The 133,170-nt window shown below is 44.1% G+C and overlaps 5 protein-coding genes, 1 non-coding gene and 1 pseudogene across 7 annotated transcripts in view; 4 read left to right on the plus strand and 3 right to left on the minus strand.

The window, feature by feature from the left end:
• Positions 1-10,125, minus strand: part of si:dkey-29p10.4 (tripartite motif-containing protein 16) — a 12,957-nt gene extending 2,832 nt beyond the window's left edge. The window contains exons 1-8 of the mRNA XM_029759479.1: positions 9,775-10,125; positions 7,872-8,850; positions 7,281-7,416; positions 6,820-6,915; positions 5,374-5,475; positions 3,264-3,410; positions 3,100-3,122; positions 357-502 (exon numbers count right to left, since the gene is read on the minus strand). Of these exons, the coding sequence (XP_029615339.1) occupies positions 357-502; positions 3,100-3,122; positions 3,264-3,410; positions 5,374-5,475; positions 6,820-6,915; positions 7,281-7,416; positions 7,872-8,850; positions 9,775-10,039 (1,894 nt within the window). The 5' untranslated portion in view covers positions 10,040-10,125. The remainder of the gene's footprint in view (positions 1-356; positions 503-3,099; positions 3,123-3,263; positions 3,411-5,373; positions 5,476-6,819; positions 6,916-7,280; positions 7,417-7,871; positions 8,851-9,774) is intronic.
• A 6,386-nt stretch (positions 10,126-16,511) lies between these two features.
• On the plus strand, positions 16,512-16,702 carry LOC115197803 (U2 spliceosomal RNA). The gene has a single exon (XR_003879061.1). It is a non-coding gene; the product is annotated as a U2 spliceosomal RNA (small nuclear RNA).
• A 497-nt stretch (positions 16,703-17,199) lies between these two features.
• Positions 17,200-17,372, minus strand: LOC115197815 (uncharacterized; annotated as a pseudogene).
• Positions 17,373-35,780: 18,408 nt separating this feature from the next.
• LOC115197707 (aquaporin-9-like) lies at positions 35,781-49,222 on the plus strand. Its single transcript, XM_029759480.1, has 6 exons — positions 35,781-35,944; positions 36,559-36,685; positions 40,661-40,798; positions 45,418-45,536; positions 47,923-48,140; positions 48,956-49,222. The coding sequence occupies exons 1-6, from the start codon at positions 35,843-35,845 to the stop codon at positions 49,170-49,172; spliced, it is 921 nt and encodes a 306-aa protein (XP_029615340.1). The 5' UTR covers positions 35,781-35,842; the 3' UTR covers positions 49,173-49,222.
• A 17,153-nt stretch (positions 49,223-66,375) lies between these two features.
• Positions 66,376-114,217, minus strand: LOC115197708 (disintegrin and metalloproteinase domain-containing protein 10-like). Of its 2 annotated transcripts, none has more exons than XM_029759483.1 (16): positions 114,131-114,217; positions 109,892-110,045; positions 103,562-103,680; positions 96,507-96,665; positions 85,834-85,934; positions 85,133-85,282; positions 84,827-84,919; positions 84,372-84,555; positions 83,891-84,054; positions 78,135-78,318; positions 77,587-77,737; positions 77,146-77,329; positions 75,687-75,798; positions 74,585-74,805; positions 72,431-72,557; positions 66,376-68,405 (listed from the first exon to the last, which is right to left on the minus strand). In XM_029759483.1, exons 3-16 carry the CDS (start codon positions 103,662-103,664, stop codon positions 68,185-68,187), a joined length of 2,154 nt encoding a protein of 717 aa, XP_029615343.1. In that variant the 5' UTR covers positions 103,665-103,680; positions 109,892-110,045; positions 114,131-114,217; the 3' UTR covers positions 66,376-68,184. The 2 variants fall into 2 exon arrangements, with proteins under 2 accessions (XP_029615343.1, XP_029615342.1); XM_029759482.1 differs by having other exon boundaries at positions 114,013-114,200.
• Positions 114,218-126,594: 12,377 nt separating this feature from the next.
• LOC115196643 (spore wall protein 2-like) lies at positions 126,595-128,677 on the plus strand. Its single transcript, XM_029757489.1, has 3 exons — positions 126,595-127,612; positions 127,658-127,932; positions 128,591-128,677. Exons 1-3 carry the CDS (start codon positions 127,000-127,002, stop codon positions 128,675-128,677), a joined length of 975 nt encoding a protein of 324 aa, XP_029613349.1. The 5' UTR covers positions 126,595-126,999.
• The window catches only part of LOC115197709 (amyloid-beta A4 precursor protein-binding family A member 2-like), a 14,659-nt gene continuing 9,927 nt past the window's right edge, over positions 128,439-133,170 (plus strand). Inside the window, exons 1-3 of the mRNA XM_029759484.1 lie at positions 128,439-130,302; positions 131,940-132,075; positions 132,841-132,986. Coding sequence (XP_029615344.1) covers positions 128,806-130,302; positions 131,940-132,075; positions 132,841-132,986 — 1,779 coding nt within the window. The 5' untranslated portion in view covers positions 128,439-128,805. The remainder of the gene's footprint in view (positions 130,303-131,939; positions 132,076-132,840; positions 132,987-133,170) is intronic.

Raw genomic sequence — 133,170 nt, forward strand, 5'->3', positions numbered from 1 at the left:
AGAGTGGACAAGACCAGGCACTAAATCAGACTAGGGGGTGAAAAGATCATGAATGATGTTATTTTCTACATAGAAAATCGTGCAAAAGTTAATTTGCCTGATCTTCTGAACTTGCCAATACTTTTTCTGATGCATTTCAGTCACTTCCTTCCGATTGAAATACTGTCAAGTTCTGTCAGACTGATTTGTAATATATGGTCATAGCCCAACTTTAAAAACTAAACATTGGCCGTTGATTTACGTCACTTTTTTCACAAGTTCGGGGGGGTCGCATATTTTATGGGTCGCAGGCCCAAAAATTTGGGACCCCTTGGTGTAGGTACTGTATGAGATGGGGGGGGGGGGGGGTCCCTTACAGAGCAGCCTGAAGGGGTCCCGGTCAGGCAGGGAGATGACCACTGAGACCAGCCGCCTCTCAGTCCACTGCTGTAGGCATCCCAGCCTGGCCCTGTCCACCTCCTCTGGAACCTCCAGCTCCTCCACAGAACAGCTCTCAGACACGCTGGAGGGGGACGAGACAGGATATGAGGTTTACTCTCAATACAGGCTGTAATACTATTACTAAGAAATCATAATACAACAATCTTATTCTGTTTATATACCGGAAACTAACTACAGCATCCGTACACGTCACAACGCTAACTACAGCATCCGTAACACATCACAATGCTAACTACAGCATCCGTACACGTCACAATGCTAACTACAGCATCCAACGCTAACTACAGCATCCGTACACGTCATAACGCTAACTACAGCATCCAATGCTAACTACAGCATCCGTACACGTCATAACGCTAACTACAGCATCCAACGCTAACTACAGCATCCGTACACGTCATAACGCTAACTACAGCATCCAATGCTAACTACAGCATCCGTACACGTCATAACGCTAACTACAGCATCCAATGCTAACTACAGCATCCGTACACGTCAAAACGCTAACTACAGCATCCGTAACACATCACAATGCTAACTACAGCATCCGTAACACGTCATAACGCTAACTACAGAATCCGTAACACATCACAATGCTAACTACAGCATCCGTACACGTCACAATGCTAACTACAGCATCCGTATACGTCATAACGCTAACTACAGCATCCAATGCTAACTACAGCATCCGTACACGTCAAAATGCTAACTACAGCATCCGTACACGTCACAATGCTAACTACAGCATCCAACGCTAACTACAGCATCCGTACACGTCATAACGCTAACTACAGCATCCGTAACACGTCACAATGCTAACTACAGCATCCGTAACACATCACAATGCTAACTACAGCATCCAACGCTAACTACAGCATCCGTAACAACGCTAACTACAGCATCCGTACACGTCACAATGCTAACTACAGCATCCGTACACGTCACAATGCTAACTACAGCATCCGTACACGTCACAATGCTAACTACAGCATCCGTAACACATCACAATGCTAACTACATTATCCAACGCTAACTACAGCATCCGTAACAACGCTAACTACAGCATCCGTACACGTCACAATGCTAACTACAGCATCCGACGCTAACTACAGCATCCGTACACGTCACAACGCTAACTACAGCATCCGTACATGTCACAACGCTAACTACAGCATCCGTACATGTCACAATGCTAACTACAGCATCCAACGCTAACTACAGCATCCGTACACGTCACAACGCTAACTACAGCATCCGTAACACATCACAATGCTAACTACAGCATCCAACGCTAACTACAGCATCCGTACACGTCACAACGCTAACTACAGCATCCAACGCTAACTACAGCATCCGTAACACATCACAACGCTAACTACAGCATCCGTACACGTCACAACGCTAACTACAGCATCCGTAACACATCATAACGCTAACTACAGCATCCGTAACACGTCACAATGCTAACTACAGCATCCGTACACGTCACAACGCTAACTACAGCATCCGTACGTCACAATGCTAACTACAGCATCCGTAACACGTCATAACGCTAACTACAGCATCCGTAACACGTCATAATGCTAACTACAGCATCCGTACACGTCACAACGCTAACTACAGCATCCGTACACGTCACAATGCTAACTACAGCATCCGTAACACATCACAATGCTAACTACAGCATCCGTACACGTCACAATGCTAACTACAGCATCTGTACACGTCACAATGCTAACTACAGCATCCAACGCTAACTACAGCATCCGTAACACGTCATAACGCTAACTACAGCATCCGTAACACATCACAATGCTAACTACAGCAGCCGTACACGTCACAACGCTAACTACAGCATCCAACGCTAACTACAGCATCCGTAACACGTCATAACGCTAACTACAGCATCCGTAACACATCACAATGCTAACTACAGCATCCGTACACGTCACAACGCTAACTACAGCATCCGTAACACATCACAATGCTAACTACAGCATCCGTAACACATCACAACGCTAACTACAGCATCCGTACACGTCACAATGCTAACTACAGCATCCGTACACGTCACAATGCTAACTACAGCATCCGTACACGTCACAATGCTAACTACAGCATCCGTAACACATCACAACGCTAACTACAGCATCCGTACACGTCACAATGCTAACTACAGCATCCGTACACGTCACAATGCTAACTACAGCATCCGTAACACATCACAACGCTAACTACAGCATCCGTAACAACGCTAACTACAGCATCCGTAACACGTCACAATGCTAACTACAGCATCCGTACACGTCACAATGCTAACTACTGCATCCGTACACGTCACAATGCTACGACAGTGAATGCGGGCTGATCGCCAGAAAAACGTAGCATACATATTTTCACCAAGGCAATAAATCTTTAGGAGGATGTTGGGGAATAGTGGTCTGAGAAATGTATAAAATGATTCTGTACTTATATAAGAGAGCTCAGACAAGGTTTTCTACTTAACATACTGACTCGTTTCTGCTGACTTGGTAGGACATAACTTTTCTAGCTATTCAGAAGCTTTGCTTCTTTCTTAAATTTCACTTCTCTAAACTTTGTTTCTTTCTTAGAAACTGTATGAGAATTAGCCTATCGTCATGTATAACAGTTGCTTACCTTTTGGTTATCTTACTGTACTCCTGTCAAGAACAAAAGAAAAGACAGGAAAAGCATGGGTCCCGGGTGACCATCGTCACGACAACAAGAGACAAGCCACTGTTGCATGTATTTAAGTGCGGTACGTACGCAAAACACAGGAACTAAGAAGAAGAAGTAAGTACCATGATGAAGGACTGTTCCTGTACTCGTTCGGCGCCCCGGGTGTCAGCCAGACCCTCCAGAGTATGAAGACCCCGTTGGAGGGAGGAGAGGGTTTCCTGGAGCTGGGTCAGCTGTTCCTCCAGTCCCCCTACCGCCCTGCTCTCCTCCTGGGTACACACACACACACACACACACACACACACACACACACACACACACACACACACACACATAATAAAAACACTCACTACTGTACTTTTTTTAAAACTACGTTTTAAGTGAGAAGTAGGCATTGGTCTGAGGCCGAAAAATAAAAGGAAATTCACATGAGCACCACAATGCAGTTTGAGAAGGTTTTGAATCCTAAGCAACCTGCATACACATTGTTAGAAGCACAATAGACTAACATCGCTGCTGTAGAAGGTCAAAGCTGTGTGCTGGAAAACCTTACTAGTGGAGTAGACATTGTAGTGCTCATGTGAATTTCCTTTCTTTTCTTCAGACCAATGCTTACTTCCCACTTAAAATGTTTGTTTTTTTGTAATTGTTATGGTTTTTACAATGGAAGAAGATTTTCTGTTAAAATGTGCATTTTATACAAGATTTCCACATGAAAAGCCAGAGCCGTGCCACTGGAATGGCCTTGCATAGCAGAGTTGTTGACAAATACCCAACGCCTGGCAGAGCTGTTCCTTTGGGACTGTTAAATCAGCACACATTTGGATTCAAATGTCAAGAAGACAGGAGAAGCAGCGAACTGGAATGTATTACGGATGTTAGAAACTGGGGAGTTTTTTTCTGATGCTTCCAAGCATGCATCTGCAGTCAGTGTACAACTGAGGCTCTGTTTACATGTAATGTTTAGCTAGCCATTCGAAGATTGGGGAAGGCCCTTTCCTGTTTCATCATGACAATGCCCCCGCGCGCTTAACGAGGTCCATATAGAAATGGTTTGTCGAGTTTGGCGTGGAAGAACTTGACTGGCCTGCACAGAGCCCTGACCTCAACCCCATCGAACACCTTTGGGATTAATTGGAACGCCGACTGCAAGCCAGGCCTAAATCGCCAAACATCAGTCCCCGCAGCAATGTTCCAACATCTAGTGGAAAGCCTTCCCAGAAGAGTGGAGGCTGTTATAGCAACAAAGGAGGGACCAACTCCATATTAATGCCCATGATTTTTGAGTTAGATGTTCGACGAGCAGGTGTCCACATACTTTTGGTCATTTAATATTAGCTGTGTTGTTGCCGAGCAACCGAGTTGAGACCCAGTGTTAGAACTGAACTTCAGCTAAAAAAAAATATGTTAGCATTGTCAGAAATGCTACAAATAGGTAGCACATCTTCAGTTCTTAATGGACAGAAATGAGCACGTGAGAGAGATAAATTATACATTTAATCAAACTGTTGCCCCTACAAACTTTTTCAGTCCGAAAGGTAGCAAGTCAATGGTCACTTTATGGACACCTAGATATTGAGCTAAGTCAGGGCAAGACATTGTCTTTTTTACCTAATGCTAACGACCTTGTTGAAAATCCAGTATGTGGTTCTAGGTAACATCCGAACGGTAACGCCCACCTCATAACGAGAGGCAGGGAGCGTGCTGTGGACCTCCAATAAGGACGATTTCCAGTTCTCACAGACATTGGTGTCATATTGGCTTTGATGTGATAGTAGGGAGATTTGAATTTAACACTAAGCTTCAATCAAAGCCTACTATTATTGAGCCAGTCTGCCCGACAACAGTGTTACTACTTAAAGTACAGCCCATGTTTTTGTTCCAGCCCTGCACCGACACCTGATTCACCCCTCACTCTTTTAATGCAGTCGCAATTAAGGCTTTGTTTCTCTTGTTTTCAGCTTTAAGGCTTTAAGCTCACATCATTTACATTTTAGTCATTTAGCAGACACTCTTATCCAGAGCGACTTACAGTAGTGAATGCATACATTTCATACAATTTTTTTCTCTCCGTACTGGTCCCCCCGTGGGAATCAAACCCACAACCCTGGCGTTGCAAACACCATGCTCTACCAACTGAGCCACACGGGACCATGTTAGATGACTTCAAGCACCGGTTTCATCCGTTTTTTTTTTTAGGCTCGAGTTGAGCCGGTTCTCTTCCTTACTTACCCGAGTCACACACAGCAGGGCCGTGGCCTCCTCCTGCTGCAGGGCCTCGCGCATGGTCTCGTACTGCTGCTGCACCCCCACACGCGCATCACCTAGCAACACCTGGGGAGAGGAGGAATCGGGGTTGACATAGTGACTTGTATGTAGAAATAGTTGTATCCAAACGCCTGACGTAGAGATACAGCCAGTGTAGTAGTGTGTCTAATGCATGGACCATCATGGACCCTGGTCATGGACCCCCCCCCCCATTCTACGCTGCTGCTACTCTGTTTATTATCTATGCATAGTCACTTTAACTCTACCTACATGTACATATTATCTCAATTACCTCGACACTGGTGCCCCCCACACGTTGACTCTGTACCGTAACACCCTGTATATAGCCTCCACGTTGACTCTGTACCGGTACCCCCCCCCCCCCCCCGTATATAGCCTCCACATTGACTCTGTACCGTAACACCCTGTATATAGCCTCCACATTGACTCTGTACCGTAACACCCTGTATATAGCCTCCACATTGACTCTGTACCGTAACCCCCTGTATATAGCCTCCACATTGACTCTGTACCGTAACACCCTGTATATAGCCTCCACGTTGACTCTGGACCGGTACCCCCTGTATATAGCCTCCACATTGACTCTGTACCGTAACACCCTGTATATAGCCTCCACATTGACTCTGTACCGGTACCCCCTGTATATAGCCTCCACATTGACTCTGTACCGGTACCCCCTGTATATAGCCTCCACATTGACTCTGTACCGTAACACCCTGTATATAGCCTCCACATTGACTCTGGACCGGTACCCCCTGTATATAGCCTCCACATTGACTCTGTACCGTAACACCCTGTATATAGCCACCACATTGACTCTGTACCGGTACCCCCTGTATATAGCCTCCACATTGACTCTGTACCGGTACCCCCTGTATATAGTCTCCACATTGACTCTGGACCGGTACCCCCTGTATATAGCCTCCACACTGACTCTGTACCGGTACCCCCTGTATATAGTCTCCACATTGACTCTGTACCGGTATCCCCTGTATATAGCCTCCACATTGACTCGGTACCGGTACCCCCTGTATATAGCCTCCACATTGACTCTGTACCGGTACCCCCTGTATATAGCCTCCACATTGACTCTGTACCGGTATCCCCTGTATATAGCCTCGCTATTGTTATCTTACTGCTGCTGATAAATTATTTGTTACTTTTATTATCAATTTTTTACTTAATACTTTCTTAAAACGGCATTGTTGGTTAAGGGGCTTGTAAGCATTTCACTGTAAAGGTCTACACCTGTTGTATTTGGTTACATGTGACAAATAACATTTGATTTGATTTAGAGGGATATATATATATATACACACATTAGGCTTTTGCATCAGGTCAGACCTAAAAATAGAAATACCTGGTCCGACTGAGGTCCTGTCTTCTTACCTGGAATCTCTGCTTCTTCTCTGTCATCTCAGCCACTCTGCTCATTAAAGACTGTTCTGTTTCCTGCATCTTCTTCATTTCCTGTTTCAGGTTCCCCTGCGAGACACAAACATAGTGACATCATCCTGCCATCAATAGAAAACGTGTTTTAGTTCTGTGAAACGTGTATTAATACTATAACACGTGTGCTATGGTTATTCACCACCAACGTGCATTTAGACAACATTAATACTACGGCTCATACAGCTGGGATGTAATCAGGTATTTTTTGCTGTTGTTGTGGTTGTTGTTGTTGTTGTTGTTGTTGTGTGTTGTTTTTGTTGTTGTTTGTTGTTGTTTTTGTTGTTGTTCTTTTTGTTGTTGTTGTTGTGTGTTGTTGTTGTTGCTGTTCTTTTTGTTGTTGTTGTTGTTGTTGTTTTTGGTGTTGTTGTTGTGTGTTTGGTAAATAGTCAGGTAATCACCCTCAGCTCCCTCTCGGCCTCTCTGATGCTAACGCAAGCGTGGTCCCGGTGCGACCCAATAACGGTACACACGGTACAGACACACACACCACACTGACGGCAGTAGATTCGGTTCATCTCCTGGTGTTCCGGGCACCTGATGACGACAATGTAAGTTGTACTTCAAGCTTGTTGCTGTCAGTTGTTTAATGACTTGTCAAATAATCAAATAAATAAAACAAAAAATCATCAACTTTACTGAAATGTTGAAACATAAAGTATTTATAAGAATTCAAGACTTTACTGCAAATACCGCCCCAAAGTCGTTAGGAATTTGAAAATGAAATTCACATGAGCATCATAATGCTGTTTGAGAAGGTTTGAACACAAACAAAAACAATGCCTACACATATACATTAATGTGCATAGCAACAACAGACAACACACATGGTAGAACAGTTAAATAAATCTGTAAAAGTGCCAAACACCATCAACATACATTTCCTCTCTCCTCGACCTCCTTATCATCCAATCGGTTTTGAGGAGGAGATGATGACGATGATGCAAGGAAATTCAATTGAGATTCTCCCCAAATAAGAGTGAAACCTTTACCTCCAGGGTGAGGTGTCCTCCACAGGGGGTACCAGGGTGTGGCTCTGGAAGACAGGGGACTCCAGGTGGGGCCGGAGGTGATCGGAGCACATGGACGCTCCACACACCAGGCAGGTCTTCACCGCAGGGAGAGAGCCCTGGCTGGGGCAGTAGTGGCAGGGTAGGAAGGTCTCCCTGGAGGTTTGGCGAGCCAGGCTGGTGGACAGGTTGGTACGTCCAGGGGACAGGTTGGTACGTCCAGGGGACAGGTCGTTGGCAGCACGGGTAGGAGAGGTAAGGGTACCGATTCGACCAGGGGAACTGTTGGAGATCTCTGGAAGTGGCTCCCTCTCAGCTTCAACAGGATTCTCCTTCGTAGGGGCGACTAAACGGAAATGGGTTGTTAGGGTGGTTTCAGCAGGATTCTTGGCGGGTGTGTGGGGTTGTCTTGCAGGCGGTGGGTCCAGTTCAACGGTGGCGATTCTTCTTGGCGATGTGTTGTTCATGTTACCTGTTGCTGCGTCAGGTGATTTTCTAGGCTCATTCAGGGGTTCTCTTGCAAGAGCTTCTGTTGCAGCAGGGGGTTCGCCCAGCTCAATGGGTGGGTCTCTCCTAGGGGACCTAGACCTATCACGTGTCAGGTCCCGACCTCTGGCGGCGACGGACGCAGTACTGGACGGTTTGGTTGCTACGGAGAATGGTGCTGCTGGCACCTCCTCCTCACTGGACAGCTCGACGTCAGACGACGTGTTCTGATTGGCTGAAGAGGAGGAAGAGGAAGTGGTGGGTCTCTTACGGTCACCAGAATATCCCCTGGAGTGGGAGGAAGAGGAGCTGCCAGTGGCTTGTCTCTTGTTGTTGTGAAGATGGCCTCCTGGGACAGGAGAACTGGCTGGTCTCTTCCCCAACAGACGTTTGGACAGAGAGATGGAGGTTCTCTTCCCAAGGGTCCAGCCCACTGGATTGATCTCAATGACATCCTCTTCATTGGCTCTGCTTTCTATACCCAACAATACATACATAACACAAATGAGTAGTGATTAGGCCTATTTAGGATACATCAAAAGGACACAAAACTAGCTAAATGAAATTGTATTTGTCACAGCACAGAATACAACAGGTGTAGCTTTTACCACGACATGCTTGCTTACAAACCCTTCCCAATGACGCAGAATATCATAAATATCATATTATCTTAAGATAGAATAAGGTCGATTGATTATAAGGCAAGTCCTGTGTCGTTTGACCTGTGTCGTTACTTGTGTGCGTCAGTCAACAATAGCCTAAAATGCTGTTGTTGTTTGTTTTTTATCTTTATTTAACTAGGCAAGTCATTTAAGAACAAATTCTTATTTACAATGACGGCCTAGGAACAGTGGGTTAACTGCCTGTTCAGGGGCAACATGACAGATTTGTATTTTATCAGCCTGGGGATTTGAACTTGCAACCTTTCAGTTACAAGTCCAACGCTCAACGGGGCGGCTATTAACGTTTCTATCAAAGCCAAGTCATCATCCCCGTAATAAAACAATGTGTTAACCAAGTGTTATTTTGTTTACGGTAGGCCATGTACCATTTACACATGTACATCTGTCCCAGCAGTAGCCTACCTTTAGAAATGTTCGTTCCCATGTCTTGCCAGCCAACCTGGGGTGTATTTATTACGTTTTGGAACGGAAACCGTTTACCGTTTAAGAACCAAACGGAACGAAGCGTGGGAGGGAAGGAAGGAGGGACCAATCAGAATTTGTCCAATCGAAATTCTCGTTTTCGTTGCAAAATATTGTCCGTTTTGAAGTAAACGGTTTGTGTTGCAACGCGTTTTGTAACAGAATCGGCGTAATGAATAAACCCCCTTGTAATCCTTGTCCCCAGCCTAATTGCGCATGGGCAGAACTGTGTGGTGAATATAGGGGAAAGTTACCTGTGGCTGTGCGTGTACATGCACGCGCTTCATCTCGCCACGGACTTGCGGTAGTGTCTCTCTTAAACCCAAACGGTAACGTCTTGTACTCCTCCCTGCACTCGGGGCAGAAGTATGGACCCGTGGGCGAACTGCTCCATAACTCCTGTATACAGCAATAGCAGAAAACATGTTGGCATCTCAACGAGGTCGGACTCCGACATTTACGGTGGCACAAAGGACACACCGAGAGCTCGCAGTCCGGGGTCGGCATCGACTGACCCATTTTGCACAATAAAATAACGTATATGTTAGTTTTTTTGTTGTGTCAACAACACGACAGACTAGACCGCCAGGAAACGAAACTGTAAAATTAGGAGGAGCCAAGTGTTTGAATTACGTACCCAGTGTCGTCCTCCCACTGCGCACTACTCTTAAAGATACACTAAAACTATATCTGGTCTGACCCCAAAACATGTAACTCGTTAAGTCTACAGATCAAACCGGGCAGTGGCCCGGGCTACTGTCATCATTTGTAGAAAACAAATACATGATGAAAAATAATGCGTACTTGTTTCCCTATCCAGCAGTTTCCTGGATTGCTATGATTGTAAGGCACCCAAGGGGTTAAAAACATACTGGCCTCTCTCACCATTTTGACTTCACATGAAATACATTTTGAATGGCTTGTAACGTAGATTGTGGAAGTTAATCTCTGAACATAGGCCTACTTTAAACCTTTAAATTATTTCTTAATCTGATTTACTGAACAATAACATTACGTGTTCTGTGTTTCATTCAGAGTTTAAATTCTCCAAGGTGGTCTGGGCTTTTGGAGCTCAGACCTGCGGTAATACATTCAGAAATAGATAGGCAGCGTTTTGAAGTGTCTGTCCAATAGCAGGCCGTGTTTTGACGTGTCTGTCCAATAGCAGGCCGTGTTTTGACGTGTTTGTCCAATAGCAGGCCGTGTTTTCACGTGTCTGTCCAATAGCAGGCCGTGTTTTGACGTGTCTGTCCAATAGCAGGCCGTGTTTTGAAGTGTCTGTCCTATAGCAGGCCGCGTTTTGACGTGTCTGTCCTATAGCAGGCCGTGTTTTGAAGTGTCTGTCCTATAGCAGGCCGTGTTTTGACGTGTCTGTCCAATAGCAGGCCGTGTTTTGACGTTTCTGTCCAATAGCAGGCCGTGTTTTCACGTGTCTGTCCAATAGCAGGCCGTGTTTTGACGTGTCTGTCCAATAGCAGGCCGTGTTTTGAAGTGTCTGTCCTATAGCAGGCCGCGTTTTGACGTGTCTGTCCAATAGCAGGCCATGTTTTGACGTGTCTGTCCAATAGCAGGCCGTGTTTTGAAGTGTCTGTCCAATAGCAGGCCGTGTTTTGAAGTGTCTGTCCAATAGCAGGCTGTGTTTTGACGTGTCTGTCCAATAGCAGGCCATGTTTTGACGTGTCTGTCCAATAGCAGGCCGCGTTTTGACGTGTCTGTCCAATAGCAGACCGTGTTTTGAAGTGTCTGTCCTATAGCAGGCCGTGTTTTGAAGTGTCTGTCCTATAGCAGGCCGTGTTTTGAAGTGTCTGTCCAATAGCAGGCCGTGTTTTGACGTGTCTGTCCAATAGCAGGCCGTGTTTTGACGTGTTTGTCCAATAGCAGGCCGTGTTTTCACGTGTCTGTCCAATAGCAGGCCGTGTTTTGACGTGTCTGTCCAATAGCAGGCCGTGTTTTGAAGTGTCTGTCCTATAGCAGGCCGCGTTTTGACGTGTCTGTCCTATAGCAGGCCGTGTTTTGAAGTGTCTGTCCTATAGCAGGCCGTGTTTTGACGTGTCTGTCCAATAGCAGGCCGTGTTTTGACGTTTCTGTCCAATAGCAGGCCGTGTTTTCACGTGTCTGTCCAATAGCAGGCCGTGTTTTGACGTGTCTGTCCAATAGCAGGCCGTGTTTTGAAGTGTCTGTCCAATAGCAGGCCATGTTTTGACGTGTCTGTCCAATAGCAGGCCGTGTTTTGAAGTGTCTGTCCAATAGCAGGCCGTGTTTTGAAGTGTCTGTCCAATAGCAGGCTGTGTTTTGACGTGTCTGTCCAATAGCAGGCCATGTTTTGACGTGTCTGTCCAATAGCAGGACGCGTTTTGACGTGTCTGTCCAATAGCAGGCTGTGTTTTGACGTGTTTGTCCAATAGCAGGCCGTGTTTTGAAGTGTCTGTCCAATAGCAGGCTGTGTTTTGACGCGTCTGTCCAATAGCAGGCCATGTTTTGACGGGTCTGTCCAATAGCAGGCCGTGTTTTGACGTGTCTGTCCAATAGCAGGCCGTGTTTTGACGTGTCTGTCCAATAGCAGGCCGTGTTTTGACGTGTCTGTCCAATAGCAGGCCGTGTTTTGACGTGTCTGTCCAATAGCAGACCGTGTTTTGAAGTGTCTGTCCAATAGCAGGCCGCGTTTTGAAGTGTCTGTCCTATAGCAGGCCGCGTTTTGACGTGTCTGTCCAATAGCAGGCCATGTTTTGACGTGTCTGTCCAATAGCAGGCCGCGTTTTGACGTGTCTGTCCAATAGCAGGCTGTGTTTTGACGTGTTTGTCCAATAGCAGGCCGTGTTTTGAAGTGTCTGTCCAATAGCAGGCTGTGTTTTGACGCGTCTGTCCAATAGCAGGCCATGTTTTGACGTGTCTGTCCAATAGCAGGCCGTGTTTTGACGTGTCTGTCCAATAGCAGGCCGTGTTTTGACGTGTCTGTCCAATAGCAGGCCGTGTTTTGACGTGTCTGTCCAATAGCAGGCCGTGTTTTGACGTGTCTGTCCAATAGCAGACCGTGTTTTGAAGTGTCTGTCCAATAGCAGGCCGCGTTTTGAAGTGTCTGTCCTATAGCAGGCCATGTTTTGACGTGTCTGTCCAATAGCAGGCTGTGTTTTGACGTGTCTGTCCAATAGCAGGCTGTGTTTTGACGTGTTTGTCCAAACTGGGTCCTGGGGATCCCAAGCGGTGAACATTTAGTTTTTTCTCGTAGCGCTACTCAGCTGACTTAAAATAATCAATTCATCATCAAGCTTTGATCATTTGAATCAGCTGTGGTTTGTGTAGTTCTAGGGCAAAAAAAAACAAAATGTTCATCCAGTCTCGCTCATGCTGAGGTTTTTCTGAACTCATATATAAATGTATCACGGCCACTTTTCACAAAGAAAACAGTTTATATGTGAGTTGTGCTGATTGTTCACACACGTGTCCTCTTATTGGCTGGAATGGTCCCACCTGATCTTGCCTCTTCCCGACTGCCTACCATGTTTTAAGACATTTTATTTTTCGTTGTTAAAGCTGCGACACACTGATCTGGACAGGAGGCCTTTTGTAAATGCAGTATTTGCTTAGAAATGGAGCCGACACATTGATTGGTTCTCTCAACAACAATAACAACAAAAAGGACTTTGTGTTATCCAGATTATCTCATAGGTCCCACTCACCCATGCGGGCACGTTAAAACAGGGAGCACTAATAAAACATTATAATGGCAGAGGTTTTCAACCACGACACCTATAACAAATTAGAATTGACAGAATATGAATGTTCTAAATAAAAGCCAGTTTCTCCCTGATGATAAAACAAGAAGAGAACATGCCATGCTGAAGTGTACAGAACCTGGTATTCCCAGGCAGTCGGTCAAGTACTGACCAAGCCCAACCCTGCTTAGCAGCTGAGATCGGGCGTATTCAGGCTAGTATGGCCCGTAAGCAAAGGAGTAACTCTTGCTACACGATAAAAAGTTGATGATCCTCTGGAATAAACCTTTTCCAGTTCCTCTCTGTCCCTTTATTTAACCAGGCAAGTCAGTTAAGAACAAATTCTTATTTACAATGACGGCCTACCAAAAGGTTAAAATGCCTCCTGCGGGGAAAGAGGCTGGGATAAATAAAAAATCTAGGACAAAACACACATCACAACAAGAGAGACAACACAACACTACATAAAGAGAGACCTAAGACAACAACATAGCAAGGCAGCAACACATAACAACACAGCATGGTGACAACACAGCATGGTAGCAACACAAAATGACAACAACATGGCAGCAGCACAACATGGTAGAATCACAACATGGTAGGATCACAACATGGTAGCAGCACAAAACAGGGTGCAAACATTGGGCACAGACAACAGCACAAAGGACAACAAGTTAGAGACAACAAAACATCACACAAATTGAAATGTCTTTCAATATTGGCATTACAGAAATATTTATACAGAGATTGACAGCTTCTAGTGTAAAAAAAAAAAAGCCTATTGAATAATGACTTCAGACAAATACATCAGATAACATGGACTGCCACTCATACAGATAACATGGACTGCCACTCATACAGATAACATGGACTGCCACTCATACAGATAACATGGACTGCCACTCATACAGATAACATGGACTGCCACTCATACAGATAACATGGACTGCCACTCATACAGGTAACATGGACTGCCACTCATACAGGTAACATGGACTGCCACTCATACAGGTAACATGGACTGCCACTCATACAGGTAACATGGACTGCCACTCATACAGATAACATGGACTGCCACTCATACAGGTAACATGGACTGCCACTCATACAGGTAACGGACTGCCACTCATACAGGTAACATGGACTGCCACTCATACAGGTAACATGGACTGCCACTCATACAGGTAACATGGACTGCCACTCATACAGGTAACATGGACTGCCACTCATACAGGTAACATGGACTGCCACTCATACAGGTAACATGGACTGCCACTCATACAGATAACATGGACTGCCACTCATACAGGTAACATGGACTGCCACTCATACAGGTAACATGGACTGCCACTCATACAGGTAACATGGACTGCCACTCATACAGGTAACATGGACTGCCACTCATACAGATAACATGGACTGCCACTCATACAGATAACATGGACTGCCACTCATACAGGTAACGGACTGCCACTCATACAGGTAACATGGACTGCCACTCATACAGGTAACATGGACTGCCACTCATACAGGTAACATGGACTGCCACTCATACAGATAACATGGACTGCCACTCATACAGGTAACATGGACTGCCACTCATACAGATAACATGGACTGCCACTCATACAGGTAACATGGACTGCCACTCATACAGGTAACATGGACTGCCACTCATACAGGTAACATGGACTGCCACTCATACAGGTAACATGGACTGCCACTCATACAGATAACATGGACTGCCACTCATACAGGTAACATGGACTGCCACTCATACAGGTAACATGGACTGCCACTCATACAGATAACATGAACTGCCACTCATACAGGTAAGGTTAACAGTACATGACTTACGCACATTTCAGAGTTCATACTGTATATTGTTATTGTGTCTATATTTCCAATCATAACTATTTTCATTTATTTTTATTTTTTAAACAACTTTATTATTTAGATATTTGTGAATATTTTTGTTTAGGAGAGCTTGCAAGTAATCATTTCACTGTACCTTTTACACCCCAAAACAGATTTCGTGATTCTCACAAAGAGGCCGGTAAATCACTGTGAGGACTTGGGAATGAAACGCGTTACAGAAGTTTGTCATTAACAATATTTCCAATGTACAACTCAAATGTGGGTTTGGTTCTGGTCCTATCTGTGGGTTTCATAACCCGTTGTATTAGACTGCCCTCCAGTGGCCATTGTAGAACTGCAGTTACAGGAGAAAACAATAAGCAATGTGTTTTCACTTTTCACCATCATAAAACAGTCAATAACTAACTATATTGTGTGCTGCATCACTTTTACTTGCATAATGTATTTAACATATGAATGAATAAAGGTTTATTCATAACTAACTTGTGTGAAATAAATGAAAAACAGGCTGTTTTTAAGGTTCTAAGGTATCTCAGGATTTCTTATACAGTGTGTCGTCGTCCCCCCCACACACACAAAGCCTTCCCCAATTCACACCTTATGCAATCCCCCCCTTAGAAGCATCTCATCCTCTACTCTAGTAATTTAGGAGGACAGCTTTATAAAGGCCTCCTCACAATGGCCTTATCATGCATACAAGGCTCTATAGACAGATTTAAAAATACATGGGCTATTTTTGCGTTGATGTATCTATTGAAGTCAAGTGGTTCAACATTCAAACGCGTTTTATTGACCACATAGGACAGCTTGGATAAGAGGGGTTTAATAAATGCATTCTGCAGAAGATAATGGTATAGGAAACCTACAAAACAATAGCAAGATCTCCCTCCCTCTGCACTTTAGAAAATGCTGTCATAATGCTGTGCTGATAAACATTTACAAAACATGTTTAACGTGGAACGACGGTCGGTGGAAATCTGGCGCCACCAAGTGGACAATTATTTTAGTTCCCTTCTGGCAGCAGCGGTGCTTCCAGCGATATTTTATAAAATATAAAATTTTACGTTAGTTTTATTATCTGTAAATTATTTATCCAACCCGTATTTGATAGATTATTATTCCAATTTATCTGTAAATCTGGTTTAAACTCAATAAGGATTTGTCTCGTTTCCGATTGGAGGAGGCTGGATGACCACGTGATTTCAGATCCTACCAATGTGTTACTTTGTAACAGTGAAAAGTGTCTTTTCCCGACGTTGATCAAATCCCAATCTATGCAGCATGTTTTACCAGCATCATCTTTGATATCTGGTGTAAAGTTTACAGAGCTGATTTTGGTCTAACCGTTACCGGATTTGACGTGTCCGAGAACGGCACCTTCCTCCCGAAAGCATTGCGGTATCGCTTCTCGGCCTTTTGGCTAAGATCAAGTGTAGTATCTGTTCTTATCAGTTTAATATCTGATACGTCCCCTATCTGGGGACCATATATTAAATTGATTTTTGGAACAGGGAGATGGAATAGGGGCTTGCTCCGTCCACTCCACGCATCGACCTGGTATTGCAGTACCTCCAGGAACGGTGCACCCCCTGCCGTTGTGAATATAAACCAGATCAAGATAACAGGATGGTGTTTCCCTGGTGACTCTGCACTCCCAGACCAAGAGAGAATAAATGTTTTGTTACAGCTCGTTTTCTTTTGGAAGTTTTGTTGCATTTCCTTTGAAAACAGCGTCATCTAGTCCCCTGTGGCAGTTGGTAGAGCATGGTGTTTGCAACGCCAGGGTTGTGGGTTCGATTCCCACGGGGGACCAGTACAAAAAAATGCATGAAATGTATGCATTCACTACTGTAAGTCGCTCTGAATAAGAGCGTCTGCTAAATGACTAAACATGTAAAAATCTACATTTTTTGTACATCATTTTATACACATAAAAGCGTCAAAAACAATTTGAATTTGTTTTGATTCATTGACTTGACCACCACTTTCTAGGCATCATTGACAGACTTGCTCAAAACCCCAATATCCATCATGATTCCAATACAAAAACCATCCTGTCAACTTGATCTGGTTTATATTCACAACGGCAGGGGGTGCACCGTTCCTGGAGGTACTGCAATACCAGGTCGATGCGTGGAGTGGACGGAGCAAGCCCCTATTCCATCTCCCTGTTCCAAAAATCAATTTAATATATGGTCCCCAGATAGGGGACGTATCAGATATTAAACTGAAAAGAACAGATTTTCTTTTGGAAAAGTTTTATTGATGCATTTTCCTTTAAAACAGCTCACATTTTTAATTCATTTTTACACATAAAAACGGCATAAAGTGCATAAAAACCAGCATTACATTACAATTATTATTTTTTTAGAAAAGGTACAAGTTGTTTATTTAAAACAACTTTATTTTGTAAAAACCAATCTGATAAAAGCCATTTAAAATGTGTATTAATGATTTAACAAAGTAAAACATTTTTTAAGACATGTAAGGGAATACCCCCCTGATTTGCACAAAATAACATGGCAACATATTGGCATAGCACGAATCATACACACGATTGCAAAAACCACCCAAAGCGGCCCATCTCCGGGCCAATCATATGGCAATTTTCCGATGGCAATTGCCAATTGTAACACCCCAAATTTCCTTTAGATGGCGAGCGTGCTCCACCTTGGATTTTCATACAGCAAATGATACCCAATTCTTACCAAAGTCTCAGATTTTGATAAAATGATTTTTTTTTTGAAAACTTAGCACCTTGTAAAAAAGTGGTTTCTGGACCGTTTTTCGAATTTTTTTCGATTGTTATGTCAATTACACATGTATAAGAGCTGTATGAACATGCTTCTGACGTTTTTTATTGATGTCGTTTTTTGGGTTGCTTTTGCTTGTGCACAAGGCATATGTTTTGTGCATTTTGAATATGATTTCATAGGAAAAAAGTGACATTTTTTTTGTCTTTTTTTTTGCAAAATGACATATCCAATGCTTTTTTTTGTCACCTGTGGAAGTATTGCATGTGCCAAATTACAGCAAATATCCAAAAGATAGCTAGAGCTCTCCGCAGTGAATTTTCATATTGCAAATGTAACACAATTCAAGTCCCAAGAGTCAAATTTTGAAAAAATGACATATTTTTTGAAAACCTTTCAACCCTTAAAAAGTGGTTTCTGGACCGTTTTTCGAATGTTTTTTGATTTTTATGTCAATTACACATGTATAAGAGCTGTATGGACATACTTTTGACATATTTTATTGACATAATTTTTTGGGTTGTTTTTGCTTGTGCATAAGGCATATGTTTTGTGCATTTGGAATATGATTTCATAGGAAGTCAAAAGTGACATATTTGCTTGTGCATAAGGCATATGATTTGTGCATTTGGAATATGATTTCATAGGAAGTCAAAAGTGACATATTTATATTTTTTGCCAAATGCCATTAGAAATGTGCAAATGAAATGTCCAATTCTTTTTTTGTCAATTATACATGTATGAAAGTATTGAATGTGCCAAATCAGTATGTTTGTCCGTTTGCCATGTACGATCATAGGAAGTCGGTCTCCAAACCCAAAAGTCAGTGAACCATGGTCCAAATGGCATTTATACTGCCCAAATTATATATATCCCTATGTTAAGCCATCAATCAACGCAGATGGTCTACTTGTCATGTATGATGAGGGAGAAGTGGGACTCTGTTGCTTTTAACATTTTTAATGAATTTGACATGCTCAGAATGCATAATTGACTGGCCCGATGATCTCGGGATGGCCGTGCAGTGACTGTGGTTCCTCTCCATCGCTCGTTGTGTTGATTTCATCATGTCAACTTTGGTGATATTTTTTGCTGTTGAATCATATTGCAAATGCGCGTTACATTTGCAATATTGCGCGTTACGTTTGCAATATGATTCAATGGGCATTTAGCATCACGAATTTAGGCATGCTCAAAAATACTGCAGAAATGCATTATTGACTGGCTCGATGAACTCGGGATGGCCGGGCAGTGACTTTGGTTCCTTTCCATTGCTCGTCGCCCAGCAGTCAGCGTCCATCAGTCAATTAGATGTCATTTTGACACCAAACTGATAGCATCTGACACCAAATCAACTTTTTCCAACTCGTATAGAAGCCAACTATCACATATGTCAGAGAAGGCCCATAATTCACAGTGCTTTCAATTTTAACCATAAAAAAACATAAAACACATAGTTACGTTATAGCTGCGGGTCCAGCTCTGACATTATGTGTAGGCCTATGTGAGGCGACCCCGAATCCCAAGTTTCGGCTCGATAGGTCATTCGGTGCCCGAGCAATGGCCTTAATTGGTGCTGAAAATCCACTTTTTCAGGGCGTTACTACGGGGTCCCTGAATGAGCTATCGGACAGAGACATTGGGGTCCGTCTCTATGGGCCAAGGCGGTTTCAATGCACCTAGTCTTGCGACTCTGGGACATTTCTACATGTCGCCATGTCCGTGATATTCAAAATGAATTGAACATATTGCAAATGCACGAGCCGGTTTCTCGGTCCGAGAACCTTCTAGAGCCCCATAAATCACCGTGCACTATCGACTTGAGCTCTAGAACAGGTTTCTAAAATTTCGGAGCTCTAGGTCTGACGGTTCTTGAATCGTTTGAACAAAAGTAACTATTGAAGGCGGTATAAGCCTCTAAGCCCAACACTATGTACCTATGGCCAAATTGTGTGTGTGTGTTTTTGTTTTTTTTGCAAAAAGAATAGACACACGTTGTCTTTGGGGTAGGCATATACAGAATCCTGAATATGAAGTCTCTACCTTAAGAATTGACTGAATGACACATGGTTGAGTTGTGTGACTTTCACTATCTGCAGGTGGCAATATGACAATAGCTCTTGGGTGTTTTTAACCACTTCCGGTTGTCACAGGAAGCTCTTGCTTCACACACGTTGTCTTTGGGGTAGACATAAACAGAATCCTGAATAAGAAGTCTCTACCTTAAGAATTGACTGAGAAACAGATGGTTCAGTTGCGTGATTTTCACTATGCGCACGTAATATGACAATAGCTCTTGGGTGTTTTTAACCACTTCCGGTTGTCACAGGAAGCTCTTGCTTCACACACGTTGTCTTTGGGGTAGACATAAACAGAATCCTGAATAAGAAGTCTCTACCTTAAGAATTGACTGAGTAACAGATGGTTGAGTTGCGTGATTTTCACTATATGCAGGTTGACCATATGACAATAGCTCTAGGCTGTTTTAACCACTTCCCGTTGTCACAGGAAGTTCTTAGTCAACACACGTTGTCTTTGGGGTAGACATAAACAGAATCCTGAATAAGAAGTCTCTACCTTAAGAATTGACTGAGTAACAGATGGTTGAGTTGCGTGATTTTCACTATGTGCACGTAATATGACAATAGCTCTTGGGTGTTTTTAACCACTTCCGGTTGTCACAGGAAGCTCTTGCTTCACACACGTTGTCTTTGGGGTAGACATAAACAGAATCCTGAATAAGAAGTCTCTACCTTAAGAATTGACTGAGTAACAGATGGTTGAGTTGCGTGATTTTCACTATGTGCACGTAATATGACAATAGCTCTTGGGTGATTGTAACCACTTCCGGTTGTCACAGGAAGCTCTTGCTTCACACACGTTGTCTTTGGGGTAGACATAAACAGAATCCTGAATAAGAAGTCTCTACCTTAAGAATTGACTGAGTAACAGATGGTTGAGTTGCGTGATTTTCACTATCTGCAGGTGGCAATATGACAATAGCTCTAGGCTATTTTTAACCACTTCCGGTTGTCACAGGAAGCTCTTGCTTCACACACGTTGTCTTTGGGGTAGACATAAACAGAATCCTGAATAAGAAGTCTCTACCTTAAGAATTGACTGAGTAACAGATGGTTGAGTTGCGTGATTTTCACTATATGCAGGTTGACCATATGACAATAGCTCTAGGCTGTTTTAACCACTTCCTGTTGTCACAGGAAGTTCTTACTCAACACACGTTGTCTTTGGGGTAGACATAAACAGAATCCTGAATAAGAAGTCTCTACCTTAAGAATTGACTGAGAAACAGATGGTTGAGTTGCGTGATTTTCACTATGCGCACGTAATATGACAATAGCTCTTGGGTGATTTTAACCACTTCCGGTTGTCACAGGAAGTTCTTACTCAACACACGTTGTCTTTGGGGTAGACATAAACAGAATCCTGAATAAGACGTCTCTACCTTAAGAATTGACTGAGTAACAGATGGTTGAGTTGCGTGATTTTCACTATCTGCAGGTGGCATTATGACAATAGCTCTAGGCTATTTCTAACCACTTCCGGTTGTCACAGGAAGCTCTTGCTTCACACACGTTGTCTTTGGGGTAGACATAAACAGAATCCTGAATAAGAAGTCTCTACCTTAAGAATTGACTGAGAAACAGATGGTTGAGTTGCATGATTTTCACTATGCGCACGTAATATGACAATAGCTCTTGGGTGATTTTAACCACTTCCGGTTGTCACAGGAAGCTCTTGCTTCACACACGTTGTCTTTGGGGTAGACATAAACAGAATCCTGAATAAGAAGTCTCTACCTTAAGAATTGACTAAGTAACAGATGGTTGAGTTGCGTGATTTTCACTATATGCAGGTTATATGACAATAGCTCTTGGGTGGTTTTAACCACTTCCGGTTGTCACAGGAAGTTCTTACTCAACACACGTTGTCTTTGGGGTAGACATAAACAGAATCCTGAATAAGAAGTCTCTACCTTAAGAATTGACTGAGAAACAGATGGTTGAGTTGCGTGATTTTCACTATCTGAAGGTGGCAATATGACAATAGCTCTTGGGTGTTTTTAACCACTTCCGGTTGTCACAGGAAGCTCTTGCTTCACACACGTTGTCTTTGGGGTATACATAAACATAATCCTGAATAAGAAGTCTCTACCTTAAGAATTGACAGAATGACAGATGGTTGAGTTGCGTGATTTTCACTATGTGCAGGTTATATGACGATAGCTCTTGGGTGTTTTTAACCACTTCCAGTTGTCACAGGAACCTTAGAATCGACACAGGTAGACCTCACAGTAGCCTGATGGATTGTTGTAGAAGACAGGTTCATAAGGCATTCATAACCCACATAGGCTTCTGGTTGAATTTTGGAGAATAGTCTATGTGTTCCTATGGGGAGAGAAGTCATTGCACACAGTTTGATCTAAACACCTTCTTTTCACTGTGAAGGTTTAATGCCACAGGGTCAAGGTTGGCTTGCACAGATCGGGAGGACCTCAGGAACGCTCCTGGTTCCTCTCCATCGCTCGTTGTGTTGATTTCATCATGTCAACTTTGGTGATATTTTTTGCTGTTGAATCATATTACAAATACACGGATGCGCATTTGCAATATGATTCAATGGGCATTTAGCATCACAACTTTGGCATGCTCAAAACCACTGCAGAAATGCATAATTGACTGTCCCGATGAACTGGGGATGGCCGTGCAGTGACTGTGGTTCCTCTCCATGGCTTGATGGTGAGTTTTTTTTGTGATTTTTTGAAAAATGTCCAAAATGACTAGGGGCGCCCCATACTGGATGGGCACTGATGGAAGGTGCTCCCTACCCAACCGTGGACCCCTTGCACCACCCTAAAGGCATTTAAAACCCTTCTAAAAAATTACTCCTGGTAACCCATTTCGGGTCACCATGTGCACTGATGCGCATTTGCAATATGATTCAATGGGCCTCAACATCACGAATTTGGCATGCTCAAAAACACTAAAGATATGCAAAATTGACTGTCCCGATGAACTGGGGATGGCCGGGCAGTGACTGTGGTTCCTCTCCATGGCTTGATGGTGACATGAGAGAAGTGGGATTGTCGTTTTTTAGCGATTTTTTTGAAAAATGTCCAAAATGACTAGGGGCGCCCCATACTGGATGGGCACTGATGGAAGGTGCTCCCTACCCAACCGTGCACCCCTTGCACCACCCTAAAGGCATTTAAAACCATTCTAAAAAATTACTCCTGGTAACCCATTTCGGGTCACCATGTCCACGGATGCGCATTTGCAATATGATTCAATGGGCCTCAACATCACGAATTTGGCATGCTCAAAAACACTGCAGAAATTCAAAATTAACTGTCCCGATGAACTGGGGATGGCCGCGCAGTGACTGTGGTTCCTCTCCATCGCTCATTGTGTTGATTTCATCATGTCAACTTTGGTGATATTTTCTGCTGTTGAATCATATTGCAAACGCACGTTACGTTTGCAATATAGCGCGTTACGTTTGCAATATGATTTAATGGGCATTTAGCATCACAAATTTAGGCATGCTCAAAAATACTGCAGAAATGCATAATTGACTGGCCTGATGAACTCGGGATGGCCGGGCAGTGACTGTGGTTCCTCTCTGTCGCTCATTGTGTTGATTTCATCATGTCAACTTTGGTGATATTTTCTGCTGTTGAATCATATTGCAAACGCACGTTACGTTTGCAATATAGCGCGTTACGTTTGCAATATGATTTAATGGGCATTTAGCATCACAAATTTAGGCATGCTCAAAAATACTGCAGAAATGCATAATTGACTGGCCCGATGAACTCGGGATGGCCGGGCAGTGACTTTGGTTCCTCTCCATTGCTCGTCACACAGCAGTCAGCGTCCATCAGTCAATTAGATGTCATTCTGACACCAAACTGATAGCATCTGACACAAAATCAACTTTTTCCAACTCGTATAGAAGCCAACTATCACATATGTCAGAGAAGGCCCATAATTCACAGTGCTTTCAATTTTAACCATAAAAAAACATAAAACACATAGTTACGTTATAGCTGCGGGTCCAGCTCTGATATTATGTGTAGGCCTATGTGAGGCGACCCCGAATCCCAAGTTTCGGCTCGATAGGTCATTCGGTGCTCGAGCAATGTCCTTAATTGATGCTGAAAATCCACTTTTTCAGGGCGTTACTACGGGGTCCCTGAATGAGCTATCGGACAGAGACATTGGGGTCCGTCTCTATGGGCCAAGGCGGTTTCAATGCACCTAGTCTTGCGACTCTGGGACATTTCTACATGTCGCCATGTCCGTGATATTCAAAATGAATTGAACATATTGCAAATGCACGAGCCGGTTTCTCGGTCCGAGAACCGTCTAGAGCCCCATAAATCACCATGCACTATCGACTTGAGCTCTAGAACAGGTTTCTAAAATTTCGGAGCTCTAGGTCTGACGGTTCTTGAATCGTTTGAACGAAAGTAACTATTGAAGGCGGTATAAGACTCTAAGCCCCACACTATGTCCCTATGGCCAAATTGTGTGTGTGTGTTTTTGTTTTTTTGCAAAAAGAATAGACACACGTTGTCTTTGGGGTAGGCATATACAGAATCCTCAATATGAAGTCTCTACCTAAAGAATTGGCTGGATGACATAGGGTTGAGTTGCGTGATTTTCACTATGTGCAGGTTATATGACAATAGCTCTTGGCTGTTTTTAACCACTTCCGGTTGTCACAGGAAGTTCTTACTCAACACACGTTGTCTTTGGGGTAGACATAAACAGAATCCTGAATAAGAAGTCTCTACCTTAAGAATTGACTGAGAAACAGATGGTTGAGTTGCGTGATTTTCACTATCTGAAGGTGGCAATATGACAATAGCTCTTGGGTGTTTTTAACCACTTCCGGTTGTCACAGGAAGCTCTTGCTTCACACACGTTGTCTTTGGGGTATACATAAACATAATCCTGAATAAGAAGTCTCTACCTTAAGAATTGACTGAATGACAGATGGTTGAGTTGCGTGATTTTCACTATGTGCAGGTTATATGACGATAGCTCTTGGGTGTTTTTAACCACTTCCAGTTGTCACAGGAACCTTAGAATCGACACAGGTAGACCTCACAGTAGCCTGATGGATTGTTGTAGAAGACAGGTTCATAAGGCATTCATAACCCACATAGGCTTCTGGTTGAATTTTGGAGAATAGTCTATGTGTTCCTATGGGGAGAGAAGTCATTGCACACAGTTTGATCTAAACACCTTCTTTTCACTGTGAAGGTTTAATGCCACAGGGTCAAGGTTGGCTTGCACAGATCGGGAGGACCTCAGGAACGCTCCTGGTTCCTCTCCATCGCTCGTTGTGTTGATTTCATCATGTCAACTTTGGTGATATTTTTTGCTGTTGAATCATATTACAAATACACGGATGCGCATTTGCAATATGATTCAATGGGCATTTAGCATCACAACTTTGGCATGCTCAAAACCACTGCAGAAATGCATAATTGACTGTCCCGATGAACTGGGGATGGCCGTGCAGTGACTGTGGTTCCTCTCCATGGCTTGATGGTGAGTTTTTTTTGTGATTTTTTGAAAAATGTCCAAAATGACTAGGGGCGCCCCATACTGGATGGGCACTGATGGAAGGTGCTCCCTACCCAACCGTGGACCCCTTGCACCACCCTAAAGGCATTTAACCTCTCTAGTACATGTGGGACGAACTCGTCCCACCTACGTAACAGCCACTGAAATCCAGTGGCGCGATTTTTGAATCGTTAGAAATGCTATAACTTCAATTTCTCAAACATATGACTATTTCACAGCTATTTAAAGACAAGAATCTCGTTAATCTAACCCCACTGTCCGATTTCAAAAAGGCTTTACAACAAAAGCAAAACATTAGATTATGTCAGCAGAGTACCCAGCCAGAAATAATCACACAGCCATTTTTCAAGCTAGCATATCATGTCACATAAACCCAAACCACAGCTAAATGCAGCACTAACCTTTTATAATCTTCATCAGATGACACACCTAGGACATTGTGTTATACAATACATGCATGTCTGTTCAATCAAGTTCATATTTATATCAAAAACCAGCTTTTTACATTAGCATGTGACGTTCAGAAAAAGCATAACCACCGCAAACTTCCGGTGAATTTACTAACAGTTTGCTAAATTACTCACGATAAACGTTCACAAAAAGCATAACAATTATTTTAAGAATTATAGATACATTACCCCTCTATGCACTCGATATGTCCGATTTTAAAATAGCTTTTCGGATGAAGCACATTTTGCAATAATCTAAGTACATAGCCCGGCATTACAGGGCTAGCTATTTAGATACCCACCCAGGTCAGCATCCACCAAAATCACATTTCCTATAAGAAAGATGTTCTTACCTTGCTTGTTCTTCATCAGAATACACTGCCAGGACTTCTACTTCAATAACAAATGTTGGTTTGGTCCCAAATAATCCATCGTTATGTTCCAACAGCGACGTTTTGTTCGTGAGTTCTAGAATGCTTTTTCGCGGTGTCGCGCATGGCGCATTGGCGTGTCAAAAATGTCTAAATATTCCATTACCGTACTTCGAAGCATGTCAACCGCTGTTTAAAACCAATTTTTATGCCATTTATGTCATAGAGAAGTGTTAATATTCCGACCGGGAGTATGCATTGAGCCTAAACAGCCGAATAAAATTTCTCCTCAGAAGCGACTCATGCACGCGCATCATTGAAAGGTCCTCCGAGCATCCACTTACAAAAGGCGATAATATATTTCAACCTGAGGTTCCCTCGTAAACCTTCAGTTATTTCGCGGGCTCTGAGAGCCTATTGGAGCCCTGGGAATTGTCACGTTACAGCTAAGATCCTTACTTTTCAATAAAAAGAGGTAAGACGCACGACTCCTTGTCAGACAGGGTACTTCCTGCTTGAAGCCTTGTCAGGTTTTTGCCTGCCATAGGAGTTCTGTTATACTCACAGACACCATTCAAACAGTTTTAGAAAATTCAGAGTGTTTTCTATCCAAACCTGAACAATAATATGCATATTCTAGCTTCTGAGTTGGTGTAGGAGGCCGTTAAAAATGGGAACATATTTTTTCCAAAATTCTCAATACTGCCCCCTATACCAAACAGGTTAAAACCCTTCTAAAAAATTACTCCTGGTAACCCATTTCGGGTCACCATGTGCACTGATGCGCATTTGCAATATGATTCAATGGGCCTCAACATCACGAATTTGGCATGCTCAAAAACACTGCAGAAATTCAAAATTAACTGTCCCGATGAACTGGGGATGGCCGCGCAGTGACTGTGGTTCCTCTCCATCGCTCATTGTGTTGATTTCATCATGTCAACTTTGGTGATATTTTCTGCTGTTGAATCATATTGCAAACGCACGTTACGTTTGCAATATAGCGCGTTACGTTTGCAATATGATTTAATGGGCATTTAGCATCACAAATTTAGGCATGCTCAAAAATACTGCAGAAATGCATAATTGACTGGCCTGATGAACTCGGGATGGCCGGGCAGTGACTGTGGTTCCTCTCTGTCGCTCATTGTGTTGATTTCATCATGTCAACTTTGGTGATATTTTCTGCTGTTGAATCATATTGCAAACGCACGTTACGTTTGCAATATAGCGCGTTACGTTTGCAATATGATTTAATGGGCATTTAGCATCACAAATTTAGGCATGCTCAAAAATACTGCAGAAATGCATAATTGACTGGCCCGATGAACTCGGGATGGCTGGGCAGTGACTTTGGTTCCTCTCCATTGCTCGTCACACAGCAGTCAGCGTCCATCAGTCAATTAGATGTCATTCTGACACCAAACTGATAGCATCTGACACAAAATCAACTTTTTCCAACTCGTATAGAAGCCAACTATCACATATGTCAGAGAAGGCCCATAATTCACAGTGCTTTCAATTTTAACCATAAAAAAACATAAAACACATAGTTACGTTATAGCTGCGGGTCCAGCTCTGATATTATGTGTAGGCCTATGTGAGGCGACCCCGAATCCCAAGTTTCGGCTCGATAGGTCATTCGGTGCTCGAGCAATGGCCTTAATTGATGCTGAAAATCCACTTTTTCAGGGCGTTACTACGGGGTCCCTGAATGAGCTATCGGACAGAGACATTGGGGTCCGTCTCTATGGGCCAAGGCGGTTTCAATGCACCTAGTCTTGCGACTCTGGGACATTTCTACATGTCGCCATGTCCGTGATATTCAAAATGAATTGAACATATTGCAAATGCACGAGCCGGTTTCTCGGTCCGAGAACCTTCTAGAGCCCCATAAATCACCGTGCACTATCGACTTGAGCTCTAGAACAGGTTTCTAAAATTTCGGAGCTCTAGGTCTGACGGTTCTTGAATCGTTTGAACGAAAGTAACTATTGAAGGCGGTATAAGACTCTAAGGCCCACACTATGTCCCTATGGCCAAATTGTGTGTGTGTGTTTTTGTTTTTTTGCAAAAAGAATAGACACACGTTGTCTTTGGGGTAGGCATATACAGAATCCTCAATATGAAGTCTCTACCTAAAGAATTGGCTGGATGACATAGGGTTGAGTTGCGTGATTTTCACTATGTGCAGGTTATATGACAATAGCTCCTGGCTGTTTTTAACCACTTCCGGTTGTCACAGGAAGCTCTTACTCAACACACGTTGTCTTTGGGTTAGACATAAACAGAATCCTGAAAATGAAGTCTCTACCTTAAGAATTGACTGAATAACAGATGGTTGAGTTGCGTGATTTTCACTATATGCAGGTTGACCATATGACAATAGCTCTTGGCTGTTTTTAACAACTTCCGGTTGTCACAGGAAGCTCTTGCTTCACACACGTTGTCTTTGGGGTAGACATAAACAGAATCCTGAATATGAAGTCTCTACCTTAAGAATTGACTGAATGACAGATGGTTGAGTTGCGTGATTTTCACTATCTGCAGGTTGCTTATATGACAATAGCTCTAGGGTGATTTTAACATTTTCCGGTTGCTCCAGGAACCTTACAATCGACACAGGTAGACCTCACAGTAGCCTGATGGATTGTTATAGAAGACAGGTTCATAAGGCATTCATAACCCACATAGACTTCAGGTTGAATTTAGGAGAATTGTCAATGTATTCCTATGGGGAGAGAAGTCATTGCACACAGTTTGATCTAAACACATTCTTTTCACTGTGAAGGGTTAATGCCACAGGTTAGGTTAGGCTTGCACAGATCGGGAGGACCTCAGGAACGTTCCTGAGGTTGAATTGTGCTTCTAACCCTAATGGTTCTCTCACTGTCACCCATAAGCACTTGACATATTGGTGCAGGCCTCATTTTGGGCCTAGTTTTCTCACGGTCGCTGCGCTCATACCGAGCAAGCTACGGTCAAGCGGGGCGTCTCATTGAACTCGTCTCAGCCTAGAGATAATGGTAATGCCATTGCAGGCTCTTTGTGTCTTTAAGCACCGCACTGTGTCACTCCGTCCTTGCTGTGTGTGTGTTTGAGAGAGCTTTTCTTTGACATCTGATGGGATAAATGACTGATTTACAGTTCATGAGGGTTGCCTAGTCACACATATGAAGTTGTGGAAAGATCTGACCTTTTTAACCCTTCAAAACAGCCCCTATGACACCATTATAAGGCATTTCTGGTTGACACAGGAATCTGAACGTTAGGCTCTTATAGAATATTGAGTTTTAAGTGTTTCTGTTAAGAACTGACATATTTACAGAGGGTTGAACAAGTGTGTGTTGTTTCAGAAAATCACAGAAAATCACAGAAATCTCGCAGAGCTCCGAAACCTGCCTTAACGGACTCATCTGAACACGCTGCAACTGGATATGTAACTTTTTTGAAAAAAAACCTCTTGTTGTTGAATATCACCAACTGCCCATTATGCCAAACCCACGCAGACCGAGTTTCGTCTTCGAATTATCTTCCGTTTAGGAGAAAAAGACGTGTCGTGATTGGTGATATATGTTACATTTGCAATATGATTCCATACGCCCTCTCGTGGAATAATCCGGGACTGCAAGGAAATGACCAAAATGTGAAAATTTAATTAAACGGAAACGGAAGGCCCGAGAGACTCCGTTCGATGACTTCCTGGAAGATCCGGCCCCTGTGAGCGGCCCGACGCCGTCCGCGGATTTATCGGACGTGGTCGGACGTCTAGTAAGGGAGCGTACATTTGTAACATGGACTTTCTCACTAACCATACGGATGGCGCACGTGATGTCCCTTCATGTATGGAAAGCCTGTCAAGAAGTCCCTTTGTTAAAAAGCTGTCTTTAGTCCTTTGTACAGGAACGGGGTGAGTCCTTATCAAAAAAGCTTCCTCATGCTCTCCGAATTGACTCCGCACCCATCCGTCAGGGCCCAGAGGAGACCCCTCCCCTAGGCGCGTCGCCCTAGGCTCCGCAGAGCTGTCAGGCCGTGGCCGCCGAGACCTCAGGTGTTGTGGGGGACCCTTCGCTTGGGGTCGAGGCCCCCTTTCGTTCGTACCACCCCAGGGCTTCCGTGGCTACCAAAGCCACTGCCTGGGGGGTGGTCTCTACCTGTTTTCCTACCAGCAGGTTGCGGGAGGACCACAATGCGTCCTTCAGACACGTGAGGGTGGGCCAGAGTTTTGTGAAGGCCTTTGGTGAAATAGGCCTTCGGCCCACCCCATACAGCACGAGCTGCGGCCTTAGGTCCTCCCCTGCTGGCAGACGTGGGGAGATCAGGGGGCCTGCTTCCTTCCACAGGTCCCTTGCAGCTCTGCACTCCCAGAGCAAGTGCCTCACCGACTCTTCTTGGCCGCAGCCTGGTCGGGGGCACGCAGATGTCCTCGCCATGCCCCGGGAGTGCATAACGGCCCCGACCGGGAGGATCTCATGGGCGACCATCCAGGACAGGTCACGATGCCAATTCAGCAGAGCAGGGTGGGCCACGTTGCGCCAAACCGTTGTGGGCTCACCTATAGCGAGCCCGCGCACTGGACACACCGGTTCCCGTTCCTGCACAAGAGAGAAAAGAGAGCGGTGTTTAGTTAAAACTGTGACAGGCTCCTTTTCCAGTTTAAAATGTCTTAAAAATGTTTTGAGCTGAACATAGTGTGTGGGGAGCAGGAAAGAGACTGGGGCTCGCAGGTCGACTGGGATCAGCCTCAGGGATCTGAGGTAAGACCCCAGCCAGAACCGTGCGAAGGCCTGGGTCTTGTTGCTGGCCGGGGAGGTGGCGAGAGTCAGATGTAACGCTGTGTAGCGGCTGCCCAGGAACAAGTAGAGGTCAGGCAAGCCTTTCCCCCCCCTGAACCTGGGCCTCTTCACCACCTCCCTCCTCAGCCTCTCCCACTTGCTTCCCCACAGGAAATAAAACAGCATCCGGTCCAGAGCTAAAAGAGTTGTTCGTGGGGGGATAAAAACAGAACTGATTAATAAAAGCACAGGTAAAATCACAGCCTTGATGATTAAAACCTTGCCCTCAAAAGTCAGCCGTCTCAGTCCCCAAAAACCCAGTCTCTGTCTTACGGTCCCTAAAATCCCGGTCCAATTGCCACTACCTCCTCCCTCCCTGTCAAATTTTACCCCCAGAACCCTTATGTCCGTCATTTTGACTGTCAGTGGTAGTCTGGTCAAGTCTGAGTCTGCCCACGGTCCGAAGAATTGGGCCTCTGTCTTGTTCCTATTCAGTCTCGCCCCAGAGGCTTGTCCGTACCAGTCAGTCCTGTCCAGGGTCCTGTCGACAGATAAAAGGTCGGTGCATAAAATGTTGACGTCGTCCATGTAAAAAACGCACTTGGCGGTCATCCCCCCACTCCCCGGGATACTCACCCCACTGATCCGTTGGTCCCTTCTCAAGACCTGCGCCAGTGGTTCGATGCAAGCAACAAACAGGAGGGGAGATAAAGGACATCCCTGACGGACGCCGCAGTGTACTCCCACTGCTCTTGACAAATGCCCATTTACAAGGATTCTGCTGGTGATGTCCCCATACAGCAATCCCACCCAAGCTAGAAACCTTTCTGGGAACCCCATTTTTTGCAGTACCTTGAAGAGGTACTGGTGCGAGACCCGATCAAAAGCTTTCTCAAAATCTAAATTTAGGACTATAAGCCGCATATTTCTGTCTCTCGCATAACAGATAGCATCTCTGATCAGTACTAGGCTGTCCGTGATCTTCCTTCCCGGAATGGCACAGGCTTGATCCGGGTGGATCACCTCCCCTAAAACAGAAGACATTCTGAGTGTTAAAACCTTGGTAAAAAGTTTACAGTCAAAGTTTAAAAGGGTAATCGGTCTCCAGTTTGTCAGGTCAGTCCTGTCATTTTTCTTATGTAAAAGGGTCACGATTCCTACTCTAAAACTGTCAGGTAGTCTGTCGAGTTGTTCGAAGTCAGTGAAAACAGTCAGAAGTTCGTCGGCTAAAACATCCCAAAAGGTCAGATAAAACTCCAAAGGGAGGCCGTCCTCCCCCGGTGATTTACCCCTCTTAAAATGTCTCAGTCCTTCGTCGAGTTCAGTCATTGTCAGATCTTTCGTTAGGTCGTCCGTGCTGGGTATAGTCCTGTCAATGTATGTTAAAACGTCCTCCATAATTTCCACACATACATCTTTTACCCCGAACAGTTCCCCATAAAAATCCTCGACCACTTCTTTTATTCCCTCTGTGTCTGTTTTTAAAACCCCATCTTTATCTTTTAACCCTGTCATTATCCTACCCTTGCTAACTATCTTCTTAAAAAAGTACCTAGTGCACTTCTCCCCCTCTTCTAATTCCCTTTCCTTACTTCTTAAAATAACCCCCTTGCTCTTATATTCTGCTAAAAATGCCATTTCTTTCTTTACTTCTTTGATTTCTTGGTTAAAATCAAAGCCCTGTTGGCATAGGTTAAAATACCGTTCCAGTCGCTTCTGCAGTCCCAACATGCGTCTATCTTGTTTCTTACTTTCCCTCTTTCCTATCTCCCTAAAGAAGGTCCTTGTCTTACCCTTCACCATTTCCCACCACTGTGCTCGTGTATCAAAGAAGTCCTGTAGCGTCTGCCACTGGCTGAACTGCTCCCTGTACTGACTAACTACTCTATCATCTTCTAAAAGGGAGCAGTTCAGTTTCCAGGGCCCTCGTCCTACAGTCACACCCGAAGTTAGTGAGAGGGTGCACGTCAGCATTACATGATCTGAGAAGAAAGCAGGGGTTATTCTAGCATTGGTTGGCGGGCAATCGCGGGTAAGCAGATAATCAATACGAGAGGCTCTGGTGCCGTCACCACTGGTCCAGGTGAAGCCCTCCTCTCTTGGATGCAGGGTTTTAAAACAGTCAGTTAGTTTAAAATCCCTGCACAACCCTTGCAATAAAACACTTGACCTATCTACTTTAAAATCCTCTCCCGCTCCTCTCCTGTCTGCTCTGCTTAAAACACAGTTAAAATCCCCACCCACCACTAGAGGATCCCTCCCCAGCATGTGGGACTGCAGGTCTTCTAAAAGTGTGCAACGGTCATGTTTGTTGTTAAAACCATATACATTTAGCACGTTAAAATTCCTCCCCATAAAGGTACAGTTGGCTAAAAGAGCACGCCCTCCTACCACCACTGTGCTCCCCCTCACCACCACCTGTGGGGTCTTGAATAAAATGGCAACACCATAGTTTTTATTAAAGTTGGATCCGCTCCAAATGGAGGGCCCGTGCTGCCACTTCTCCTCCCATTTGCTGTAAGAGGATAAAAAGGGTAGACCACACTCCTGTAATAAAAACACATCTGAATTAACACTTTCTAAAAAGGATAAAACCGATTGTGCTCTAATTTCAGTTTTTACACTCCTAACATTTATGGTAGTGATGTTAAAAGCCATGAAAGAGGTGAGTAAAAACAGTGCTAAAAGGAAAGAAGGCATTAAAACAGTTTAAAAGGGGTTATTTTTCGGATCCTTTCTCTCTCTCCCTACGGGGTAAGGGGGGGCGGTAGGGAGAGGAGGTTAAAACAGGGTTTAAAAACAATTCCTGGTTAGAAGAGTTGGCAGGGAAGACCCTGGACTCATCCTCCCCCTGGGAGCTCTCCCACTCCAGTTTACCCTTCTTTTCCTCGCCCTGTTCGGGGTCGGAGAGCTCCTCTGCGTTTCTCTTCCGTAGGGGAAGGTGTTCGCCCAGGGTCTCTCCCCCGCCTCCCGTACCCTCCTCGCTTGACAGTGTCGTTTCCGACACTGTCATCATGCTGTCAGACCCACTTGGGGAGCTCTCACTCACCAACTCTCCAAAGCCGTCTTTCTCGGCCCTTTCTCCTTCAGGGGTCACTTCAGTCTGGGGCAGGGGGATTGGGGTGGGGAGGGTTTTTGCCTCCCCTCCCACTTCTTCCACCACTGCGCCTTCCGCGCCCTCCACCTCTCCTGCCACCTCCTCCACTACTGCCACCACTTCCTCCACTACCGCCACCACCTCCTCCACTACCGCCACCACCTCCTCCTCCACTACCGCCACCGTGGCAACTGCCACTTTCTCCCTCCGGCGCTCGGAAGCCCGGTCCGCAGCCGCCGCCTCCATCCCGCCAGCCCTGACCTTGTTGGCCCAGGAGGAGGGGCAGCTGCGGATGAGGTGGGACCGCTCGCCACAGAGGTTGCACGATCTGCCGTTCGTGCAATCCTCGTAGCGGTGGCCCACCTCCCGGCACTTCATGCAGACCACCTTGTCGCAGGCGTCTGCTAGGTGGCCATGTTCACCACACTTACGGCACAGCTTGGGCTGGTGCTGGTAGTGAACATGGCCCCTGTTCTCTCCGAGGACTATGGTGGATGGGATGGCTTTCAACCCAACATAGCCCCCGGGGTCCTCCCTCTGCTGGACAGTAACCCTCCAGGCCCCTGTCCAGATCCCATCGGGATCCTTCACCTGGGTCAGGGGCCCCTTCACATTGCAGTACCTGCCCAGCCATACTGCAAAGGTTTTGTTCACATTGGCTACCGAGAGCGTTATCACACAGTCATCCAGAACAGCTGGTGCTCTCGTGCATGCTTCAGTGTTGCTTGTCTCAAAGCGAGCATAAAAGGCATTTAACTCGTCTGGTAGGCTCACGTCAATGGGCACCTCACGTCTGGGTTTCCCTTTGTAGTCTGTAATAGTTTTCAAGCCCTGCCACATCCGACGAGCCTCAGAGCTGGTGTAGTAGGACTCAATCTTAATCCTGTATTGACGCTTTGCTTGTTTAATGGTTTGTCTGAGGGCATAGCGAGATTTCTTATAAGCGTACGGATTTGTCTCCCGCTCCTTGAAAGCGGCAGCTCTAGCCTTTAGCTCGATGCGGATGTTGCCTGTAATCCATGGCTTCTGGTTGGGATCTGTACGTACAGTCAATGTGGGGACGACGTCATCGATGCACTTATTGATGAAGCCGATGACTGAGGTAGTGTATTCCTCAATGCCGATGAATCCAAGAACATATTCCAGTCTATGCTAGCAAAACAGTCCTGTAGTTTAGCATCCGCATCATCTGACCACTTCCATATTGAGTGAGTCACTGGTACCTCCTGCTTTAGTTTTTGCTTGTAAGCAGGAATCAGGAGAATATAATTATGGTCAGATTTGCCAAATGGAGGGCGGGGGAGACTTTTTTTATACATCTCTGTGTGTGAAGTAAAGGTGGTCTAGGATTTTTTCCCCCCCTGGTTGCACATGTGACATGCTGGTAAAAATTTGGTAAAACTGATTTAAGTTTGCCTGCATTAAAGTCCCCGGCCACTAGGAGCGCTGCTTCTGAGTGAGCATTTTCTTCTTTGCTTATGGCCTTATAGAGTTGGTTGAGAGCGGTAGGGGTGGAGGATGTGTGAGTGTCTGGTAGGGGTGGAGGATGTGGGAGTGCCTTGTAGGGGTGGAGGATGGTGGAGGGTGTGGGAGGGTCTGGGAGGTGGTGGGGGTCTAACAATGCTCCAGAGACTGTTGGACAACTGTCAGTTCTGTTGGCATGGTGATACATGGAGATGAAACACAGGAGAACTATGAGGCATCGCTATGCTCTGAAACATGGGATACTCAAGGAGTTCCTGGCTGAGTTCCTGGGGACTTTTATCTTGGTTGTAAGTTCCGCTGGCTTCATATTCAATATGTGTTTTTGGTGAGAAATTGCCTTAGAAGGGCTACCTATTTAACCTCTCAATATGAGTGATCTTATTGAGCAATTAAAGAAAAAAATTAACACCATTTCTTATGAATAAATTAGGGTTATGAATAAATCAGGGTTAGGGTTATGATTAAATTAGGGTTATGAATAAATTAGGGTTAGGGTTATGATTAAATTAAGGTTATGAATAAATTAAGGTTATGAATAAATCAGGGTTAGGGTTATGAATAAATCAGGGTTATGAATAAATCAGGGTTAGGCTTATGATTAAATTCACGTAGCTCAGTTGGTAGAGCATGGTGTTTGCAACACCAGGGTTGTGGGTTCGATTCCCACGGGGGGCCAGCACAGAAAAAAAAAAAGTATGATATGTATGAAATTGTATGAAATGTATGCATTCACTACTGTAAGTCGCTCTGGATAAGAGCGTCTGCTAAATGACTAAAATGTAAAAATGTAACAAGGAAGTAAAGTGTAATCAGAATGAATTCTAATTATACACAAACTAAATGTAACTGATAGTAGTGTACTGAATGTGATTAATGCCCCCCTCATCATCTCCTGTGTTAGTTGTTTGGCGTTGGGTCTGTTGCTCAGACAGTCCTGAGTCGTAATGCCATCGGGGAGACTCTCACCATCCACATAGGCTTCTCTGTAGGACTGATGATGGCAGTGTACGTGGCCGGAGGAGTGTCAGGTAATTATATCACACTATAATAATCACACTATAATAATCACACTATAATAATCACACTACAGTGGAGTGTCAGGTAATTATATCACACTATAATAATCACACTATAATAATCACACTATAATAATCACACTATAATAATCACACTACAGTGGAGTGTCAGGTAATTATATCACACTATAATAATCACACTATAATAATCACACTATAATAATCACACTACAGTGGAGTGTCAGGTAATTATATCACACTATAATAATCACACTATAATAATCACACTATAATAATCACACTACAGTGGAGTGTCAGGTAATTATCATATCACACTATAATAATCACACTATAATAATCACACTACAGTGGAGTGTCAGGTAATTATATCACACTATAATAATCACACTACAACGAAGTGCGTTAAAAAAAGTGACTTTTTAATATTGCCTTTGCCAGAGTTCAACGTTCTAGTAAACGTATCAAGCTTGCATTGAAACGATGAGCTCATCCAATAAACGGTTGAATAAGACAGTGGCAAGAACACAGGAAAGCTATCAGACACAGACTTTAGAACGGACAGTTGTGTTGTGAATACAACGTGCACACTTGTTCTTCTACATGGAGAGAATGAAGCAGGCACGTGCACGCTACGTTATGCACTGTTATGTAATGAATGGTGAGGGTTATTAACCGGAGTTTTCTACGATCAATTCCTCTTCAAATTGGATATTGTTATTCAGTTCAATCAATGGGGGGATCTTAATTACAATAGTACTATAGTAACATAAATGTGATGATAATGTGTATTTACCAGGGTTGGGGTTGGGGAACACTGGGTTGGGGAACACTGCTGAGGGTACTGGAGGACCAGGGTTGGGGAACACTGCTGAGGGTACTGGAGGACCAGGGTTGGGGAACACTGTTGGGGGTACTGGAGGACCAGGGTTGGGGAACACTGTTGGGGGTACTGGAGGACCAGGGTTGGGGAACACTGTTGGGGGTACTGGAGGACCAGGGTTGGGGCTACTGGAGGACCAGGGTTGGGGAACACTGCTGAGGGTACTGGAGGACCAGGGTTGGGGAACACTGTTGGGGGTACTGGAGGACCAGGGTTGGGGAACACTGTTGGGGGTACTGGAGGACCAGGGTTGAGGAACACTGCTGAGGGTACTGGAGGACCAGGGTTGAGGAACACTGTTGGGGGTACTGGAGGACCAGGGTTGGGGAACACTGTTGGGGGTACTGGAGGACCAGGGTTGGGGAACACTGCTGAGGGTACTGGAGGACCAGGGTTGGGGGTACTGGAGGACCAGGGTTGGGGTACTGGAGGACCAGGGTTGGGGGTACTGGAGGACCAGGGTTGGGGGTACTGGAGGACCAGGGTTGGGGTACTGGAGGACCAGGGTTGGGGGTACTGGAGGACCAGGGTTGGGGCTACTGGAGGACCAGGGTTGGGGGTACTGGAGGACCAGGGTTGGGGGTACTGGAGGACCAGGGTTGGGGTACTGGAGGACCAGGGTTGGGGGTACTGGAGGACCAGGGTTGGGGGTACTGGAGGACCAGGGTTGGGGGTACTGGAGGACCAGGGTTGAGGAACACTGTTGGGGGTACTGGAGAACCAGGGTTGGGGGTACTGGAGGACCAGGGTTGAGGAACACTGTTGGGGGTACTGGAGGACCAGGGTTGGGGAACACTGTGCTAAATGACAAAAAAATGTAAACGTAATGTAAACATCCTTTTTGTAACAATACATCCTCCTGCACCCTCATCAACAGTCACATTGACACATCACGCTCTAGATCCATGCAGAACGTGCCAGTGCTCCAATCCTGAACCAATGAATCTGAACTGCCGATTGATTTACATTTATCACAACTAGCCCTGTTGAAGTTTCAGAACCCATCGCCGTTGTTTATAACCTCGGGCAGTAAATGACCTACGAACTCCATTGACCTCAGACTGAGGCCTGTCTATGAGAGAGACCTATCCCAGCTTCAACACACTAACTAGGCTGATAGTGAATACAACAAATAATTCACAACAGTGACATCATGCAGGTTTAAAGCGCATGCCCAAGCATTTTAAATATTGTGAAGAGAGGCAGGGAGCATAGCTGGTCTATTATATACCACTTAGTAGAGAGAGAGAGAGACAGGGAACATAGCTGGTCTATTATATACCACTTAGCAGAGAGAGAGAGACAGGTAGCATAGCTGGTCTGTTATATATCACTTAGCAGAGAGAGAGAGAGAGAGAGACAGGGAACATAGCTGGTCTGTTATATACCACTTAGCAGAGAGAGAGAGACAGGGAACATAGCTGGTCTATTATATACCACTTAGCAGAGAGAGAGAGACAGGGAACATAGCTGGTCTATTATATACCACTTAGCAGAGAGAGAGAGAGAGAGACAGGGAACATAGCTGGTCTATTATATACCACTTAGCAGAGAGAGAGAGACAGGGAACATAGCTGGTCTATTATATACCACTTAGCAGAGAGAGAGAGACAGGGAACATAGCTGGTCTATTATATACCACTTAGCAGAGAGAGAGAGACAGGGAACATAGCTGGTCTATTATATACCACTTAGCAGAAAGAGAGAGAGACAGGGAACATAGCTGGTCTATTATATACCACTTAGCAGAGAGAGAGAGACAGGGAACATAGCTGGTCTATTATATACCACTTAGCAGAGAGAGAGAGAGAGAGACAGGGAACATAGCTGGTCTATTATATACCACTTAGCAGAGAGAGAGAGACAGGGAACATAGCTGGTCTATTATATACCACTTAGCAGAGAGAGAGAGACAGGGAACATAGCTGGTCTATTATATACCACTTAGCAGAGAGAGAGAGACAGGGAACATAGCTGGTCTATTATATACCACTTAGCAGAAAGAGAGAGAGACAGGGAACATAGCTGGTCTATTATATACCACTTAGCAGAGAGAGAGAGACAGGGAACATAGCTGGTCTATTATATACCACTTAGCAGAGAGAGAGAGACAGGGAACATAGCTGGTCTATTATATACCACTTAGCAGAGAGAGAGAGAGACAGGGAACATAGCTGGTCTATTATATACCACTTAGCAGAAAGAGAGAGAGACAGGGAACATAGCTGGTCTATTATATACCACTTAGCAGAGAGAGAGAGAGACAGGGAACATAGCTGGTCTATTATATACCACTTAGCAGAGAGAGAGACAGGGAACATAGCTGGTCTATTATATACCACTTAGCAGAGAGAGAGAGAGAGAGACAGGGAACATAGCTGGTCTATTATATACCACTTAGCAGACACTTCTATCCACTGAACCAGTCCCAAATCGACCCCTAAACCCTACACACTATGCACTCGAGGAGATCTGAGAGGATTTGACACGTGCAATCAATCTGTTAGTAGGTCCGCCTTGCTCTCTGATAGGTTAGACGGGAGTTTCACCATATTGCTTCATACCAATCAAATCCTCTCATACTGTATCTTTACAAGTGCATAGGGCTTAGGGGTTTGATTTGGGATTTGGCCTTACAGTGTAGACGGCCATCTTTCCAACCTCCCCTCTGTCACTGGCTCTTTTCATCCTTTCTCTGCTTCCTTCTCAAAACAGGAAGTGGATACCTAGTCAGTTGCACAACTGAATGCATTCAACTGAAATGTGTCTTCAGTATTTAACCCGACACCCTCTGAATCAGAGCAGAGAGGTGCAGGGAGTCGCCCTTAATCAACATCCACAGCGAGCAGTTGTTAGGGGTTAACTGTCTTGCTCAAGGGCAGAATGGCCGATATTTTTTCCCACCTTGAAGGCACGGGGATACAAACCAGCGACCTTTCAGTTACTGGCCCAATGCTCTTAACTGCTAGGCCACCTGCCACACCGTTGGAGATGAAGGCCAGAGGGGATGGAGCTTCTTCTCCGATATGGTTGAGAAGGAGGATCGGAGATAGGATGTGAGAATCACCTGCCTCTTCCCCTCCCAGGTGCCCACGTGAACCCTGCTGTCTCCCTGGCCATGGTGATCGTGGGAAAACTCCAATTCTATAAGTTCCCCGTTTATGTCAGCGCTCAGTTCCTTGGTGCTTTCACTGGATCTGCTGCTGTGTTTGGGCTGTATTATGGTGAGTACTATGGGCCATGTCGACATTCTGTTACGCACAACGGAAGTAATAACAGGAACTAGATAGTAGAATGATCCAGTGTATGGAATAAGGGAATGTCCGCTCACCGTTATGCTGCTCTCAATCAATCAACCAATCAATCAATCAATCAATCAACCAATCAATCAATCAATCAACCAACCAATCAATTAACCAATCAATCAATCAACCAATCAATCAACCAATCAATCAATCAACCAATCAATCAATCAACCAATCAATCAACCAATCAACCAATCAATCAATCAACCAATCAACCAATCAATCAATCAATCAACCAATCAATCGACCAATCAATCAATCAACCAATCAATCAACCAATCAATAAACCAATCAATCAACCAATCAACCAATCAACCAACCAATCAACCAATCAATCAACCAATCAATCAATCAACCAATCAATCAATAAATAAATCAATCAAATTTATTTTATAAAGCCCTTTTTACATCAGCAGTTGTACAGATATCAAATCAAATGTTATGTGTCACATGCGCCGAATACAACAGTGAAATGTTTACTTACAAAGCCCTTAACCGTCAATGCAGTTTTAAGAAAGAATTATAAAAAATAAATAAAAATAACAAAAAGTTAAAGAGCAGCAGCAAAATAACAGTAGCGAGGCTATATACAGGGTGTTACGGTACAGAGTCAAGGTGGAGGCTATATACAGGGGGTACTGGTACAGAGTCAACGTGGAGGCTATATACAGGGTGTTACGGTACAGAGTGAATGTGGAGACTATATACAGGGTGTTACGGTACAGAGTCATGGTGGAGGCTATATACAGGGTGTTACGGTACAGAGTCAATGTGGAGACTATATACAGGGGGTACTGGTACAGAGTCAACATGGAGGCTATATACAGGGTGTTACGGTACAGAGTCAATGTGGAGACTATATACAGGGGGTACTGGTACAGAGTCAATGTGGAGGCTATATACAGGGGGTACCGGTACCGAGTCAATGTGGAGGCTATATACAGGGGGTACCGGTACAGAGTCAATGTGGAGGCTATATACAGGGGGTACCGGTACAGAGTCAATGTGGAGGCTATATACAGGGGGTACCGGTACAGAGTCAATGTGGAGGCTATATACAGGGGGTACCGGTACCGAGTCAATGTGGAGGCTATATACAGGGGTACTAGTACAGAGTCAATGTGGAGGCTATATACAGGGGGTACCGGTACAGAGTCAATGTGGAGGCTATATACAGGGGGTACCGGTACAGAGACAATGTGGAGGCTATATACAGGGTGTTACGGTACAGAGTCAATGTGGAGACTATATACAGGGGGTACTGGTACAGAGTCAATGTGGAGGCTATATACAGGGGGTACCGGTACCGAGTCAATGTGGAGGCTATATACAGGGGGTACCGGTACAGAGTCAATGTGGAGGCTATATACAGGGGGTACCGGTACAGAGTCAATGTGGAGGCTATATACAGGGGGTACCGGTACAGAGTCAATGTGGAGGCTATATACAGGGGGTACCGGTACCGAGTCAATGTGGAGGCTATATACAGGGGTACTAGTACAGAGTCAATGTGGAGGCTATATACAGGGGGTACCGGTACAGAGTCAATGTGGAGGCTATATACAGGGGGTACCGGTACAGAGACAATGTGGAGGCTATATACAGGGGGTACCGGTACAGAGACAATGTGGAGGCTATATACAGGGGGTACCGGTACAGAGTCAATGTGGAGGCTATATACAGGGGGTACCGGTACCGAGTCAATGTGGAGGCTATATACAGGGGTACTGGTACAGAGTCAATGTGGAGGCTATATACAGGGGGTACCGGTACAGAGTCAATGTGGAGGCTATATACAGGGGGTACCGGTACAGAGTCAATGTGGAGGCTATATACAGGGTGTTACGGTACAGAGACAATGTGGAGACTATATACAGGGTGTTACGGTACAGAGTCAATGTGGAGGCTATATACAGGGGGTACCGGTACAGAGACAATGTGCCAGGGTACAGGTTAGTTGAGGTAATTGAGGTAATTGACAAAGTACCCAATTGTCATACTTGAGTAAAAGTAAAGATACCTTAATAGAAAATGACTCAAGTAAAAGTGAAAGTCACCCAGTAAAATACTACTTGAGTAAAAGTCTAAAAGTATTTGTTTTTAAATCTACTGAAGTATCAAAAGTAAAAGTATAAATAATTTCAAATTCCTTATATTAAGCAAACCGGACAGCATGATTTTCTTGTTTTATAAATGTACGGATACCCAGAGGCACACTCCAACACGCCGACATCATTTACAAATGAAGCATTTGTGTTTAGTGAGTCCACCAGATCAGAGGCAGTAGAGATGACCAGGGATGTTCTCTTGATAAGTGTGTGAATTGGACCATTTTCCTGTCCTGCTAAGCATTCAAAATGAATCAAGTACTTTTGGGTGTCAGGAAAAATGTATGGCGCAAAAAGTACATGGGGGGGGGGGGGGTGCAAATAGTCTGGGTAGCCATTTGATTACCTGTTCAGGAGTCTTATGGCTTGTGGGTAGAAGCTGTTTAGAAGCCTTTTGGGCCTAGACTGGCGCTCCTGTACAGCTTGCCGTGCGGAAGCAGAGAGAACCGTCTATGACTTTGGTGGCTGGAGTTTTTGACAATTTTTAGGGCCTTCCTCTGACACCGCCTGGTATAAAGGTCCTGGATGGCAGGAAGCTTGGCCCTAGTGATGCACTGGGCCGTATGCACTACCCTCTGTAGTGCCTTGCAGTCGGAGGCCGAGCAGTTGCCGTACCAGGTGGCGATGCAACCCGTCATGATGCTCTCGATGGTGCAGCTGTAGAACTTTTTGAGGATCTGAGGACCCATGCCAAATCTTTTCAGCCTCCTGAAGGACCTAATGATTATTTAATAGCGTACTGTAATACAACAAACAACACATTTCTGCATTCTGCTATCACCACGGTCATCCGTTGCTGCCGAGTTGTTGATGGCTAAATGCCCATGGAACTGTTCCAACAGACTGCACATGTTTTAAAGCTTTGTGGTGTATTGTACCACATCAGGTCAACTGGCTTAACTCACATTAAATACACTTAAATACAAACATCTTTTATATGTCTGTTATGAACTGTTATAAATTGTTGTTATGAACTGTTGTTATGAACTGTTGTTATGAACTGCTGTTATGAACTGTTTTTATGAACTGCTGTTATGAACTGTTGTTATGAACTGTTGTTATGAACTGTTGTTATGAACTGTTGTTATGAACTGTTATAAATTGTTGTTATGAACTGTTGTTATGAACTGTTGTTATGAACTGTTGTTATGAACTGCTGTTATGAACTGTTTTTATGAACTGCTGTTATGAACTGTTTTTATGAACTGCTGTTATGAACTGTTGTTATGAACTGCTGTTATGAACTGTTTTTATGAACTGCTGTTATGAACTGCTGTTATGAACTGTTGTTATGAACTGTTGTTATGAACTGCTGTTATGAACTGTTTTTATGAACTGCTGTTATGAACTGTTGTTATGAACTGTTGTTATGAACTGTTGTTATGAACTGCTGTTATGAACTGTTTTTATGAACTGCTGTTATGAACTGTTGTTATGAACTGCTGTTATGAACTGTTTTTATGAACTGCTGTTATGAACTGCTGTTATGAACTGTTGTTATGAACTGTTGTTATGAACTGCTGTTATGAACTGTTTTTATGAACTGCTGTTATGAACTGTTGTTATGAACTGTTGTTATGAACTGTTGTTATGAACTGCTGTTATGAACTGTTTTTATGAACTGCTGTTATGAACTGTTGTTATGAACTGTTGTTATGAACTGTTGTTATGAACTGCTGTTATGAACTGTTGTTATGAACTGTTGTTACGAACTGTTGTTATGAACTGCTGTTATGAACTGTTGTTATGAACTGTTATAAATTGTTGTTATGAACTGTTGTTATGAACTGTTGTTATGAACTGTTGTTATGAACTGCTGTTATGAACTGTTTTTATGAACTGCTGTTATGAACTGTTTTTATGAACTGCTGTTATGAACTGTTGTTATGAACTGCTGTTATGAACTGTTTTTATGAACTGCTGTTATGAACTGCTGTTATGAACTGTTGTTATGAACTGCTGTTATGAACTGTTGTTATGAACTGCTGTTATGAACTGTTGTTATGAACTGCTGTTATGAACTGTTGTTATGAACTGTTGTTATGAACTGTTGTTATGAACTGCTGTTATGAACTGTTTTTATGAACTGCTGTTATGAACTGTTGTTATGAACTGTTTTTATGAACTGCTGTTATGAACTGTTGTTATGAACTGCTGTTATGAACTGTTTTTATGAACTGCTGTTATGAACTGTTGTTATGAACTGCTGTTATGAACTGTTGTTATGAACTGTTGTTATGTGCTTTGGAAGTAAAAATGCTGTTGCTATGCCACTTCTAACCAATAGAATAATGATTTCTGAAGCAAGCGTCCATCATCTGATGTTATCTTTCACCCCTGGTGGTAAACATGTACCGTTCCAGGCATATTTACTGAACTCTGAATGGCTAAATGTTTTCTCCTTACTGTCACACTGTCGTACCCATGTAGACGTGTTGATGGACTTCACCAGTGGGATTTTATCAGTGACTGGTATTAACGCCACCGGTCACATCTTTGCCTCTTACCCTGTCAGGTGCCTGACCATCCTCGGAGGCCTCGTAGACCAGGTGAGGTGTGTCTGTGTGCCTGTGTGTGTCTGTGTGTGTGTGTGTCTGTGTGTGTGTGTGTGTCTCTGTGTGTGTGTGTGTCTGTCTGTGTGCCTGTGTGTGTCTGTGTGTGTGTGTCTGTGTGTGTGTGTGTGTGTGTCTCTGTGTGTGTGTCTGTGTGCCTGTGTGTGTGTGTGTGTCTGTGTGTGTGTGTCTCTGTGTGTGTGTCTCTGTGTGTGTGTGTGTGTGTGTGTGTGTGTGTGTGTGTGTGTGTGTGTGTGTGTCTCTGTGTGTGTGTCTCTGTGTGTGTGTGTCTGTGTGAGTATGTGTGTGTCTTTGTGTGTGTGTGTGTGTGTCTCTCTCTCTCTCTTTGTGTGTCTGTGTGTGTGTGTTTGTGTGGGTCTGTGTGTCTCTGTGTGTGTGTCTGTGTGAGTATGTGTGTGTCTTTGTGTGTGTGTGTGTGTGTCTGTGTCTCTGTGTGTCTGTGTGAGTGTGTGTGTGTTATATGTCTGTTGTCTGTGTGAGTGAGTGAGTGAGTGAGTTAGTGAGTGAGTGAGTGTGTTATATGTCTGTTGTCTGTGTGAGTGAGTGAGTGAGTGAGTGAGTGAGTGAGTGTGTGTTATATGTCTGTTGTCTGTGTGAGTGAGTGAGTGAGTGAGTGAGTCCTAGTCCTACCCTGTCAAATCCCTGACCATCCTACAGTAGGTGGCCTCACACAGCAGATGAGACAAGGTCAAGGGTCACATGGAGAGAAACTGGTGTCATGTTCATTAGGCCAGAAGAAAACGGACTGAGGAACTACCTAGACTTAGCCAATAAGAAACATACATTTGAAAATGTTCCGTTGCAAAACAATTCCATTGCGTGCCTTAATGAACACCCCCAGGCATACCAGGGGGGTCGATGTTGGAGAGGAGAGACGACCCCTCTGGTACTCCAGTCTGCTCTAGTTACCGGTAGTTACCTAATGTTCTTTTGAAGTTATCCGTTAAACCGTTACATTCCCACTTTTCTGGGAAATGTTGCTAATGCAAATTGATTGTCCTAATTTCCTACGCAGCACGTCCCCTCGTTAGCTGTGTTTCGGGGGCTAGTGACCATGTTCAGATGTTCACATCAACCTACACTGACATTCTAAACCCTTTTAGAACCAACACAGGCGTCAGCCAGTCGGTCAGTCAGTCAGCCAGTCAGCCAGTCAGCCAGCCAGCCAGCTAGCCAGTCAGTCAGCCAGTCAGCCAGCCAGCCAGCCAGCCAGTCAGCCAGTCAGCCAGTCAGCCAGCCAGCCAGTCGGTCAGTCAGCCAGTCAGCCAGTCAGTCAGCCAGCCAGCCAGCCAGTCAGCCAGCCAGCCAGCCAGCCAGCCAGCCAGCCAGTCAGCTAGCCAGTCAGTCAGTCAGTCATTCAGCCAGCCAGCCAGTCAGCCAGTCAGTCAGCCAGCCAGCCAGCCAGCCAGCCAGCCAGCCAGTCAGCCAGTCAGCCAGTCAGCCAGTCAGCCAGCCAGCCAGTCAGCCAGTCAGTCAGTCAGCCAGCCAGCCAGCCAGTCAACCATCCAGTCAGCCAGTCAGCCAGCCAGCCAGTCAGTCAGTCAGTCAGTCAGCCAGTCAGCCAGTCAATCAGTCAGCCAGTCAGTCAGTCAGTCAGCCAGCCAGTCAGCTAGCCAGTCAGTCAGTCAGCCAGTCAGCCATCTAGCCAGTCATTCAGTCAGCCAGTCAGCCAGTCAGTCATTATGGTGTAGTGGCTAGCCTTTAACTATAGCATGCAGTCAGCCAGTCAGCCAGCCAGTCAGCCAGTCAGTCATTATGGTGTAGTGGCTAGCCTTTAACTATAGCATGCAGTCAGCCAGTCAGCCAGCCAGTCAGCCAGCCAGTCATTATGGTGTAGTGGCTAGCCTTTAACTATAGCATGTAGTCAGCCAGTCAGCCAGCCAGTCAGCCAGTCAGTCATTATGGTGTAGTGGCTAGCCTTTAATAACTATAGCATGCAGTCAGCCAGTCAGCCAGCCAGTCAGCCAGTCAGTCATTATGGTGTAGTGGCTAGCCTTTAATAACTATAGCATGCAGTCAGCCAGTCAGTCATTATGGTGTAGTGGCTAGCCTTTAACTATAGCATGCAGTGCAACATGGATCTAGTAAAAAAACAAATATGTTCTCACTTGAGATGAGGTCAACAAATACACAGAAATTACATTTCTGTTTTTTGTACCCGTTTTATCCTACTGGAATATCCAACAATATTGCTACTTACTGAAAATACTTAATAAATACTGAACACATTACATGTCCACTATGGATCAACAAAGTTATATTCTATTCAAACAATAAAGTTATTTATATATATATATATATATATATATATATATATATATATATATCTATTTCAATGCACATTGTTGTCTTGCTCCTTCAGGTAGTGGGAACAGGTATGCTGGTGCTGTGCATTCTGGCCATCATCGATGGGAAGAACATCGGCGCCCCTAGAGGCATGGAGCCTCTCTGCATCGGCCTGGTCATCTTGGCTATCGGGGTGTCCATGGGACTGAACTGTGGGTACCCCCTCAACCCTGCCAGGGACCTGGGGCCACGGATGTTCACTGCTGTAGCAGGCTGGGGCTGGGAGGTGTTCAGGTAACTCATATAGAATAATTGTATTTGATTTGTATTTAATTCTATTATAATTCATAAATTCTATTAATTATAATTGTATCTTGATCTATTGTCTGTCTGTGTGTGTATTATGTGTTGATCTCTCTGTCTCTGTGTGTGTCTGTGTGTGTGTGTATCTCTCTGTCTGTGTGTGTGTGGTGTGTGTGTATCTCTCTGTCTGTGTGTGTGTGTGTGTGTGTGTGTGTGTGTGTGTATCTCTCTGTCTGTCTGTCTGTGTGTGTGTGTGTGTGTGTGTGTGTGTGTGTGTGTGTGTGTGTGTGTGTGTGTGTTGTGTGTGTATCTCTCTGTCTGTGTGTGTGTGTTGTGTGTATGTGTATCTCTCTGTCTGTGTGTGTGTGTTGTGTGTATGTGTATCTCTCTGTCTCTCTCTCTCTCTCTGTGTATCTCTCTGTCTCTCTTTCTCTGTGTGTATCTTTCTGTGTGTGTGTATCTCTGTCTTTCTCTTTCTGTGTGTCTCTCTCTCTCTCTCTCTCTGTGTGCCTCTCTCTCTGTGTGTGTGTCTCTCTCTGTGTGTGTGTCTCTCTCTGTGTGTGTGTCTCTCTCTGTGTGTGTGTCTCTCTGTCTCTCTCTCTGTGTGTGCCTCTCTCTCTGTGTGTGTGTCTCTCTCTGTGTGTCTCTCTCTCTGTGTGTGTGTGTCTCTCTCTCAATATGTCTCTCGCTCTCTGTGTGTCTCTCTCTCTCTCTGTGTGTGTGTCTCTCTCTCTCTGTGTGTGTGTGTGTGTGTGTCTCTCGCTGTCTCTCTCTGTGTGTGTCTCTCTCTGTCTCTCTCTGTGCAGCACGGCAGACTACTGGTGGTGGGTCCCGGTGGCGGGGCCGATGCTAGGGGGCGTGGTCGGGGCCCTGGTCTACTTCCTGTTTATCGAGATGCATCACAAAGAGCAAGAGAAACCCCACGAGGAGGAGGAAGAAGAGGAGGAGGAAGAAGAGGAGGATGAAGGCCTGGAGGAGGACAGCAGTCTCAAAGACAAATCCCAGATGATTACCATGAGTTAGAGGGATTCATTCAGTTACCAAATAAAATAAAACTGTTTCTGTCTGGTTCAGATCACTGGTACTGTAACGTCAATCAGGAGAGTAACGTCATGTGTGGAGACACACACACACACACACACACACACACACACACACACACACACACACACACACACACACACACACACACACACACACACACACACACACACACCAAGGGCAGCCTTGCTCTCTCAGTGTGCTATGGTGCAACCCTGTGGTAGAGGGAGTAGAAGGGTTATAGCCTGTTATTACATTTAGTAACCAGACCGGTATGCTACGTGTGAGTGACTGATAGCAGCTCCAATAGTTAAGCTACATGGAGAACCACCGTAGAACAGGTTATTGAGTAGATATAGCCTGGAGAAACACTGTAGAACAGGTTATTGAATAGATGTAGCCTGGAGAAACACCGTAGAACAGGTTATTGAGTAGATATAGCCTGGAGAAACACCGTAGAACAGGTTATTGAATAGATGTAGCCTGGAGAAACACTGTAGAACAGGTTATTGAGTAGATGTTGCCTGGAGAAACACCGTAGAACAGGTTATTGAATAGATGTAGCCTGGAGAAACACTGTAGAACAGGTTATTGAGTAGATGTTGCCTGGAGAAACACCGTAGAACAGGTTATTGAATAGATGTAGCCTGGAGAAACACCGTAGAACAGGTTATTGAATAGATGTAGCCTGGAGAAACACCGTAGAACAGGTTATTGAGTAGATATAGCCTGGAGAAACACCGTAGAACAGGTTATTGAGTAGATATAGCCTGGAGAACCACCGTAGAACAGGTTATTGAATAGATGTAGCCTGGAGAAACACCGTAGAACAGGTTATTGAGTAGATGTAGCCTGGAGAAACACCGTAGAACAGGTTATTGAATAGATGTAGCCTGGAGAACCACCGTAGGACAGGTTATTGAATAGATGTAGCCTGGAGAACCACAGTAGAACAGGTTATTGAGTAGATGTAGCCTGGAGAAACACCGTAGAACAGGTTATTGATGTAGCCTGGAGAAACACCGTAGAACAGGTTATTGAGTAGATATAGCCTGGAGAAACACCGTAGAACAGGTTATTGATGTAGCCTGGAGAAACACCGTAGAACAGGTTATTGATGTAGCCTGGAGAAACACTGTAGAACAGGTTATTGAGTAGATGTAGCATGGAGAAACACTGTAGAACAGGTTATTGAATAGATGTAGCCTGGAGAAACACCGTAGAACAGGTTATTGAATAGATGTAGCCTGGAGAACCACCGTAGAACAGGTTATTGAGTAGATATAGCCTGGAGAAACACCGTAGAACAGGTTATTGAATAGATGTAGCCTGGAGAAACACCGTAGAACAGGTTATTGAGTAGATGTAGCCTGGAGAAACACCGTAGAACAGGTTATTGAATAGATGTAGCCTGGAGAAACACCGTAGAACAGGTTATTGAGTAGATATAGCATGGAGAAACACCGTAGAACAGGTTATTGAATAGATGTAGCCTGGAGAAACACCGTAGAACAGGTTATTGAGTAGATATAGCATGGAGAACCACCGTAGAACAGGTTATTGAATAGATGTAGCCTGGAGAAACACCGTAGAACAGGTTATTGAATAGATGTAGCCTGGAGAAACACCGTAGAACAGGTTATTGAGTAGATATAGCATGGAGAAACACTGTAGAACAGGTTATTGAGTAGATATAGCCTGGAGAAACACCGTAGAACAGGTTATTGAATAGATGTAGCCTGGAGAAACACTGTAGAACAGGTTATTGAATAGATGTAGCCTGGAGAACCACCGTAGAACAGGTTATTGAATAGATGTAGCCTGGAGAAACACCGTAGAACAGGTTATTGAGTAGATATAGCATGGAGAAACACTGTAGAACAGGTTATTGAGTAGATATAGCCTGGAGAAAAACCGTAGAACAGGTTATTGAATAGATGTAGCCTGGAGAAACACCATAGAACAGGTTATTGAGTAGATGTAGCCTGGAGAAACACCGTAGAACCGGTTATTGAGTAGATATAGCCTGGAGAAACACCGTAGAACAGGTTATTGAGTAGATATAGCATGGAGAAACACTGTAGAACAGGTTATTGAATAGATGTAGCCTGGAGAACCACCGTAGAACAGGTTATTGAGTAGATATAGCCTGGAGAAACACCGTAGAACAGGTTATTGAGTAGATATAGCATGGAGAAACACTGTAGAACAGGTTATTGAATAGATGTAGCCTGGAGAAACACCGTAGAACAGGTTATTGAGTAGATATAGCACATGGTTCACCCAGTAACTTGTTTATAGGTAAAGATACAGAATGGTAAGTTCTTAAGGAGGTGCTATATGTAGCAATCAGCAACAACATTGGAAAAGAGCCCTTATAATATTATGTACAGTGAGGGAAAAAAGTATTTGATCCCCTGCTGATTTTGTACGTTTGCCCACTGACAAAGAAATGATCAGTCTATAATTTTAATGGTAGTTTTATTTGAACAGTGAGAGACAGAATAACAATAAAAAAAATCCAGGAAAACACATGTCAAAAATGTTATAAATTGATTTGAATTTGAATGAGGGAAATAAGTATTTGACCCCCTGTCAATCAGAAAGATTTCTGGCTCCCAGGTGTCTTTTATACAGGTAACGAGCTGAGATTAGGAGCACACTCTTAAAGGGAGTGCTCCTAATCTCAGTTTGTTACCTGTATAAAAGACGGGCATGTATAACAAGGGTTTTTATAACATTTTGACATGTGTTTGTCTGGATTTTTTTGTTGTTATTCTGCCTCTCACTGTTCAAATAAACCTACCATTAAAATTATAGACTGGTCATTTCTTTGTCAGTGGGCAAACGTACAAAATCAGCAGGGGATCAAATACTTTTTTCCCAGTTTTACATCAATTATAATTGGTTTCAAACAAGAGGTTCATGCTAACAGTCAACCCAGGCCCATAATATGTTATTTAGTTGTTGTAGTAATGTTTGTAATTGCAGAAAAGCTTCAATATAGGCTTAGATAGATCGCAATTTTGACCATACACTTCATACTCCGCACATTGAAACATTTATGTATTCAAAGAAAACTGGAGAAATCCCAAACAAAAAACAACAACTGTTATGATTTACAATTCATGAATTCTTTGTACGGTCGTTAAAGAATTTGTTGTGTAATTAACAAATAAGGCCAGAGGGGGTGTGATATATGGCCAATATACCACGGCTAAGGGCTGTTCTTAAGTACGACGCAACGCGGAGTGCCTGGATACAGCCCTTAGTCGTGGTATATCGGTCGTATACCACAAACCCCCGAGGTGCTTTAATGCGATTATAAACTGTTTACCAACGTAATTAGAGCCGTAAAAATACATGTTGTCACACCCGTGGTATACCACGGCTGTCAGCCAATCAGTATTCAGGGCTCGAAACACCCAGTATATAATATGACATTGTTTACTTGTGCTTTCGTTAAAAAAAATTCATTTTGTATTGTTGCCATGTAAATTGAATCCAAAGTACTTCAATGTGACAAATATATTCCTGTCTGTGTAAACAAATATTGTGTATATATATATACAATGTGTTTGTATATTATTTTACTGCTCTAGGGATATAATTATTGTTTGGATAACCTTATTGACTACTATGTATTGATTTATACTTAACCTTGTTTTTCACTCTGTATGAAATGCCCAATGCAGAGAACACAGGAAGGAGAATTATCATTGAATTACCACAGTGATTTATTGTAATGTTTGTTTATGTGTCAATTAATCCCATAAGGAACGGGTTGCCAACTGGTGATTTGACATGAAAATAAAATTTCATTCATTCGTTACTTGGATTCGTAATTAAAAAAACATAAAAATGTGTCTTGTTTTATTTATTGAAGTTATCATAGCAGCTGTTTGTGTTGTCTTTGGGCATTGACACGACAACAACCACAGGAGTTAAACAGAGATGAAGCCAGGATCAGCGCAAAGCACAGACGTTTGTTGGTGGACAACTCGTTGCTTAGTTGCATAAAGCCAACGCTTTTTTGCCATTCATTTAACTAGACAGACTCACAAAGGCTCCTGTTTTGCAAAGTGAGGGACTAAACCACCAATCACTGGCTACTTTTAAAGCACCTGCAAATAAATAGGATATTATTCAAAGACCACCTTGACAAGTGATAAGTAAGAATTGCAATTTGTGAGCCATTGAATCATAAAGGCTATTATCACTGTATCATGCAATTAATGTCTCCAACTCTCCTTTGAATCCCTTTGATTATAGATTGACTAGTGGAATGTTTTGGTTTAACCCGAGGATCACAAGTGGAGCTGCAGCTGGAAGTCCTCAATCTCAAACACAGCATTCCCAAGACAAAACACTCCAGTGTTCTATCAGAAGACTCCAGTGTTCTATCAGAAGACTCCATTGTTCTATCAGAAGACTCCAGTGTTCTATCAGAAGACTCCAGTGTTCTATCAGAAGACTCCAATGTTCTATCAGAAGGCTCCAGTGTTCTATCAGAAGGCTCCAATGTTCTATCAGAAGGCTCCAGTGTTCTATCAGAAGGCTCCAGTGTTCTATCAGAAGACTCCAGTGTTCTGTCAGAAGGCTCCAGTGTTCTATCAGAAGGCTCCAGTGTTCTATCAGAAGACTCCAGTGTTCTATCAGAAGGCTCCAGTGTTCTATCAGAAGGCAGTCAGGTTGTATAGGAGGTACTTTGGCTATGAATAGGTCTACGTTGGCCTACCATACAAAGTCTTTTTTATTTTATTTAACTAGGTAAGTCAGTTAAGAACACATTCTTATTTAGAATGACTGCCTACCAAAAGGCAAAAGGCCTCCTGCGGGGACAGGAGATTAAAAAAATACAAATATAGGACAAAACACACATCACGACAAGAGAGACACCACAACACCACATAAAGAGAGACCTAAGACGACAACACAGCATGGTAGCAAGCAAAACATAACATCAACATGGCAGCAACACAACATGACATCAACATGGCAGCAACACAACATGACATCAACATGGCAGCAACACAACATGACATCAACATGGCAGCAACACAACATGACATCAACATGGCAGCAAGACAACATGACATCAACATGGCAGCAAGACATCAACATGGCAGCAAGACAACATGACATCAACATGGCAGCAAGACAACATGCCATCAACATGGCAGCATGACATCAACATGGCAGCAACACAACATGACATCAACATGGCAGCAAGACATCAACATGGCAGCAAGACAACATGACATCAACATGGCAGCAACACAACATGACATCAACATGGCAGCAACACAACATGACATCAACATGGCAGCAAGACATCAACATGGCAGCAAGACAACATGACATCAACATGGCAGCAAGACAACATGACATCAACATGGCAGCAAGACAACATGACATCAACATGGCAGCAAGACAACATGACATCAACATGGCAGCAACACAACATAATTATCATGGTAGAAGAGGCCTCTTTTGTTTATTGAATCTATATTATTATTATTATTTGTATTGTACTTGACATCTAAATAGTCCCCATTCATTCATTCATTCATTCATTCATTCATTCATTCATTCATTCATTCATTCATTCATTGACACAGGTTCAGCAGAAGCCCCAGTATCCTGGGTGATAGCCTGGTCAAGATCTCCTACTGCTGGGTCTCTGGAGGACAAAGCAGTGACCTTTCCCCTCGCTGCCATTGCATACCAGAAGGCTGGCAGGAGGGATGATGCAGCAGTGGCCCAGAGAGAGACGGCCAGATACTCTATACTGGGTGAGAAGGCATCTAAGAGACTGCTGCAGAGGTGTCTTCAGGACACAGGGTGGAAGTTAGTTCTTCCAAGTTAGGTGGTACAGTACTGATTACACGTTCCTCCATGTCTTCTTCACCCTTTCTCCTTTTCTAGCAGGTTGTGATGTGCATAAATTAGAAAAATGAATTCTGCATGTAACAAGGTTGTTCCTCTCATATCCCTCAGGGCAGCTATTGACTGACGTGGGACTTCACCACTGTGCCCTGGGTCAGTTCAGCCAGGCAGTGACCTGTTTTTACCGAGGCACTGGCAGATGGCACTACCCAGACAACACCGGTAGACTGTCTCATGCAGACTACATACAGTCTTCTTCTGAGAAGTGGGCTACTGCAGAACCTAGGGGCCATCTACAGCGTTCAGGGTCTCTACTCCCTGTCTTTACCCTATCACACAGGGTCTGCACGCCTGTTTGGTACAGAGGTCCTCTCACACACACACACTGGGACCCGTTTGGTCCTTCGAGGTTGAATCACTATAGTGCTGTTAATGCACGGAACTGATGGATATTACAACTCTAAGCCACAGCCTGAAATAAAACCTTAAACCAATCCTCAACATGAATCATGATCACGGCAGCTATTAGGTAACTCAGTTGATTGTTTTGCACATCCCTATAGGTGCCTCAGACCAGTGGAGAAGACAGGGGGAGCCTGGGTAACCTAGCCTATTCTTACAGCCGCATGGACAACTACCAACCAGAGGCTCTGGAGACCTTCAGAATAGCAGGTAGATATCAGTATCAAAAGGCCTAAAGTTATAAAGTTACTTTCACCAGGAGATAGAAAAGCATTTTTTGTTAGTTTTTTGTTGCTTGAAATATGAAAAGTTGTGTTTTTTTTGCTTTAAATATGAAAAGTGATTTTTTTTGCTTAAAATATGAAAAGTTGTGTTTTTTGTTGCTTGAAATATGAAAAGTTGTGTTTTTTGTTGCTTGAAATATGAAAAGTTGTGTGTTTTTTGTCCCACCACCCCCAGGAGATGTTCAGGGCCAGAGGCTGACATATGAAGATCTGGGCTGACTTCTAATCACTCCTGTCCGGGGAACAGTCCAGCACCCATTACCATCTCCCAAACCCAGTGCTCAGTATAGAACTCTGCCAGGAGAACCAGAAGTAGTGTGTTTATTCTTAGCCTGGGTACCAGTCAGTTTGTGCTAATATTCCACTTCTTGTTTTCAGTGTCATAAAGCCAAACATATGACAGAAGGAAAGTCCTTTCATACATTTTTTTAAAATTTAACTAGGCAAGTCAGTCAAGAACAAATTCTTATTTATAATGACGGCCTAGGATCAGTGGGTTAAGTGCCTTGTTCAGGGGGCAGAAAGACAGATTTTTACCTCAGGGATTCAATCTTGCCACCTTTCAGTTACTAGTCCAAAGCTCTAACCACTAGGCTACTTGCCGCCCCAGGTAGACATTTGTTTCCACGTTCCTCTTCTTGCCTCCGCTCCTCCATTACCTTCGACATTTTTCAAAAGCAGGCAAGGACGGAGGACACAAGCAGTCGTGGAAAACCAAATTGAGATCCTCCCCAGAAAGTGGAAGGTTAGCACAAAACAGGTCTGGGGTTTTCATGCTAATTTGTTCTGTGGAATATGACCAGACCAGCTCAGTCTCCGTACACCAGTTCAGTAGATACATAATGAACAGCTAGAGGCATGGCACTGTACTGCTGCTCCTGCTAGACTGTTTATTGAACCTACTCAACTGTTGTGGGTGAAAGTTCATTCAGTCACATTGCCAACAGCCAATCACTGTATTGAGGATCTGTATTGACAATCAATGACACAGCACATGTCCTGGTATGTGCTATGGGTCCGGGGGTTTTCCATGAAAAAAAACACACAGTATGGACACGACCCTATAGGTTTCTGTTACGTCATGATTTACAATACATAGATAATGTATGTCAGAAATTAGAATGACATCAGTTGTAATACCCGCTCTATGGTATAGATATCTAGGAGGTTGTGGTTTTAGGGTTGAAAGGATCTGGCCAGGTGTCTCCCCAAATAAAAACATACAAGACGGGCCAAAACTCAGATTGTATTCCCATTAAAAAGACAGTCAGTCTCAGCTTGTATTCCCATTAAAAAGACGGTCAGTCTCAGATTGTATTCCCATTAAAAAGACCATCAGTCTCAGATTGTATTCCCATTAAAAAGACCGTCAGTCTCAGATTGTATTCCCATTAAAAAGACCGTCAGTCTCAGATTGTATTCCCATTAAAAAGACAGTCAGTCTCAGATTGTATTCCCATCAAAAACACCGTCAGTCTCAGATTGTCTTTTAAAGACAGTCAGTCTCAGATTGTATTCACATTAAAAAGACTGTCAGTCTCAGATTGTCTTTTAAAGACAGTCAGTCTCAGATTGTATTCCCATTAAAGACAGTCAGTCTCAGATTGTATTCCCATAAAAAAGACAATCAGTCTCAGATTGTATTCCCATAAAAAAGACAATCAGTCTCAGATTGTATTCCCATTAAAAAGGCTGTCAGTCTCAGATTGTATTCCCATTAAAAAGACCGTCAGTCTCAGATTGTATTCCCATTAAAAAGACTGTCAGTTTCAGATTGTATTCCCATTAAAAAGACCGTCAGTCTCAGATTGTATTCCTATTAAAAAGGCCGTCAGTCTCAGATTGTATTCCCATTAAAGACAGTCAGTCTCAGATTGTATTCCCATTAAAGACAGTCAGTCTCAGATTGTATTCCCATAAAAAAGTCAGTCTCAGATTGTATTCCCATTAAAAAGACCGTCAGTCTCATTGTATTCCCATTAAAAAGGCCATCAGTCTCAGATTTAATGGGAATACAAAAGACAGTCAGTCTCAGATTGTCTTTTAAAAAAAGTCAGTTTCAGATTGTATTCCCATTAAAAAGACCGTCAGTCTCAGATTGTATTCCCATTAAAAAGACCGTCAATCTCAGATCGTATTCCCATTAAAAAGACCATCAGTCTCAGATCGTATTCCCATTAAAAAGACCATCAGTCTCAGATTGTATTCCCATTAAAAAGGCCGTCAGTCTCAGATTGTATTTTCATTAAAAAGGCCGTCAGTCTCAGATTGTATTCCCATTAAAGACAGTCAGTCTCATTGTATTCCCATTAAAGACAGTCAGTCTCAGATTGTATTCCCATTAAAAAGACCGTCAGTCTCAGATTGTATTCCCATTAAAAAGACAGTCAGTCTCAGATTGTATTCCCATCAAAAACACCGTCAGTCTCAGATTGTCTTTTAAAGACAGTCAGTCTCAGATTGTATTCACATTAAAAAGACTGTCAGTCTCAGATTGTCTTTTAAAGACAGTCAGTCTCAGATTGTATTCCCATTAAAGACAGTCAGTCTCAGATTGTATTCCCATAAAAAAGACAATCAGTCTCAGATTGTATTCCCATAAAAAAGACAATCAGTCTCAGATTGTATTCCCATTAAAAAGGCTGTCAGTCTCAGATTGTATTCCCATTAAAAAGACCGTCAGTCTCAGATTGTATTCCCATTAAAAAGACTGTCAGTTTCAGATTGTATTCCCATTAAAAAGACCGTCAGTCTCAGATTGTATTCCCATTAAAGACAGTCAGTCTCAGATTGTATTCCCATTAAAGACAGTCAGTCTCAGATTGTATTCCCATAAAAAAGTCAGTCTCAGATTGTATTCCCATTAAAAAGACCGTCAGTCTCATTGTATTCCCATTAAAAAGGCCATCAGTCTCAGATTTAATGGGAATACAAAAGACAGTCAGTCTCAGATTGTCTTTTAAAAAAAGTCAGTTTCAGATTGTATTCCCATTAAAAAGACCGTCAGTCTCAGATTGTATTCCCATTAAAAAGACCGTCAGTCTCAGATCGTATTCCCATTAAAAAGACCATCAGTCTCAGATTGTATTCCCATTAAAAAGGCCGTCAGTCTCAGATTGTATTTTCATTAAAAAGGCCGTCAGTCTCAGATTGTATTCCCATTAAAGACAGTCAGTCTCATTGTATTCCCATTAAAGACAGTCAGTCTCATTGTATTCCCATTAAAAAGACCGTCAGTCCATTCTTGAATTGTGTAGAAATGACAACGGAACACCAATAGAAGAGCTGATGAACATTCTAAAAAAGACAAAAACAGTGAATCCTGGATCCTGTTTATTTTGAACGAGTCTTTTAATTTTAATTAATGCATTTCAAGTACTCCAAAAAATTACATCTCTTTGCACAATACATTTTTTGAAATTTTTAGTAAAAATGTTCAAAGTGAACAACATTTTTTGATACTGTATAAAACACAGTGAACATTAAAAATCAGACAGTAGTTTTTACTTTTCAATCATCTTGTGTTCTTTCGGCCTACATCATTTCACCTACAACATTTTCAACTCAATTTTTGACATTTCAGTGCATGTTTTATATCTAGAAACTTTCGAATTTTTTTTTTTTTACCATGAAGATTACAAAATAAAAAATAAATTAACATTTTTCTGGCATTATTTCTTGTGTTGTTGTTGTTCTAATCCAAACCATGCCACAGGAGAACAGACACAATGAAATGACAATGAATAAAAGACTTTAGGATGCGTTTGTAAATTCACTCTGGAGTGACAGAGAGCGGCCAGAGTGCCGCTCTGAGCGTCCGTAAATTGAGAGCGTTTCGGCTGACGGAGCGTTCAGAGCGCGTATCTGGCGGAGGAGAAGGGTTGATCCAAGCGTTCTGGCCTCACAACGGCAGTCAAACGCACAAGCTAACCAGCTATAATTAGCTAGCGTGCTAGCTACTTCCAGACAAAAATGAGAGAACACCTCACTCTGACCATTTTACTCGCCCTAGAAGAGCTGGTTAGGCTTTTTTCCCCTTCATGTTATCCAGAACGTTGGTGACAATTTAATGACGCTTTTTGACTGACGTTTAATGACAGATTCAGCAGTTATTCTGCGCTCTGACACAATCAGACGGGAGTGCTCTGAAATCGGAGCAGATAGCCAGAGCGAATTTACGAACTCACAGTTAGTCCATCACAATTAATTGTTTTTAACATTTTCATGATGTTGGAGAAGAAAAAAAAACTTGTACATATATTTAAAATGAATCCCATTTCAATTAGCACAGATAAGAACATAACTCAGAAAGGTTGGTAACACTTTATTTGAAGGATAGCTAAATAAGGACTTTATAACATTCATAAACCATATACATAACATTCATAAGCAGTGTGTAAGTATTTAATATGAATGTGTAATTTATGATTTATGAATGTTATGTAATACTTATATAAGGCCCCTTCAAATCAAGTGTTACTGAGAAGGGGAGAGTTTATCACATACACTACATGGCCAAAAGTATGTGGACACCCGCTCGTCCAACATCTCGTTCCAAAATCATGGGCATTAAAATGGAGCTGGTCCCCTCATTTGCTGCTATAACAGCATCCACTCTTCTGGGAAGGTTTTCCACTAGATGTTGAAACATTGCTGCGGGGACTTGCTTTCATTCAGCCACAAGAGCATTAGAGAGGTTGGGCACTGACGTTCGGCGATTAGGCCTGGCTCGCAGTCGGCGTTCATCCCAAAAGGTGTTTCATGGGGTTGAGGTCAGGGCTCTGTGCAGGCCAGTCAAGTTATTCCACACCGATCTTGACAATTATTTCAGTATGAACCTCGCTTTTCTGAAACAGGAAAGGGCCTTCCCCAAACAGTTGCCACAAAGTTGGAAGCACAGAATCATCTAGAATGTCATTGTATGCTGTAGCGTTAAGATTTCCCTTCACTGGAACTAAGGGGCCCAAACCATCAAAAATTGCCCCAGACCATTATTCCTCCTCCACCAAACTTTACAGTTGGAACTACGCATTGGGGCAGGTAGCGTTCTCCTGGTAGCTGGCAAACACAGATTCATCCGTCGGACTGCCAGATGGTGAAGTGTGATTCATCACTCCAGAGAATGTGTTTCCACCACTCCAGAGTCCAATGGTGGCGAGCTTTACACCACTCCAGCCGACGCTGCTCGGCCATGGAAACCTATTGCATGAAGCTCCCAACAAACAGTTACTGTGCTGACGTTGCTTCCAGAGGCAGTTTGGAACTCGGTAGTGAGTGTTGCAACCGAGGACAGACGATTTTAACGCACTACACGCTTCAGCACTCAGCAGTCCCGTTCTGTGAGCGTGTGTGGCCTACCACTTCACGGCTGAGCCATTGTTGCTCCTAAACGTTTCCACCTCACAATAACAGCACTACAAGCAGGGCAGAAATTTGACGAACTGACTTTCTGGAAAGGTGGCATCCTATGACCGTGGTGCCATGTTGAAAGTCACTGAGATCTTCAGTAAGGCCATTCTACTGCCAATGTTTGTGGCTGAAATAGCCAAATCCTCAAGTTTGAAGGGAGAGGGGGGTCCACATACTGTTGTATATATAGTGGATGAACATCTCTGAACAGTTTCTCTGGATTTACAATACAAAAAAAAAAGAAAGTAACAGACGTATCAAAATTCAAATTTTTATCTTGAAATAAAAACTCCCAAGTACTGTACAAGTTTACAAGGAAATACGTCTGGGTTAGTGAGTGTATTGTGAGTGTACTAGCCAGTAGTATGGTTTTTAAAACAGCTTCATTTTCTACAGACTCCATGATGAGTTTAGCAATCATTTATTCAGCAATGTGACATACAGGATTCAATGTGAGAAAGTCCCCTACAGAGCCCATCACACAACCGAGCCGAACCGAGCCAAGCCAAAGCAAGATATACTGCCCTGGCCTGGTTACACATCCACCATCGTTGCTGGAAAGGACCATGTGAAAATAACAGTTGGAGTCAGCACGATAGTGTGAAAAAGGTTAGGTGTGATCATGACCCAGAACAGGAAAGCAAGTCCGTTAGCTTTGAATCTGTTTACATGATCTAGGCCAGGGACGGGTACCACAGATCAAATTTCCTCCCCCCAAAAAATATAAACTTAAATGTTAAGTTAGAATGGTAGAATACACAAGGTCCAATTTCTAAATGTGGTTTTGTATCAGCAGTTTCTATCTTGTCATGTCAGTCACTCAATTAGCCCATGTCAGAAACAAAAATAAAATATTTGATTGGTAAGGTAGTCTAGCCATGGTCAAATTACCGACCGGGTGGGGACCCCATTGATTTTGTTAGTCACTTTCACTCAGATATATTTAAAACGGCAAACATTTCTCTCCACCCTATGGCAAAATGAGCAGAAATGCAGGAAATAGCAAAAGGTGCATAAAGATGACGACCCCCCCCCCCCATGTACTTAACCACAAATGGCTTGTTTGCTAAAGTTCGCCGTATTGTACATTTCCCTACATTACTCTTTTAAATGTATCAGCTTTAGCACAATATACATTCTTCCATCTTTATGCAACTTCGCCATTGGCTGTAAAAGTGCAAAATGTTTCTCTTCGCCACCATAGCAAAATGAGTAGAATTGCATAAAATTACTTATAGCAATTTTATATCTTCTCTCCACCCCATGGTAAATTGTGTAGAATTACAGAAAACTTTCTTTAAAAACTGCAACATTGTCTACGCCCCATAGCAAAATGTGTAGAATTGCAGGAAATTAACTCTAAAAACGAAGAAGAAAAAAAATCTCTCTGCTGTCAAGTGGGGGAAGGGTGGGCGCTAAAATGTTTTGCTCCCCCCCCCCCCCGAACAAAATTTCACTTAGGGACCCAAAAAGGCTAGGGTCGGCACGGACTGTATGAATCAGCGTTTTTTAGTGTGGGTACACAGACCAGAGAGCCACTGCCGCCCCTCATGAGGAGTTTAGATTTTATGGCTCCCACCACCTCATCAAAAGTTGCCCATCCCTGATCTAGGCTGTTCTAAAATCAACCTAGTCCACTGCCTTTGTAGTATTAAGGGCAGGAGTAAACACCGGAGGTCAAACAGTCCCGCTACCAGCCTCCTCTTTCTTTAGACGTTGCATCAACGAATGGTTATGTACCACACCATTGACAGTGTCGTCAGGCACCAGTTGCTATAACATATGGTGTGGTTAGCTCGTACTTAAAATATCTATCCAGGCTTTGTAAGATCATACGTCTGCAAAGTCTGAGCAGAGGTACACGACCAACTTCTATGGTCAGTCATAGTCAAATCACTGTTTAGTATGACAATTACACCACAGGAGTTAGCCAGACAAGCACAAACTGTTCTGGGACCAGGATATGAGTCTTCCATTCGTCCATTCAAACTAGTGGATGGCTTTTAGAGAGCTTCTTACTGGTTTTTCCTACATAAAAGTAAAGATAAAAATATAAAGACTCGTTCATAAAGTATGGCACAACAACACTCATGTTAACTAATGTAAAGGGTCACAGTGGGACACAGTCTTTTAACAGAACAGGGTCATGTTCATTAGGGCACACAGCAAAAAAAATACAAAAAATTAAAACATCTTAAAAAACATTTTTTTTACAACGCAAAAAAAATAAAATATATGTTTTAAAAAACATTTTTGCAACGGCCAAAAAAATAATAAAAAAACAAATTTAAACCGTGTTTCTTATTGGAATAGCCCAGGTAGTCCTTCCCCGTTGCATTGTGTTTTCTTCCGTTTGGTGCCTAAATCAACACAACCCAATCATCCACACACATTTTTACAGGGCAAGTGATCAATGCATGGGGAAAATGACCATTCAATCCAGAAACTAGCTCTAAAAAACAAAAGTGTTTGGTCATAGTGGACAATGAGAATGTGTGATCGTCTTGGAATAACTCCTGTTTGTTCTAGTGGTTAAAATACCTAGCTAAAATCAACCCCCAGCTATCATAGGAACATGGATCAGTTATGATTAATTGTGTAACAGAGAAAATATTACAGACCTTACAGCCAAGTAGTCAATCAACAATGGTCACATTTAAATAAAGAAAAACATGACTACATGGCCACATCGTAGATTGTCAGACTTTTGATCTGAAAATTAACTAATGTCTTTTTATTCTCATTATTTTTCTCCATATTGGAATTGATATTTGTTTTATTTCCACACTCACGTAAACCTAGAAATGTGTCATTAATAGCCTCTCTGTACTAAAGTAAGTGTACATACGAAATGGCACCCGAAGAGCTACAGTTGGAGTCGGAAGTTTACATACACCTCAGCCAAATACATTTAAACTCAGTTTTTCCACAATTCCTGACATTTAATCCTCGTAAAAATTCCCTGTTTTAGGTCAGTTAGGATCACCACTTTATTTTAAGAATGTGAAATGTCAGAATAATAGCTAATTTATTTCAGCTTTTATTTCTTTCATCACATTCCCAGTGGGTCAGAAGTTTACATACACTCAATTAGTATTTGGTAGCATTGTCTTTAAATTGTTTAACTTGGGCCAAACGTTTCCGGTAGCCTTCCACAAGCTTCCCACAATAAGTTGGGTGAATTTTGGCCCATTCCTCCTGACAGAGCTGGTGTAACTGAGTCAGGTTTCTAGGCCCCCTTGCCTCGCAAATGCTTTTTCAGTTCTACCCACAAATTTTCTACAGGACTGAGGTCAGGGCTTTGTGATGGCCACTCCAATACCTTAACTTTGTTGTCCTTAAGCCATTTTGCCGCAACTTTGGAAGTATGTTTGGGGTCATTGTCCATTTGGAAGACCCATTTGCGACCAAGCTTTAACTTCCTGACTGATGTCTTGAGATGTTGCTTCAATATATCCACATAATTTTCCATCCTCATGATGACATCTATTTTGTGAAATGCACCAGTCCCTCCTGCAGCAAAGCACCCCCACAACATGATGCTGCCACCCTCGTGCTTCACGGTTGGGATGGTGTTCTTCGGGTTGTAAGCCTCTCCATTTTTCCTGCAAACATAACGATGGTCATTGTGGCCAAACAGTTCTATTTTTGTTTCATCAGACCAGAGGGCATTTCTCCAAAAAGTACAATCTTTGTCCCCATGTGCAATTGCAAACTGTAGTCTGGCTTTTTTTGGGGCAGTTTTGGAGCAGTTGCTTCTTCCTTTGCTGAGCGGCCTTTCAGGTTATGTCGATATAGGACTTGTTTTACTGTGGATATAGATACTTTTGTACCTGTTTCCTCCAGCATCTTCACAAGGTCCTTTAGTGTTGTTCTGGGATTGATTTGCACTTTTCGCACCAAAGTACGTTCATCTCTAGGAGACAGAACGCGTCTCCTTCCTGAGCGGTATGACGGCTACGTGGTCCCATGGTGTTTATACTTGCGTACTATTGTTGTACAGATGAACGTGGTACCTTCAGGCGTTTGGAAATTGCTCCAAGGATGAACCAGACTTGTGTAGGTCTACAATTTTTTTTCTGAGGTCTTGGCTGATTTCTTTTGAGGCACTGAGTTTGAAGGTAGGCCTTGAAATACATCCACAGGTACACCTCCAATTGACGTAAAATTATGTCAATTAGCCTATCAGAAGCTTCTAAAGCCATGATGTCATTTTCTGGAATTTTCCAAGTTGTTTAAAGGCACAGTCAACTTAGTGTATGTAAACTTCTGACCCACTGGAATTGTGATACAGTGAAATAATCTGTCTGTAAACAATTGTTGGAAAAATGACTTGTGTCATGCACAAAGTAGATATCCTAACCGACTTGCCAAAACTATAGTTTGTTAAAAATACATTTGTGGAGTGGTTGAAAAACAAGTTTTAATGACTCCAACCTAACTGTATGTAAACTTCCAACTTCAACTGTATATAGTGCACTAGTTTGGACCAGGGATAAATAGGGAATAGGGTGCTATTTTGGATGCACCCTATGCCAAGCTTAGCTTAGCCTACCTTCAGTGACCTGACAGGCAGAATCAGCTTTTAATTAGTGGTTATTTGTTATATTTATTCTACTGCATCAAAACGTATATTAAAAAAAATTAAAAACTGGGACAAAACAAAAGAAAAAGTGAACTTCCCTTTCCTTTCTATCACGACGAGACCAGAAACAAGTTGTTACGTCACGACGAGACCAGAACAAGTTGTTACGTCACGTTGAGACCAGAAACAAGTTGTTACGTCACGTTGAGACCAGAAACAAGTTGTTACGTCACGTTGAGACCAGAAACAAGTTGTTACGTCACGACGAGACCAGAAACAAGTTGTTACGTCACGACGAGACCAGAAACAAGTTGTTACGTCATGACGAGACCAGAAACAAGTTGTTACGTCACGACGAGACCAGAAACAAGTTGTTACGTCACGACGAGACCAGAACAAGTTGTTACGTCACGACGAGACCAGAAACAAGTTGTTACGTCACGACGAGACCAGAAACAAGTTGTTACGTCACGACGAGACCAGAAACAAGTTGTTACGTCACGACGAGACCAGAACAAGTTGTTACGTCACGACGAGACCAGAACAAGTTGTTACGTCACGACGAGACCAGAACAAGTTGTTACGTCACGACGAGACCAGAAACAAGTTGTTACGTCACGACGAGACCAGAAACAAGTTGTTACGTCACGACGAGACCAGAAACAAGTTGTTAGCAAAAATACCAGATGAAGAGATGAGGGAGCTCTTGAACGTCACAAAAGGTCAAAGGTGAGAAGTAGTGAGATATGGTGGTGACCTTATGTTCTACCTCTGGAACCCCTGGAACCTAAACACTATGAGAATTCCATCCATAGGATTCCATGATTGCAGCAAAAGGAGAACTTGATTGCTGAAATGCTGTCAAAATTCCCGACTTCAGTGTCCAGAGTCCACAGAACTTACCCATTTCCTCTTCCAGATACCATCATTTGTGTTACTGTCCTGAGAGTACAGTACTAACCAAAAACAGTAAAGAATCATATGTACATTTACAGTAGAAGAAATAGTTGTGTTTTTTCACTCATGTTATGTTACACTGAAATCTTTACAGACAGACTGTCAGTCAGAGACAGTCTGTCAGACAGGTCAGAGAGACAGACAGACAGACAGACAGACAGACAGACAGGTCAGAGAGTCTGCACGGAGAAACAAAGCCTTGTGTCTTTTTGCTGCTTAGTTTGAAACGTTGTGTCGTAATCACAAGTCCAGCAAAGCTCTTTAATTTCTGGCTAAGATGGCTGACAAAACATTTCAACCAACCAGGAGCCTAGGAACATATGTGTGTTCTCACTCAGCAGCAGGGACTTTGCAAATGAAAAGAGAGAAGAAAAAAAACACATGACTAAAGCTACATGTGATGAAACCATTCCTCCACTCCTTGGAACGCTATTAAAATAAATGAGAAATGCAATGTCTGATGGTCACTTCCACGCCACACTGCACGGCTGATGGTCACTTCCACGCCACACTGCACGGCTGATGGTCACTTCCACGCCACACTGCACGGCTGATGGTCACTTCCACTCCACACTGCACGGCTGATGGTCACTTCCACTCCACAGAATGACAAAAATGGCGGATGGTCAACTAAAATGGTGGATCTCACTCCCACAGCGATAGAGCCCGAGCGTTGGTCGTTGAAGGAGGGTCTTTATGTGAAGAGGTCAGAGGTGCTGCAGCCCCAGTGGTGGTCGTTAGAGAGGGTCTTTATGTGAAGAGGTCAGAGGTGCTGCAGCCCCAGTGGTGGTCGTTAGAGAGGGTCTTTATGTGAAGAGGTCAGAGGTGCTGCAGCCCCAGTGGTGGTCGTTAGAGAGGGTCTTTATGTGAAGAGGTCAGAGGTGCTGCAGCCCCAGTGGTGGTCGTTAGAGAGGGTCTTTATGTGAGCTTTCTCAACTCCGTCCTGTTTGTCTGTTTGTAGATGGAGGGTCTGACGTACGGGGATGGTAAACAACCCGTTTAGGCTGTTCTTTGGGTGGAGTGAAGCACGTGTTTTATCCCACTGTTAGGTGTAAACCGGTGGGATTTGAAGCCGGGTCTCCCACATGGCAACACAACGCCTTAACCATTAGATAATGAGGACATCCTAAAAAAAAAGTGTGTAAAAACTAAAAAAGTGTGGTTCCCTTTTCTTTTCCTCAATTCCGTCTATCCTAAATCATAAAACATCTAAGAAAATCCTCTTGGTTTAATGGTTAAGATGTAGGATTTCCACCCTGGAGACATGGGTTCAAATACCACAAAAAAATGGGTTCAAATCTCAATCCCAGCGGTGACATAGATAGGCACAAGGAGGAGCCAAGGCAAGGCAAGGAGCAGTCGACGGAGGGAGCAGTGTTCCCACCCCGAACCCCAGCGTCTCAGCAGCTCAGCGTCTCATCTGACCCATCTGGTAGTTTTCTCTGGGCTGGCCCTGGCTGCGGTGGTGCCTCTGGGGCTGGGGTTGGCGTGAGGGCTGCTGCCGCTGGCCCCCAGAGACAGGGCGGTGCTGGCCGTGACTGACATCTCCGTGGTGGGACTGGGACTGGTGAACCTGAGCATCTCTGGCCTCCCTGGCGTGCTGCTGGGCTCTCCTCCTCTTCAACGTGCCTGGGGTAAGAGGGAGAGAGAGGTTAGTCAAGAAGCTGATTAAACAGCATGATCATTACACAGGTGCACCTTGTGCTGGGGACAATAAAAGGCTTCTCTAAAATGTTGTGTCACACAACACAATGCCACATGTTTTGAGGGAGCGTGCAATTGGCATGCTGACTGCAGGAATGTCCACCAGAGCTGTTGCCAGAGAATCTAATGTTCATTTCTCTACCATAAGCCGCCTCAAACGTTGTTTTAGAGAACTTGGCAGTAGGTCCAACCGACCTCACAGACCACGTGTAACCACGCCAGCCCAGGACCTCCACATCCGGTTTCTTCACCTGCGGGATCATCTGAGACCAGCCACCAAGACATCTGATGGAAGTGTGGATTTGCACAACTGAAGGATTTCTGCACAAACAGTCAGAAACCGTTTCAGGGAAGCTCATCTGCGTGCTCGTTGTCCTCACCAGGGTCTTGACCCTACGGTAGTTTGGCATCGTAACCGACTTCAGCGGGCAAATGCTCACCTTCGATGGCCACCGGCATGCTGGAGAAGTGTGCCTGGTTTTGACTGGTTTTCTGATCCACGCCCCTACCCTTTCTGTAAAGTATCTGTGACCAACAGATGTATATCTGTATTCCCAGTCATGTGAAATCCATAAATTAGGGCCTAATGAATTTATGACAATTGACTGATTTCCCTCTATGAACTGTAACTCAGTAAAATGGTTGACATTGTTGCATGTATATTTTTGTTCAGCGAATTATTGGCGTCTTCCGGTTTGTCTTTTTTAATATAGAGGAATATTTCACTTTCTCTGGTCATAGGAGTAACAACATTAAATGCTGCATGCAGTGCGACTTTAGTTTCGCCATCAGCTGGAAGACTGTGTACCCTTTTCTCAGAGGAGAGCGGCGGGACGGTGAGTCAAGCGAGAGGCAGCCTAACCTCTGAAAATTACGTTATCACTTAGCTGTGCCTCACAAGTAATATAACAGACGATCTATTACCAGTGTGATCATATACCTTACATTTTACCTTAAAAGGTCTTAGAAGAAAGAAAAAAAAAACACTGGCTGGGCAATTCAAGCAAAGACAATATGCAGTAATAATGTATTGAGCCTATAAGCCTTCTGCACAATCCTCATTTCTACAGAACTGTTTTTAAATAGGTCAATGTTGCATAAGGCTTACATTTTTTTTAAAGTCAGGGTTAAAACTAGGGATGCACGATATATCGGTATCGGTATCGGCCCGATGTCTAGTTTAATGCCCCGATGTGTAAAACCGATGTCAAAGCTGACGTGCATACCTATATAACGTAGGTACATGACGTAATGACGCCACGTAAAATGCTGCGCTACACGTGCAACACAGCATCCCTAACATAGACCACAATGTCTGCTGTGTAGATCGAGCAGTCAACAAGTCGAGCAGTCATTTGAAAGAGTAACAAAATTTCAGCGAGACAACTCAAAGGTGAAATCCATTAAAGCCAAGATAATGGAATTCATTGCCCTACAATCAACCGTTCTCTGTCGTGGGTGATGTTGGCTTTCGCCGACTGGTCGAGCATCGGCACACACTACCAAGTGCGCTATTGTTCAGATGTTGCCCTACCGGAGTTACACAGTAATAGCGTCACTGCTATTAGCTTCACGACATACATACTATGGAACGCAGTTATGGTCTTTGTGTGTCAAAAAAGATAGAGTAGCACTGTCAAAGCTGTACAAAAAAGTCTGCAAACAAGCAAACACCGGCCACGAACGATGTGTTTACAATACCGCTTTGGTAATAAAGCATCATTTGTTCGACAGCAACTTCTGGGGTAGCTAGCTTTAGCTTGGTACCTAGCTAGCACCAATACAACTAGCCTGAAAACAATGACCAGTAGAACCTGCGGTCATTTTCATTATTCTTAGCAATGATTTAGGAATCCTTATGAGTAAGTATTAGCTAGGTCGCCACTTGTTGTTCGCCTATTGAAATTGAACTTTAGTTCATGAAAATAAATAGCTAGTCAGCAACTTAACCCCGTTGCCCAAAGCTAACGTTATATGCAGCCAGCTAGCTTCATTTGGCTAGTGACGCTCGACAGGAACGGGTTATGTGTTGTGAAGCTAGCCACAATAAGGATTAGGCACAATAGTAGAATTTGCGGTTTGCCTTCAAAATAAAAGTATATCATTGACAGTAATGCAAATTAACACAAATAGTAGAATTATGCCATACTTTTACTTTGAAGGCTAACGCAAAGTCCACTATTGTGGCTAATCCTTATTATGGCTAGCTTCACATAGATGGGTCCGACCACCATTAATCAAATAAGAACTGTCTTGTAAATTAGGGTTCTTTTAGATGATGACACCTAGCTATATAGTTAGCTAGCTAACTATAACTACTGAAACAGATGTTGTGTTATTTGACATGTATCTTTTTTGACCCAAACGGCGTTCCATAGAAATCCTGGTTGAGACTGAAACGACTGAACAAATGAACAATGAAACAGCACAGCAAGTACGTGAAAGAAATAGGTTTTGATTATGTTTTATTAGTAATGGGGACATACGTAAATGCCAACAAAATAACTTTTTGGTCAGTGTGGTGTGTGTGATGTGACCTTTATTTAACTAGGCAAGTCATTTAAGAACAAATTCTTATTTACAATGACGGCCCGGACAACGCTGGGCCAATTGTGCGCCGCACTATGGGACTCCCAATCACGGCCGAATGTGATACAGCCTGGATTCGAACCAGGGCCTGTAGTGACGCCTCTTGCACTGAGATGCAGTGCCTTAGACCACTGCGTCCATGTGTGTGTGTTAACTATTTAACTGTACTAGAATGCTTAAAAGACCGCTAAAATTGTAAATACTGGCTATCGGTATCGTTTTTTAGGCAAGGAAAATATCGGATATCGGTATCGGCCAAAAATGTCATATCGGTGCATCACCAGTTAAAACTAAATCTGAGCGGTAGGTCTCGGCTTGCATTTTGACTCGGAAAAGGTTGGTGACCGCTGGTTTAGCTGAACATTCCTGTCTTTTCACAGGCGTTTCTCTTTTCAAATCAAATCAAATGTATTTATATAGCCCTTCTTACATCAGCTGATATATCAAAGTGCTGTACAGAAACCCAGCCTAAACCCCCAAACAGCAAGCAATGCAGGTGTAGAAGCACGGTGGCTAGGAAAAACTCCCTAGAAAGGCCAAAACCTAGGAAGAAACCTAGAGAGGAACCAGGCTATGAGGGGTGGCCAGTCCTCTTCTGGCTATGCTGGGTGGAGATTATAACAGAACATGGCCAAGATGTTTAAATGTTCATAAATGACCAGCATGGTCAAATAATAATAATCACAGTAGTTGTCGAGGGTGCAACAAGTCAGCAACTCAAGAGTAAGTGTCAGTTGGCTTTTTCATAGCCGATCTTTGAGAGTATCTCTATTGCTCCTGCTGTCTCTAGAGAGTTGAAAACAGCAGGTCTGGGACAGGTAGCACGTCCGGTGAACAGGTCTATACACCTTCATTTCACCAGGTAGATCCATAGAGGTCAAAACACCTCTATTTCAAGGGCGACCTGGCCATTTCTGACAACACTCATACTGTTGTAGTTCTCTGCTCCTCACAAATACATTTTTCACAACCCATTCATTTGAAGATTTGCAGCATGGGGTGTGGAGACTCACCTGGTAGTGGTTTGGGTGGGGGCAGTTTGGGGTTGGTAGAGGGGGTGTGGAGACTCACCTGGTAGTGGTTTGGGTGGGGGCAGTTTGGGGTTGCTAGAGGGGGTGTGGAGACTCACCTGGTAGTGGTTTGGGTGGGGGCAGTTTGGGGTTGCTAGAGGGGGTGTGGAGACTCACCTGGTAGTGGTTTGGGTGGGGGCAGTTTGGGGTTGGTAGAGGGGGTGTGGAGACTCACCTGGTAGTGGTTTGGGTGGGGGCAGTTTGGGGTTGCTAGAGGGGGTGTGGAGACTCACCTGGTAGTGGTTTGGGTGGGGGCAGTTTGGGGTTGCTAGAGGGGGTGTGGAGACTCACCTGGTAGTGGTTTGGGTGGGGGCAGTTTGGGGTTGCTAGAGGGGGTGTGGACACTGCAGATCTTAATGAAGCCAGCCATCAGCATGATCAGAGCGATGCCCATCAATAGCACTGCCCACCAGTGAGCCTGGAACCAGAAGAAAAACACACACAAATTGAGATTTTTCATAAACACACAACTTCTAACAACATCTGTCCACTAGAGTCCACAACGAAAATACAATCGTTTTTTTGTGTTATCCTCCATTGTATTCTTTATGCATGCGTCTGACTGGTCGGTTGGACGTACTGCCAAATTCTATAAAACAACGTTGAGGCGGCTTATGGTAGAGAAATTAACATTAAATTCTCTAGCAACAGCTCTGGTGGACATTCCTGCAGTCAGCATGCCAATTCTATGCTCCCTCAAAACATGTGGCATTGTGTTGTGTGACAAAACTGCACATTTTTAGACTGGCCTTTTATTGTCCCCAGCACAAGGTGCACCTGTGTAATGATCATGCTGTTTAATCAGCTTCTTGATATGCCACACCTGTCAGGTGGATGGATTATCTTGGCAAAGGAGAAATGCTAACTAACAGGGATGTAAACATATTTGTGCTCAAAATTTGAGAGAAATAAGCTTTTTATGCGTAAGGAACATTTCTGGGATCTTTAACTTCAGCTCATGAAACATGGGACCAACACTTTACATGTTTCATTTATATTTTAGTTCAGCACAACAACACAAGTTTATCGACAACAAAGCTTATGGAAACACGTCGCTATACTCATGCTGCTGCAGTGTTAGTTGTAGCTTGAGTGAAAGTAGGGAAAATGTGCATTTTATGGCTTATAAAAGTGTTGAACAAGGTGTTGACTGTGCTGAATAGCAACTTAAACATGAAGTTACTTATAAAAACAGCAGCTCTTTGCTGTATTCGTTGAGTCTCTCTCTAGTCGTGGTCTGAAACTTTTTAATCTCACAGTATCAACTTTGCTGTGTAGTTTTTTTTACAGTGTCTGGTTTGAGGAAACTGTGCAGACCAGGTGATCTGAGATATCTGACTGCCCAGCGGTAGGACTATGGGTGCACTTGATTTGCTCTCTGGGCCTCCCGGGTAGGCAGAGTTCTACCTTCAGACACAGGAACTGGTTCAAAATGGGAACACTTTGCCTTCCTGTCCTCCATGGTTTTCTTTATGCATGCATGGCGTCTGACTGACTTTTTCTTTTTTTCCCAAAATCAGTGAAATACATATTAAGTCAGAATTACATTCATGGGAATATAGTGACCTTTTCTGGTCAGCTGACAGAATCACAGTCAGTCAGTAAGCTACGTACCACAGTCCACTCAGTCAGTAAGCTACGTACCACAGTCCACTCAGTCAGTAAGCTACGTACCACAGTCCACTCAGTCAGTAAGCTACGTACCACAGTCCAGTCAGTCAGTAAGCTACGTACCACAGTCCACTCAGTCAGTAAGCTACGTACCACAGTCCACTCAGTCAGTAAGCTACGTACCACAGTCCACTCAGTCAGTAAGCTACGTACCACAGTCCAGTCAGTCAGTAAGCTACGTACCACAGTCCACTCAGTCAGTAAGCTACGTACCACAGTCCACTCAGTCAGTAAGCTACGTACCACAGTCCACTCAGTCAGTAAGCTACGTACCAAAGCCCACTCAGTCAGTAAGCTACGTACCACAGTCCACTCAGTCAGTAAGCTATGTACCACAGTCCACTCAGTCAGTAAGCTACGTACCACAGTCCACTCTGTCAGTAAGCTACGTACCACAGTCCAGTCAGTCAGTAAGCTACGTACCACAGTCCAGTCAGTCAGTAAGCTACGTACCACAGTCCAGTCAGTCAGTAAGCTACGTACCACAGTCCACTCAGTCAGTAAGCTACGTACCACAGTCCACTCAGTCAGTAAGCTACGTACCACAGTCCACTCAGTCAGTAAGCTACGTACCACAGTCCAGTCAGTAAGCTACGTACCACAGTCCAGTCAGTCAGTAAGCTACGTACCACAGTCCACTCAGTCAGTAAGCTACGTACCACAGTCCACTCAGTCAGTAAGTTACGTACCACAGTCCAGTCAGTCAGTAAGCTACGTACCACAGTCCACTCAGTCAGTAAGCTACGTACCACAGTCAGTCAGTAAGCTACGTACCACTATCCACTCTGCAATGTTTTCGTAGAGCTCAGGGTTAAAGATGGCCTTCTTCAGTCTGGCCAGAGGGCCGTCCGCGTCCACCAGCCGACACCTCATGAACACATCACAGTAGCCCTTGAAGTCGTTGCAGGGAGACCCCGCTGGCAGCGTGGTGATTTTCTTATTGAAGAACCGGGCCAGTTTCTCTGAGCCTGTACTGCTGCAGGTGTTGGGGTCCACTGCAAGACAAGACAATCAACTAATAATAACTTTTATAGCACTAGTCATTTAGTTATTTTTTTAAACTTTTATTTAACTAGGCAAGTCAGTTAAGAACAAATTCTTATTTACAATGAAGGCCTACCGGGGAACAGTGGGTTAACTGCCTTGTTCAGGGGCAGAACGACAGATTTTTACCTTGTCAGCTCGGGGATTCGATCTAGCAACCTTTCAGGTACTGATCCGACATTCTAACTATTCATTACATAAATAATCTCAAAGCTCTTTAAAAACCTTGTCATACAATGTAGTTGTCATACAAGGTGGTAAAGTAAGGATGAACAATTCCAGAAAAGTTGTTTGGTTTTTCAGAAAACCTGGATTGGAGTATTCCCAGAATCACGAGGGAATACTCCAACTGGGAATGCTGAAAAATGCAGCAACTTTGGGAAAGTATCTAGAATTTAGCAACCCTTCTGGAAAGGACATAATACTACTGAAATATGCCCCTAAAACATGTTAATGTTAACGTCAGGACATAATACTACTGAAATATGCCCCTAAAACATGTTAATGTTAACGTCAGGACATAATACTACTGAAATTTGCCCCTAAAACATGTTAATGTTAACGTCAGGACATAATACTACTGAAATATGCCCTTAAAACGTAATGTTAATGTCAGGGATCCGGTTAAGACAAGTAGTGCTCACACTCCTTGGGGTAGAGAGACCTGAGGTGGCAACACACACACACACACACACACACACACACACACACACACACACACACACACACACACACACACACACACACACACACACACACACACACACACACACACACACACACACACACACACACACACACACACACACACACACACACAAGCAGGACTCACTCTTCTCGCTACAGCAGACGTGGCACAGCTCGTCAGTCTCGTCCTTGCCCTCCACGCTGGCACAGGTACAGACCTCCAGACCAAACTTCTCACAGATGGAGCCAGAACAGCCCTGGAGGAGGAGCACAATGGAAGGGATGAGCTTCAACAGGGTCAAACTCAAATTACTTTTATATTTAAGGTGTATTTTATTTTGGAATTGTAGACATGTGTAGCTAAAGGTTGAACATAGGCATTTGTAAGTGAATCAAATAAAAAGGTTCCTGGTAATAAAAGGGGGGGGGCCTGTACAAAAAACAAAAAATAAAAAATGCATGAAATGAAATGTATGCATTCACTACTGTAAGTCGCTCTGGATAAGAGCGTCTGCTAAATGACTAAAATGTAAAATGTAAATGTATTTGAGATAAAGTATACAATATTACAGTCAAGCAGCATCAAGCAATTACTAATTAAAGCTAGAATCCTTAGTTGCTACATCCATTTTTTGACTTATAAATTGATGATATGTTCACCCATTGACTCTTGAAGAATAGAACTTATAAATTGATGATATGTTCACCCATTGACTCTTGAAGAATAGAACTTATAAATTGATGATATGTTCACCCATTGACTCTTGAAGAATATAACTTATAAATTGATGATATGTTCACCCATTGATTCTTGAAGAATAGAACTTATAAATTGATGATATGACCCATTGACTCTTGAAGAATAGAACTTATAAATTGATGATATGACCCATTGATTCTTGAAGAATAGAACTTATAAATTGATGATATGTTCACCCATTGACTCTTGAAGAATAGAACTTATAAATTGATGATATGACCCATTGATTCTTGAAGAATAGAACTTATAAATTGATGATATGACCCATTGATTCTTGAAGAATAGAACTTATAAATGCCTCAACTGTCGTACCACATCAGAACCCAACATAGAAGTCTGTTTGACCCCAATGTTTGTAAACAATGCCAACGTAAACAAACACTGTAGAGCCTCATAACATGGTTAAACTGTAATGGTTGTATCATGGATGGTCAGCCTTTGCATCCATAGCTCTGTCCATGAATTTGAGAGTGGTTACATTTCTCCATGCCCATCCCTCAGCTTTTTACTCAAAACAGAGGCAAGGTGACGGCTTTGTTATACAAACATTTCGCTACACTTACATTAACATCTGCTAACCATGTGTATGTGACCAATACAATTTGATTTGAATTAGCACTCAGCCTTTAAGTTTTCTTGTGAGGGAGGGAACTTCATATGTGGTGACTGATAAATTGGAACAGATAGACAGTAGTGTTTGGAAGGGGGGTTCAGGAAGTACACTGAAATTCAGGAAGTACACTGAAATTCCAATTCTCTTCAATGCTTTTCAAAGAGGAACATTTGGAATTGGGTATACTTTCTGAATTGACCCCAACCTTGAAGGTGGCCAGTAATCACTCACCCCGTTGAGGCAGACTTGAGTCTCTCCGTGACAGGCGGTGAAGTTGGCCTTGGGTTCAGAGGTGGGGCACTGAGCCGTACCGCCGTTACACATGCCCTGATGGGCACACTCAGACTCTTCACGACACTTCTCATTACGACCCTTATAGAAGCACTCAGGAGTACAGCACAGACCCTGGCTAGGACTGGGGGTGGGAGAGAGAGAGGGGGGGGGGAAAGGGTTCAAATAAGCCTCTGCACACTTTAATCCATGGCAATTTTAGTAATTTAATTCCCATGACATTTGCATGGGAACTAAGTGTGCAGGAGATTATTCCCTTAGTTTGTGTCACTTCCTGCACTACAGGTTAGAAAGAAAAAAAAAACTAGAACAGAGTAGCATTGTACTGTATGGCAGCTTTAAAAAACTTTTTTTTTTTTAAAAAGGGCCACCTTATCTTACCTGCAGACTTTGTTGGGTTTTAGTTTACACTTCCTGTTGTCAGGCTGCCCGGCGTCATAGCAACACTGGTCTCTGCACTGATCGCTGTATCCACAGTCACAATCCTCCCCTGGCTCCACTAGCCCATTACCACAGATGGGCTGGCCTGACTCTGCATGAAGGGGGCAGGTAGAACACACACACACGCACACACACACACACACACACACACACACACACACACACACACACACACACACACACACACACACACACACACACACACACACACACACACACACACACACACACACACACACACACACACACACACACACATTTGATTTGTGACACAGCGTAGATTTCCAAACATCTATACTTTACCGAAATTCCAAGGCTTTCCAGGGAATCCAGGTTGAAGGATTCCTGGGAATCCTCCAACAGCGATTTCCTAAAAAACCTTGGAAGTTTCCAGAATTCTGCAAACCCCCTTAAACACACACAGTACACTCCCATCTGAAACTAAGGGCTAATAATCTCAAACACCATAGACAGCAGGGGAAACGTACCGACAAAGCAGCTTCCTCTCTTCTTCTCCAGGACCTGGCTGATGTTCCTGACACTACAGACGGAGAACTTGTTGTTGTTGAGCTTGTCTCCTGATGTGGCCCGGGCGTACATGATGTAGTTCCCCTTCTCCTTCTTATCCTGGGTCTTAGACTCCCCCGGGGTGCACTCCGACCCCGAGTCATGCTGTAGGGCGGGAGGGAGGATGGATGGAGACAAATGAGATTTTAGAATAGATTTAAACATAGTACAAACTAAATGGTTACCATGTTTGTTGTAAATTACATTGCAAATGCCTTAGAAGACAGAAATAATTATGCTCCCGTGTGTGTACACAACGTTATTCGTTTGAATAAGCTGTCCCTGATAGCGTTGGGTACTTCCGATGGTTTCATAATTATCTCAATGACAGAACTCAGGCCATCAAGGTAGATGGGGTGAAATCGGAGTTCCTTGAGTTACATCAAAAAGGGGTTCCCCAAGGTTCGATACTCGGCCCACTAGTGTTTTCAATCTATATAAATAACATTGGTAATGCTGTAAATACAATGATGCAGTGTTGTATTCCATTGCTCTATCGGTTGGCCAATACTTTTCAAATTTGAAATCTGATTTTCAAGGACTGCAGAGGTCACTATTGGAGCTAAAGTTAGTGGTCAATGCAAACAAAATGCATTTTCTAGGTCCCATAACCCAGATTTAAATGAATTTATTTTACTATTATAATTTTTCTCCCCAAATGTGATCTTGTCTCATCACTGCAACTCCCCAACGGGCTCGGGAGAGGCGAAGGTCAAGTCATGTGTCCTCCGAAACATGACCCGCCAAGCCGTGCTTCTTAACCCGGAAGCCAGCAGCACCAATAATGTGTCGGAGGAAACACCGCTCAACTGATGACCGAAATCAGCTTGCAGGCGCCCGGCCCACAACAAGGAGTCGGTAGAACGCGATGAGCCAAGTAAAGCCCCCCCGCCAAACCCTCCTCTAACCAGGACGTCGCTGGGCCAATTGTGCGCCGCGCTATGGGACTCCCATTCGAACCCCAGTGATGCCGCAACAGTGCAATGCAGTGCCTTAGACCGCTGCGCCATTCGGGAGGCCTTAAATTAATTTATAATGACTAGTTTGAACGATACACAATATGAGCGAGATCCTTCCTACAAATATCTTAGCATCTGGCCTGTTGACAAACTGTCATTAAATTATTTTTTATTTTTTTAAAACATGTCACTGAGCTGGTGAAGAAGTTGAAGTTCAAGGTCGGTTTCTTTTACAAGTTCAAGGTCGGTTTCTTTTATAAGTTCAAGGTCAGTTTCTTTTACAAGTTCAAGGTCGGTTTCTTTCTTTTTATTTACAAAGCACTCATGCAAAAACTTCCTATACTGAGTACACCAAACATTAGGAATCCCCCCCCCCCCCCCTTTTGCCTTCAGAACAGCCTCAATTCGTCAGGGCATGGACTCTACAAGGTGTCGAAAGCGTTCAAGAGGGATGTTGGCCCATGTTGACTCCACTCCTTCCCACAGTTGTCAAGTTGGCTGGATGTCCTTTGGGTGGTGGACCATTCTTGATACACACAGGAAACTGATGAACGTGAAAAACCCAGCAGCGTTGCAGTTCTTGACACAAACTGGTGCGTCTGGCACTTACTACCATACCCCATTCAAAGGCACTTACATTTTTTGTCTTGCCCATTCACCCTCTGAATGACCCACATACACAATCCATGTCTCAAATGTCTCAAGGCTTGAAGATCCTTCTTTAACGTGTTTCCTCCCCTTCATCTACACTGACAGATGATGGCAGCATTCACAGTCCTCAGAGCATGCGCAGACCAGCTGGCTGGTGTGTTTACAGACATATTCAATCAATCCTTATCCCAGTCTGCTGTCCCCACATGCTTCAAGAGGGCCACCATTGTTCCTGTTCCCAAGAAAGCTAAGGTAACTGAGCTAAATGACTACCGCCCTGTAGCACTCACTTCCGTCATCATGAAATGCTTTGAGATACTAGTCAAGGACCATATCACCTCCACCCTACCTGACACCCTAGACCCACTCCAATTTGCTTACCGCCCCAATAGGTCCACAGACGACGCAATCGCCATCACACTGCCCTAACCCATCTGGACAAGAGGAATACCTACGTATGTAAGAATGCTGTTCATCGACTACAGCTCAGCATTTAACACCATAGTACCCTCCAAACTCGTCATTAACCTCGAGACCCTGGGTCTCGACCCCGCCCTGTGCAACTGGGTCCTGGACTTCCTGACGGGCCGCCTCCAGGTGGTGAGGGTAGGTAACAACATCTCCACCCCGCTGATCCTCAACACTGGGTCCCCACAAGGGTGCGTTCTCAGCCCTCTCCTGTACTCCCTGTTCACCCACGACTGCGTGGCCATGCACGCATCCAACTCAATCATCAAATTTGCAGACGACACTACAGTGGTAGGCTTGATTACCAACAACAATGAGACCGCCTACAGGGAGGAGGTGAGGGCCCTCGGAGTGTGGTGTCAGGAAAATAACCTCTCACTCAATGTCAACAAAACAAAGGAAATTATCGTGGACTTCAGGAAACAGCAGAGGGAGCAGCCCCCCTATCCGAAGGGACAGCAGTGGAGAGGGTGGAAAGTTTTAAGTTCCTCGGCGTACACATCACGGACAAACTGAAATGGTCCACCCACACAGACAGCGTGGGGAAGAAGGCGCAACAGAGCCTCTTCAACCTCAGGAGGCTGAAGAAATTCGGCTTGTCACCAAAAACACTCAAACTTTTACAGATGCACAATTGAGAGCATCCTGTCGGGCTGTATCACCGCCTGGTACGGCAGCTGCTCCGCCCACAACCGCAGGGCTCTCCAGAGGGTAGTGAGGTCTGCACAACGCATCACCGGGGGAAAACTACCTGCCCTCCAGGACACCTACAGCACCCGATGTCACAGGAAGGCCAAAAAGATCATCAAGGACAACAACCACCTGAGCCACTGCCTGTTCACCCCACTACCATCCAGAAGGCGAGGTCAGTACAGGTGCATCAAAGCTGGGACCGAGAGACTGAAAAACAGCTTCTATCTCAAGGCCATCAGACTGGTTAAACAGTCATCACTAACATTGAGTGGCTGCTGCCAACATACTGACTCAAATCTCTGGCCACTTTAATAATGGAAAAATGTATGTAATAAATGTATCACTAGCCACTTTAAACAATGCCACTTCATATAATGTTTACATATCCTACATTACTCATCTCATAAGTATATACCGTACTCTATACCATCTAGTGCATCTTGCCTATGCCGTTCGGCCATCGCTCATCCATATATTTATATGTACATATTCTTATTCATTCCTTTACACTTGTGTGAAAAAGGTAGTTGTTGTGAAATCGTTAGGTTAGATTACTTGTTAGATATTACTGCACGGTCGGAACTAGAAGCACAAGCATTTCGCTACACTCGCATTAACATCTGCTAACCATGTGTATGTGACAAATACAATTTTATTTGATTTTTTAGTGTATTTAACAAGTGACATCAATAATGGATAATGGAAAGTATTCAGAGCCCTTGACTTTTTCCACATGTTGTTACATTACAGCCTTATTCTAAACTGGATTAAATATAATTTTTTCAGCAAACTACTCACAATACCCCATAATGACATCACAATACCCCATAATGACATCACAATACCCCATAATGACATCACAATACCCCATAATGACAAAGCAAAAACAGTTTAGTCATTTTTGCTAATTTATTAAAACTATCAGGTGCATCCTGTTTCCATTGATCATCCTTGAGATGTTTCTACAACTTGATCGGAGTCCACCTGTGGTAAATTCAACTGATTGGACATGATTTGGAAAGGCAGACATCTGTCTGTATAAGGTCCCACAGTTGACATTGCATGTCAGAGCAAAAACCAAGCCATGAGGTAGAAGGAATTGTCCGTAGAGCTCCGAGACAGGATTGTGTCGAGGCACAAATCTGGGGAAGGGTACCAAAACATTTCTGCAGCATTGAAGGTCCCCAAGAACACAGTGGCCTCCATCATTCTGAAATGGAAGAAGTTTGGAACCACCAAGACTCTTCCTAGAACCTGGCCGCCCGGCCAAACTGAGTAATCGGGGGAGAAGGGCCTTGATCAGGGATGTGAGAAACAAGATTCTCTGGTCTGATGTCACCCAGATTTGGCCTGAATGCCAAGCGTCACATCTGTAGGAAACCTGGCACCATCCCTACGGTGAAGCATGGTGGTGGCAGCATCATGCTGTGGGGATGTTTTTCAGCAGTCAGGATCGAGGGAAAGATGAACGGAGCAAAGTACAGAGAAATGAAAACCTGCTCCAGAGCGCTCAGGACCTCAGACTGGGGGCGAAGGTTCACCTTCCAACAGGACAACGACCCTAAGCACACAGCCAAGACAACGCAGGAGTGGCTTCGGGACAAGTCTCTGAACGTCCTTGAGTGACCCAGCCAGAGCCCGGACTTGAACCCGATCTAACATCTCTGGAGAGACCTGAAAATAGCTGTGCAGCAACGCTCCCCATCCAACCTGACAGAACTTGAGCGGATCTGCAGAGAAGAATGGGAGAAACTTCCCAAATACAGGTGTGCCAAGCATGTAGCGTCATACCCAAGAAGACTCAAGGCTGTAATTGCTGCCAAAGGTGCTTCAACAAAGTATTGAGTAAAGGGTCTGAATACTTACGTAAATATGATTTTTGTTATTATTTGAATAAATTAGCAAACAAACTTTAATGCTTTGTCATTATGGGGTACTGTGTGTAGATTGATAAGAAGAAGAAAAAAACTTTAATACATTTTTAGAAGGCTGTAACTTTCCAAAGGCACTTTATCTATCATCATTAATTCAATTTAGACACATGACCAAACCTGGTCTCAGGCTGTGATTGGATAACACTGGAGGCCCCTTCGGTCTCCAGAGTAAAGCTGATTTTAGTTTTTATGTTGCAACTCACAGAGCTCTCTGAAATGAGATGTTCTGGTCCCCCTTGGTCAGTTTTCACGGAGATGATAAATCCAACCAGCCGTGATTGGGAGTCCCATAGCACGGCGCGCAATTGGCCCCAGCGTTGGCTGATGTAGGCTGTCATTGTAAATAAGAATTTGTTCTTAACTGACTTGCCTACTTAAATAAATAAAAATGTATGTTTTTCTTAATATGTTTTGTAATGTTATATATTTGGTGTTTGACTCATCTGTAAAAGAGAAAACTAGTCTCAGTATGACTTCCCTGTCAAAATAAAAGTTTTATAAATTGTCCTCAAAGGAAAAAAAGATTCACAGGCTCGTAACAGTTTACACAAACACCAAAACTACAACTCCCAGACATGACATTTCCTGTTGCATCTCTACATCCAGTAAAGACAGCAGATAAACAGAGAAAGAAGAGCTCTATGGCTGTTTTTACACGGCAGGCCAATTCTCATCTTTTGCCCAAATATTGTCAAAAGACCAATTAGTGAGGGGAAAAAAATAAAGATTTGGGCTGCTTGTGTATACACAGTCTATGAGATCTCCTATCATCAGCCTAGGTTATCCAGAGTGGCGCAGCGGTCTAAGGCACTGCATCTCAGTGCTAGAGGCGTCACTACAGACCCTGGTTCGATTCCAGGCTGTATCACACACAACCTGGTTACGGTTGGGCCCGGGGTAGACTGTCATTGTAAAATGAGAATTTGTTCTTAACTGACTTGCCTAGTTAAATAAATAATGAATCGAACTCACAGGAGAGCCGAAGTTGTGTCCTATTTCATGTGCGAAGGTGATGTGTGAGACTTTAGGAGGGACGTGAGAGGCGTAGTTCTGCACTGTGATGATGCCGGTATTCAGGGACTTCTTCTTCCCGTCAGAGTACAGCTTACTCTTCTCACAGATCCCTCCAGAACTCCCTATGGACAGACAGACAGACAGGTATTAGTGAGGGGTAGGATTATCCTTTAATAAACACATAATGATGAACCCAAATTTGGAAATACAAAAAACTGGATAACACAAGTCTATCAAATAAAAAGACTCAGCAATCAAGGGAAAGTAGGAGAGATGCTCAATAATAAAAAGACAGGAATAGGGCTAATTTCATAAGACAGAAAGACTGACTGATTCCATGACAACGTCTGTCATTCCAGCGTGTAATATCCGCCGTTGATCTACCAAGGGTGTAAGAAGTGTAACTGTAATGTGTGTGTGAAAAGGAAGTGTCATGGACCTGCAGGAGCTCCGACCCAGGCCAGACCCAGGACACCATCATCAAAGTCCCTGTCGGTGAAGACGTAGGCCAGACAGTAGTCGTCATGGTTCTGCTCAGAGTTCAGCTCCAGGAACTTCTCTACGCCGATGTTAGCGAAGCGGAATGGATTGGACCGGTCCCGTTCATCTGTAGTGGTGTTAATCTGGAGCAGGAAGTGGTCACATGTTAGACAGATAAGATAAAGTGGAAACAGGAAGTGACATCATGACAGACAACAGGAAGTGATGGTGATGACTGCTGAACTAACAACAAGTTTAAAAGAGGAGGAGAAGAGGCCGAGGGACAGCTGAGACTTTGAATCGCTAAAAATTGAATGTACTTTGTGACAACAGTTTTTTTGTGAAAAAGGGTTTTAGAAATATAATTTAATTTGATTTATACAAAGTCAAACAACTAGGCAGGGAGGGACTCACCCGTATCCTCTTGACCATAAAGCTGATGTTGCGGATGCCCATGAAGTCTGTTCCCTGGTAGATGGCATCTATAGCCTTGACGTGACTAGAAATCTGAAACAGAGAGACAACATACATCAGTATTCACATCATTATTACGGAATAGAAAAAAACTGCAACGTTTGAAAGCAATGATGACATGTTTTCCCATAATCCACTTGGTGTTCTTGAGGACTAGTGTGTGTGTGTGTGTGTGTGTGTGTGTGTGTGTGTGTGTGTGTGTGTGTGTGTGTGTGTGTGTGTGTGTGTGTGTGTCATCCAGTACACCTGTGCGATAACAGCTTCCCTGGTCTTGTAGTACTTGAAGAAGAGGTGGTCAGTCTGGATGAAGAGCTGACAGGTGTTCTTCTCTATCTGAGCCATCCTCCTCTTCCTCAACAACACCGGGTCACTGGACGCCTCCTCAGAATGGAGCTCCTAGGAAGAGGAGGAGGATGATGAAGAGGAGGAGGATGAGGAGAGAGATGTAAAGGATTAAATATTGCTATTGTAGACTGTATTGTACCAATATTTCTCCATGGGGATAATAAATCCACTATCTTAGTATAGTATTATAGATGTTATAAACCCGTTTTGGGCTGAAGCTCAGATGAGATGTTGAGGCACGAAGTTGATGCAATATGCAGTATGTTAGTATCCACTCCAATTAAAAAAATACTTACATGGAGTATCATCACATTGTTCAATAGAGGAAACAAAGCTATGAGTACTGCATTTGTTTCCCTTCCAGTTCCATGCTTACTGCTCCTTACCTTGAGAATCACTATCGTGTAATGTGTAGGGTTAAACAATTCCAATAACTTTTCCAAAACTCACAGGTTTTCCAGAAATCCTGGTTGAATAATACCAGATTTCCCTTCCCGATTTAGGGAATCTTCCAACTGGGATTTTCTGGAAAACATAGGGATTTTTGGGGGGGAAAATTACGAAAATTGTTCAACCCTAAAAAACAAAGTGTGTTAAATCACCTTGTCTGGCTTCTCTACGGCAGAGGCTTGGTATTTCTTCATCCTCTCAAACACTGAGTGGTCGGCACAGCCCCCCTCCGGACCATACTTATGGGGGTAGTCTAGGGGAGAGAGATGGACATGAATTGTTTAGATAACATTTTCCACTAAAAGCTCATATAAATCTCACTCACTCTACACCTTGTTGTGTCGTGACAAAGTAAGGGGTGGGTATAACAGAAGATAGCTCTATTTGGTAAAAGATCAAGTCCATATTATGGCAAGAACAGCTCAAATAAGCAAAGACAAACGACAGTTCATCATTACTTTATGACATGAAGAAGGTCAGTAAATCTGGAAAATTTCAAGCACTTCAAAAGTTTCTTCAAGTGCAGTCGCAAAAAACCCATCAAGCGCTTTGATGAAACTGGCTCTCATGAGGACCGCCACAGGAAAGGAAGACCCAGAGTTACCTCTGATGCAGAGGATAAACTCATTAGTTACCAGCCTCAGAAATTGCAGTCTAAATAAATTCTTCACAGAGTTCAAGTAACAGACACATCTCAACATTAACTCTTCAGAGGAGACTGAGTGAATCAGGCCTTCATGGTCAAATTGCTGCAAAGAAACCACTACTAAAGGACACCAATAATAAGAAGAGACTTTCTTGGGCCAAGAAACACGAGCAATGGACATTAGACTGGAGGAAATGTAATTTAATTTATTTATTTCATCTTTATTTAACCGGGTAGGCAAGTTGAGAACAAGTTCTCATTTACAATTGCGACCTGGCCAAGATAAAGCAAAGCAGTTTGACACATACAACAACACAGAGTTACACATGGAGTAAAACAAACATACAGTCAATAATACAGTAGAAAAATAAGTCTATATACAATGTGAGCAAATGAGGTGAGATAAGGGAGGTAAAGGCAAAAAAGGCCATGGTGGCAAAGTAAATACAATGTAGCAAGTAAAACACTGGAATGGTAGATTTGTAGTGGAAGAAAGTGCAAAGTAGAAATAGAAATAATGGGGTGCAAAGGAGCAAAATAAATAAATAAATACAGTAGGGGAAGAGGTAGTTGTTTAGGCTGTTTACAGATGGGCTATATACAGGTGCAGTGATCTGTGAGCTGCTCTGATAGCTGGTGCTTAAAGCTAGTGAGGGAGATAAGTGTTTCCAGTTTCAGAGATTTTTGTAGTTCGTTCCAGTCATTGGCAGCTGAGAACTGGAAGGAGAGACGGCCAAAGGAGGAATTGGCTTTGGTCTGATGAGCCCAAATTTGAGATTTTTGGTTCCAACCGCTGTGTCTTTGTGAGACGCAGAGTAGGTGAACGGATGATCTCCGCATGTGTGGTTCCCACCGTGAAGCATGGAGGAGGAGGTGTGATGGTGCTTTGCTGATGACACTGTCAGTTATTTATTTAGAATTCAAGGCACACTTAACCAGCATGGCTACCACAGCATTCTGCAGCGATACGCCATCCCATCTGGTTTGCGCTTAGTGGGACTATCATTTGTTTTTCAACAGGACAATGACCCAACACACCTCCAGGCTGTGTAAGGGCTATTTGACCAAGAAGGAGAGTCATGGAATGCTGCATCAGATAACCTGGCCTCCACAATCACTCGACCTCAACCCAATTGAGATGGTTTGGGATGAGTTGGACCACAGAGTGAAGGAAAAGCAGCCAACAAGTGCTCAGCATATGTCAAATCAAATCAAATTGTATTGGTCACATACACATATTTAGCAGATGGTGTAGCGAAATGCTTGTGTTCCTCGCTCCAACAGTGCAGTAGTATCTAACAATTCACAACAATACACACAAATCTAAAATTAAAATAATGTAATTTTAGATCTTATCTGTCGGAAAGATATCAGTTTGTCTCTGTGAATGGTTCGTCCTCTGACAAATCAATTGTAAATTTCGGTGTTCCTCAAGGTTCCGTTCTAGGACCACTATTGTTTTCACTATATATTTTACCTCTTGGGGATGTCATTCGAAAACATAATGTTAAATTTCACTGCTATGCGGACGACACACAGCTGTACATTTCAATGAAACATGGTGAAGCCCCAAAATTGCCCTCGCTAGAAGCCTGTGTTTCAGACATAAGGAAGTGGATGGCTGCACATTTTCTACTTTTAAACTCGGACAAAACAGAGATGCTTGTCCTAGGTCCCAAGAAACAAAGAGATCTTCTGTTGAATCTGACAATTAATCTGGATGGTTGTACAGTCGTCTCAAATAAAACTGTGAAGGACCTCGGCGTTACTCTGGACCCTGATCTCTCTTTTGAAGAACATATCAAGACTGCTTCAAGGACAGCTTTTTTCCATCTACGTAACATTGCAAAAATCAGAAACTTTCTGTCCAAAAATGACGCAGAAAAATTAATCCATGCTTTTGTTACTTCTAGGCTCGACTACTGCAATGCTCTACTTTCCGGCTACCCGGATAAAGCACTAAACAAACTTCAGTTAGTGCTAAATACGGCTGCTAGAATCCTGACTAGAACCAAAAAATTTGATCATATTACTCCAGTGCTAGCCTCCCTACACTGGCTTCCTGTTAAGGCAAGGGCTGATTTCAAGGTTTTACTGCTAACCTACAAAGCATTACATGGGCTTGCTCCTACCTATCTTTCCGATTTGGTCCTGCCGTACATACCTACACGTACGCTACGGTCACAAGACGCAGGCCTCCTAATTGTCCCTAGAATTTCTAAGCAAACGGCTGGAGGTAGGGCTTTCTCCTATAGAGCTCCATTTTTATGGAATGGTCTGCCTACCCATGTGAGAGACGCAGACTCAGTCTCAACCTTTAAGTCTTTACTGAAGACTTATCTCTTCAGTAGGTCCTATGATTAAGTATAGTCTGGCCCAGGAGTGTGAAGGTGAACGGAAAGGCTGGAGCAACGAACCGCCCTTGCTGTCTCTGCCTTGTCGGTTCCCCTCTTCCCACTGGGATTCTCTGCCTCTAACCCTTTTACAGGGGCTGAGTCACTGACTTACTGGTGTTCTTCCATGCCGTCCATGGGAGGGGTGCGTCACTTGAGTAGGTTGAGCCACTGACGTGGTCTTCCTGTCTGGGTTGGCGCCCCCCCCTTGGGTTGTGCCGTGGCGGAGATCTTTGTGGGCTATACTCGGCCTTGTCTTCGGACGGTAAGTTGGTGGTTGTAGATATCCCTCTAGTGGTGTGGGGGCTGTGCTTTGGCAAAGTGGGTGGGGTTATATCCTGCCTGTTTGGCCCTGTCCGGGGGTATCATCGGATGGGGCCACAGTGTCTTCTGATCCCTCCTGTCTCAGCCTCCAGTATTTATGCTGCAGTAGTTTATGTGTCGGGGGGCTAGGGTCAGTCTGTTACATCTGGAGTATTCTCTTGTCTTATCCGGTGTCCTGTGTGAATGTAAATATGCTCTCTCTAATTCTCTCTTCTCTCTTTCTTTCTTTCTCTCGGAGGACCTGAGCCCTAGGACCATGCCTCAGGACTACCTGGCATGATGACTCCTTGCTGTCCCCAGTCCACCTGGCCATGCTGCTGCTCCAGTTTCAACTGTTCTGCCTGCGGCTACGGAACCCTGACCTGTTCACCGGACGTGCTTGTTGCACCCTCGACAATTACTATGATTATTATTATTTGACCATGCTGGTCATTTACGAACATTTTAACATCTTGACCATGTTCTGTTATAATATCCACCCGGCACAGCCAGAAGAGGACTGGCCACCCCTCATAGCCTGGTTCCTCTCTAGGTTTCTTCCTAGGTTTTTGGCCTTTCTCAGGAGTTTTTCCTAGGGAGTTTTTCCCAGCCACCGTGCTTCTTTCACATGCATTGCTTGCTGTTTGGGGTTTTAGGCTGGGTTTCTGTACAGCACTTTGAGATTTCAGCTGATGTACGAAGGGCTATATAAATAAATTTGATTTGATTTGATTTAATTAAGAAATATATAAATATTAGATCGAGCAACGTTGGAGTGGCATTGACTAAAATACAGTAGAATAGAATACAGTATATACATATGAGATGAGTAAAGCTGTATGGAAACATTATTAAAGTAACTAGTGTTCCATTATGAAAGTGGCCAGTGATGCCAAGTCTATGTATATAGAGCAGCAGCCTCTAAGGTGCAGGGTTGCATAACAGGGTGGTAGCCGGGCAGTGATGGCTACTTAACAGTCTGATGGCCTTGAGATAGAAGCTGTCTCTCGGTCCGGGTGATTGATGTCCTTGATGATCTTTTTGGCATTCCTGTGATATCCGGTGCTGTAGGTGTCATGGAGGGCAGGTAGGTTGCCCCCGGTGATGCGTTGGGAAAACCGCAAACCGCACCACCCTCTGGAGAGCCTTGCGGTTGAGGACGGTGCAGTTGCCGTACCAGGCAGTGATACAGCCCGACAGGATGGTCTCAATTGTGCATCTGTAAAAGCTTGTAAGGATTTTAGGGGCCAAAACACATTTCTTCAGCTTCCTGAGGTTGAAGAGGCGCTGTTGCGCCTTCTTCACCACACTGTGTGTGGGTGGCCCATTTCAGATCGTCAGTGATGTACGCCGAGGAACTTGAAGCTTTCCACCTTCTTCACTGCGGTCCCGTCGATGTGGATAGGGGCGTTCTCCCTGCTGTTTCGATCAGCTCCTTTGTTTTGTTGACGTTGAGTGAGAGGTTATTTTTCTGGCAACACTCTCCCAGGGCCCTCACCTCCTCCCTGTAGGCTGTCTCGTCATTGTTGGTAAATCAGGCCTACTACTGTTGCGTCGTCTGAAATCTTGATGATTGTGTTGGAGGCGTGCATGGCGTCGGGAGTCATGGGTGAACAGGGAGTACAGGAGGGGGCTGATAACACACCCTTGTGGGGCCCCAGTGTTGAGGATCAGCAAAGTGGAGGTGATGTTTCCTACCTTCACCACCTGTGGGCGGGCCGTCAGGAAGTCCAGGACCCAGTTGAACAGAGCGGGTTTCAGACCCAGGGCCCTGAGCTTAATGATGAGTTTGGAGGGTACTATTGTGTTGAATGTTGAGCTATAGTCAATGAACAGCATTCTTAGATAGGTATTCCTCTTGTCTTATGATCTTTAACTAGCCTCTTGAAACACTTCATGAAGACAGAAGTGAGAGCTACGGGGCGATAGTCATTTAGTTCAGTTACCTTTAGTGGGGCGGCAGGTAGCCTAGTGGTTAGAGCGTTGGTCCAGTAACCGAAAGGTTGCTAGATTGAATCCCTGAGCTGACAAGGTACAAATCTGTCGTTCTGCCGCTGGACAAGGCACTGTTCCTAGGCCGTCATTGTAAATAATAATTTGTTCTTAACTGACTTGCCTAGTTAAATAAAGGTTAAATAAATGTTGCTTTCTTGGGTAAAAGAACGATGGTGGACATCTTGAAGCAAGTGGGGACAGCAGACTGAATATGTCCGTAAACAATCCAGCCAGCTGGTCTGCGCATGCCCTGAGGTGGTGGCTAGGGATGCCGTCTGGACCGGCAGCCTTGCGAGGGTTAATACGTTTAAATGTCTTACTAGTCGGCCACGGAGGAGGAAGCGTGAGAAGTGAACTCGAGCCCTGGGGAGGTGTGGTCACCGTCAGCATGATCATCTGCCTCTTTGTCTACACCTGCACCTATAGGAAGGGAGGAGCAAAATGGAGTTGTGATTTGATTTGCCGAAGGGAGGTCAGGGGAGGGCCTTGTAGGCATCTCGAGAGGGCAGTGGTCCAGTGTTTTTCCAGAGCGAGTACTACAGTCAATGTGTTGGTAGAACTTAGGTAGAGTTTTCCTCAAAATTTGCTTTTTAAAATCCCTACAATAAATGCGGCCACAAGATATGTGGTTTCCAGCTTGCATGAAGTCCAGTGTAGTTCCTTGAGGGCCGTCGTGGTATAGGCTTGAAGGGGGAATATACACGGCTGTGACTATAACCTAAGATAATGGGAGGTAATACGGTCGGCATTTGATTGTTCAGGTATTCTAGGTTGGGTGAACAAAAGGACTTGAGTTCCTGTACATCATCACAATCACACCACGAGTAGTTAATCATGAAACATACACCCCCGCCTTTCTTATTCCCAGAGAGTTCTTTACTCCTGTCTGCGTGATGTACTGAGAACCCAGCTGGCTGTATGGATGGGGACAGTATATCCGGAGAGAGCCATGATTCCGTGAAACCGAGTATGTTACAATCCCTGATGTCTCTCTGGAAGGAGATGCTCGCCCTTGTGGGCACTCCTTCAAGACAGTTGGAAAAGCATTCCTCATGAAGCTGGTTGAGAGAATACCAAGAGTTTGCAAAGCTGTCATCAAGGAAAAGGGTGGCTACTTTGAAGAATCTCAAATGTAAAATATATTTTTTACACTTTTTTTGGTTACTACATGATTCTGTGTGTTATTTCATAGGTTTGATGTCTTCACTATTATTCTACAATGTAGAAAATAGTAAAAAAAAAAAAAAACGTCAACGAGTAGGTGTGTCCACATTTTTGACTGGTATTTTATATGCTATGGAATATATAGACATTATGTGGGTAGAATATATATATATAGTAGGTTAAGAACAAATTCTTAGTAGGTTAAGGTTAGTAGGTTAAGAACAAATTCTTATTTACAATGACTGCCTAACCCGGCCAAACCCAGACGACGCTGGGCCAATTGTGCGCCGCCCTATGGGACTCCCAATCACGGCCGGATATGATTCAGCCTGGATTCGAACCAGGGACTGTAGTGACGCACTGAGAATCAGTGCCTTACACGGCTGCGCCACTCGGGAGCCCAATATATAGTACAGAAAGTATTCAGAGCCATGTACTTTTCCCACATTTTGTTACGTTACAGCCTTATTGTAGGACGGCATTGTAAATAAGAATTTGTTCTTAACTGACTTGCCAAGTTAAATAAAGGTAAAATAAAAAAAATAAAACATTTTAATTCTAAAAGTTATTAAAATTGTCTTTACATTTTTTTTATCAGATATTATGCATTTTACCAAATGTTTTCAAAGGCCCATTTTTTCCTCATCAATCTACACACAATATCCCATAATGACAAAGCAAAACATTATTTTTTTTTATGTCTGCAAATGTATTACAATAAAAAGCTGAAATATCACATTTACATTAGTAATCAGACTCTTTACTCAGGACTTTGTTGACACACCTTTGTTGACACACCAAGCTTGGCACACCTGTATTTGGGGAGTTTCTCCCATTATTCCCTGCAGATCCTCTGAAGCTCTGTCAGGTTTGATGGGGAGCGTTGCTGCACAGCTATTTTCAGGTCTCTCCAGAGATGTTCGATTGGGTTCAAGTCCGGGCTCTGGCTGGGCCACTCAAGGACATTCAGTCCTGTGTTGTTTTGGCTGTGTGTTTAGGGTCGTTGTCCTATTGGAAGGTGAACCTCGCCCAAGTCTGAGGTCCTGAGCACTCTGGAGCAGGTTTTCAACAAGGATCTCACTGTACTTTGAGCCGTTCATCTTTCCCTTGATCCTGACTGGTCTCCCAGTCCCTGCCATTGAAAAACATACCCACAGCATGATGCTGCCACCACCATGCTTTGCCGTAGGGATGGTGCCAGGTTTCCTCCAGACGTGACGCTTGGCATTCAGGCCAGAGTTTAATCTTGGTTTCATCAGACTAGAGAATCTTGCTTCTCATGGTCTGAGAGTCTTTATGTGCCTTTTGAAAAACTCCAAGCGGGCTGTCATGTGCATTTTACTGAGGAGTGGCTTCTGTCTGGCCACTCTACCATAATGACCTGATTGGTGGAATGCTGCAGAGATGGTTATCCTTCTGGAAGATTCTCCCATCTCCACAGAGGAACTGGTGTGTGCCTTTCCAAATCTTGTCCAATCAATTGAATTTACCACAGGTGGACTCTAATCAAGTTGTAGAAACATCTCAAGGATGATCAATGGAAACAGGATGTACCTGAGCTCAATTTAGAGTCTGATAGCAAAGGGTCTGAATACTTATGTAAATAAGGTACAATTGAAGTCGGAGGTTTACATACACCTCAGCCAAATACATTTAAACTCCGTTTTTCACAATTCTTGACATTTAATCCTAGTAAAAATTCCCTGTTTTAGGTCAGTTAGGATCACCACTTTATTTTAAGAATGTGAAATGTCAGAATAATAGTAGAGAGAATTATTTATTTCAGCATTTCTTTCTTTCATCACATTCCCAGTAGGTCAGAAGTTTACATACACTCAATTAGTATTTGGTAGCATTGCCTTTAAATTGTTTAACTTGGGTCAAACGTTTTGGGTAGCCTTGCACAAGCTTCCCACAGCTCCTGACAGAGCTGGTGTAACTGAGTCAGGTTTGTAGGCCTCCTTGCTTGCACACGCTTTTTCAGTTCTGCCCACAAATTGTCTATAGGATTGAGGTCAGGGCTTTGTGATGGCCACTCCAATACCTTTACTTTGTTGTCCTTAAGCCATTTTACCACAACTTTGGAAGTATGTTTGGGGTCATTGTCCATTTGGAAGACCCATTTGCGACCAAGCTTTAACTTCCTGACTGATGTCTTGAGATGTTGCTTCAATATATCCACATAATTTTCCATCCTCATGATGCCATCTATTTTGTGAAGTGCAGCAGTCCCACCTGCAGCAAAGCACCCCACAACATGATGCTGCCACCTCCGTGCTTCACGGTTGGGATGGTGTTCTTCGGGTTGTAAGCCTTCCCCTTTTTCCTCAAAACATAGAACAGCCAAACAGTTCCATTTTTGTTTCATCAGATCAGAGGACATTTCTCCAAAAAGTACAATCTTTGTCCCCATGTGCAGTTGCAAACCGTAGTCTGGCTTTTTTATGGCTGTTTGGGAGCAGTGGCTTCTTCCTTGATGAGCAGCCTTTCAGGTTATGTCGATATACGACTTGTTTTACTGTGGATATAGATACTTTTGTACCTGTTTCCTCCAGCATCTTCACAATTATTGTTCTGGAATTGATTTGCACTTTTTGCACCAAAGTACGTTCATCTCTAGGAGACAGAACGCGTCTCCTTCCTGAGCAGTATGACGGCTGCTTGGTCCCATGGTGTTTATACTTGTGTACTATTGTTTGTACAGATGAACGAGGTACCTTCAGGCGTTTGGAAATTGCTCCCAAGGATGAACCAGACTTGTGGAGGTCTACAATTGGCAGATTTATTTAGATTTTCCCATGATGTCAAGCAAAGAGGCACTGAGTTTGAAGGTAGGCCTTGAAATACATCCACAGGTACACCTCCAATTGACTCAAATTATGTAAATTAGCCTATCAGAAGCTTCTAAAGCCGTGATATCCTTTTCTAGAATTTTCAAAGCTGTTTAAAGGCACAGTCAACTTAGTGTATGTAAACTTCTGACCCACTGGAATTGTGATACAGTGAATTATAAGGGAAATAATCTGTCTGTAAACAATTGTTGGAAAGATTACTTGCGTCATGCGCAAAGTAGATATCCTAACCGACTTGCCAAAACTATAGTTTGTTAACAAGAAATGTGTGGAGTGGTTGAAAAACAAAGTTTAATGACTCCAACCTAAGTGTATGTAAACTTCCGACTTCAACTGTATCGGTTTACGCTTTATAAAATGTGCAAATTTTTTTGAAAAACTGTTTTTGTTTTGTCATTATGGGGTATTGTGACGTCATTATGGGGTATTGTGATGTCATTATGGAGTATTGTGATGTCATTATGGGGTATTGTGATGTCATTATGGGGTATTGTGATGTCATTATGGGGTATTGTGATGTCATTATGGGGTATTGTGTGTAATTGAGGAGGAAAAATATTTATTTAATCCATTTTAGAATAAGGCTGTAACGTACAAAAAAAAAACGTGGGAAAAGTAAACAGGTCTGTTGAATACATGGATACAATAGTGTTATGTACAATAATAGTTTTCAGTATATACATATGAAGTGGGTAAAACAGCATGTAAATGTTATTAAAGTGACCAGTGTTCCATTAGGTTACAGTACATCTCAAGCCAGAACGTTTGACGTCCACAGCAACAGGATCAGACTGCAGCCGCCGAGGTTATTACAGATGGTAGAGCAGGTGAGTAAAAGATCCAGATTTCCTTCACACTGGAAACAGCACACCAGTTGTTATTTACGAAGGGAAAAAAAAAACCTCACTGTCCTTTTCACCGTCTGATTCAGCCTCATTTCAGTAAGACATATAACATTGTAGCTTTTCAAGTCTCTCTGATCGGAGACTCTGGAACAAAGCTCATCCGTCTTATTCTCCAGTGACTGGACATTTGCCAATAGAACGGAGGGGCTTCACCAGGACCCCACCTCGTCTCCGCCCGCTGCGTTTTGATAGCCCATGGAACAAAGGAATAAGGTCCTGTATGAACAGTGGAACAGCTGAGTTGGAGTTGATTGGTCGGCATCAGCGGTTGATTGACAGGCCTGAAGGCCAATCAGATTGAGAGGGCTTTTTTTTAATACACCCAGTCACTCAGCTAATGAGTGTCTCCTCTCCCTAGGGGCCAGCACTGAGCCTGTCTCTACCCTCCAGATGGAACAAGAACAAGCATGCACTCACACAATTAAAATATGACAAAAAGGTACACCAAAGCCTGTGTTTTTGTATGGGGACAGAAGCAGTAGAGGATTGGGTGTAAAGAGTGTTAGGGTACGTCTTTGCCCCCCCCACACACACACACACACACACACACACGACCACAGTACTCACTGATGTCGTCCTCGTGGTAGATAACGGAGTGGAAGGGAACGTCCCTGTCCTTCAGGTATCTCTCCGCTGGCTCTACGTAGAACGTCCCCTGGTACGTTCGGATGAAGCCCTCGAACTTGCCGTCCACCACCGAACCATGGCTCAGTGTGCCCTTTTCACCTGGAGATTGAGAAAGCAGGGGCATTAAGTCATTTAGTCTTGTGATACCAGACCTCAACACCCTATTCTAAATCCAGAATCAAGCTTCATCTGAAAAACCCCTGGAACAGCTGGAGTGGAGGCCAGTATACAATAGACCCCTAACAGAAGAAACAGACTGAGAGAGAGACTACCTGGACCTGTCCATTAATGTAGAATACAGGCCAGGGTTAGATATATAACACATAGAAGGAACATTAATGTAGCATACAGGCCAGGGTTAGATATATAACACATAGAAGGAACATTAATGTAACATATAGTCCAGGGTTAGATATATAACACATAGAAGGAACATTAATGTAACATATAGTCCAGGGTTAGATATATAACACATAGAAGGAACATTAATGTAACATATAGTCCAGGGTTAGATATATAACACATAGAAGGAACATTAATGTAACATATAGTCCAGGGTTAGATATATAACACATAGAAGGAACATTAATGTAACATATAGTCCAGGGTTAGATATATAACACATAGAAGGAACATTAATGTAACATATAGTCCAGGGTTAGATATATAACACATAGAAGGAACATTAATGTAACATATAGTCCAGGGTTAGATATATAACACATAGAAGGAACATTAATGTAACATATAGTCCTGGGTTAGATATATAACACATAGAAGGAACATTAATGTAACATATAGTCCAGGGTTAGATATAAAACACATAGAAGGAACATTAATGTAGCATACAGGCCAGGGTTAGATATATAACACATAGAAGGAACATTAATGTAACATATAGTCCAGGGTTAGATATATAACACATAGAAGGAACATTAATGTAACATATAGTCCTGGGTTAGATATATAACACATAGAAGGAACATTAATGTAACATATAGTCCAGGGTTAGATATAAAACACATAGAAGGAACATTAATGTAGCATACAGGCCAGGGTTAGATATATAACACATAGAAGGAACATTAATGTAGCCTACAGGCCAGGGTTAGATATATAACACATAGAAGGAACATTAATGTAACATATAGTCCAGGGTTAGATATATAACACATAGAAGGAACATTAATGTAACATATAGTCCAGGGTTAGATATATAACACATTTTTATTTATTTATTTATTTCACCTTTATTTAACCAGGTAGGCAAGTTGAGAACAAGTTCTCATTTACAATTGCGACCTGGCCAAGATAAAGCAAAGCAGTTCGACAACATACAAAAACACAGAGTTACACATGGAGTAAAACAACATACAATCAATGATGCAGTAGAAAAAAATAAGACTATATACAATGTGAGCAAATGATGTGAGATAATGGAGGTAAAAGCAAAAAAATGCCATGGTGGCAAAGTAAATAAAGTATGGCAAGAAAAAAAAAAAAACACTGGAATGGTAGATTTGTAGTTTGAAGAAAGTTAAAGTTAAAATATAAATATAAATAATATGGTGCAAAGGAGCAAAATAAATAAAATAAATAAATACAGTAGGGGAAAAGGTAGTAGTTTGGGCTCAATTAAAGATGGGCTATGTACAGGTGCAGAGATCTGTGAGCTGCTCTGACAGCTGGTGCTTAAAGCTAGTGAGGGAGATAAGTGTTTCCAGTTTTAGAGATTTTTGTAGTTCGTTCCAATCATTGGCAGCTGAGAACTGGAAGGAGAGACGACCAAAGGAGGAGTTGGCTTTAGGGGTGACCAGAGAGATATACCTGCTGGAGCGCGTGCTACAGGTGGGTGCTGCTATGGTGACCAGTGAGCGGAGATAAGGGGGGACTTTACCTAGCAGGGTCTTGTAGATGACCTGGAGCCAATGTGTTTGGCGACGATGATGAAGTGAAGGCCAGCCAACGAGAGCATACAGGTCGCAGTGGTGGGTTGTATATGGGGCTTTGGTGACAAAACGGAAGGCACTGTGATAGACTGCATCCAGCTTGTTGAGTAGGGTATTGGAGGCTATTTTGTAAATGACATCGCCGAAGTCGAGGATTGGTAGGATGGTCAGTTTTACGAGGGTATGTTTGGCAGCATGAGTGAAGGATGCTTTGTTGCGAAATAGGAAGCCAATTCTAGATTTCACTTTGGATTGGAGATGATTGATGTGAGTCTGGAAGGAGAGTTTACAGTCTAACCAGACACCTAGGTATTTGTAGTTGTCCACAAATTCTAAGTTAGAACCGTCCAGAGAAGTGATGCTGGATGGGCGGGCAGGTGCAGGCAGCGATCGGTTGAAGAGCATACATTTAGTTTTACTTGTGTTTAGGAGCAGTTGGAGACCACGGAAGGAGAGTTGAATGGCATTGAAGCTCGTCTGGAGGGTTGTTAACACAGTGTCCAAAGAAGGGCCAGAAGTATACAGAATGGTGTCGTCTGCGTAGAGGTGGATCAGAGATTCACCAGCAGCAAGAGCGACATCATTTATGTATACAGAGAAAAGAGTTGGCCCAAGAATTGAACCCTGTGGTACCCCCATAGAGACTGCCAGAGGTCCAGACAGTAGGCCCTCCGATTTGACACACTGAACTCTGTCAGAGAAGTAGTTGGTGAACCAGGCGACGCAATCGTTTGAGAAACCAAGGCTACTAAGTCTGCCGATGAGGATGTGGTGATTAACAGAGTCAAAAGCTTTGGCCAGGTCAATGAATACGGCAGCACAGTAATGTTTCTTATCGATGGCGGTTACGATGTCGTTTAGGACCTTGAGCGTGGCTGAGGTGCACCCATGACCAGCTCTGAAACCAGATTGCATAGCGGAGAGGGTGCGGTGGGATTCAAAATAGTCGGTAATCTGTTTGTTGACTTGGCTTTCGAAGACCTTAGAAAGGCAGGGTAGGATGGATATAGGTCTGTAGCAACTTGGGTCAAGAGTGTCACCTCCTTTGAAGAGGGGGATGACAGCAGCTGCTTTCCAATCTATGGGAATCTCAGACGACACGAAAGAGAGGTTGAACAGGCTAGTAATAGGGGTTGCAATAATTTCGGCAGATAATTTTAGAAAGAAAGGGTCCAGATTGTCAAGCCCAGCTGATTTGTAGGGGTCCAGATTTTGCAGCTCTTTCAGAACATCAGCTGAATGGATTTGGGAGAAGGAGAAATGGGGGAGGCTTGGGCGAGTAGCTGTGGGGGGTGCAGTGCTGTTGAATGCAGTAGGGGTAGTTAGGTGGAAAGCATGGCCAGCCGTAGAAAAATGCTTATTGAAATTCTCAATTATAGTGGGCTTATCGGTGGTGACAGAGTTTCCTATCCTCAGTGCAGTGGGCAGTTGGGAGGAGGTGTTCTTATTCTCCATGGACTTTACAATGTCCCAGAACTTTTTAGAGCTGGAGTTGCACGAAGCAAATTTCTGTTTGAAAAAGCTAGCCTTGGCGTTTCTAACTGCCTGTGTGTATTGGTTTCTAACTTCCCTAAAAAGTTGCATATCGCGGGGGCAGTTCGATGCTAATGCAGAACGCCACAGGATATTTTTGTGTTGGTTAAGGGCAGTCAGGTCTGGGGAGAACCAAGGGCTATATCTGTTCCTGGTTCTAAATTTCTTGAAAGGGGCATGCTTATTTAAGATGGAGAGGAAGGCATTTTTAAAAAATAACCAGGCATCCTCTACTGACGGGATGAGGTCAATATCCTTCCAGGATACCAGGGCCAGGTCGATTAGAAAGGCTTGCTCGTTGAAATGTTTCAGGGAGCGTTTGACAGTGATGAGTGGAGGTCGTTTGACCGCTGACCCATTACGGGTGCAGGCAATGAGGCAGTGATCGCTGAGATCTTGGTTGAAAACAGCAGAGGTGTAATTAGAGGGCACATTGGTTAGGATGATATCTATGAGGGTGCCAGTGTTTGCGGCTTTGGGGTTGTACCTGGTGGGTTCATTAATAATTTGTGTGAGATTGAGGGCATCAAGCTTGGATTGCAGAATGGCTGGGGTGTTAAGCATGTCCCAGTTTAGGTCGCCTAGTAGCACAAGCTCTGAAGATAGATGGGGGGCAATCAGTTCACATATGGTGTCCAGAGCACAGCTAGGGGCCGAGGGGGGTCTATAGCAGGCGGCAACGGTGAGAGACTTGTTTTTGGAGAGGTGGATTTTTAAAAGTAGAAGTTCAAATTGTTTGGGTACAGACCTGGATAGCAGGACAGAACTCTGCAAGCTATCTCTGCAGTAGATTGCAACACCGCCCCCTTTGGTCGTTCTATCTTGTCTGAAAACGTTGTAGTTAGGGATGAAGATTTCACAGTTTTTGGTGGACTTCCTAAGCCAAGATTCAGACACAGCCAGGACATCCGGGTTGGCAGAGTGTGCTAAAGCAGTGAATAAAACAAACTTAGGGAGGAGGCTTCTAATGTTAACATGCATGAAACCAAGGCTATTACGGTTACAGAAGTCATCAAAAGAGAGCGCCTGGGGAGTAGGTGTGGAGCCAGGCATTGAAGGGCCTGGATTCACCTCTACATCCCCAGCGGAGCAGAGAAGGATAAGTATGAGGGTACGGCTAAAAGCTATAAGAATTGGTCGTCTGTGACGTCCAGAATAGAGAGAAAAAGGAGCAGGTATCTGGGGGCGATAAAATAGCTTCAAGGTATAATGTACAGACAAAGGTATGGTGGGATGTGAGTACAGAGGAGGTAAACCTAGGCATTTAGTGATTATGAGAGAGATATTGTCTCTAGAAATATCATTGAAACCAGAAGATGTCATAGCATGTGTGGGTGGAGGAACTGAGAGGTTGGATAAGGTATAATGAGCAGGGCTAGAGGCTCTACAGTGAAATAAGCCAATAAACACTAACCAGAACAGCAATGGACAAGGCATATTGACATTAAGGAGAGGCATGCTTAGCCGAGTGATCAGAGGGTCCAGTGAGATTCAGACAGCTAGCTGGGCCATAGGTAGCAAGCTGGTGGAAGATGGGAGGGAGGTCTGTTTTTAGCCGCCTCGTGCGTTTCCGTCTGTGGGTTAGTGGGGTTCCGTGTGGAAGGGGGGACCTGTCCAAGTTGGCAAAATAGTTAGTTATAGTGGCCCAAGAAAAGTGTCCGACAGACCTATTCAGATCACAGCCGAAAAGACAGCTAACGATTAGCTGGCCGCAGATGGGCGATCAGGTTACGTCGCGACGGAGGGGCCAGTTGGAACAACTCCCTCGGGCAGATAACGTCGGTGATCCAGTCGTGAAGACCCAATGGGGCTCCGCATCGGCAGTAAAACGGGTCAGGATAGGTGAGTTGTAGCCCAGGAGACACTTCAGCTGGCTAGCTCAGGAGTAGCCCACGAGTGGCTGACGGAATTCTTCAGCTGGCTAGCTAGCTAGCTCCGTAATTGTGTGTGTTAATTCCGAGACCGACGTTGCCAATAGTCACTCAGGTAGCAGCTAGTTAGCTGCAAGATCCAGGTGTAAATGTCCAGAGCCTGCGGTAGAAATCGAGGAAAGGAGAGAGAATAGGTCCGATATGCTCTGGTCTGAGTCGCGCTGTACAAAAACTGGCGATAGCTTTTCGAGCTAATGGATAGCTGAGGACAGCTAACCGTAGCTAGCTGAACTTCAACGTTAGCCTGTGAAAATAGCTAACCTCTGGCTAGCTTCTGTCGTGGAATTCAGATGAGGTAAATAATACTTTCTTTTTTTTTTTTAATTGATGAGGCGGGTTGCAGGAGAGTGCTTTGAGGTTGAGTATTTAGAATAAAAAAATGTAAAAAGATAAGTGAAGAAAAAAAATATGTAAATATATATATATATACACGGGACACGACAGGACGTCTGAACTGCTACGCCATCTTGGAAGCCAAACATAGAAGGAACATTAATGTAACATATAGTCCAGGGTTAGATATATAACACATAGAAGGAACATTAATGTAACATACAGGCCAGGGTTAGATATATAACACATAGAAGGAACATTAATGTAACATACAGGCCAGGGTTAGATATATAACACATAGAAGGAACATTAATGTAACATACAGTCCAGGGTTAGATATATAACACATAGAAGGAACATTAATGTAGCATACAGGCCAGGGTTAGATATATAACACATAGAAGGAACATTAATGTAACATATAGTCCAGGGTTAGATATATAACACATTGAAGGAACATTAATGTAACATACAGGCCAGGGTTAGATATAAAACACATAGAAGGAACATTAATGTAACATACAGTCCAGGGTTAGATATATAACACATAGAAGGAACATTCATGTAACATATAGTCCAGGGTTAGATATATAACACATAGAAGGAACATTAATGTAGCCTACAGGCCAGGGTTAGATATAAAACACATAGAAGGAACATTAATGTAGCATACAGGCCAGGGTTAGATATAAAACACATAGAAGGAACATTAATGTAACATATAGTCCAGGGTTAGATATATAACACATAGAAGGAACATTAATGTAACATACAGGCCATGGTTAGATATAAAACACATAGAAGGAACATTAATGTAACATATAGTCCAGGGTTAGATATATAACACATAGAAGGAACATTAATGTAACATATAGTCCAGGGTTAGATATATAACACATAGAAGGAACATTAATGTAACATATAGTCCAGGGTTAGATATATAACACATAGAAGGAACATTAATGTAACATATAGTCCAGGGTTAGATATATAACACATAGAAGGAACATTAATGTAACATATAGTCCAGGGTTAGATATATAACACATAGAAGGAACATTAATGTAACATACAGGCCAGGGTTAGATATAAAACACATAGAAGGAACATTAATGTAACATATAGTCCAGGGTTAGATATATAACACATAGAAGGAACATTAATGTAACATATAGTCCAGGGTTAGATATATAACACATAGAAGGAACACAGAAACAGACATATGAGGTGAAGCGTCCTCCAGTCTCACCATATATTTGTCCTGTGTAAATGTGAGAGGTGTCATAGATCACCTCCTGGCCTCCCATGTCCACCTTCAGGTCCTCAGCAAATAGACCGGTGTCTCTCTTCATCCTCAGGTTAAAATGTCTGACAGACAGAAACAGAGGAGGTTTTAGTACCAAGTCATTCAGTCATTCACGCCACATTTCTGTATGGTTTTATTTGAGGAGGGACAGATATACAAACACATTGACATTTTAAATAAACAATCATCTGATTTATATATAAAATTATGTTTAGTTTAATTTATAAGAATCCCAAGTAGCTGTTACTGATTCAGCAGCTAGTCTTCCTGGGGTCCACAGTATATCCATGACAGAAGCCAAAGGAAAAAAAAAAAACCACAGGCCTTAGTAACACTAAGACATGAGGTGTTTTGTGGATCAGGGGAGACAGATCTGGAGAAACTAGCAAAGTCTGGAAGACATGTCCTGAAACAACCTTTATAAAATGACTTGTTTATCAGTGTTAGGGTCTATTACAATGTAGAGCAACAACAACAACAAAAAATGTGGTTGACAACAATTCAATTCTGAATAGACCCACTGAGATTCACCGTTTCAGTTATATGGTGTTTCAATGGCTCGTGATAAAAGTCTCGTCTCAATCCCCCTTTTCTCCTGTCACCCTGTACTATGTTATTAACACGTGGCACTAAAACGTGGTTCCTTCAGGCCTGGGAGTGAGTCTCTGAATCATAGAAATATAAACCATAGAATGTCCGTTCTATAGAATGTATTTCTATAGTCTGGAAATGACAACACTATGATTCAGGTTGTTATTATAGAGTGTGTCGGTGTTCAGAATAACATAGGTCCTACCTGATAACATAAAGAAAAGGTCAAATACATTTACATTTATCCTAGGTATCCTAGGTATCCTATCCTAGGTATTCCTTAAAGAGGTGGGGTCAAATAAAGGTCAAATAAATCATTAAGAATACAATTTTAAAAAAACTCTGGATGGAACTAGACCTATATTTCACAGGACTCAGGGGAGAAGAATGAAAAATGAAGAAGAGAGGCAGAGGGATAAAAGACAAGGGTATTGGCCCAGCAGAAAATGAAATTAAAATCTATTTTTTGACCGTATAAGGGCAATGCAACATTATTTCCAACTCCAAAATGAGGTCATCTTTAAAAAAAAAAACTGTTCGGCTTTCCTGCATATTAAACGATGTTGGGAAGAAAAACCCCCCCCCTCAAAAGTAGCATTGTAAATAATTAAAGAAGGAAATTCATTACGTTCTGTATATCTCCTCAAACACTAACAGTAAAAAGGAGAGAATTTTTGAAGTTGGCCAACATCACTGACTTCTCCCCAAAATAAATCTCCAAAGAGGTGAACACAACACAGGGACAGAAACCTCTCCACCCTGTAACTGTTATTCCTGTCAATCTTAGGGGCAGGGATAAAGCGGAAGGTACATTTAAGTTCGACCGTGTGTACAATTGACGAATAATTAAGCAGTAAGGAATGAGAACCCGGGGATTATTGTGTGATAACAGCCGACTGAGGGGCTGTTCTTAGGCCCGAGGTGAAGCCAAAGGGCTGGGAAAACCCTTAGGAGGCCGTGCTCACCATAACCCCCAGCTTCCACGGTCTTATTGCTTTTACAAAACAGCTGCCCGCCAAAAAAGCTGCCCGCCAGTCAACAGTCGTCAGAGCTGCCCGCCAGTCAACAGTCGTCAGAGCTGCCCGCCAGTCAACAGTCGTCAGAGCTGCCCGCCAGTCAACAGTCGTCAGAGCTGCCCGCCAGTCAACAGTCGCCAGAGAGGTCAGACTGCGCTGAACTGCCGGAGTGGCCAGACTGCGCTGAACTGCCGGAGTGGCCAGAGTGCCCTGAACTGCCGGAGTGGCCAGACTGCCCTGAACTGCCGGAGTGGCCAGACTGCCCTGAACTGCCGGAGTGGCCAGACTACCCTGAACTGCCGGAGTGGCCAGACTGCCCTGAACTGCCGGAGTGGCCAGACTGCCCTGAACTGCCGGAGTGGCCAGACTGCCCTGAACTGCCGGAGTGGCCAGACTGCCCTGAACTGCCGGAGTGGCCAGACTGCCCTGAACTGCCGGAGTGGCCAGATTGCCCAGAATGTCCCGAGTGGCCAGACTGTCCCGAGTGGCCAGACTGCCCAGACTGTCCCGAGTGGCCAGACTGCCCAGACTGTCCCGAGTGGCCAGACTGCCCAGACTGTCCCGAGTGGCCAGACTGCCCAGACTGTCCCGAGTGGCCAGACTGCCCAGACTGCCCCGAGTGGCCAGACTGCCCAGACTGCCCCGAGTGGCCAGACTGCCCAGACTGCCCCGAGTGGCCAGACTGCCCAGACTGCCCCGAGTGGCCAGACTGCCCAGACTGCCCCGAGTGGCCAGACTGCCCAGACTGCCCCGAGTGGCCAGACTGTCCCGAGTGGCCAGACTGCCCAGACTGTCCCGAGTGGCCAGACTGCCCAGACTGTCCCGAGTGGCCAGACTGCCCAGACTGCCCCGAGTGGCCAGACTGTCCCGAGTGGCCAGACTGCCCAGACTGTCCCGAGTGGCCAGACTGCCCAGACTGTCCCGAGTGGCCAGACTGCCCAGACTGTCCCGAGTGGCCAGACTGGCCAGACTGTCCCGAGTGGCCAGACTGCCCAGACTGTCCCGAGTGGCCAGACTGTCCCGAGTGGCCAGACTGTCCCGAGTGGCCAGACTGTCCCGAGTTGCCAGACTGCCCAGACTGTCCCGAGTTGCCAGACTGTCCCGAGCTGCCAGACTGCCCCGACTGCCCCGAACTGCCAAAGTGGCCCGACTGCCTGGAACGGCCAGAACCGGAGCCACCTCCAGGATAGGTGGGTTGGGGAGGGAGGGTGTAGCACAGTGCCGTCGGTGACGGCAGCCACCCTCCCTTCCCTCCCTTATGGTTTAGGGGTTATTGTTTGTTGGTTTTTGTTGGGGTATTGGGGATTTTCTTGTGTTTTTCTTTTTAGGTGCATTCCGGGGACTGCACCTTGAAGGGGGGGTACTGTCACGTCCTGACCAGCAGATGGAGCTAGTGTTTTAGTTTTGGGGTCAGGACGTGGCAGGTTTGTGTTTGTATATGTTGGGTGGATGATTGGGACTTCCAATTGAAGGCAGGTGTGTATAGTTGCCTTTGATTGGAAGTCCTATATAGGTGTGTGTGTTTGTCTTTGGGGTTGTGGGGAATTGTTGTGAGCACTGCTTTGTTTGGTTTAGCCTGCCACACCGTCACATTGTGAGTACCGTCCATTGTTTTGTTTTTTCAGTGGATGCTCTACTCCTGTTGAACATTAAAATATGAGTATCCACACTTCCGCTGCGCCTTGGTCCTTCTCTGTCCCGCACGACTTATTCTGTGACAATAAGTACCATAATAAGTTGCATGGACTTTAACATGATTTTTGAATGACTACCTCATCTCTGTACCCCACACATACAGATAATTGTAAAGTCCCTCAGTGAAGCAGTGAATTTCAAACGCAGATTCAACCACAAAGATCAAGGAGGTTTTCCCGATGCATCGCAAAGAAGGGCACCTATTGGTAGATGGGTAAAAAAATGTTTTAAAAGCAGACAACGAATCCCTTTGAGCATGGTGAAGTTATTAATTACATTTTGGATGGTGTATCAATACACCCAGTCACTACAAAGATACAGGCGTCCTTCTTAACTCAGTTGCCGGAGAGGAAGGAAACCGCTCAGGGATTTCACCATGAGGCCAATGGTGACTTTAAAACAGTTTGTTTTCTTTTATCACAGCCTTTAAACTCTGAGGCTGGATCAACGACATTGTAGTTACACCACAATACGAACCTAATTGACAGAGTGAAAAAAAGGAAGACTTTTATGAATGGCTGGCTGGGCTGTGGGACATTGAATACACATTGATAAATCTAATGGAACTGTTAACAGGCATATCCACGTGGAATGCGGGGATTGTGGCGCTATAACTATCAACCAATCAGCATTCAGGCATCGAAACAACACGTTTTATAAAGAGATCTTAATCTGTGTCAATAGAATTATCCCCCAAGTCCAAATCAATTCTAGCCTAGTCCCAAATCTGTTTGTGCAGTCTTGCCAACAATGACCATAGCCTAAGTGCTGTTGTCCATTAGTTTACTCCAATTAGGGGAGGGGTGGTAGGGTTAGGGGAAAATAATAAAGAAAGAAAAAAAAAGATAATACTCTATATAGCTGTAGGCCTAGTCATCACTAGCCTTCTAGCAATATGGCTGAGTCTCTCTAGCCCATAGATTAGGCTACTTTCAAGGTAAGGTAAGGTGTGTATATATATATATATATATATAAATTGTGGAGTTAGATCAGTTTTTATATTGCAGGTTGTGGCTTCTATCAATGTAATTATCTGCATCATTTCCAATGCCCCATATATATAGATTTATATATATATATATATATTTTTATATATATATATATATATATATATATATATATATATATATATATATATATATATATATATATAGATTTTTATATATATATATAGATTTATATATATAGATTTTTATATATATATATAGATTTATATATATAGATTTATATATATATATATATATATTTTTATATATATATATATATATATATATATATATATATATGGGGCATTGGAAATGATGCAGATAATTACATTGATAGAAGCCACAACCTGCAATATAAAAGCTGATCTAACTCCACAATTTAAAAAAAAAGATATATATTCAAATATAATGACCATAGTAGTTGGCAAGACAACACAAACAGATCTTTTCCAGGTTAAATAAATTCCAAGCCAGAACACTGAGTTTTACCACCTGTTTTATACTAGGAACTGCCATCGTGCAGCGAAACATCGGAAGCCATTCACTTTCAATGGAAGGAAAACAAGAGAAGCAGAGTGGTTGGGGAACCATTGAGCGATGCAAGCATGGGTGAGGAAGAAGGGGAACGCTGAACTTTATTCAAATCTTCCGTAATATCGCAAAGGGGAGTGGCCAATCGCCTCCAACTCCCTACTGGATTTTTAATGAGCCGTTAATTAAGCCAGGCAAGCTCAATCAAGCACAGATTAAGTATTTTAAATGATTTCGAATAAATCTGACTAACAGCCAGATGGTCTGGACTGGGTCCCTAGCTAGGCCATGGGAGAAACCACGCTCTCCCACGAAGCCTGGGGAGGCTAATTTAGAAGGTAGAGGATATTAATAATTCTCTAAAATGTTATCTGAAAATAAAATCAGATGAAAACAAAGCTAAACAACTTTCATCGAAACTACAAATAGGCCTATGTTATTGAGAACCTCACGGTTGGTAGGTTAGCAACAAAACTGACGCAATCAAAACAAGAAACGGTAGCAAGAACAAGATCAAAACGAGATCAAACAAGCCACTTACAATTCACCACGTGGCAGTTTCTTGTCATTGTCGCTAGCTATCTGGCCATTTAGAATCATAACATACTGCCTTCTGCCCCTATGAAGCACGCGCCATCATTTTCATGACGTTGTCAACTAACTCATCTTGAACTACAAATAAGCCGATGATTTTGAGAACATCACTGTTGAGTCAGGGTTTTCTCTGGATCAAAAAGGGGCTTAGGTGGTGGTCATGGCAGGGGTGTGGCAATTGGAGCTGTCGGTCCGGCAAAATTTCAGATGCCCCCATCTTGGCGGTGTAGAGAGATGTAAAAAATGTTAAGCCAATTTTTCTGCAATTCTACACATTTCTCCATGGAGTTTAGAGAAATTGTTGGAATTTTAACGCAAATTTACTGCAATTCTACACAGGTTGCCATGCAGCAGAGAGAATTTTGCAGTTTTAAACAAATTTGCTGCAATTCTACATTTTCTGGCAGTGAGCTAAGATTTTTTTTGTTGCAGTTTTAAAGCCAATTTCCTACTTCGTGTTTTCATTTTTACCATGGAAAAAATATTGCGATACCGGTATCTTCACTGTCCTAATCAATACTGCTAAATTCATTGTTTTGGCAATTTTCAATTCTCTTTGACTGTAACTATAATTTTGGTGATTGTTAGTTCTCAAAAGTTTATATATTTAAGAATATATAAGGCTATTATCTTTTCTACATACTTTATCTATGGTTTTAGCCGTTTTAGTTTACATTGAAAGTACCACCTCCCCCCAAAAATGAACAAAATGAATCATAAACTTAAGGTTTACACCTGCTGCTTTACTTTGAATGTTTAACAAAATAAACTATCACAAACTGACAGACACACACAGAGACACACAGAGACACACAGAGACACACAGAGCGTAAAAAAAGGTCTGGGAGACGTAGGCCTACCTTCCGTGTGCATGGAAGTCTAGATGGAGAAACGTGTCTTGGTGGTGGAGGGCCCTCTTGGCTCTCAGGTGCTTGTCATGTATCTCATAGGTGTTATAGGAGAGACCCTCATAGTGATGCACATACTTGTTCAGGGGGTTCACATAATGGTAACCTGTGAAGATGACAAGACAGGAACTTAAGACTACGAGAACAAAAATCACACTGCACTCCTCTTCAAACCACAGGCTGTGTAAACGGAATATTAACTACAATTATAAACTGGGTGGTTCGAGCCCTGAATGCTGATTGGCTAACAGCCATGGTATATCAGACCATTTAGTTTTACTGCTCTAATTACATTGGTAACCAGTTTATAATAGCATTAAGGCACCTCGGGGGTTTGTGCTATATGGCCAATATACCACGGCTAAGGGCTGTGTCCAGGCACTCCGCGTTGCGTCTTGCATAAGAACAACACTTAGCCGTGGTATATTGTCCATATACCACACCTCCTCGGGCATTATTGCTTAATTATATCACCTTTCATCTTCTTCTTCTAGGCCTAACTATATCAACAAACCATATATAAAAGATAGTAGCCTATAACGATAGCACCATCATAACATTCATGATCCCACATTATTCTACCCAGGCCTGGAAACACATTACTCTAGCCTACTTAGTCCGGACATGGGAACATTCTGTGTGTAATTAACATAGGAGTCCTGACTTGTGGAGGCCACCGTAACGTCTGGATTTCCCCCCCTCAAATGACTAAAACGAGCAAAAGAAGTGGTAGTCCTACAAAGGAGTGGTAGTTCACTGAGCATATAGCTTAGTCTACATCCATAGAAATACAATCTATTATAGAAACAGAATCTAATATAGAAATAGAATCTAATATAGAAATAGAATCTAATACAGAAACAGAATCTAATACAGAAACAGAATCTAATATAGAAACAGAATCTAATACAGAAACACAATCTAATATAGAAACACAATCTAATATAGAAACACAATCTAATATAGAAACACAATCTATTATAGAAACACAATCTATTATAGAAAAACAATATATTATAGAAACAGAATATATTATAGAAACAGAATAGAAACAGAATATAATATAGAAATAGAATATAATATAGAAATACAATCTATTATAGAAACAGAATCTAATATTGAAACAGAATCTAATATAGAAATACAATCTAATATAGAAATATAATCTATTACAGAAATACAATCTATTATAGAACTAGAATCTATTATAGAAATAGAATGTAGGTCTATTTATATATCTCCATCCGTAAAAGGCCTGGCTTGGCAAAACAGTCACAGCAATCTCACTCTCAACCCTAGAAATAAAACCACCCGGAACACATAATAAGGCTTTAACATAAGGCCTAATGGATTAGAACTGAATTAGTATCACTCAGAACTGGCTTCAAACACTACTTGAAATCATTCCAAATACTTTATCTGTGCTTGGTTGAGATTGCTTGCCTTAATGGACCAATAGAATAGTCTCAAAACGGCAAACATTGTCCACCTCAGGCAAGCTAGAGCAACACAAAGTATTTGAAATCATTAAAACTAGTATTTCAACTCAGGTCTGATATCACTAACAGGAACAGGTGTTGAATCCCGTGCCTGCTCCCAGCTACTGTACTATCCGTTTCAGCTCATGATTTCATTCAGGTAGGTAGGCTAAATACTAAACTATCATTCAGGTAGGTAGGCTAAATACTAAACTAAAACGTATCGTTCCTGTATCGTATCAGAGCCCATGTATATCTATACATGTATCGAATCATCTTGAAAAGGGAAAGATGCACATCCCTTCTAGTTTTAATTAGCACAGGTGGTCGCCTCTTGTTTTCTGTAAACAGGCACTGTAACATGGAGATATGGCAGTGTGAGAACATCTTCCCTATATAAATTGTGTAGTTTTTTTCCCCCGAAAATTATTTCTCGCTGATATGAAAGATATGCGCCTTGTGTTTCCAAACGATGCGTGTTCACACTGAGCTTTGGGGATCTGAACCAAAGCCCCCCCCCCCCCCCAAGGGAAGGAGATACCTTCATCAATAACATTTGACTCTAAAAGGTAATTGGCCTCTATGAATTGGTTTTAGCCCTAGATCATGACTCTCAGTTCCACTAAATCACATACAAGAGTCTCTGGACGAAAGGCGTGTTCTGTGCGAGGAGTTTTGTTAAGAGCCACACGGTAAAGTTTGGGAAGCATAAGGTTTGTTTAATCTTTCATATCAGCGAGAAATAATTTTCGAAAAAAAAAAAAAAAAGGTGACATTGATACACACCTTTATAAGGTTAGTGTTCCCACACGGTCATATCTCCATATTACAACAGGTGTTTACGGAACAGACAGAAGGACCACAGACAGACCACCTTTACTAATGAGCTATCTAGCATGCTCTGAACACCTGGATGTAATGGAAGAAGGCTCACAGAAAACATGTTGTCACTGTAAAAAAAAAAAATACTGTCGGATGAAACTGTGATAAAGCCTGTTAAAACAGTGTAAAGCAGTGGAGGCTGGTGGGAGGTGCTATAGGAGGACGGGGGTCATTGTAAATGGCTGGAGTGGAATTAAAGGAATAAGTCAAACGTGGTTTCCATATGTTTGATACCGTGTTCCATATGAGCCCATCTTCCTATCGCTCATCCCACCTGCCGCCACTGGTGAACAGTACATTTTGCATTATATGAAATTAAAAAGGGTTTCATGTATCCAGAACTGTATCGTTATTTAGAATCAATTCAAGTTTAGATTGAGTGGGTGTTTTGGCTGCCAGCGCCAGTCTACCTCCGAAGATATCAAATAAAATTGCTAGGACCTTAAAGGGGTAAAGAAAGGTAGGCTCATTAAGAATGCATCTCGGGCTATAATTTAGGTAGTACTACGTGAACCATGAAACACAACATTCAATCAAAGCTGTTAAATCACTTCTTAGAGCAATTAGTCCATGGAGGGGATTTCTAACTGATGGAAGGATGATGCAGTGGGTGCAGCAGCGGCATGTGAACAAGAACGAAAGCTCATTGAAAACATACAGTGAGTTGCCTCTATAGATTTCTTGATCAGAACTTGTCAATGAAAATCAGGAAATTGTTGCATTCACATGAATACTATTGTATCTTTCTACTGTATCCATCGTATAGTTAAAAACATATTGTTAGGTAATGTTACATTGTTACTTGAATCTGCAGATTTTTGTTGTACTTTTATTTAACTAGGCAAGTCAGTTAAAGAACAAATTCTTATTTTACAATGACGGCCTAGGAACATTGAGTTAACTGCCTTGTTCCGGGGGCAGAATGACAGATGTGTACCTTGTCAGCTCAGGGATTCGACCCAGCAACCTTTCAGTTACTAGTCCAACGCTCTAACCACTAGGCTACCTGATCCCCTAGGATGTTAGCTACCACATAGTTAGCTAGTAATAATTAAGTTAACAAAGATAAAATATGTTCTCTCTAGAGATCCATTGACTTTGGGCCAACAAATGCAAAAATTACAAGATGTCAACAGGCATATCTAGCTAGGTACGTTAATTATCAAGCAAATATGGCTAGCTAGCTAAGTGTTGCTGCTAAACTGATGCTAAATTAGCTGGATAACTAGCTAATGTTGACAGAAAGTGGGACAACCCATAATTGCAAATTAGTATTGACGTGGTGCATAAACAATATTGACCGAAAGTACTCGATAATATTGCAAGAAAAATCAGATGTCCCAAATCGCGTTGGTCGTTCGTGTCAAATGACAACAGAATCCTTCTTTATATCCTCATAACAATGGCACCTCGGCGAGCTAGCTAGCGTTAGCCTTCACATAACCATCATGGGAAATCATCGTTTTAAAAGAAAACTAGCCTTTGCCAAGCTTAAAATAAAATATATTTCAACAACTATATAGCTTTGTGATTTGTCAAAAGGATAAACGACATCTTCACAACGATCAGGCCTTGGTCCGCTATGTTAGCTTTCTTAGCTAGCCTAGCCTGCTAGCCATTCGCTCGAATGTTGCCTTGGATACTCTTCCCTTCTGGGATGTAGCCCGTTATTCCTTCTTCTCTACAGAATACATACAAAATGCTCCCACTCACCTTGGCTGTCATTTATTAAGTAGATGAAACAGAGGAATTTGACGAGAATCATATCTGCTAAGTCCATTGTTCGAGCATTGATACCGTGTACTCTTTTATTGTCCTACTTTAGACTCACTCTGTGACAATGTTTATCGCAGCTTCCTCTCTTCCTCCTCTTCCTCGCCTCCCGCCTCTCTCTCTCTCTCTCTCTCTCTCTCTCTCTCTCTCTGGTTCACGCCCTGACGTCAGACGCAGACCTAGGGATGAAGAGTCTCTCTTCCCCATCGTCATGGAGTGATATATTGTAGTAGATAGTGTATTAGGTAAGGTTTCAAAAAGTATGATGTAAGTACATAATGCGATGTTCAGAGAATTAATTCTACTCATTGCTGACTTAAATAGGTCAAAAAGCCTCTCTTTTTTCCCCCGGGATCATCAGACACTAACAAAGTTCAAATACTTTTCACATTCAACCAAAGTTAGAAGAGTTTTTTTTATTTTATTTACATATTGGACGCAGTTATAGTATAAAATCCAGTCATTAAAGCTCATTGGTGGTGGGGCTGCACTTCCAGGATTACAGCTGTGCCCTCCATACCATATGTGAATTGATTGCCCCCCCTCTATCTTCTGAGCTCGTGCTACTAGGTGACCTAAACTGAGACATGCTTAACACCCAGGCCATCCTACAATCTAAGCTTGATGCCCTCAATCTCACACAAATGATCAATGAACCTACCAGGTACAACCCCAACTCCGTAAACACGGGCACCCTCATAGATATCATCCTACCCCAGTATTTCTACTTTGCACACTCATCTACTGTCAAATCTACCATTCCAGTGTTTTTAATTGCTATATTGCATTTACTTCGCCACCATGGCCTATTTATTGCCTTTACCTCATTTGCTCACATTGTATATAGACTTATTTTCTACTGTATAATTGACTGTATGTTTGTTTTACTCCATGTGTAACTCTGTGTTTGTCACAACATCCACAGAAGGGGGCGCCTCTCCTCGGTCGAGCGGCGCTCGGCGGTCGTCGTCGCCGGCCTACTAGCTGCCACCGATCTGTGTTTCAGTGTCTATTAGTTATGTCTGTTTTTGTTTGCACCTGTTTTGTGTTTGTCATTAGTGGGGGGGTTATTTAGTTTGTCTGTGTGTAACCGATGTGAAATGGCTAGTTAGTTAGCGGTGGTGCGCGCTAATATAGCGTTTCAATCAGTGACGTCACTCGCTCTGAGACTTGAAGTAGGGTTTCCCCTTGCGTTGCAAGGGCCGTGGCTTTTGTGGCGCGATGGGTAACGATGCTTCGTGTGTGTCAGTTGTTGATGTGTGCAAGGGTCACTGGTTCGAGCCCAGGTTGGGGCGAAGAGAGGGACGGAACCTACACTGTTACATGTGTTTAGCGGGGGGGGGGTTATTTAGTCTGTCTGTGTTTAGCTAGGATTTGTGCGGGATTGTTCGTTGTTACGTGTGGTGTTACGTTGATTGTCTAGGCATTAGGGTTGTCGGGCTGTGCCCCGTCTGCCTTTTGCGCGGAGCTTCTTTTAGTCATTCTTTCTGACTGTTATGCTCCCAGCTGTATATGAATCTTGCCCGTGGACTTATTAAATTAAGTTTGTTCTCACGGACCTCCGTCTCCTGCGCTTGACTCACTCCTTAAACTGTTCATTCCGATCGTGACAGTGTTGTTATATGTGCCAAACTGCTTTGCTTTATCTTGGCCAGGTCGCAGTTGTAAATGAGAACTTGTTCTCAACTTGCCTACCTGGTTATATAAAGGTGAAATAAAATAAATAAATAAATAAAAAAGATGTCATCCTAACTAACTCGCCCTCCAAATACACCTCTGCTGTTTTCAATCAAGATCTCAGCAATCACTGCCTTATTGCCTGCATCCGTAATGGGTCTGCGACCAAATGACCACCCCTCATCACTGTCAAACACTCCCTAAAACACTTCTGCGAGCAGGTCTTTCTAATCGACCTGGCCACGGTATCCTGGAATGACATTGACCTCATCCCGTCAGTAGATGATGCCTGGCTGTTCTTTAAAAGTGCCTTCCTGTCCATATTAAATAAGCATGCCCCACTCAAAAAATGTAGAACTAGGAATAGATATAGTCCTTGGTTCACTCCAGACCTGTCTGCCCTTGACCAGCACAAAAACTTCCTGTGGCGTTCTGCATTAGCTTCGAATAGCCCCCGTGATATGCAACTTTTCAGGAAAGTTAGGAACAAATATACACAGGCAGTTAGAAAGCTAAGGCTAGCTTTTTCAAACAGAAATTTGCATCCTGTAGTACTAACTCAAAAAAGTTCTGGGACACTGTAAAGTCCATGGAGAATAAGAGCACCTCCCAGTTGCCCACTGCTCTGAGGCTAGGAAACACTGTTACCACCGATATATCCACTATAATTGAGAATTTCAATAAGCATTTCTCTACGGCTGGCCATGCTTTCCACCTGGCTACCCCTACCCCGGTCAACTACCCGGCACCCTCCACAGCAACCCGCCAAAGCCCCCACCATTTCTCCTTCACCCAAATCCAGATAGCTGATGTTCTGAAAGAGCTGCAAAATCTGGACCCATACAAATCAGCCGGGCTAGACAATCTGGACCCTCTCTTTCTAAAATTATCTGCCGAAATTGTTGCAACCCCTATTACTAGCCTGTTCAACCTCTCTTTCGTATCGTCTGAGATTCCCAAAGATTGGAAAGCTGCCGTGATCATCCCCCTCTTCAAAGGGGGTGACACTCTAGACCCAAACTGCTACAGACCTATATCTATCCTACTCTGTCTTTCTAAGGTCTTCGAAAGCCAAGGTAACAAACAGAGTACCGACCATTTCGAATCCCACCGTACCTTCTCCACTATGCAATCTGGTTTCAGAGCTGGTCATGGGTGCACCTCAGCCATACTCAAGGTCCTAAACGACATCATAACCGGCATCGATAAGAGACATTACTGTGCAGCTGTATTCATCGACCTGGCCAAGGCTTTCGACTCTGTCAATCACTACATTCTTGTGGCAGACTCGACAGCCTTGGTTTCTCAAATGATTGCCTCGCCTGGTTTACCAACTACTTCTCTGATAGAGTTCAGTGTGTCAAATCGGAGGGCCTGTTGTCCGGACCTCTGGCAGTCTCTATGGGTGTGCCACAGGGTTCAGTTCTCGGGCTGACTTTCTTCTCTGTATACATCAATGATGTTGCTCTTGCTGCTGGTAATTCTCTGATCCACCTCTATGTAGACGACACCATTCTGTATACTTCTGGCCCCTCTTTGGACACTGTGTTAACTAACCTCCAGACGAGCTTCAATGCCATACAACTCTCCTTCTGTGGCCTCCAACTGCTCTTAAACGCAAGTAAAACTAAATGCATGCTATTCAATCGATCACTGCCCGCACCTGCTCGCCCATCCAGCATCACTACTCTGGACGGCTCGGACTTAGAATACGTGGACAACTACAAATACCTGGGTGTCTGGTTAGACTGTAAACTCTCCTTCCAGACACACATTAAGCATCTCCAATCCAAAATTAAATCTAGAATCGGCTTCCTATATCGCAACAAAGCATCCTTCACTCATGCTGCCAAACATACCCTCGTAAAACTGACCATCCTACCAATCCTCGACTTTGGTGATGTCATCTATAAAATAGTCTCCAACACTCTACTCAACAAACTGGATGCAGTCTATCACAGTGCCATCCGTTTTGTCACCAAAGCCCCTTACACTACCCACCATTGCGACCTGTATGCTCTCGTTGGTTGGCCCTCACTTCATACTCGTCGCCAAACCCACTGGCTCCAGGTTACCTACAAGTCTCTGCTAGGTAAAGCCCCGCCTTATCTCAGCTCACTGGTCACCATAGCAGCACCCACTCGTAGCACGCGCTCCAGCAGGTATATCTCACTGGTCACCCCCAAAGCCAATTCTTCCTTTGGTCATCTTTCCTTCCAGTTCTCTGCTGCCAATGACTGGAACGAACTGCAAAAATCTCTGAAGCTGGAGACTCATGACTCCCTCACTAGCTTTAAGCACCAGCTGTCAGAGCAGCTCACAGATCACTGCACCTGTACATAGCCCATCTGTAAACAGCCCATCTATCTACCTACCTCATCCCCATACTGTATTTATTTATTTATCTTGCTCCTTTGCACTCCAGTATCTCTACTTGCACATTCATCTTCTGCACATCTACTGTTCCAGTGTTTAATTGCTATATTGTAATTACTTCGCCACCATGGCCTATTTATTGCCTTAACTTACCTCATTTTCACTCACTGTATATAGACTTTTTGTTTTCTTTTGATCTACTGTATTATTGACTGTATGTTTTGTTTGTTCCATGTGTGTTGTTGTGTGTCGAATTGCTATGCTTTATCTTTGCCAGGTCGCAGTTGCAAATGAGAACTTGTTCTCAACTGGCCTAGCTGGTTAAATAAAGGTGAAATAAAATAAATAAAATAAACAAGCTAGCTAGCTAGTTACCTTGGTGGTTTCTCGGGCGATCTGATGTTGTAACTTGTCATTCTCATCTTAAAAGACTGTCTCTGCAGAATACAAATAAGTAAATATATATACACTGAGTAAACAAAACATTAGGATCCTCAATTCCGTGCGCCACTGCTAAATTAATATAGGGGAAACACTAAGTTCATCATGTTTTATTTTTCTTCTCTCCCGGTCTGTCCTAGAACAAACTCTAAAGTGCTAACTGTTTAAAGTCAATTTCATTAAATTGTGGCCCTGAGTGTGTACTTCAGTGAGACGGTCAAAGATCAAGGCAGGTGTTTGCCAAGCTCATCAGTCCTATTCGAGCCTCGATGGCAGTCTACGTCAGCTCCCAGTCTCTGCAGCTCGTCTGGCCACCAGGCTAGTCCAGTAAAGCTCAGCTCAGTAGTGTAAATGGTACAAATGGATGCATGATCACACAGTACAGCTCAGCGCAGCTCAGTTCAGTAGTGTTAAAAGGGTCTTTTTATTCCAGCCGAGCCCCTCTGGCCCCGGTCACCGCCACGTGACACACCTTTAAACCGACCCCTAGTTTATCCAGCCAGATCGCTAGGGCCCTTCACCTCTACCAACTGAAATAATAGAATAGAATAGTATTTCTGCTGCTTCTGAGACAGCCTGTCGCTAAGTTTTGTTAGACTTTAGAGCGGCTTTTGACATAATCGATCAAAGTCTGCTGCTGGAAAAACGTATGTGTTATGGGTTTACACCCCTTGCTATAATGTGGATAAAGAGTTACCTGTCTAATAGAACACAGAGGGTGTTCTTTAATGGAAGCCTTTCCAACAAAATCCAGGTAGAATCAGGAATTCCCCAGGGCAGCTGTCTAGGCCCCTTACTTTTTTCAATCTTTACTACCGACATGCTTTGAGGAAAGCCAGTGTGTCTATGTATGTCGATGACGCAACACTATATATATACATATACGCTATACAGGGGCGGCAGGTAGCCTAGTGGTGTGAGCGTTGGACTAGCAACCGGAAGGTTGCACAGATTGAATCCCCGAGCTGACAAGGTAAAAATCTGTCGTTCTGCACCTGAACAAGGCAGTTACTGGACTGTTCCTAGGCTGTCATTGAAAATAAGAATTTGTTCTTAACTGACTTGCCTAGTTAAATAAAGGTAAAATATATAGATAAACATGTCAGCTACTACAATGACTGCAACACTTAACAAAGAGCTGCATTTAGTTGGCAAATATAGTCCTAAATATTTCTAAAAGCATTGTATTTGGGACAAATCATTCACTAAATCTTGTAATGAATAATGTGGAAATTGAGTTGAGGAGACTAAACTGCTTGGAGTAACCTGTCATGGTCAAAACATACTGATACAACAGTAGCTAAAATAGAGTCTGTCTATAATAAAGTGCTACTCTACTTTCTTAACAGCACAATCAACAAGGCAGGTCCTACAGACCCTCGTTTTGTCACACCTGGACAAAGGTGTCGTGTGGTCAGGTTCCACAAAAAGGGACTTAGGAAAATTGCAATTGGCTCAGAACAGGGCAGCACGGCTGGCCCTTGGATGTACACAGAGAGCTAACATTAATAATATGCATGTCAATCTCTCCTGGTTCAAAGTGGAGGAGAGATTGACTTCATCACTACTTGTATTTATGAGGGGTATTGACATGTTGAATGCACCGAGCTGTCTGTCTAAACTACTGGCACACAGCTCGGACACCCATACATACACCATAAGACATGCCACCAGAGGTCTCTTCACAGTCCCCAAGTCCAGAACAGACTATGGGAGGCGCATAGTGCTACATAGAGCCATGACTACATGGAACTCTATTCCATATCAAGTAACTGATGCAAGCAGTAAAATTAGATTTAAAGAAACGGATTAAAAAATATACCTTATGGAACAGCGGGTACTGTGAAGCTACACAAACATAGACACATGCATACACACACACAATAACGTATGCACTATCCACACACATACACATGGATTTTGTACTGTGGATATGTGGTAGTGGTGGAGTAGAGGCCTGAGGGCAAACAGTGTGTTGTGAAATCTGTGAATGTATTGTAATGTTTTTAAAAATAGTATAAACTGCCTTAATTTTGCAAGACCCCAGGAAGAGTAGCTGCGGCCAATGGGGATCCATAATAAATACAAATACACAGTGTTCCATTGGAAATGAATGTACTTCTGGTGTACCAAAATGCAATAACACTGTCGGTGTGATCGAGGCTTAATGCACTGAAGCGTGGAAATTCATTTGCCTCCGTGCCTAAGAAAAGTTGTGTCAGTCAGGGTCTAACAATGTTGCTGAGGAAAAAAAATGAGATAAGTGATGCTTTTAATTTTAAAAAAATGATCTCTGCAGGCCTTTTATTTGAAATAAATGGTGGTTTAATTGACCCTGGTAAAAATCAATCGACTGCTGTTCCCTCTACCAAATCAAATCGAATGTTATTGGTCACATACACATATTTAGCAGATGTTATTGCGTGTAGCGAAATGCTTGTGTTCCCAGCTCCGACAGTGCAGTAATATCTAACAGCGCAGTACTATTCTCTGCCACGGCGTTTCAACTGTTGTGCTGTTGTCAGTGTTGTTTTCACGTTTTGTCTTAGAAAAAACAGGTGCTGATACTAAACAGGTGCTGTCGCTCTCTAGACAGTAACTTGCTAAAATGTATGTCCACCACTAATATGTAACGTGAGAGAATCAAATCAGTTACAGTTCCCACCTCCTACTCAGACATATTTCTGTACTGTGTGACAAGTGAAGAGAAATTTACTTGATGAACATTGTCATAAATACATTAGTACCAGATATTCTTTAGAGCAATGTCACGGTGACATCATAAAGGTATAATTCCTTTAAATAGTATAGCTCATCCACTTACATTTATAGTCACTCTTATCCAGAGCGACTTACAGTAGTGAATGCATACATTTCATACGATTTTTTTTTCTTCGCACTGGCCCCCCGTGGGAATCGAACCCACAACCCTGGCGTTGCAAACACCATGCTCTACCAACTGAGCTACAGGGAAGGTAACAGGACCCCTCACTTACTAGTGATTATTATTATTATTTGACCCTGCTGGTCATTTATGAACATTTGAACATCTTGGCCATGTGCTGTTATAATCTCCACCCGGCACAGCCAGAAGAGGACTGGCCACCCCTCATAGCCTGGTTCCTCTCTAGGTTTCTTCCTAGGTTCTGGCCTTTCTAGGGAGTTTTTCCTAGCCACTGTGCTTCTACACCTGCATTGCTTGCTGTTTGGGGTTTTAGGCTGGGTTTCTGTACAGCACTTTGAGATATCAACTGATGTAAGAAGGGCTATATAAATACATTTGATTTGATTTGATTTGATACTAGTGTCGCCAGTGTCGTTCACCACCAAGGATCTTTCATGCAGAATGGGCAATGTGCGACTGCGCTGGTTAACTTCCCAACAACTTGAGCTGACTAGCTAGTTCTCTTTGCAGGCGTCAGACAGTGGCAGAGTGTCACGGGCGTCATATGAATTGGACCAAAATGCAGCGGGTACGTGAATGCTCATTATATTCTTTATTAAACAAAAATGAACACTGAACAAAAAGAATGACGAAAACAGTCTTGTCAGGTGCAACAAACACTAAACAGGAAACAACTACCCACAAAAACCCCATTAAAAACACCCCTACTAAATAGGACCTTCAATTAGAGGCAACGAGGAACAGCTGCCTCCAATTGAAGGTCAAAACAATAAACTAGACATGGAAATAGAAAAACTAGAAAATAAAACATAGAAATATAAAAACATAGAACACTACCCAAAAACCCCGACAACACAAAACAAACACCCCCCTGCCACGTCCTGACCAAACAGGACATGACACAGAGAAACTGTCATACTGGTTATACATTATGTTATAGTTAATAACATTATTATGAGGTTTAGATTAAAATGAAGCTAGTTGAGTAGCCCGGGGTTTTGTTGTTACAAGAACAGCCTGTTTCACGCTCAAGAGCAATCGAGCAAAGGATGTGAGGAGCATCGATCTTGGTGGATTTTGATAGATTGTTGAAAATGGAGGTCAATGAGTGCTTTCACAAAATAATAACACAATATAAAAACACTTAAAAAATCATCATTGTTATTAATTGACATACATAATAGGCCTATGAGGTGTAGCCTACCGCTTCTGTAGAAATGCAAATAAAAACACAAAATTGACAGAATGCATTGAATATCTGGAAATTAAATGTTTTTAACTCCTAGAAAAAAAATCACTGTAATGTTTTCCATAGGACTCTCACTTTGACTCTGATTTCTGTTCAGTCTCATGTGGCATGAAGGATACTTTTAATGAGATCAGATGGACCAGACCAGTGTTTCCCAGCCCTGGTCCTCCAGTAGCCCCAACCCTGGTCCTCCAGTCCCCCAACTCTGGTCCTCCAGTACCCCAACCCTGGTCCTCCAGTACCCCCAACCCTGGTCCTCCAGTACCCCCAACCCTGGTCCTCCAGTACCCCCAACCCTGGTCCTCCAGTACCACCAACCCTGGTCCTCCAGTACCCCCAACCCTGGTCCTCCAGTACCCCCAACCCTGGTCCTCCAGTAGCCCCAACCCTGGTCCTCCAGTAGCCCCAACCCTGGTCCTCCAGTACCCCCAACCCTGGTCCTCCAGTACCCCAACCCTGGTCCTCCAGTACCCCAACAGCCCAACCCTGGTCCTCCAGTACCCCCCAACCCTGGTTCTCCAGTAGCCCCAACCCTGGTCCTCCAGTACCCCCAACCCTGGTCCTCCAGTAGCCCCAACCCTGGTCCTCCAGTATCCCCAACCCTGGTCCTCCAGTAGCCCCAACCCTGGTCCTCCAGTACCACCAACTCTGGTCCTCCAGTACCCCAACTCTGGTCCTCCAGTAGCCCCAACCCTGGTCCTCCAGTACCCCCCAACCCTGGTCCTCCAGTACCCCCAACCCTGGTCCTCCAGTAGCCCCAACCCTGGTCCTCCAGTACCCCCAACCCTGGTCCTCCAGTACCCCCAACCCTGGTCCTCCAGTACCTCCCAACCCTGGTCCTCCAGTACCCCAACCCTGGTCCTCCAGTACCCCCAACCCTGGTCCTCCAGTACCCCAACAGCCCAACCCTGGTCCTCCAGTAGCCCTAACCCTGGTCCTCCAGTAGCCTCAACCCTGGTCCTCCAGTAGCCCCAACCCTGGTCCTCCAGTATCCCCAACAGCCCAAACCTGGTCCTCCAGTAGCCCCAACCCTGGTCCTCCAGTAGCCCCAACCCTGGTCCTCCAGTAGCCCCAACCCTGGTCCTCCAGTAGCCCAACCCTGGTCCTCCAGTACCCCCAACCCTGGTCCTCCAGTATCCCCAACAGCCCAACCCTGGTCCTCCAGTAGCCCCAACCCTGGTCCTCCAGTAGCCCCAACCCTGGTCCTCCAGTACCCCCAACCCTGGTCCTCCAGTAGCCCCAACCCTGGTCCTCCAGTACCCCCAACCCTGGTCCTCCAGTACCCCCAACCCTGGTCCTCCAGTAGCCCCAACCCTGGTCCTCCAGTACCCCCAACCCTGGTCCTCCAGTACCCCCAACCCTGGTCCTCCAGTACCCCCAACCCTGGTCCTCCAGTACCCCCAACCCTGGTCCTCCAGTAGCCCAACCCTGGTCCTCCAGTACCCCCAACCCTGGTCCTCCAGTAGCCCTAACCCTGGTCCTCCAGTACCCCCAACCCTGGTCCTCCAGTATCCCCAACAGCCCAACCCTGGTCCTCCAGTACCCCCAACACTGGTCCTCCAGTATCCCCAAAAGCCCAACCCTGGTCCTCCAGTAGCCCCAACCCTGGTCCTCCAGTAGCCCCAACCCCGGTCCTCCAGTACCCCCAACCCTGGTCCTCCAGTATCCCCAACAGCCCAACCCTGGTCCTCCAGTACCCCCAACCCTGGTCCTCCAGTAGCCCCAAACCTGGTCCTCCAGTAGCCCCAACCCTGGTCCTCCAGTACCCCCAACCCTGGTCCTCCAGTAGCCCCAACCCTGGTCCTCCAGTAGCCCCAACCCTGGTCCTCCAGTACCCCCAACCCTGGTCCTCCAGTACCCACAACCCTGGTCCTCCAGTAGCCCTAACCCTGGTCCTCCAGTAGCCCTAACCCTGGTCCTCCAGTAGCCCCAACCCCGGTCCTCCAGTACCCCCAACCCTGGTCCTCCAGTATCCCCAACAGCCCAACCCTGGTCCTCCAGTACCCCCAACCCTGGTCCTCCAGTAGCCCCAAACCTGGTCCTCCAGTAGCCCCAACCCTGGTCCTCCAGTACCCCCAACCCTGGTCCTCCAGTAGCCCCAACCCTGGTCCTCCAGTAGCCCCAACCCTGGTCCTCCAGTACCCCCAACCCTGGTCCTCCAGTACCCACAACCCTGGTCCTCCAGTAGCCCTAACCCTGGTCCTCCAGTAGCCCCAACCCTGGTCCTCCAGTAGCCCCAACCCTGGTCCTCCAGTAGCCCCAACCCTGGTCCTCCAGTAGCCCCAACAGCCCAACCCTGGTCCTCCAGTACCCCCAACAGTACACATTGTTATTGTAGTCCTGAACAAACACACCTCATTCAACTCATTGAGGATTTGATGTTTAGTTGACAAGTTGAATCAGGTGTGCTTTGGACAAGCACAATTATTGTGTAATGTTTTGGGGTACTCGAAGACCAGGGTTGGGAAACACTGGACCAGATCATTTCCTGGGTTGCTGCCCGCACGTACTGAGGCGAACAGAGGCTGAGGAGAGAATAGAGATGCCTGCCTGGGGTATTCCTTACACATGTTCCAGGGCTGCTTGCCTTTTTCTCTTTTCTTCTAAAATTCACCAGATTCCCGGGATTTTTCTAAGGCAAATCTCTGATCGGGACACGGGCAAGATTTTAAAAGGAGCGAAGATCCTATCATCAGTCAATGCTGGTAAGTCGGATATCAGCTTATATTATTTTGATTAGGAAACTTTAATAGAAACAGATCAGCTTGTAACCCGCTATCTCAGGTCTCTATCATACAGATTTGGTTCTATGACACAGAGAATCATGGCACACACACACACACACACACACACACACACACACACACACACACACACACACCACAACCAGCCTGATTAGCTTATAACACACCACCAGCGTGGTGCAGCAATGAGAAATCAATCAAATCAAGGTCGTTGTTTAATTATACCTATAAGAAGTTAACGGTTAGTTTTTTTGTCGCCTATAGATTTACAACGCTCTAGATGAATGTGACAACTAGCTGTTTTCAGAGAATGGATGAGAAAAACATATCTGCGTTTTATGGGAGACAGGGGGAAATATGCTGAGTGCGCGATTGAATTAAGAAATAGGTTGAGATAGAACGAATGCGTGCGTTTTCCTGTTCTGTGCTCAAAAGAACAGAGCTTTCTAACGCTACCCACTGCAGTTGCGGCAAAAGTTTGGCGTAATCGTTTATCATTTTGATTATCTGCAATGTTCAATGGATCTTATAAGATCCGCACTAGCAACAGCATTTGCAACGTCATTAATGATCAACAACAAAAAAAGGCCGACAACAAATTGCGTCAAACCTCGGTTGTAGGGTTCAGCACCATGGACAGGGACTGTTCGCATTTTAGATGTGTGTTTTTTTTGGCGGGTATTATTGAACGCAGATGTGTAGTGACGCAGTTTAAGAATAATACACCTATTTGATTTCGCCCACTTGAGGATTGCATGCGTTCCCCACACCCTTATTTGGTCTAGCTATGTAAATAGAACCAATAAACGATCCTAGGCATAGATTTAGCTTATAAACCCGATATGCAATTCTGATAATAATTTGACCATGGGTTCATTGCGGTCTTATTCTAGGACTGAGGATAGTGTGGTGGGGGATTTGATGGGCCAGCCTGAGCCATGGCTCATGGGAAGAAGCCAGAGAAGATCACCAGAATCCTGGGGCCCAGCCCTCTGTCCTGCCCTGATCCCATAGGATCCACAGAAGAGTCTAATGAAGGACCTCATAATGAAGGACCTCATAATGAAGGACCTCATAATGAAGGACCTCATAATGAAGGACCTCATAATGAAGGACCTCATAAAGAAAGACCACAAGGTTTGAGGAGTAAGGGCCCTCCGCCCTGCCCTGGCCCCTTATCCACAGGGGAACCTACTGATGAAGGACCCCAGAGTCTGAGCAGCAAAGGTCCAACTGAAGAACCTTATAATGGGCCTCGGAGTCTGAATAGTGAGGACCTTCCTCAGCACTCTCAGAGCACCAGCATTGGAGAGCTGGACAATAACAATGACGACAGGACCCCCGGGCCTGCAGCACCTGTCCCTGTCCCTGGTAGTGCAACACAGGCCCACTCAAACCAAGACCACAGTCACCTGACTCAGGCCCAGAGCTACCCTCGGCAGCCAGATGCCCAGGCCCAGGCCCAACCCCGACAGCCCCAGCAGCATTGCAGAGAGAGTCCAACCAGCCCCAGTGCCAGTCTTAACCAGCCGTGTATGATTAGTCCCTCCAGTTCACCTCTTCCTGTCCCTGCTACACCCAGTGTCTCCTCTGAGCTGTCGCTGAACCAGCCCGGTGACACCGCCCTCCCTGACAGCATGGAGGATGAGGAGGATGAGGAGGAGGAGGAGGAGGAGGACAGCTGCTCAGAGTATGACAACGTGGGTTCGGACGTGGAGGGTGTGGAGCAAGACATTGATCAGGTACTACAGGTGGAAGACCAGGGTATGAAGGTGAGGTATTACAAACACTGTCCTGAGCCTCAGGATGGAAGCTATGTAGAGAGTGAGGATGGCATCTATGTGGAACACCAAGACAGAACCTATGTGGAACACCAAGACAGAACCTATGTGGAACACCAAGACAGAACCTACGTGGAATGTGAAGACAGAACTTACATAGATCACGAAGATGGAACCTACGCCGAAAGCGAGGATGGTACCTATTGCCCCAAGGATGACACCTATGTAGAAGGTGAGGATGGTACCCATTGCCCCAAGTATGACACCTATGTAGAAGGTGAGGATGGTACCTATTGCCCCAAGGATGACACCTATGTAGAAGGTGAGGATGGTACCCATTGCCCCAAGGATGACACCTATGTAGAAGGTGAGGATGGTACCTATTGCCCCAAGGATGACACCTATGTAGAAGGTGAGGATGGTACCCATGTGGAGGGGAACAGCCTGGAGGGGGATGGGAGCAGCACTGGACAATGCAAACACACCAGGTCACTGTACGGACCTGAGTCTGAGGAAATGGTTATGTTTAATGAAAGACTACGACAAGAGACAGATACAAATCTCTGTAGCTCTTCTGAGCATCAGGTCAGTGACAATCCATGTCATGCCCTCAAGGCTGGAGACGAGGAGGAGAAAGGGAAGGTGGAGGTGCACGAGGAGGAGGTGGAGGAAGTGGAGGGGCAGGAGGTGGTGGAGGGGCAGAAGGGGGAGGAGGAGGTGGAGGGGCAGGAGGAGGTGGAGGGGCAGAAGGGGGAGGAGGAGGTGGAGGGGCAGAAGGAGGTGGTGGGGCAGAAGGGGGAGGAGGAGGTAGAGGGGCAGAAGGGGGAGGAGGAGGAGGAGGGGCAGGAGGAGGTGGAGGGGCAGAAGGGGGAGGAGGAGGTGGAGGGGCAGAAAAAGAAGAATTTCCCAGATGAGATGGGGGAAACAGAGGAAGAGCGGGATGTGACCACATATACAGAGGAGGATTCTGAAGAGACTGAGGACAGAGAGCAGGAGAAAACACCCAGCAGCCACCAGGAGAAATATGGGGAGAGGATGAGAGAGGGAGAGAGGGAGGGGGAGAGGATGAGAGAAGGAGAGAGGGAGGGGGAGAAGATGAGGGAGGGAGAGAGGGAGGAGGAGAGGATGAGAGAGGGAGAGAGAATGAGAGGGGGAAAGAGGGGTGACCGAGACAGGGAGGACGGTGAGGTCTGCAGAGTGCAGGAGCAAACCTCCAGTCACCAGCGGAAGGAGGAGAGGACGAGAAAGGGAGATAGAGAAGACAATGATAGAGCGGAAGTTGAGGTCTTCTCTATAGGGAACTGTAACACCCATGAGGACAGTAAGATCTCAGTGTGTGTCTCAGAGTCCACACAAAGGGCCCCCTATAGGGGAAGTGGAGGGGGAAGGGATTGGACTTGTGAGGCCCCTCAAAGGGCCCATAAGGAGGTGAAGAGACAGGGGAAGGGAGGAGGACGGGGAGGAAGGAGTGAGAGGGGAGGAGGAAGGAGTGGAAGGGAAGGAGGAAGGGTCGTGAGGGAGACTGACGGGGAGGAATACGCTGACCAGATAGTGTCTGAGATGAAGGTATACATGAGTAGCAGCAGCAGCTCAGAGACACAGGACTGCAGAGAGGCTGCCTTCAGGCCCAGACCACCAAGGCCTAGGCCCAGGCCTAGATCCGGGCCCAGCTCCAGCACCCCACACCCTCACCAGACACAACCCCACACTCAGCAGGCCAAGGCCCGCCCGAAACAAACCTACCAGACCCACACCTACCTGACAGAGGTCGATCCCGTCCCGAAACAGGTCCAGAATCCCCAGCTACAGGCCCAGAGCGACGTCCGACAGAACCAGCAGACAAAGACACAGAACTGCAGAGAAGGTCCTATCAGGCCTAGACCCAGATCTGGCCCCAACACACCACACCCTCACCCCCCACAGACCCCGGCCCAAATGCAGCACATCCAGGCCCACCAAATCCAGGCCCAGTATCGACAGGCCCAGCCGACACAGGCCCAGACCCACAAGAGACAAGCACCCACCCACCCGACACAGGCCCAGACCCACAAGAGACAAGCACCTACCCACCCAACACAGGCCCAGACCAAGCAGCACCACGGAGAGAGTCCCGTCAGCCCTGGGCCCAACTCTGACAGCCCTAGGCCCACCTCTGACAGCCCTAGGCCCATCTCTGACAGCCCTGGGCCCACCTCTGACAGCACTAAGCCCACCTCTGACAGCCCTAGGCCCATCTCTGACAGCCCTGGGCCCATCTCTGACAGCCCTAGGCCCAACTTTGACAGCCCTAGGCCCAACTCTGACAGCCCTATGCCCAACTCTGACAGCCCTGGGCCCATCTCTGACAGGCCTAGGCCCATCTCTGACAGCCCTAGGCCCATCTCTGACAGCCCTAGGCCCATCTCTGACAGCCCTAGGCCCACCTCTGACAGCCCTAGGCCCACCTCTGACAGCCCTAGGCCCATCTCTGACAGCCCTGGGCCCACCTCTGACAGCCCTAGGCCCATCTCTGACAGCCCTAGGCCCATCTCTGAAAGCCCTAGGCCCATCTCTGACAGCCCTGGGCCCACCTCTGACAGCCCTAGGCCCATCTCTGACAGCCCTGGGCCCACCTCTGACAGCCCTAGGCCCATCTCTGACAGCCCTAGGCCCATCTCTGACAGCCCTAGGCCCATCTCTGACAGCCCTAGGCCCACCTCGCCTCCCAGCCACAATGCCCAGACACAGGACCACACTCCCCACACCCGACAGACCGAGCAGCATTGCAGAGAGATCACCACCAGTCGGAGCGCCAAGCCTCCCTCTCCTCTCCTCCAGGAGACCCAGACCCAGACCCAGGTCCAGGCCCAGACCCAGGTCCAGACCCAGCAACCTCGCAGAGACAGCACCACCAGCCCCAGCCCAAGGCCCACTTCTGACTCCTCATCCAGCCTGGACAAACATCCCAGGGCTATAAAACCATCAACATCAACAGCTCTACCAGCTTCACACCACAACACAGAGCCACAGAGGGAGTCCCCAGACGACAGACAGACACGGACACAGACACACAAACAGGTAACTGCCTGATGCAGGGTTTGTTTTATGTTATTAGTTTACATGACGGGGACCATGTACAACAAACATTGCACCAGATTTGACCTACATAGCTAAGTCTCATCAGCAGTCTGGTCGTGTTTCTGTCTGATGTTAAGTTAGATCTCCCCTCTGTCTGTTCCAGGAGTTAGTTAGATCTCCCCTCTGTCTGTTCCAGATGTTAGTTAGATCTCCCATCTGTCTGTTCCAGATGTTAGTTAGATCTCCCCTCTGTCTGTTCCAGATGTTAGATCTCCCCTCTGTCTGTTCCAGGTGTTAGTTAGATCTCCCCTCTGTCTGTTCCAGATGTTAGTTAGATCTCCCCTCTGTCTGTTCCAGATGTTAGATCTCCCCTCTGTCTGTTCCAGTTGTTAGTTAGATCTCCCCTCTGTCTGTTCCAGATGTTAGTTAGATCTCCCCTCTGTCTGTACCAGATGTTAGTTAGATCTCCCCTCTGTCTGTTCCAGATGTTAGATCTCCCCTCTGTCTGTTCCAGTTGTTAGTTAGATCTCCCCTCTGTCTGTTCCAGATGTTAGTTAGATCTCCCTCCTGTCTGTTCCAGATCTTAGATCTCCCCTCTGTCTGTTCCAGATGTTAGTTAGATCTCCCCTCTGTCTGTTCCAGTTGTTAGTTAGATCTCCCCTCTGTCTGTACCAGATGTTAGTTAGATCTCCCTCCTGTCTGTTCCAGATCTTAGATCTCCCCTCTGTCTGTTCCAGATGTTAGTTAGATCTCCCCTCTGTCTGTTCCAGTTGTTAGTTAGATCTCCCCTCTGTCTGTTCCAGATGTTAGATCTCCCCTCTGTCTGTTCCAGATGTTAGTTAGATCTCCCCTCTGTCTGTTCCAGATGTTAGTTAGATCTCCCCTCTGTCTGTTCCAGATGTTAGATCTCCCCTCTGTCTGTTCCAGATGTTAGTTAGATCTCCCCTCTGTCTGTTCCAGATGTTAGTTAGATCTCCCCTCTGTCTGTACCAGATGTTAGTTAGATCTCCCTCCTGTCTGTTCCAGATGTTAGTTAGATCTCCCCTCTGTCTGTTCCAGATGTTAGATCTCCCCTCTGTCTGTTCCAGATGTTAGATCTCCCCTCTGTCTGTTCCAGATGTTAGTTAGATCTCTCCTCTGTCTGTTCCAGATGTTAGTTAGATCTCTCCTCTGTCTGTTCCAGGTGTTAGTTAGATCTCCCTTCTGTCTGTTCCAGATGTTAGTTAGATCTCTCCTCTGTCTGTTCCAGATGTTAGATCTCCCCTCTGTCTGTTCCAGATGTTAGTTAGATCTCCCCTCTGTCTGTTCCAGTTGTTAGTTAGATCTCCCCTCTGTCTGTTCCAGATGTTAGTTAGATCTCCCCTCTGTCTGTACCAGATGTTAGTTAGATCTCCCTCCTGTCTGTTCCAGATCTTAGATCTCCCCTCTGTCTGTTCCAGATGTTAGTTAGATCTCCCCTCTGTCTGTTCCAGTTGTTAGTTAGATCTCCCCTCTGTCTGTTCCAGTTGTTAGTTAGATCTCCCCTCTGTCTGTTCCAGATGTTAGTTAGATCTCCCCTCTGTCCGTTCCAGATGTTAGTTAAATCTCCCCTCTGTCCGTTCCAGATGTTAGTTAAATCTCCCCTCTGTCTGTTCCAGATGCCTCACGACGTCTCAGAGCAGCAGCCTGGCAGGCCCCACTGCCCAGAGCCCCAGGCCCTACAGGAGGACAGCAACAGCACACCTCAGCCTGAACCAACACAGAACAATGCCTCGTTCCCCAGCTTCGTGGATGGTAAATATTTTTTCTCTGTATAGTTCTTTGATTCCATACCTGAGTAATGGACGTTTGATTATTATATAACCATTTATGGCTCTTCTTGGTCTCTGGTGTGTGCATATATTGATGTTTTTATAGTGCTGCAACCAAATTGCTCAAGCAATGGGACAATAAAATGGTGTGAATGTGAATGTGAATCTGAATCTGAATCTGAATCTGAATCTCAATGCGAATCTGAATCTGAATGTGAATGTGAATGTGAATTGAATGTGAATTTGAATGTGAATTTGAATGTGAATGTGAATTTGAATCTGAATCTGAATCTGAATCTCAATGCGAATCTGAATCTGAATGTGAATGTGAATTTGAATGTGAATGTGAATTTGAATGTGAATCTGAATCTGAATCTGAATCTGAATCTCAATGCGAATCTGAATCTGAATCTGAATGTAAATGTGAATGTGAATGTGAATGTGAATATGAATCTGAATGTGAATGTGAATTTGAATCTGAATCTGAATCTGAATGTGAATGTGAATGTGAATTTGAATCTGAATCTGAATGTGAATGTGAATTTGAATCTGAATCTGAATCTGAATGTGAATGTGAATGTGAATCTGAATCTGAATCTGAATGTGAATGTGAATGTGAATTTGAATGTAAATGTGAATGTGAATGTGAATCTGAATCTGAATCTGAATCTGAATGTGAATATGAATCTGTCTGGGTCTGAGGCACGGGTTATTGTCTGTAAATAAATCAATATTTCTCATTTCCCAGTCCCAGGTCCGTGTGAGCCCGAGGACCTGATCGATGGGATCATCTTTGCTGCTAACTACCTGGGTTCCACCCGGCTGCTGTCTAACAAGAACCCATCTAAACGAACACGCATGGCCCAGGCGCAGGAGGCTGTCAGCCAGGTCAAGGTATGGTGGTGTGGTGGGTGTGTGGGTGTGGTGTGGGTGGGTGTGGTGTGGGTGGGTGGTGTGTGGGTGGGGTGGGGGTGTGGTGGTGTGGTGTGGGTGTGTGGGTGTGGTGGTGTGGTGGGTGTGGTGGGGTGGGGGGTGTGTGTGGGTGGGTGGTGTGGTGGTGTGGTGTGTGGGTGTGGTG

The sequence above is a fragment of the Salmo trutta genome, chromosome 7 (genome assembly GCF_901001165.1).
Source record: "Salmo trutta chromosome 7, fSalTru1.1, whole genome shotgun sequence".
Classification (NCBI taxonomy): Eukaryota; Metazoa; Chordata; class Actinopteri; order Salmoniformes; family Salmonidae; genus Salmo; species Salmo trutta.

Excerpts from the sequence above, each read along its gene's own strand:
- LOC115197707 (XM_029759480.1), top strand. The coding sequence starts at position 35,843 with ATGGAGATGAAACACAGGAGAACTATGAGGCATCGCTATGCTCTGAAA. Across the intron at positions 35,945-36,558 it reads TGGGGACTTTTATCTTGGTT|TTGTTTGGCGTTGGGTCTGT; the intron begins GTAAGTTCCGCT and ends CTCCTGTGTTAG. Across the intron at positions 36,686-40,660 it reads CGTGGCCGGAGGAGTGTCAG|GTGCCCACGTGAACCCTGCT; the intron begins GTAATTATATCA and ends TTCCCCTCCCAG.
- LOC115197708 (XM_029759482.1), bottom strand. The coding sequence starts at position 114,079 with ATGGACTTAGCAGATATGATTCTCGTCAAATTCCTCTGTTTCATCTAC. Across the intron at positions 84,556-84,826 it reads TTATGGTCAAGAGGATACGG|ATTAACACCACTACAGATGA; the intron begins GTGAGTCCCTCC and ends TTCCTGCTCCAG. Across the intron at positions 72,558-74,584 it reads ACATTGCAGAGTGGATAGTG|GCTCACTGGTGGGCAGTGCT; the intron begins GTACGTAGCTTA and ends TTCTGGTTCCAG.
- LOC115196643 (XM_029757489.1), top strand. The coding sequence starts at position 127,000 with ATGATTAGTCCCTCCAGTTCACCTCTTCCTGTCCCTGCTACACCCAGT. Across the intron at positions 127,613-127,657 it reads GGATGACACCTATGTAGAAG|GTGAGGATGGTACCCATGTG; the intron begins GTGAGGATGGTA and ends CCTATGTAGAAG. Across the intron at positions 127,933-128,590 it reads AGGAAGTGGAGGGGCAGGAG|AGTCCACACAAAGGGCCCCC; the intron begins GTGGTGGAGGGG and ends TGTGTGTCTCAG.